This window comes from Sceloporus undulatus, chromosome 3 (genome assembly GCF_019175285.1).
Source record: "Sceloporus undulatus isolate JIND9_A2432 ecotype Alabama chromosome 3, SceUnd_v1.1, whole genome shotgun sequence".
NCBI lineage: Eukaryota > Metazoa > Chordata > Lepidosauria > Squamata > Phrynosomatidae > Sceloporus > Sceloporus undulatus.
The window spans coordinates 1,414,792-1,543,155 of NC_056524.1; the positions used below are offsets into that span (position 1 = coordinate 1,414,792).

Here is a 128,364-nt window from a genome sequence, read left to right on the forward strand (position 1 = left end):
CAAATCAGTTACCAACTCAGCCAAATCAGTTACCAACTCAGCCAAATCAGTTACCAACTCAGCCAAATTAGTTACCAACTCAGCCATATTAGTTACCAATTCAGCCAAATTAGTTACCAACTCAGCCAAATTAGTTACCAACTCAGCCATATCAGTTACCAACTCAGCCAAATTAGTTACCAATTCAGCCAAATTAGTTACCAACTCAGCCAAATTAGTTACCAACTCAGCCATATTAGTTACCAACTCAGCCAAATCAGTTACCAACTCAGCCAAATCAGTTACCAACTCAGCCAAATCAGTTACCATCAGCAAGAAAATAGAGAAATTCAGGAGCTGACAGACCCTGCACCAGCTCCATTGAGTGAGGAGAGCAAACTACATCGAACCCAGAAAGATGTCGTCTGGAAGAAAGCTGAAACTGTAAAGTGTCTTTTGTTTAGAGCTGGGGAGGAGAAGACCTTTTATTTTTGTCCTTTAAATTAAATTTCCCCCTTTTAAACTTTACATTCAGCTTCAGATCCTTTTTTGGGTATCACCGTTTGTTCTCACCAGGGTACTGGCGTTGCACACCCAAACCTGCCACCACCTTTAGTTGGGTGTGTCTTCATATGTATATAGATTCATGGGGTTAAAGTGAACATTTTTTCAAGTTGTGGTGTTTTTTGAAGAAAATTTTAAAAGACCTTTGAAAATGAAATTTTACATTGTAATTAAAAAGGAAAAAGAAAACCCTGGGGCTCCTTCTTTCTCCTCCCAGTTTGCCTGGACAACTCTTCTGCTGAGCACCACCATTTTAAAGGGACATGGGTGGACCCCACCATCCCTTTTCTGATGTTTGGGAAGCACTGGTGTCATCCCTTTTACGGTCTCACCTGATGTGGTCCGCGCCCCCTGCACCCCCATAATGATGCCCTTGGCTTCAATGGGCCCAAGGCTTACTACCTTTCTACCCCAGGTACCCTCTGGATCTTGCCTAGATGGCCAAAATGGCCCTGAAACAAAACACAACTGGAAGAGGACTCCCTTGGAAAAGTGCTAGTCCCTCTTTCATAAGGATGGGTTTGAAACAGGGCTTGGGATGGGCACCTCCTGGGACTGCTTTTGCGACAGAGACTCTGCATTGAATCAGCGGGGTCTGGATTAAGGTGGCCTTGGATTAAGACCCTGCCAAATCTCTGAGCCTTTGATTCTCTGATAAGGAGCTGGAAGTCCATGATATGATTCTAAGGCTCCACTTGTGATTTTGCAACGCTGAGTGGGAGTTCTTAAGAGTTAAACAGTGCAGATGGGGGAATGGGGTTTGCAACCTATTTAAAGATGAATGCTTTAAAAAAGAGACTCTTCTTCCAGGAAAGGCAGTATTTGTTTTTAGTGGGTTTTTCGGGCTCTGTGGCCATGTTCCAGCAAGGTTTCTTCCTGACGTTTCGCCAGCATCTGTGGCTGGCATCTTCAGAGAAAGACAGTATTCTCCCACCTTCTCTGGGGGAGACGGAAAGACAGGGTTGTGTGTGTGAAGACACACCCAACTAAAGCTGGTGGCAGATTTGGGTGTGCAACGCCGGTACCCTGGTGAAATCAAACTCCTTTACCCAAAAAGGCTCTAATGTTGAATGTAAAGTTCAAAAGGGGGGAAGTTTAATTTAAAGAACAAAAGTAAGAGTTTTCTCCTCCCCAGCTCTAGATAACTTGAAATAAAAGATGCTTTACAGTTTGGCTTTCAGCAATCTTCAGGGTGTCATCTCTCTGGGTTTGATCTTGTTTGATCTCCTCACTCAGTGGAGCTGCTACAGGGTCTTTCAGCTCCTGAATTCTTTGACTTGATGTAGGTAACTAATTTCGCTGACTTGTTTCTGGTAACTAATTTTACTAACTTGATCCTGGTAACTAAATTGGCTAAATTGGTGTAAGAAATGCCCTTTCCGTCTGTCTGGGCCTGTTTGCCACCAAAAGGCAACTCTCTGCAAGCTCAGCAAAGACTGCCTCAAACTAAAAGCCTCCAGCTGCAACGGAGCTTGCTGGGAAGGGGCAAACCAAACCTGGAAAAATGCAGGGGACCCTACAGCTCTCCCACAACTAATACAGTGAACATTTCCGGCACTAAAACATACTATGGCCTGATCTAATATGAAAGAAAATGCAGGGGGAGATTCAAACAGTCCTGGCTGGACATCACAGTGTGTCCACATGCAAGGTCCCCGTATGGTCAAGGTGGCAAAAATGTGCTGGTGAGGAAAAGCTGCGGCAGCTTGCTTTTGCCTGAATTTACAGGGAAGGACAAGATTTTGCCCCTTCCTTTTCTCTCCTCTCTCTGCTGAGTTAACAGCATACAAACTACTTTTGCATTTTGAACTCAGTTTGCAGTAGTTCAAGTTCAAAGGGGGAAAGTGGGAGGAGGAGAGAGGAACCTTTGAAAAATCATAGGACCTTTGAAAAATCATAGAATCATAGAGTTGTAAGAGACCCCAAGCTTTCCCCCCCTCAACGTGACACCCCTTCAAATACTTAAACGTGGCTATCATGTCCCCTCCTAAATATCTCTTCTCCAGCCTGAACATACCCAGCTCCCTAAGTCTTTCTTCATAGGACTTTATGGTTTCCATACCTAAAAGTTCTTCCTAACTTTTAAGTGGAATCTCTTTTCCTGTAGCTTGCATCCATTGTTCTCTGTTCTAGTCTCTGGAGCAGCAGAAAACAAGCTTGCTCCCTCCTCAATGTGATACCCCTTCAAATACTTAAGCGTGGCTATCATGTCCCCTCTTAACCTTTTCTTCTCCAGGCTGAACATACCCAGCTCCCTAAGCCTATCCTCATAGGGCTTTATGGTTTGGGATGGCAGAGGATTAATGGGGACTGTCACTGCCAAATGAGGACAGGTGGAGGGTATGGTGCCATTATGGTATTGGAAGATTCCTGCAGGAACAAGAAGTGAAGAAATCTTCATGTCTCCCACGTGGCTCAGAGGGTCTTAAGAAGTGTATTCCGCCAGTCTCAGTCATGACGGTCATCCCTAATTTGGGGATGAGTGGCTGGAGAGCCCCCCTGGTTTGCCCCTGTGGGAACAGGCTAAGCCCCCCGTGGGTCTGACCCAGCTTCTGGTCTCCTTCTGCCCTCCTCCTCCTCCTCCTCCAGCGTGAGAACCTCAGACTAATCTTGTTAAAACATATGTGTGTGTGTATGTGTGTTTTTAAGAGGACGAAGTCCATCTGCTATTTCACTTTATGTTGATTTTTCAGTCCTTTTCTCCCTCTTTTTTTTAAGGTTGCATTCCCTATTTTGGAAAGGAATTTTCCTCGGTGAGAGGTCTCTTTGGGGGTGGAGCTGGGCTGGGCCTTGGCTTGCTTTCCTTCTGGGTTTCCTCCCAGAGATAATGGAGGTTCAGGCCAGAGAGCGTGCCCTGGATGCCAAGGCTGCAGCCCTGCCTTGACCGCCAGCAAAGCCAGTCCCATTTTTGGACTCTGGAGGATCCAAGGAAATGTCCGGGAAGGGACACAAGGGTACAGTCTTATGCCTCCTCATTCATCCTCTTCTCACCTTCTCCATTTAGCCTGTGCATACCTTTTAACTTTTTGCTCATCCTGGGTACCAAGGTTAAGCTGCTAGAGCCCTCTGGTTATATTTTCCAATGGTGGAGATGATGCGTCTTGAGTCCTAACAGATGCATTGAGAACAGTGGGGAAATAACTACTTTTTTCATCCTTTTGTTCACCTTTGGTACCCACATTAAGCGGCTAAAGCATTCTCATAGAATCATAGAGCCACATTCAGGTTGTATTTTCCCATGATGAAGAGGAGGCACTTTTGAGTCCTAACAGATGCATTCAGAAAATGCCTACTTCTTGAGAGCTAATTCCAGCTGCAGTGGACCTACTGAACCCCTGGGAACTTAACATTAGGGCTGACTTCCCAGTTTCCCATGGATTGAATGGGTCTGCTCTAGATCGGACTAACAGCTGGGTTTGCTCCTTGAACTGCAACTCCCAGAACTGAGTCCAGCTTGAAGACATGGGAACGGTGGTCCAAAAAGGTAAGTGTTTGCAAGCTCTGGCTTTGTGAGGGCAGCAGCCTTGGCTTGATGATGGCTATTGCATCAGTTGAAAGCTGATGAGACATTTAAAAAGGCATGCTGTAATAAACATTTTAAGCTTCAACACTACCTTTAAACCAGATTGAAAATTGGTTTGAACCAGTTTAAATAACTCTGGTTTGCACTTGAACCAAATTGCTGAAGTGATCCTGAGAGGGGGCCATGCACTAAACCCATTTAACCCACACCTTTTTGACGCTGATTTTTTTCAGCGTCTTTTTGGATAAATCAATTCTGCGCAAGTGTGAGCCAGATGCAGATCAGAATCGATTGAAACTTGACCTTTGGCCGGTTGGAGCAGGTCCGTTTTGAATCGATTCATCCGTCAATGTGAACCATAAGTGTGTTATTTTATTTTATTTTGCAGCAAGAAAATGCGATCAGGGCAAATGTAGTGTGAATCACACTCCGCTGCCGAACCGATCCATTGATTCGGATCGCAAAGGGATTTATTTGTAAGTGGGAATGCGGCCATTATTCGTTATTGCAATTTTTATGGCATTTCACCTGTTGGGAATAGGTCTCACTGGACTCTTACAAGAAAGTTCACCATCTTAGGCGAACGGTAAGGTTGCAGAGTGAAACCCTGGAGAAAACTGTGTGGAAATGAGGATTTCACCAGATGTTGCTCATCCTGCAACCAGGTTGCAACCATCCCCTGTTCAAATCCCCTCTTTCACACAGCCACGAAAAGTGTGTTTCACCTGGCAACCCTAGTTATGAAACTGAAGGGTCCATTAAATGTATAAATCTACAGCACTATATAAATAACACATAATAATGATGATGATGATGATGATGATGATGATGAATTAAATGTGTGCGTACGAGAGCAAGCATGGTGTAGTGCTTTGGGTGTTGTACTAGGACTCTGGAGACCAGGGTTCGAATCCAGGACACTGAGAGACCAGGGTTTGAATCCTCACTTAGCCATAAAAGCCTTGGGCAAGTCACACCCTCTTGGCCTCAGAGGAAGACAATGGCAAACCTCTTGGCCATCTCTTGGGGATGCTTTGATTGAGAGTTCCTGCATGGCAGAATGGGGTTGGACTGGATGGCCCTTCTTGGGGTCTCTTCCAGTTCTAGGATTCTATGATTCTCTTCTGCCAAGAAAACCCCATGATAATTTCCCATTAGGGTTGCGATAAACCAGAATTGACACAAAGGCACATGACAGCAGCAACAATATTTATGTTGTTATTTCCTAATGCAGAGCTGTCCCATGGATTAGGTTACAAATTTATGGTAATTGTATACAAAAGCCACACACACACACACACACACACACACTTTATTCCAGTGTTTCCATCTGCTTCTGTTTGGACTCGTGATGTGGCTTTGCTTGGATGCCTCGGTGCAGAGACTCTTATCTGCATTGCAGAAATAATGCACTTTGACACCGCTTTTGCTGCCATGGTTCCATGCTACGGTATTCTGGGATTTGTAGTTTTGTGGGATACCTAACCTTTTCTGGCAGAGAGCTCTGGGGCCACAACAAACTGCTTATTCAGCCGGCACAAAAATGGGTTCTTTCATATGCAGAAAACAGGGTTTTCTGTGCAATTAAACTTCCTTTGCCCAGAAAAAAAGAGACTTTCTGTGCTGGAAGCCAGTTTCCTGCGCAGAAAACCCTGTTGTTGTTTTTCAAACACACAAACAAACAAAGTCCCACATGGTTGACCATAAGTGAATATTGCTCAGAAGAAGTGCAGATGGTGAAGAACCTTGCCATGTCCAGATCGTCTTCACAATAAATCCCTCCACCTCTTTTTAACGATTTGTATATTTACAAACTTTCTTTCTATAGTTCTTTGCACCAATCCTTCAAAATTCATACCAAAATCCAGAGCAGATTTATTGCCCCATTGACTCTGGGAGATCTCACCCCATCTGCTATTGATCATCCCTCCAACAGCTCCAATATTGCTGCCAGTCTTACAGACACAATCGGGTTTTGCAGGACTACAAAATTCTGCACTGCAGAATTAATGCAATTTGATACCACTTTAACTGCTATGGCTCCATACTGTGCAATCCTGGGATTAGTAGTTTGTTGTGGCACCAGAGTTCTTTGACAGATATGGCTTAACATCTCGCAAAACTGCAAATCCCAGAATTCCACAGCATTAAGCCGTGGCTTTTGAAGTGGTGTCAAACTGGATTAATTCGGCAGGGCAGATTCAGCCTGTGTATGAGAGCCACAGGGTGGCATAGTGGTTTGAATGTTGGACTGTGACTCTGGAGACCAGGGTTCGAATCCCCGCTCAGCCATGGAAAACCACTGGGTGACCTTGGGCAGGTCACACTCTCTCAGCCTCAGGAGAAAGCAGTGGCAAGTCTCCTCTGAAAGAAACTTGTCAAGAAAACCCCATGATAGGTTCGCATCAGGGTCACCATAACTCAGAAATGGCTTGATGGCACACAAGGGCAACAGCAATGTACGTGTGTCATGCTTTCCTCTGTCATCTTAATCCTTCAAAAAAATTTCCTTCTTTCCTTTTCAGAAGCCAAGGTGCCAAAGGCCACTCCATGCTGCCCCTCAGGTCGGCCATGACGCTCACGAATGGGACCTGTGGCCTCCGACCCTCTTCGTTCACGCTGCAAGGCCTGCCCGGCTTGGAGGATGCCCATTTCTGGCTGGCGTTCCCCCTGTGCGCCATGTACTTGGTCGCCATAGTGGGCAATGCCACCATCTTGTTGGTGGTGAAGACGGAGCCCACTCTCCACGCGCCCATGTACCTCTTCCTCTGCATGCTGGCCGCCGTGGACCTGGCGCTGGCCACTTGCACGATGCCCAAGATCCTCTCCCTCTTCTGGTCGGACGACCGGGAGATTGGCTACGAAGCCTGCCTCCTCCAGATGTTCTTCATCCACTCCCTGTCGGGCATCGAGTCCACCATCCTCCTGGCCATGGCTGTGGACCGCTACGTGGCCATCTGCCGCCCCCTCCAGTATTCGGCCACCCTCACCCGCTCGGTGACGGCCAAAGTGGGCTTGGTGGCCGTGGCAAGAGGGGTGGCCTTCTTCCTGCCCTTGCCCCTGCTGGTTGACCGCCTGCCCTTCTGCGGCCCCACCGTCCTCACCCACTCCTACTGTCTCCACCAGGATGTGATGAACCTGGCCTGTGAGGACACCATGCCCAACGTGGTCTATGGCCTGGTGGCCATCTTCCTGGTCATGGGCCTGGACTCTCTGCTCATCTTCCTCTCCTATGTGATGATCATCAAGGCTGTCCTGCAACTGAGGTCCCGGGAGGAACGCTTCAGGGCCGCCGGGGCATGCGTGGCCCATGTCTGCATCGTCCTGGCCTTCTACGTGCCCCTCATTGGGCTCTCCGTGGTCCACCGGTTTGGGAGGGAGCTTCCTCCCATGGTGCAGATCACCATGAGCAACGTCTACCTCCTGTTGCCTCCTGTGCTCAACCCCATCATCTATGGGGCCCGGACGAAAGAAATACGGAGGCGAGCGCTGAAGATGGTGAGGGTGCGGCGGGACCCGGAGCCACATTGACCCCTTGGGTGTGTGGAATGGATTATCGAGAAGCTATTCAATCATGGACAAACATGGCGTCGTGGTCTGAGTGCTGGACTAAGACTCATGGAGACTGGCTCCAATTCCCTGCTTGAAAACCCTTGGAGCATCTCACATTCATTTTCAGAGGAAGGTCATGGAGGCCAACCTTCTCTGGATAACTCTGGCCAAGAAAACCTTAGTCTAGCATTGCCGTGCTCTTAGACTCAGCATGGTGCAGTGGTTTCAATGTTGGCCTAGGACTCTGGGAGAGCAAGGTTTGAATCCTTGCTTAGTCCTGGAAACGTCCTTGGGCAAGTCACACTCTCTCAGCCTCAGAGGAAGGCCATGGTGGGCCAATCGTGTCTGAAGAAATCTGGCCCAAAATCCCATGAGAAGGTTGCCTTAAGTTGACATGATGCCACATAACAACAAACAAGGAGTATAAGTAACACCACAGCTGGGCAGATGTGTTCAGTCAGTTGTGTAAGTTCCACTGGGGGGAAATGGGAAAGTTTGGAAGAAAAGGATTGATATGTTAAGTTGTTTGTTCGTATGGTCAAAAATCTAATTCAGTTGCATTAATGTTGGAAGAGAAATGTTTTTGACAACTGCATTAATTTGAAATTGTTGTTTGTATTTATGCCACGTTGCTTTATTAAAAGCCTTAGCAGCATTAAGGTTTTTATTTATTTAAAAATGCATGATTTTACTCCAGGGTGGCTTAAAAACAATAGGAAGATAGACCAAGAGAATCAGGATTCCATAAGATGGAGCCACAGCACTTAAGGTGGTGTCACACTGCATTATTTCTAGCGTGTGGACGCACCCCAAGACGTGCCACTAAGGAAGAAGTCAGAGCCATCCACAGCCTTGGCTGTTTCCCCCCGGTTATTACAGACCTTCCCAGCATCCCCAAAAGCAGGGCAACCGGCCACTTGGTCAGGCTGAGTTGTTGCTTTTAAAAAGAAAAGACCTGCGCCTTCCGATGTCGCACTCACTCACAGCAATAATAACAAGTCACGCTTGGTTGCTGGCTATATCCGATTTCTAATGTTTCCCACGGCTGGAAACATGCCACATCTTTTTTTGGAAGATGCAAAAATAAAAAATAAAAAAAGGATGGGAAGCAAAGTTTCTAAAAGCATAGTTTTTTGTGGGTTTTTTGGGCACTTGCTGTGATTTTAGAAGAACTGACCATTCCATTATAGGTAGTCTGAGGAAGCATCAAGAAGAGTTACACAAGGGTTGGGTTTCATGCAACCAGTGCTGTGTTCAGCAGGAATGAGCAAAGACCACATTTTACCAGAATGACAACGGCTGTGTGACTTTATGGGCTACAAATAGGCCTGGCCAGGGCTGTATCTGCTGGAGGGCTGGGGAAACAAAATGCAAGCATTTCTCCCAAATAAGAATTCATTTCCCCCACTAATGAAATTTCCTTCAGTCCCCCAAATTCTGGCATTACAGAGAGCAAAACACTGGTAATCGTTCACTCTTTTAACACTTCCATTTGCTGCGTTTGTAGTCACTTGGGATTTGGGAACTTTGCTTGCCCCTTCTCTTTGGACGGATCTTGCAGCAACTTTGAGACTAACTGAAAGAGAGAAGTTGGTAGCATGAGCTTTCATAGACCTGAGTCTCCTTCCTCAAATGCATGGAGAGGACCGTCCAGGGACAGACCTACTGTATATAAGTAGGCTCTGCATGTGAATAGCAATAGAAATGCAAAACATGGGCGGTATGAAGATGAGGTGACCAGTTTTAAAGATGTTGTCTTCCGCCTGACTTATCTCCACAACCACTCGTTTTGCATTTCTATTTCTATTGCTATTCTCACACACAGCCAGCGTCCAAATCCAGGCGTCAGTCAAGCTGCCTGACAGCTGATGTCAAACCATTCTTTCAGGGCTCATTCCCAGTTACATTTAAACCGGTTTGCGATTCGCCTTCGCAGCTCCATGTTGGTGAATTGATTCCAAAAGGTCTATTGTTCCCACTATGAAAGCGGATATTTTCATTATTCCTTTGTAATTTTTGGCACGACTGTTGTTCCCGCTAGTTTGCACCGCTTCAAAATGCATGTCAATCATCTGTGCATCATCAGTGACACAAGCGGCAGAGCAGGTGGCCTGTCTTGGTTTTGCAACTACAGCACGCCCGCGCCATACGCGGGCGCACCATACGCGGGCGCGCCATACGCGGCCTTGAGCATACGTACTCAAGCCGCTGGGTGCACGGAGCGGCGCGTCCCATTCAATTGAATGGGTGCGCGCGCCTGTTGCGCCCCGCGCACTCCCGCGCCACCGTGCCGCTGCGCACGAGCCCCATTGTTTTCAATGGGGCTCGAGCATAGGCGGAATTTGCCTTACGCGGCGGGATCCGGAATGGATCCCCTGCATAAGGCAAGGACAGACTGTATTTGCCTCACTATGAGCTGCCTTCAACTGATCGCCCAGGTAATTGCAGGTACAATCCTACCTCTGTTTTCGCGGGGGATCCGTTCCAGACACACAAACAGCCTCGAAAATGGAAAACCACATATATTCAAGCCCTACTGGCTTGAATGGAGGCACGCTCCCATGGGGGTGTGCAGGGGTGCGCTGCGGGGGCGCATCCCATTTTAACTCCGTCCGTTTGCCCCCGTGGATAATCAAGGGTGCAGATCCCAACTCTGCGAGAACGGAGGGAGGACTGTACAGTAGTTGCAAAATCAATCAATCAAATCTTCTATCAATTGTTTTTCTCAAAAAAAAGCACCCCGAAGGTCCAACCAGAAGCACAACGGCAGTGCTAAAAAACGGGGGGGGGGGGGGGGGGGGGGGGGGTGGGGGGGGGGGGGGGGGGGGGGGGGGGGGTGGGGGGGGGGGGGGCTGTGGAGAAAACCCAAAACTGAGGAGGGATGGTAAACACCCCTCTGCCATCAGTCCCTCTCTTCCAGAACGATGTGATTCAGATCCGTCATTCCCACTTGTTGAACGTGCTCCAGAATCGATTCTTTTCAAAAGAACCGCCAAAGAACTAGTGTCAGGAAAGAGCAGGGTTCTTTTGTGTTTGCCTCGCTTCATTGTGATTAAAACAGTAGGAGCGGAACCAGTTTCAAATGGGAATGACGGTCACATAACCTGATCAGCTATTCACTTTAAATCATAGTGGGAACGCGACCCTAGTCTGCCTGCTGGGTACCTCTGGGATGGCACAGGTGGGCATTCACCTGGGCAGAAGCCTTTGTGCAGTTCCCCTCCGCCTGGGAGGGAGGCAAAGCCAACTGTCCCCAAGCTAGGCATGCCCTGGCTGCCAACACCCCTAAGGTCCCTTGAGGGGAACCCAAAATTTCAGGTATGATGGATGCACAAGCAATGTCTACCCACAAACTGGATCCAGACCCTTTCCAGACCCTTTCCAATGTTGTACAGAGCTGTGACAAGCAATGTTAGCAGGATTAGAGGAGGTGTGTCGTGATATTGTGTCCAGTTCTGGGCCCCACAATTCAAAAAGGATGTTGAGAAACTGGAGCCATGTGTCCAAAGGAAGGCAACTAAAATGGTGAAGGGTCTGGAAACCATGAAGCCCTCTCAGAAGAGACTCAGGGAGCTGGGGATGTTTAGCCTGGAGAAGAGAAGGTTTGACTGTGAGTTCCTGCATGTCAGAATGGGGTTGGACTGGATGGCCCTTGAGGTCTCTTCCAACTCTTTGATTCTGTGGAGGAATATCAGCAATTTAATATATAGAGATAGCAACATATTACTTCCAGAAAACAGCAAACATGTGGAATGACAATGGAAGAAAGTCAAGGAAGAAAGAGGAAAGAGGTAATTTACAGCTGAGTAAAAGGGAACTGGAAAACAAGGACCACAGATGATTTACATAATTTTGGAATGGATAACAGAGACATTAATGTTTTCCTTTACCTGTTATTAATCAAAATGAAGACTGTGGCCAAGAAACCAGAAGAAGATTTCAGACTTGGAATGGCAGCGATGAAGGGACCTGATGAGATCCACAAATGTGAAGATATATCCTTAAATACCAACGTCAGACTCATCCAGTTCCAATTTCCATCTATGGATGTGAAAGCCGGATAGTAAAGTTGGCAGGAAAAGAATCCGGTCATTTGAAATGTGGTGCTGGAGGAGAGCTCTATGGAGACCGTGGACCTCTAAAAAGGCAAATGAATGGGTCTTGGACCCTCCCTGGAAGCCCAGATGGGTAAACTGAGGCTGTTGTATTTTGGACATATCATGACAAGAGGTGAGTCATAGAATCATAGGATCCTAGAGTTGGAAGAGATCCCAAGGGCCATCCGGTCCAACCCCCTTCTTCTGCCATGCAGGAACTCTCAATCAAAGCATCCCTTGTGACAGATGGCCATCGAGCCTCTGTTTAAAGAACTCCAAGGAGGGAGACTCCATCAAAGCTCTGAGGAAGGAGTGTGTTTCACTGTGAAACAGCCCTTGCTGCCATGAAGTTCCTCCTAATGATGAGGTGGAATCTCTTTTTTTGGAGCTTGCGTCCATTGTTCTGTGTTTTAGTCTCAGGAGCAGCAGAAAAAAAGCTTGCTCCATCCTCATAGAATCATAGAGTTGGAAGAGACCACAAAGGCCATGCAGTCCAACCCCCTTCTGCCATGCAGGAACTCTCCATCAAAGCATCCCCATTGACAGATGGCCGTCCAGCCTCTGCTTAAAGACCTCTAAGGAAGGAGATTCCATTGCACTCGGAGGGAGTGTGTTCCACTGTCGAACAGCCCTGACTGTCAGGACATTCCTCCTCATGTTGAGGCAGAATCTCTTTTCCTGGAACTTGCATCCATTGTTCCGGGTCCTGTTTTCTGGAGCATCAGAAAACAAGCTTGCTCCCTCCTCGATATGACTTCCTTTCAAATATTTAAACAGGGCTATCATATCACCTCTTAACCGTCTCTTCTCCAGGACTCTCCCAACTCCCTAATTGTTTCTCATTAGGGCATGGTGTCAAACCCTCACATTTGCAACCCTGATGCTCTTTTTTTTGCACTCGGAAAGGCAGCTTTTCCACATTCCTTTGGTGCTGCGTCATGTAGAGCAGCACCAGAGGAGCACCTGTGATAGTGTGTGTGCCGTATGGAGCAGCACATTGTTTCAACGCCGGCCTGGTGGCGAAGTCAGGGCATACATCATGTGGATGCCATGCTCCAACTCTGCAGCCAGGCTGGCCTTAATATGGTCGGTCTGTCAAGCTCCAAAGTTGTTTGGCTACCAGTTTGGCTACTACTCCAAAATCAGACCCAGCCAAAAGCAATGAAAAACCATCCAGGGTCAAGGGTTTCCCCAAAGAGGATGGATCATAATTGATATAGACCCCGAGGGCTTGCCATCAACAACAGAACAAGACACATATAATATGCAAATCCCTTCTTTTCAACCCCAGGGTCACACAAACATGCCACACACACAGAACAAGGCCGCAAAAAACATGGCTTCTGGCCGATGAAATCCTTGACTTCACATTAGTCACCAGTGGGTTTCAGGGCTCCATCACAGCCACACTGGCTCAACATGACATACCCACTACCCAACTTAAATAATCCTTTTTGTGCCACTTTGGTGCCAAGGTCTGTCCTAAACAAAAGGTCTTGCTTGCTGGTGGAAAAAAGAGAGAAAGGGCTTCAGCCGAGCTCTTTGCGGCAAGAGTTCCACAAGTTGCGAGCAGCCTCTGAGAAGGCCTGTGGTGTTCCACCAAAATGCGCTTGTGATGCATTATGTGCTGCTGTATCTCATTGTCCTCCTCACATCACCAATTCCAATTCGGCAGGGCAGTAGCAATGAAAGCCCATAACAAAACATAACAAAATGACAAACAGAACAACAGTAAGGATGGAAATGGCACTCTAAGACCAGCAGAAAGGTCTGCCAACCAAGTAGCCAAAAAAAAGCAGCAGCTACAGGGGAAAGAGCCTTGGGCGTGCTTAAAAATATAAACCCAGAGTGCATTTTTTCAGTGCAACCTATTTTTAAACCTGAAATGCTAGGCAGAAATGGCTTTTAAAAATCGTTGGATGTTCTTTTTTTTTAAAAATTGGAAAAAAGTCTTGAAAAAGTTCAGATTCTTCATTTGAAAGCAGACCCCAATGTTTTAAAAAGAAGGAGTCCCATGAGGAGGAAGCAGAGAATTAACTGTGCATTAACTTGCAATCTAAACATGTCCAATGAGACATTCACCTCATTGAGTTTTATGGGCTTTACCCTTCCCAATAAAAGGTGCTGACAAATCAGCAAAATACTGGTCCAATAACGTGTTGGGGTGTTCGGAGGGCTTTCGTAAACCTGCTTCTCGCTTCTCCTAAAATTGGTCAGTTTTGCACAGCTTGAAAGGGGTATTTTCTCCCCCAATATGACTCCAGGAAACCCCCAGCCAGTAATCCAGTGGAAAGTTGTAGTCCCAAAAAGTAAACTTCCTTTCCCGTGTTTCCGTGTGCACAAAATTATAATAATGCTCACCATCAGCACTACATTGCAAGAGCTCTCTCTCTCCTCTTCTTCTTTCTTTCAAAGGGGTTATATTCAAACCAGTTTGCCAAAGCGCTATTTATTCCATCAGTGGTCTGAGGTTTTCCAGCGGCTGGCCTTTTACAAAGGGAGTTATATACTCACGTCACGTTGGTCCTGACTCCAAAGCACAGATGATCATAGAATCATGGAAGAAGACCCCAAGGGCCATCACAGTCCAACCCATTCGCATCCAAGTGAACTCTCAATCTAAGCACCGGACAGATAGCCATCCAGCCTCTTTTTTAAAGACCTGCCAAAGAAGGAGTCCACCACAATCTCGAAAAGAGTGTCCCAGTTCTGGGGTACCACAATTCAAAAGGATGTTGAGAAACTGGAGGAGTCAAAGGAGGGCCACCAAAATGGAAGGGTCTGGAAAACCATAAAGCCCTAGAAGAACAGACTTAGGGAGCTGGGGATGTTTAGCCTGGAGAAAAAAGGTTAAGAGGTGATGTGATATGAGCCTGTTTAAGGTATTTTGAAGGGGTGGTCCTACTGAGGAGGGAACAATCTTGTTTTCTCTGCGCTCCAGAAGAACAGGACCTGAGCAATGGATGCAAGCTCCAGGAAAAGAGATCCAGCTGAACATTAGGACCATAGGACATGTTGGGCAGTGGAGGACGCTCTTTTGGAGAGTGGTGGAGTTTCCTTGTTTGAAGGCGTTTATTAACAGAGACTGGATGGCCATGTGGTCACAGGGGATGCTTTGACTGTGAGTTCCTGCATGGCAGAATGGGGTTGGACTGGATGGCCTTTATAGTCTCTTCCAACCGTGTTCTATGAGTCCATGCTTTGCACAACATTACTAGCCAATGGAATTCAACTGCCACAAGATGTGTCAGTGGGTGCGGTACTGTTAGGTGTCTCTGACAGGAAGACTGTTGGAGCTAGAGAGTATATGTAGTAGTTTGAGTGTTGGACTACAGCCCTGGTGGCGCAGTGGTTCAATGCCTGTACTGCAGCATTCACTCGAAACCACAAGGTTGCGAGTTCAAGACCAGCAAAAGGGCCCAAGCTCGACTCAGGCTTGCCATCCTTCGAGGAGGGAGCTAAATGAGTCCCAAAACGGTTGGGGGCAAATTAGCTTACTTGTTAATTAGCTACGTGCTGTTCACCGCTATGATGAATCTTTGGAAAGGCGGTAATAAATAAAACAAATTATTATTATTATTATTATTAATACAACTCTGGAGACAGGGTTTGGATCCCTGTCGGCCCCTTGGAAACCAACTAGGGAACTTGGCCAAGTCCACTCTCTCAGGCACAAGCGGTCATTGAATGAATGAATGGGGCCAAGAAGTCTGAGTCAACCTGAAGGCCCTTTGCAAGTGGCGAGTGGCTCCTTCCGTTCTCCTTCTGCGCGTCTTTCCTATCTCTTCTCTTCCTCCTTGCGGAGCTCACAATGGCCAAAGGTGGTCACCCAGGCAGAGAACTCATGGACGATTAAAAGATGATGAAGTAGGAGAGTTTCTTTCCTTCAACCAAGGAGAAGAAGCTTGGACACAAGGCGCTCATCCCACGTACATTTAAATCGGTGTGCAATTTGCCTTTGCTCATGTTGGTAAATCGATTTCAAAGGTCCATCGTTCCCACTATGGAAAGCGGATCCTTCCACTATCCCCTTGTTATCGCTTCTCTTTTGCACGATTGTCGTACCTGCTAGTTTGCGCTGCGTCAAAATGTATGTTAATCATCTGTGCGTCATCAGTGGATATAAGTGGCAGCACTGGCAGCCTGGCTTGGGAACTCGTGGTGTGTTTGTGTGGTGATTTAATTGATAGAAGATTCAGTTGATGATTTTGCAACGACGGTGAGGGAAGTAGTTGTTCGAAACCAATGAACCAAATGTGTTTCTTATCAGTTAAAAGAAATCTTGCCAAGAAAACCCCCATGAGCTCTGAACTCAGTTTGGATAACATGAAGGTAAGCAAAGGAAAACGGGGGGACATTTTAAAAAGCAGCCTGAAGAAGCCAGGAAAACACAGAGAGGTTTATTGGAGCTGTCCTTTCCAAATGGGACAGTTGGAGGCAGGTATGATGTAGAATCAGAGCTGGAAGGGACCTCAAAGGCCATCAGTCAACCCTGTTCGCCATGCAGGAAACACAGAAACCCTCCTTGTGACAGATGGCCATCCAGCCTCTGTTTGTAAAAACCCACCCCAAGAAAGGAGACTCCATCACCTTCCAAGGTAGCAGCATTTTTCACTGTCAAACAGCTCTTGCTTACGAGAGTTCCTCCTAGATGTTGAGCTGGAATCTCTTTTCCTGGAGCGTTGCATCCATTGTTCCGGGTCCGGTTCTCTGGAAGCAGAAAGGACAGGTTGCTTACCTGTAACAGTAGTTCTTCCGAGTGGTCATCTGCGAATATACAAAGATGGGTTTACTGCGCCTGCGCAGTGCTGCTCGGAAACTACTGGAAATCACTGGGGCAGAGTTTACTCTGCAACATATTGAAACTTTTTGGCGGTAACTCCGCTACCCGTTAATAAGGCCCCTGCCTTCCCGCTCTTTTTTCCCCCATTCGCAATTCAATTTTTCCGCCAGCAAGGCGATGGAAAGAGCCAATGGAGGCAGGACACTGAGGGGACGACGGGTGGGGATTTGTATGTATTCGCAGATGACCACTCGAAGAAAACTGTTACAGGTAGCAACCTGTCCTCTTCTTCTTCTCGTGTCTCTGCGAATCATACAAATGGGTTTAGACTGACAAGCTAAGGTATGTGCGGAGGAAGTGTCCTGAGACCAAAGCTATGGTGAACCAAAGGTATATGTTATTACACAAAAACACCTTTGGACCATAAAAAGTCAGTCTTTTTGTTCATGCACAAATCAAATAGCAATAACATTGCTAACCTGAGGAGGGAACAGAGGTCATGCAAGACCGATCCCACAGAACTTGTGCAAACCAACAATCAACGAAATGTAAACAGTGTCAACTGTACAAGAGTAGTAAACACAAAACATCAGTAGTGCAATCAATGCAATCCCTGAAACCAACACAGCCCTCCCGAAAGCTGCGTCTCGGATGGCCCTGGTGTCCACCCCTATAATGCTTGATGAAAGTCAGAGGTTGGGACCAGACAGCACCTTGCAGACCATCCTCCAAGGGAATCCCCGACAGGAATGCAGAGGATGCTGCCATTGAACCTTGTGGAATGGGACCGAACCCTGCCAGGGAGAGGTGGGCCTAACAGTTCCGTAGCAGAGGTGGATGGTACCAGCCACCCATTTTGGACAACCTCTGCGCAGACCACAGGCAACCCTTTCTTCGGTCCGAGTAGCATTGGAAAAGTCTCTCGGACCGGCTGGAGGCAGCAGTTTCTGTCCAGATAAAACGCCAGTGCCTCCGGACATCAAGAGAGTGTAAGGCGTCGCTCCTCATCCGACGTCGGGTTGGATGCGAGAGTGGGCAACACAATGTCCTGGCACATGGTGGAAAGCAGACCACAACCTTCGGCAAGAAGGTAATGTCCATACGGAGGACCACCTTTGTCCTGTGGAACCTCAGGAATGGCTGGTCCCTCCGCAAAGCACAGAGTTCGCCACCCGCACGGCGGGCAGAGGTGATGGCCACAGAAAAGGCGTTTTCCAAGTCAATACCAAGTAGTCTCAAGTCCGCTGTGGCCATCGTTTCAAAAGGCTTGGATTGGGAGGGGGACAGTACGACTCAGACGACCCACAACTCCAAGCCGGTGTTGGTACCGGACACAGGAGGATAAAGGTTGGCACAACCCTTCAGAACCCCTTCACCAAGGGTCTTTGAAGAAAGAAACCCTCCCCCCGAACTGGTATTTGGCAAACAATGGCAGACAGGTAGCATTTGATGATGTGAGTGGACAGCCCTCCATCCAAAAGTGCCATCAAAAACTCCAGCACCACTGGAGTGGACACCTGTGCAGGAGACAAGCCCTTTTTGGTCAAGGAAGAGGCAAAATCTCCTCCTTTCAGGGCATAGGGACCGCTGGTGGAAGGTTTCCCTCGCAGCCAGGATACCCGTCCTCACTGCCTCTGGCAAGGCAGTCAGGGCAGAATCCTCCAGGCTACCAGCGGCAAGGCTCTCGTCGATGGTCGGGGTGGAGAATTCGTCCCGTCGGTGGATCGACAGCAGGTCCGGACGAGGGTCGAGACGGAGAAGAGCATCTCCTGGAGAGGCGAGAGAAGGATGCGAACCACGGCTGTCTCGGCCACCACGGGGTGATCAGGATCGCATGCGAGCGGTCCGTTGTCATCTTGGACACCACTCGATGATGATGGCGGGAACGCGAAGGGAAGGCTAGAGAAGCTCCCCCGTCCAGAGGAAAGAAGCGAAATGTGTCTCCGAGGGATCCGTCTGATCGCTTCCTCGAGCAGAACTGGGGACAGTGGCTGTTCCACCTGGTCCGCGAAGAGGTCGATCCGGGGGTTCCCCACCGATCGAAGAGGTCCGTGACCGTCTCGGATGGAGCCTCCACTCGTGGCACACCGAAGGAGAGATCTGCTCTGAGGCGATCTGCGCCAGTCGTTGTCCTCACCCGGGAAGGTGAATCACCTGGAGGAGGACACGTCTCTGGATGCACCAATCCCAGATGGAGCGTGAGGGGGAGGCCGAGCAGGGTCCTGGATCTGGTCCCCTTGTTTTGTTGATGTAGTACATCAACGGTGGTGTTGTCTGTCCTCAGGAGGAACCACTCTTCCTGTGACAGCGCAACGCGAACCCCCTCAAAGCCTTCTCCAACTGCGAGCATCTCCAAGGCATTGATGTGGAGAAGCTTGTCTTGTGCGGACCACTTGTCTTTGACGACGAGGTCGAGCAGGTGGGCGCCCTACCCTCCAGGGATCATCTTTGTCAGAGTCAGTTGTGCCTGGGGCTGATGAAAGGGCATCCCGGTGCAGACGTTGGAGCTGTCTAGCCACCATCTGAGGGAAGCAGCCACCGGTCTCGGTACGTGAGCCACTTTGAAGGAGGGTCCTCCAACGGAGAGAAGACGGAGAGGAACCATGATTGGAGCGGCCGAGACGAGTCTTGCCCAGGGGGTGACGAAAGTCGTCGATGCCATGTGGCCCAGGGCGACTTGGACGTCTTGGCTCTCCCCTCTTCGGGGAGAGCCCGGCCGAGGGAAGTTGTCAGGGGGCCTGAAAACCGATCCAGAGGGAGGAAGGCTAGGCAGTTTCCGGAGTCGAGGATGCCGATGAACTTGAACCTTGTCTGGTCGGTGTGAAGTGGACTTTCCTTCCCTGTTGACGACAGCCCCGAGGGAGTCCAAGAGGGCAAGGCGAATGAGACTGCCTCCTGCAGCTCGTCTTTGGATTCGGCTGCAAAACAGCCAGTCGTCCAGGTAGGAAAGACCATGAAGCCCTTCTGATGAAGTTAGCCACCACCGGTGCCCATGCATTTGTGAAGACTCGGTGGAGCCGTGGCCAAGCCGAAAGGAAGCACGTTGTAGTGGAACGCGGAGGAGCCGACAGCGAAGGCGCGGAATCTCCGGTGGGACTCTCGGATCCCGATGTGGAAGTAGGCGTCCTTCAGGTCGACGGTCGCGAACCACAGGCCCTGGTGGAGCAGAGGCAGAATGGAAGCCAAGGTTACCATTCGAAAGGACGGTAGTCAAGGAAACAAGTTCAAATTTGTCTCAAGTCCCAGGATGGGGCCTGATGCGCCCCATCCACTTTCGGTACCAGTGAAGTACCTGGAAAAAAAGGCCCGAGGAAATTGGTCGGGTGCAAAGGGGAGATTGCCCCTTTAGACCAAGCAAGGTGCGCACTTTGTCGAGAAGGGTTGTGGCCGAGGGGGGAGTGGACATGACGGCTCCAGTTGGAGGGAGCTCTTGGAACTCGAGGGCATAACCCCTGCGGACGATGTTGAGACCCCACGAGTCCCGATTGTTATAAGAGGCCCAGGTGTAACAAGGGGCCTCAAAATGTCCAAAAAAGAAGAGGGGTGAAGGAGAAACGAAGCGCGCGCGTCCCTTCAGCCTCTCTTCTTTCCCCTGGTCGGTGTCCTGGCCGGCGGGAACTTGCGGTACCGAGGCGGGGAAGTTGCGACGGCCAGAGGAGGAGGAAGACTGCGAGGGGAAGCGGTGTCCTCTGGGAGCCCTGTTGTTGGCTGCCGATCCCGGGGAAGGTCCTCTGACTGACCTGCGGCTGCCACGGGCGCTGAGACGCTTCCGGTACGGAGAAGAAGCCGGTGCCGAAGACATGCCATGCTTCTTCGCCCGCCTTCATCCTGAACTTGCCGGTTCACGGGGCGTCTCGGTCTCGGCGTGGAAGAGCCCGGTCCCCGACGAGCGGCATGTCCTCGATGGCCCGCCCTGACTGTGGGGTTGAGGTCGGAGGCCCTCAGCCAGGCGTGGCCGTCTCAGTGCCAATGGAGTGCCGACATGGCTCTCCCCGAACAGTCCGCCATGTTCCTGGAAGTGGGTGATGAGCCAACTTCCGATGGAATGGGGCCCTCGTCCCCCTTGATTCTCCCTCCACAGCCTGCCTCTGGATGTCATCTGGAACGTCCGGGAACGAGAGGCGAGAACCGCTCCATAAGAGTCCTCTGAATGTAGGCCCCCCAATGCAGGCGGTGTAGTTGGCCGCGGGGAGACGCCAAGAGCCCGAAGCCGAGTACGCCTTCTTGGCCAGTCCGTCCCACCTTTTAGCCCTCCCGTCCTACAGGGGAGGTGGCCTGCTTCGGGACGAAGCGTGTTGGGCTCCCTCTAAATGGCAGAGTTTAGGCCTGGGGTGGGTCGGCCAACCAGGGAAACGCGTCGGGGCGACTCTGTAGAGCGACTCTACCCTTGCGGAGGGGCCGCCGACAGGGTGGCCGGGAGAGTCCCAAGACCTCTTGAACGATGGTGTGGAGCGAAGGAAGGAGAGGCAGACAAGGCGAGTAGGCACTCGCGCCGTGCCACACCCACCTAACCGACGCACAACCGGGTCCTCGGCGTCATCCTCCAAGCAGAAGCGAGCTCGATGTCGAGGGGCCCTTGCCATCTTCACGACGTGTTCCGGTGAAGGATCGGAACATCGTCTGATGGGGAAGCGGCTCCGGGGTTGTGCAATCGTCTGGGAGATGCTGGGTCCGAGAGACATCCTCATCCCGAGGGTGCTCAAGAGGGAAGCAGCGGCTCGTCTTCGGAGGCCAGGTCAGAGGAGAGAGGGTCCGTCACTCTGACCTGGGAACCTCGGCCGGGTTGGAGCGATGTCGGCTGAAGACCGGGAGCGCCTGGCCGGGGTGGAGGCGGTGGACCTCTCGTAGACCGACAACGGTCGGGGAACCGATCTGGAGGTCGTGGCCCGGTCCCTCTCGCGGGAGGAGGGTTCAGCTTGGTGAACTCCCTCAACGGCCCTGTCCTCCGAGACCGACACGTAGTACCCCCGACGACGCACTGCGTGTCGAAGAAGAGGTCCGGAAATGTCCTGGCCTTGTGGCAGGTCCCCTCTTCGTCGGTTGGCGGGGTTGGAGGGAGGGCGACCGGTGCTCTTGGGGAGCCGAGGGGAGAGCAGCGTCACCCGTGCCGTGGACAAAAGTCTTTGTGTAGGCAGAGGCAAGCGGGGTGTCCGGTGCCGGGGTCCCCCCGGTCTAACCCGGTGGCGGCTCCCGATCGCGGGGAGCATCCGAGGCGGGAGCGCGAGCCTTCTTAGAAGGGGAGCGCTTCTTCTCCTTTCGCCTTCGGTGGATCTGGCGGCCGATCTTTAGGGCTTGGCCTTCTTAGGGGGCAGAATCACTACCAGCGCTTGTCGTGGTGCCCCTTCTTCTTTTCCCAGGCCTGGGAAGCTCCTTCCGCCGGGAAGAATGGATTGTCCGGGAGGTTGAGGAGGACAGAGAAGCGGCGCGCGCTGCCGACGACGAAGGCCTCGGGGACTTTCCCCCTTCCACAGGCCCAGCCAGCTCCTTCGGCTTCGGAGCATGGCGCGATGCCTTGGACCCTTGGAGGAATGAAGGCGAGGCAAGATGGACCTCCGGCTTCGGTGGCTTTTTCTTCGGACGCCGAGCCCCCTCCGACTTCCCCGCCGGACTGGAGAGTTCGGCTCGGTACCCCCCTCAGTCCCCGACGATTGGTGGGGGGGCGCTTGAGGGTTTTGTCGGTGGCACTGGGCGGTTTGGAGCCACGGGCCCACATTGGGAGTGGGGGAAGGGGGTCCCGGCCGGGACACACACCACGCTGGGAACGGCGGCTCTCCCAGATCAACGCTGGACACACTGGCCCGAGAGGATGAGGCGGCGGGAGCCGGCGAGCCTCCCTCTTGCTTCGCACCTTTCCCAGGGCAATCGCCGAAGTGAGCCCGGGACTCACGGTTTTTTTCCCGGCTTGGGAGGAAGAGGGATCCCCTCAGAGCAGGCAGGCCTTGGTGTCATGGGTCCTTTGCCCAGGCAAAGCAGGCAGGAGGAGTTCGGATCCTGGACGGGCACCTTGCCCCCCAGCAAATGTTCGCACTTCACTTCTTGAAAGGCGCAGGCATTTCCAAAGTCGTCAAAAGCCAGTGGGAGAATGCCGTAAACGAGGTCGACAGTCGTCCGAAAGGTCCGAAGTTACCAGGGGCGGGAGACAAAGATGGTCAAGATACAGTCCGAGGTCAAAAAACGAAAGTGATTCCAAGCAAAGCGAAGCAAGCGAAGTTCCCTGAAGCACTAGCGCGGCGGAAAAAGAACTGGGGAAAAGAGCTGGGAAGGCAGGGGCCTTATAAAACGGGTGGCGGAGTTACCCGCCAAAAAGTTTCAAATGTTGCAGAGTGAACTCTGCCCAGTGATCCAGTAGGTTCCGAGCCAGCAACTGCGCAGGTGCAGTGAAACCCATTTGTATGATTCCAGAGACCACGAAGAAGAAAAACAAAGCTTGCTCCCTCCTCCATATGACATCCCTTCAGTATTTATAAAAAAAGGGCTATCATATCACCCCCTTAACTGTCTCTTTCTCCAAGCTAAACACCACCCCATCTCTCTGGCAACCCTGTTCAAAAAGGTCAAAGCAATACTAGGCCCGCGTGAATAGGAAGTAATAGTGCCTACATCGACGAAGTAATAGTACCTTGGTCAGGCTTCACCTGGAATAACCTTGTGTCAATTCTTGGGCACACAATTCAAAGGATGTTGAGAAACTGGAGCAGTCCAGAGGAGGGCCACAAAATGGTGAAGGTCTGGAAAACATGGCTATGAGGAGAGGCTTAGGGAGCTGGGGATGTTTAGCCTGGAAAAGAGAGGGTTAAGGGTGATATGAGAGCCCTGTTTAAGTATTTGAATAAATGTCATATTGAAGGAGGGAGCAAGCGTGTTTTCTCTCTTGCTGCCCAGTGCATAGAATATAGAATTGTAGAGTTGGAAGAGACCACAAGGGCCATCCAGACCAACCCCTTCTGCCATGCAGGAACTCTCCATCAAGCATTCCCTGAGATGGCCATCCAGCCTTGTTAAAGAACCTCCAAAGAAGGAGACTCCACCTGCACTCTGAGGAAGGAGAGTCCACTGTGAACAGCCCTTACAGTCAGGAAGTTCCTCCTAATGTTGAGCGGAATACTTTTTCCTGCAGCTTGCATCCATTTCCATGGTGTCCTGTTTCTCTGGAGCACAGAAAAACAAGCTTGCTCCCTCATCTGGTCCTGGAGACTCTTAAATTCATGGTTTTGTACAGCGCCGTGTAGATTTTATGGCACTTTATAATGAAAATATATTATTATTGATTATTAATTTATTATTATTATTATTTATTATTATTATTATTATTATTATTATTATTATTTTGTACTGAAATTCCCCTATTCTGTCCTCTGCTCCATTATCCTCAGGTTAAGCACCTTTTGCCTTTTCTGAGTCTTCTGTTAGCATTTTGCCATCTTCTCCACGCAGTGGCCCTACCGTTTCCTGCTTCTTCCTTTTGCTGCGGACATATCCAAAAAAGCCCTTTTTATTGTTCTTAACCTCTTTAACAAGCCTCAGTTCATTCTGCACTTTAGCTTTTCTGACTTTACCCCTGCACTTGGCTGCTATTTCTTTGAATTCCTTTTTTGTGATTTCCCCCTTTTTCCATTTCTTATACGTTTCAAACTTAGGACATGGAACAATGGATGCAAGTTCCATGAAAGTAAGAGCACATTTTCTCATAGAGTGATGGAGTCTCCCTCCTTGGAGGTCTTTAAACAAAGGCTGGATGCCCATCTCTTGGGGGTGCTTTGATTGTGAGTTGCTGCATGACAGAATGGGGTTGGACTGGATGACACTAGAAGGTCTCTTCCAACTCTATGATTCTACAATTCTATGGCCACATTCTGGTTTGTCTTGGCTGCAGATGTCCTGGCCTTCCCCTGTGCAGGGCTTGCAGTACTGCTCTCAAGAGTGGCCCTCTGCAGTTTGCTTCTGCTGGGGAAGGACAGATACTGTACTGATAACAAGGAGGAGTGCTTGCAAGCCATCCAGCCATCCAGCCGTGGACCTCCTTGGCTATCTTGGCTCACCCGGTGCCCCAGCCACACCCAGGTATTGGCCCCCGCCTCCCTTGGGCTCCTCAGCTGCCCAGAGGTGGCTCAGGGTATAAAAGTCTCTCCCTGGGGAGAGGGCCAGCTCAGCTCAGCAACTGGCCAAAAGCTCAGCAACCGTCCCCAGCCGCAACCTCTGCAGCCACCATGGTGCACTGGACCGCCGAAGAGAAACAGCTCATCACTTCACACTGGAGCAAAATCGATGTCGCCCAAATGGGTGGCGATGTCTTAGCCTGGTAAACCCAATGCCAGGGAGGCAGGGAAAGGAGGGTGGATGATACCCTCCAGTTGGGGAGGAAAGAGGGACCCATCCAGCTCAGTATGCCCACATCTGGGTGATGATCCAGACTTCCCTAGTGGTCCCCCAGTGCCACTCAAGAGTGACCAAGCTGGAGTGACTGGGCAAGTTTTGGGTCCCCTTCCCACCACTGGCCTGGTGGCCTTTCTCTTTCTCTTTGGACCAGGGTGACCAACTCTTTCTTTCTTTCTTCCTTCCTTCCTTCCTTCCTTCCTTCCTTCCTTCCTCCTTCTCTGTCCCTGCTCTTTCCTCCTTGCAGCATGATGGTGGTGTACCCCTGGACCCAGAGGTTCTTTCCTGACTTCGGGAACCTCTCCAGCCCCGCCGCCATCTGTAGCAACGCCAAGGTCAGGGCGCATGGCAAGAAGGTGTTAATGTCCTTTGCAGAAGCCATCAAGAACATGGACAACATCAAGGAGACCTTTGCCAAGCTGAGTGAACTGCATTGTGTCAAGCTCCACGTGGACCCCGTGAACTTTAAGGTAAGAGGCGCACCCCCCTTGTGAGGAAGGATGGGCCTGGGGTGCTGGGGAGGGATGGGGAGAGAAGGTGGATCCAAGGCCCCTCTGCATTAATGGGGCTGAGAAGAATCATTTTGGGAAGGAGCTACATGCATGCATGGGGGAAAGTGAGAAGCTACTCTGGTCAACCTGAGAGGCTGTGTTGCTGTGTGCATATGTGTGCAGGATGTGTGCATACCTGTTTCTTTTGCAAGCTCCACACAGCTGTGCTTTCCTTCCTTTGCTTTAAAAAGAAAATAGTTTGTCTCTATCTTTTCAAGACTTTTGCACAAATCTCCCCAATGCCCTTGGAGCCAGGTGAGGTCCTTGGCCAAGCAGAGATGCTAGCCCAGGTCTCCGGTAACAAGAAATGCATTTGAACCCAGGTTCACCCCCCCCCCCCCCAAAAAAAAACACCTTCCTGACCCACAGCAAGGTCAACTGCTTGGCACTTGGTTTCCAACTGCACATCTATTATTTTATGAAACGACTCTTATCTTGCCTTGCCCTCCATACTGGGCTCCCTCTATGTTTGTACATGTGCATTTCCCATTGCGTGGGATGCCAGTGTTGTGGCTGGCAAGGGTTAGGGGATCTGTAATGGAATACGCTGTGTGTCTGTCTGTGTGCGTGGCAGTGCCCCCCAACCACAAATACTTTTGCGGTCTCAGACCCCCAAAGCCAAGGTGTGGGGGAGATGGCCTTTAGCGGTCTCATTTGCTAAGGGATCAGCCCAAAACCTTTTGCCACCTGGGGCAAGGAACAAGATGCTCACAGATGGGAGTGGACACCAGCTGCATTTTCTTTCCAGCAATACTTAATGGGCTGTGTGTTTGTGTATCTGTGTGGCAGTGCCCCCGAACCACAAAGACTTATGCACAGCATGGCACAGCCAACATTGGAGGTGCTTGAGTTTTTAACCTGCGCCCTCTTCTTCCTCCTCCAGCTCCTGGGTGACGTCCTTATGACCCTCCTGGCAGCCCACTTTGGGAAGGACTTCACTCCGGCCTGCCACGCTGCCTTCCAGAAGCTTGCGGGGGCCGTGGCCCATGCCCTGGCCCGCCAGTACCGTTGAGCCAATGTCACCTGGAGGGAGAAGCAGATGCTGCCCGGTGCTCCCTTTGCCAGCCATGCCTGGGGAGACCCTACCTGCCCTCCACTTTCCCCTCCCCCTGCGTGACAAAATCATCATCAAATAAATGTCACCCCACTGCAAACCCGACTGAGTCTGCATCTCTCTTGGGGGGCTTTGGCGGAAAGGGGTAGGGGTAGGGTAGGGGTCCCTGGCCCATGGTGGGGAAGGTCTGGCTTGGGGGGGACAAGGCGCTCGTGCACCCCATGTCTTCTCTCTTTCTCTCTTGTTCCAAATGGGGCCCCAGACCAAGCTGTGCAAGAAAGAGCATGCAAACCTCCATGGGATGTGGGGTGGAAAGGAGGGTGTTTGACTTAGCAAAGAAGTTGGGGGGCAGGCTGGGTATTTTTGTCTTTGGGATGAAGGGAAAGACCTCCAAGGAGTGTCAACTGAGTGCTGAAGGGGCAGAGAAACTGAATTGGGGAGGTGGGAAAGTAGAGAGTCTCCAATGTGCCAAGCCTGCACCATGGCACTGTTGCTGCAGCTAAAATTGTGGGGAGGGGGCACTTGCCATGGCCTTTTTTTTCACCTTAAAGCACCCTTCCCAATGGCCTCTTGTTCCAAAAGGGAGACCCATCTCTCCCCCACCTCCAGTAATAGCTGTTTCTTTTCCAGCTTTGGGGGAGATTTGGGTGTCACTGTAAAGACACTGTGCACATTGGGGTGTCCAGTTGTTCAGCTTCAGCTCCCAGTGGTGGAAGGAGGGGGACAATGAAGGATTAAATAGTCTCTGGAAGCCATGAGGGCCAAATGGCAACCCCACTCTATTTCACCCACATGTGCATCCCTCCTATCGCCATGCAACTTCAGGGGCCAGGCTGGCTGGGGGATTCTGGGGGTTGCAAACCCACAAAGTCCATTTATACACTTGTCCCACTTGATCAAGCAAGGGGAGAGGAGGGGAGCAGAAGGTGTCAGGGAGAGGGCCTTTCGGTGCTGTTGTGTGCCTTCGAGTCTTTTCCAACTTACGGCAACCCTCAGGCGAATCATGGGTTTTTTTGGGCAAGTTTCTTCAGAGGGGGGTTGCCATTGCCATCCCCCTGAGGGAGAGAGAGTGTGACTTTGGCCAAGGTCACCCCAGTGGGTTTACATAGCAGAGCCAGGATTCCAAACCTGGTCTCCAGAGTCATAGTCCAGCATTCAAACAACTACGCCACACTGACTTTTAGCAGTCCCATTTGCTAAGGGTGCCCAAGACATTTTGCTGCCTAGGGCAAGGAACAAGATGCTCCCAAATGAGAGTGGAAGGCAGCAACATTTTCCTTCCAGCAAAATGGGGAGGAATCACTTTGGAATGGGCTGTGTGTCTGTATAAATGGGCAGAACCATCTCTCCTCCAACTTCTTGCTCACCTGGAATAACCCTGTGTCCAGTTCTGGGCATCACAATTCAAGAGGGACGTTGATGGCTGGCGCATGTCCAGAGTGTCCACCAAGAGGGTCTCCACCAAGTCCTCTGAGGAGCGGCTTAGGCTATGTTTCATAGACTCCTACAGTTAGACCCCAGGGGTCATCCATTCCAACCCCTTTCTGCCATACAGGAATACACACTCAAAGCACCCCGACAGGTGGTCGTCTTGAGGAGAGATGGCCTTAGGGAGAGAAGGTTAAGGGGGGACATGATAGCTCTGTTTAAATATTTGAAGGGCTGTCCTATTGTGGGGGAGGAAGCTTGTTTTCTGATGCTCCAGAGAATACAACCCTGAGCAATGGATTCAAACGACAAGAAAAGAGATTCCTCCTAAACATTAGGAACAACATCCTGATGGTGGTGGAATCTCCTTCTTTGGAGGTTTTTAAGCAGAGGTTGGGTGGCCATCTCTCACTGGGAGTGCTTTGACTGTGTCTTCCTGCATGGCAGAAAGGGGTTGGATTGGTTGGTCCTTGGGGGTCCAGGATTTTCTGCTTCCACCTAACCCTTATGAAGAACCTTTTGACTTTAATAGCTGCTCGACAGCTGAAGACATCGCTGCCTTGGAGGGTGGTGGTGTCTCCTTTGGTGCTTTTTAAGCAGAGACTAGAATTGCTTTATGTCTCCTGCATGGCAGACGGGGGATAGATTAGATGGCCCTGGGGGGGGGGGGCTGTTTAAGTTACTCAAAGTAGGGGGTTCAAAAATCCCCTGGGGCTCCTCTTGTGCTTTTCAGTGCATTTGGCCAGAGACCCCCTTCCGCCATTGCCTTATTTAGCCTTATGTAGCCCCCCTGAACCTCCAGACCATCTTTCCTTGGCGGCTTTTAAACAGAGGTTGGATGGCCATCTTTTGGGGGGTGCTTTGATTGAGAGTTCCTGCATAGCAAAATGGGGTTGACTGGATGGCCCTTGGGATCTCTTTCAACTCTATGATCCTATGCCCTGCATTTGATGAATGGGGCTACAGGCCACAGTGGCAAATGCCCTCCTCTCCCCAGTTGCCCTAGCCCTCTTGGCTGCCTTCGCCACAACAGGCAGAACCCAAAGGCCACTTGCTTGGGCCATGGAGGGAGACTTGAACCCAGTTCTGCTCAGCTGTCCCATGACACTTCTTCTGGCCTCTGCGGTGGAAAAAGAGCTGTTAAATTTGCAGAGAAGGGCAGCTACAATGAGCACAGGCTATTTGAGCCCTGTAAGAGTGTATAGCCACACTGTTGAAATAATGCACTTTAACTGCCATGACTCCATGCTACAGAATCCTGTTGGTCTGCCAGAAAGCTCTGGTTTCATAGGACACACACAGTCAAGGCAGTTGAAGGGCGTCTAGCCATTATTTGTACAGTTCAGCTGGATCCTAAGAGGAAAGGTTGCAAGGTTTAGGGCTGTTCGGTTTAGAAATACTCAGTAATGGGGGGAAATGTAATAGGGATGTGGAGAATGTGAAACCCACTGGGTGACCCTGGGCAAGTCACACTCTCTCAGCCTCAGGGGAAGGCAATGACAAACCCCTTCTGAAGAAACTGGCCAAGAAAACCCCATGGCAGTTTCGCTTTAGAGTCACCATGAGCCAGAAATGATTTGAAGGCAAACAACAACTATAACAAAAAGAGAATATATGGATGTGGCCTGAAAACAGGTCCCAGATCCTGTCTGATCTTGGAAGCTAAGCAGTAGTGGCCCTGGTTAGTCCTCGGATGGGAGACCACCATTGAATCCTAGGCTAGTTTACAGTGGAAGGAACTGAAATCACCTCAGAGCGAGATTCCTTGCTCAAGAAATTTATCTAAATTCATGGCAACTTGAAGGCAGATAAATGCGCACAGAGAGAATGTAGATCAGTTTTCCTTCTTCACTCCCATAATGGCCAAAGAAGCCCAAAAGGGGTCCCAATTCTTGAAGAGTGGGAAATGCAGGAGAACAGCTTTGCCCTCCGTTTTATTGTTAACTGGTGGGATTCCCAGCCTCAAGATCTGGCCATGGCTGCTACCTTAGACAGCTCTTGCAGGGCACTGAAAACTGAAAAGTGTCCCCGGTTCAGACTGAGCTCCAAGCAAAAAAAAATGATCCCTGTGGCCTTTACTTTTCCTTTCTCTGCATCAGATCTTTTGGGACTGCAACTCCCATCAGTCCTGTTGTTTGCTGTCGAGTGCCTTCAAGTTGTTCCCAACTTACAGCAACAGGAAAGCAAGCCAATTATGGGGTCCATTTGCAAAATTTGCTCAGAGAAAGGTTGCCTTTGCCATCCCCTGAAACCGAGAGAGTGTGACTTGCCTAAGATCACCCAGTGGTTTCATGGCTGAGCTGGAAATTGAACCCAGGCCTCCAGAGTTGTCATCTAATGTTCAAACCATGATGCCACGCTGGCTCTAATATGGGGTTTCCTTGGCAAGATTTCATAGCATCATAGAACCATACAGCTGGAAGAGACCCCAAGGGCCATCCAGTCCACTCCATTCTGCCATGCAGGAATTCACAATCAAGGCATCTCTGACAGATGGCCCTCCAGCCTCTGCTTAAAGACCTCCAAGGAAGGAGACTCCACCAAAATCTCCATTGATGGAGTCTGTTCCACTGTCAAACTGTCAGGATGTTCTCTCTAACGTTTAGCTGGAATCTCTTTTCCTGCAGCTTGCATCCATTGATCCAGGGTCGATTCTCTGGAGCAGCAGAAAACAAGCTTGCTCCCTCCTCAATATGGCATTCATTCAAATATTTAAGCAGGGCTATCATATCCTCTCTTAACCTTCTCTTCTCCAGGCTAAACATCCCCAGCTCCCTGAGTCTTTCCTCATAGGGCTTCATGGTTTCCAGAACGATCACCATTTTAGTTGCCTTCTTTTGGACACGCTCCAATTTGTCAACATCCTTTTTAAATTGTGGCGTTCAGAACTGGACACAGGAGTATTCCAGGTGACGCCTGACCAAAGCAAAATAGAGTGGCACTATTATTTTCCTTGATCTAGACATTATACTTCTATTGATGCAGCCTTGAATCGCATTGGCCTTTTTTTGCTGAGGCATCACACAGTTGGCCCATGTTCAACTTATGATCTACTTGGACTCCTAGATCCCTTTCACACGTAGCTTCATTCAGCCAAGTGTCCCCCATCCTATATTTAGGCATTTCATTTTTCCACCCTAAGTGCAACACCTTACATTTCTCTGTGATGAAATTAATTTTGGCCCGGTATAGACCGCCCAAAAAGGGCAGTCTGCCGGTGCCTCGTTTTGCTCCATAAGGAAGCTGTAGTGGACAAACCGTACAGCTTCTTCGCGGAGCAAAAAGAACCCACATAAAGCAGGTTCTTTTTGCAGCGCAATACAGATGCCACAGTGCACACCGTCCGTCATGTCAAAATGGTGGTGCCCATCTGTACAGGGCGGCGACATTTTTATGTATGGAATATGTGCTAGAGTTGCGGGGTGTCTGTAAGTGACACCCTGAGGCAACCCTAACATGTCATGAAGACCTTTGTTGAAGCTCATCTGTACCAGACCTTTGTTAGCTTTGGCCCAGCTTTCTAATCTAATCAGGTCATTTTGAATTTTGATCCTGTCCTCTGGGTATGAGCTACCTCTCCTATTTGGTGTCATCTGCAAATTTGATAAGTATGTTCCCAAGTCTTTCATATAAGTCATTGATAAAGATGTTGAATGGCAGACTGGGCCCAGGACAGAGCCCCGTGGGACCCCACTGGTCACTTCTCTCCAGGATGAAAATGTGCCATTGCTGCTGAGCACCCTTTCAGTTCAGCCAGTCAACCAATTACTAATCCATTTAACAGTTGCATTGTCTAACGCACATTTTACTAGCTTGTTAGCCAGAATATTGTTTGGGACCTTGTACAGAGGAGGTTTCCAATTGCTGGTCCCCTGAGGCTGAGAGAGTGTGACTTGCTCAAGGTTACCCAGTGGGTTTCATGGTTGAGCTGAGAATCAAACCCTCGTCTCCAGAGTTGGTGAAGGGTCTGGAAACCATGAAGCCCTATGAGGAAAGACTCAGGGAGCTGGGGATGTTTAGCCTGGAGAAGAGAAGGTTAAGAGGTGATATGATAGCTCTGTTTAAATACTTGAAGGGGTGACACATTGGGGATGGAGCAAGCTTGTTTTCTGCTGCTCCAGAGATGCTGCTCCATAGCATCCCAAAACTACAATGCCATAGCACTGAAGTTATGGCAGTTAAAGCGGTGTCATGGAACAATGGATGCAAGCTGCAGGAAAAGTGATCCCACCTAGAGAGAACGTCCTGACAGTAAGAGCTGTTTGACAGTGGAAGACTCGGAGTGTGGCACAAACTTCTTCTTTGGAGGTTTTTAAACAGATGCTGGACAGCCATCTTTCTGGGGTGTTATGATTGTGAGTTCCTGCATGGCAGAAGGTGGTTGGACTGCATGGCCCTTGTAGTCTCTTCCAACTGTATGATTTTTGAAATTGATTACAGACACTGAGCAAAGGCGAATCAGAAATCACTACTGCTAGTGGAAATGAGCCCTATGATTCTATAAGAGGCGATATGATAGCCCTGTTTAAATATTTGAAAGGGTGTAATATTGAGGATGGAGCAAACTTGTTTTCTGATGCTCCAGAGACTAGGACCCGGAGCAATGGGTGCAAGCTGCAGGAAAAGAGAGTCCAGCTCAACATTAGGAGGAACTTCCTGACAGTAAGAGCTGTTCTACAGTGGAAGATTGTCCCTTGGAGAGTGGTGGACTCTTGTCTTTGGAGATGACCATCTGTCATAAGGAAGGTTTGGATGGCAAAATGGGGTTGGATTGGATGGCCCTTGTGGGTCTCTCCCAACTCTAGGATTCTACGAAATCATGGCTTAGAAGGGATCCTAAAGGGCCACCCAGTCCAACCCCATTCTGCCACGCAGGAATCCACAACTAAAGCACTCTTGAGAGAGGGCCATCCAACCCCTCTTGAAAGGCCAGCCATGAAGGAGTGACAGAGGAGCTTTGTTCTGACCCGGGGTGGGTGTGTTTGTGTTGTTGTGTGAGAATTATGGCCCTGAAAAGCCAGATCCCTGCTGGTTATCTGCTTCTGAGCAAAGGCCCAGCTGGGCGCAGGGTGAGCTATCAGGGTTCCCATCGTGACTCAGCTTGGTGACTCAGCAGGAGAGGAGCCTTGGCAGATCTGCACAGTCATGGGTGCAAAATAAAGTTCCTGCATGGAGATGGCACCTCCATGCCCAGCTTCCCTCTTCCAGTGGCACCTTCTGCTTGCAGAACAACAGGGCAGACGGGAGGGAGACACTGGGCTGTGTCTTTGTGTGGGTCCTCTGGGGCCAATCTTTAGACAGAATCATAGAATCCTAGAGTTGGAAGAGGCCCCAAGGGCAATGCAGTCCAACGCCATTTCTGCCATGCAAGAACTCACAACCAAAGTACACCCCCCCCCCAACAGACCAGTGCCTGGTTTAAAGACCTCCAAGAAGGTTTGGCCACCACCCTCAGAGGGAATGTTTCCCAATGTCGAACATCTCTGTCGGCCAAATTCCCGCTAAAGTTTAGGTGGAATCTTTGGGTCTAGGGAGGAGAAAGGAGTTGCACAATCACATAGCCTTTCAGACCCATTTTGGGGCTGGATTAATAGTCCCAGTATCCCCTGCCAGAGCTGAGGGAGATTCTGGGGTTGCGATATAGTCCCCCATACCTGGAGGGCACTAAGGTGGAGAAGGTTGTGTTAGAACATGAGGCATCATTGCAACAACACTCATCCACAAACCAGTGCCCTCTCTGCCCAATGCAGAGGTGCCAATGCTTGAGCCAGATGGCCAAATGTGGGCTCTGTGTATGACTTCCCTTGGTCTTGCCACCCTCTTGGTGAGGTTGGGCAGTACCCAGACCAGGGCTAGTCAAAATGATCGCCAATGCTCAGTCTTGTCCCCATGCTGAGCCCTTGGCTGCTTATCCTGCAAGTTTCTATTGGCACCTCAGGGCACAACATTGTGTATGTGTGTATGGCAGGGAGACTTCCAGCCCTCCGCATCAGATGGCTTGAGATGCACCGGTCTAGAAGACCTCTCTGGTCTGTTCCTGCCCTAACTGCGCCTAACTATGCCAAATGGAGAGGAAGCGTTGTCTCTTTCTCTCACCTGACCACTATAGGTTGCGAACACCTGGGCCTTCTTATAGTGTGCAATAAAACAACCCTGTGAGGTGGTCTCATTGTGAAAGGAGGGTATTTCATGCAAAGAAAGGATCTTGTAGCACCTTTGAGGCCTTCTTCTGCGTGTGCAATAAAACAACCCGTGAGGTGTCCCCTTTGTGAAAGGAGGGTTTTTCATGCAAAGGGATCTTAGCACCTTTGAGACTAAAAGTGCTACGTACAAGAGCTCTTTGTACATCGATCAGGGACTATACTGTATCTACGCTGCGAATATGCAGCCTTACCACCATTTTAAACTGCCATGTAATAATATAATAATAATAATAAATAATAATAATAATAATAATAAATTATTTATATACCTCTATTCCATTTGATCACAGCAGAGTACAAACATTGCAATAACGATACAATACAAGATAAAAATTGCAACAGATAATTAAACTTACAAAACAGTGCACAGTATACTAACGAACATTAAACCAAAGCAGCCACTATATACCGAGTATTAATCATATCGGGGGGGGGGGCACAATATCACGGAAAATCCGGGAAGGCTGAGAAACAAAGTGGTCTTCAGTCTCTTTTTAAACGGATCCAGGGCGGTGGCGGTGCGGAGCTCCCTGGGGAGGGTGGTTCCAGATCCAGGGGCCAAGATGGAAAAATGGCCCTTGAGAGGTTGACCTATATCTTTGTAGAAGGGATCCTCAATAAACTCTTCCAGATGACCTAAGTGTGTGGGGAGACTCATATGGGGAGAGGCGGTCCCCCAGTACCCTGGGTCCAAGCCATTTAGGGCTTTATAGGTTATAACCAACACTTGTATTGTGTCCGGAAATGAACAGGCAGCCATTGGAGATCATACAAATTGGTGACCAGCCTAGGCTGCCATATTCTGTACAACTGAAGCTTCCGGGTTGGTACAAGGGTTGGCCCATGAAGAGCGCATTACAGAAATCCAACCGAGAGGTTACCAGGCATGTACCACTGTTCAGGTCCCCCCGGCTAGGTAGGGACTCGCAGCTGGCACAATCAGCTGAAGCTGATAGCAGGCGCTTCTGACCGTCGCATCCACCCGAGTCAGCTGGAGCGACGAGTCCAAAAGCACCCCTAGACTACGAACTGAGTCCTTCAGGGGGAGCGTGACCCCGTTCAGGCAGGTGGACAATATCCCCCCCCCCCCGGCCAGAGAACCTATCACTATACTTCCGTTTTCTCTGGATCAGGCTGAGTTTGTTTTTCCTCATCCACCCTTACGACTCCATCCCTAGTCACTTCATCGTCGAGAGACACAGAGAAGCATATTTGGGTGTCACAGTACTGATAACCACCGCGCCCCGTGCTCCGATGATCTCTCCCAGCGGTTTCATGAAATGTAAATAGCACAGGGGACAGAATAAGCTCCTTGAGGACACCAGATGTAAGTGCCCTCTTATCGGAGCAAGAGTCCCCCAGCTGCACCATCTGAATCTACCCGAGAGTAAAACGGAACCACTGGAACGCAGTGCCCCCGTACCTAACTCCCTCAGGCGCTCCAGAAGGAACCATGGTTGATGGTATCGAAAGCCGCTGAGATGTCCAAAAGCACTAACAGGACACGCTTCCCTGTCCATGCCCAGACGGGATCATCGACTAAGGCGACCATGGCAGTCTCAACTCCATAACCGCCAGAAGCCAGTTTGAAATGGTTCTAGAAAATCTGTTTCATCCACGATCCCTTGAAGCTGGAAAGCAACGCTCTCTCGATACACCTTCCCCAAAAAAGGCAGCAGCGAACTGGCCGATAATTATTCCGAATTAGGGGGTCTCAGGGAGTTTTTTTTAGCAGCGGTTTTTACTACTGCAGATTTTGCTAGATGGAAAGCACCCTTCCCAAAAGATGAATTAATTATACGGCGTAACATCGCAGTTACCGCCATCACCCCTGAGCCGCCAGCCATGAGGGGCAGGGATCGAGGGAGCATGTTTGTCTTCCTAACACTTCGAAGAATCTTGTCCACTTCCTCCGGTACTCACAGACTCAAAATGATCCAGTTTAATGGAGTCCACGGACGCACTGGACGCCTCTCTCTAGGTTCTGACAAATACTGGCGTCGAGATCAGCCCTTAGCCAGAGATTTTATCTGCGAAAAGTAGTTGTTAAACTCGTCCACAGCGGCTTTCGATGGTTCCAAAATAGGGTTCGAGGAGGGAGGCAGCTGGGTAAGCTCCCTCACACACCCTGAACAGCTTTGCCGGACGCGACTCCGGACGCAATATGTGCAGCATAAAACAATGTTTTGCACACTTATTGCCACTCCATAGGCCTTCAAAAGGGACTCTAGGAGTGCCTTGTCGGCTAAGTGCTGGTGTCTTCGCCAGTTGCGCTCTAGTCGTTGCACAGCCCGCTTCCTTTCCCTGAGGCCTTCAGTATACCTGTTTTTTGGAAGCAGGCCGGAAAGGACGCTTGGGAGCGATGCTGTGTATAGCCCTGGAGAGATCCGTATCCCAAATGTTAGTCAGGGCATCAACAGAGTCGCCGTCAGTTCCAACCATATATCCCTCTAGGGCTTCTTGGAACCTTTTGGGTTCCATCAGCCTTCGAGGGTGGACCATCCTAATAGGTCCTCCACCCCCGGGGGGGCTTAGGGTAGAAGCCTTGATTCGAGCCTCGATCAGGAAGTGGTCCGTCCATGATAGGGCAGAGATATTGAAGACCTCTGCCCACGGAGTGTCCATGTCTGAACTAAAGATGACGTCGAGAGTGTTACCAGCACAACGTGTGGGCCCTGAAACCAATTGGGACAGGCCCATGGCAGTCATGGTAGCCATGAACTCCTGAGCCGCACCAGTTGGACCATGACTGGCCCCAAAAGGGATGTTGAGGTCCCCCAGGACAAGAAGCCTAGGGGACTCCAACACCAGTTCCGAGACCAGTTGTGTCAGCTAGGGAGTCTGTTAGCACACGGGGTGGACAGTAGACCAACAGAATCCCCAGACTGTTCCTGGCCTTCAGGGTCAGGTAGATGCACTCCGATGAAGTCAGTTTTTCGGACATGGTTCCTGATCAAAGGAAGGGTGTTCTTATGGACCAAGGCAACACCGCCCCCCTCCCCCCCACCTAACCTGATCTGGTCCTTAACTGAGTACCCAGCTGGAAGGGCCTGTGCCCACACTGCTTCACTCTCAGGCCCGAGCCAGGTCTCAGTAATGCAAGCCATAGGTTGCTGTTCTTATCTTGAATGAGATCGTGTATTATGTGGGTCTTATTTCTAACTGACCTGGCACTGCACAGGAGCAGACAAGGTTTGTGGTACAGTTGGACTGACCCTCAGCTCTCTTTGGTTAGGAGGGTGGATGGAAGGAGAGATAAATATTACGCATCGATCTCGCCTTCCTTTCCTTTTTAGTTCCACTCTCCTACCGCCATATCTATAGTTTTGGGATGCTATGGGATTTTGTACTTTCGTGAGATATTTGGCTTTCCCTGTCAGAGAGTGCACAACAAACTACAAATCCCAAGAATGGCAGGGGGCTGTGGCTTCTCTGGAGGGTCTTTGCCCGCTGGACCCCCAGCTTGGCTCTAGACAGCCATGGGGAAACTTCGAGTGGCTTTTCCAGGGAGTTTCCCACTATCGACCTCTGCAGGGAAGGCGGTGGTGGAGGAAGGCCATGCTATCAGGTCTGCCAGATGCCATTGGTGCTCTGGTGCTCACAGGGTGGGAGCCGGCCCTTCAGCTGAGACAGAGAGATATAGTCTTCAGGGGCCAGGAGGGGAAAGCAAGGGAGGGGAATGAAGCCCCAGCCTCAGGGCACATCTAGGTTCCTCTGAGACACAGCCATGGGGAATAGTGACAGCAGCAACGCAGGAAGAGCAAGGACTTGGAATCATATAGAGTTGCAAGGGATCCCAAGGGCCATCCAGTCCATTCTGCTTTTGCCATGCAGGAAGACCCATCCAAGCCTTCCCTGGGACAGATGGCCATCCAGCCTCTGCTTAAAGACCTCCAAAGAAGCAGACTCGACCACAATCTTCGAGGGCAGGAAATTCCTCCTAATGTTGAGGTGGAATCTCTTTTCCTGTAACTTTTCCTGTAACTTCCATCCATTGCTCCATCCCATGTGACACCCCTTCAAATACTTAAACAGGGCTCTCATATCACCTCTTAACCTTCTCTTCTCCAGGCTAAACATCTCCAGCTCCCTAAGCCTCTCCTCATAGAGCTTTATGGTTTCCAGAACTCCCACCATTTTGGTGGCCCTCCTCTGGACATGATCCAGAGTCTCACCATCCCTCTTGAATTGTGGTGCCCAGAATTGTGGGTCCCATGCCATGAGTCATCTTTCAAACAATGCTTCAGTCTCAGCCTCTGGTCCTCCAAATGTTTTGGACCTCCGTTCCCAGAATCCCTGACCATCATCTCCACTGAGAGCAGGGTTTCTGGGAGTTCAGATCCTCCCAACTGCCTGGAAGAGGGCCAAAGACTGGGGGAAATGAAAATTTGACAATGTTTTAACTGTAACTTTGGGATTTGTAGTTTGTCGTTGCAACAGAGCTCTCTGAGAGAGAAGACCAACTGTCTCATAAAACTACAAACCCCCAAACTCCATGGCATTGATCCCATGGCAGTTAAAACCAGTGCCAAACTGCATTGATCGTGTGTTGCAGATGCAGCACAACATAATAGAAGACTAAATATCTCACAAAACTACAGGCCCCAACATTCCATAGCACTGAGCCAGAGCAATTAAAGCTGTCTCAAACTGCATTAATTCTCCTGTGTAGATGTAGCATAATCCTGGATTAGTATGTAACGGGGTCTTGTAAGGTAGCACCTTTAGTCTCAAAAAATGAGAGCCTTGAGAAAAGGCGGGTAAGAAATAAAAAAGGATGATGATGATGGGAAGGACCTGGTGGGGCAAGAGGGGAGGGGAGAAGAGGCTCTGCTTGGCCAAGTTGACCTCCTTTTTAAGCATGGCTTTGTCATTGTGTGCCTTCAAGTCATTTCCAACTTATGGCAACCTTTTCACAGGGTCCTCTTGGCAGCATTTGTTCAGAGGATGTTTGCCATTGCCTTCCCCTGGGACTGAGAGAGTGTCACCCAGTGGGTTTCCATGGCTGAACTGGGAATTGAACTCTGCCCCCCAGAGTCATAGTTCCACACTCAAACAACTGTGCTACCATGGCTCTCCTAAGAAGAACAAATGTACATGTATACTAGAGTTTGGGGCTGTTATTGTGTCCTGCATTTTCACTGAATGCCCCACAGTTTGCAGTGCCTTCTTTGCATTGAGGACATCTGGTCACTCTAGCTTTGCCACACAAACTTCCATAAGCACAGGGCACTGTGTGCCCACATCTGGCAAGAAACAAGAATCCAGGTCCTTGGTGCACATGGCTCCTCTCTGGATGTGCCCAAATGCCCTGCAGCATGGCACGCATTGTGGGCGCCATGGGAAGGAGGGTGAAAAGGGGATTGCCACAAGAGGGCCAGGAGGCCAGTCAGTCTAGGTCTAAGTCTAGGGCCCTCGGCATCTCCCCCGGCTGCCTATCTAGCCTGCCTGTCTTGTCCCGAACTCCAAAGCCCAGCAGGATCTGCCTGGTGGCCTCTCCCCTTGCATGGTTGCCGGCAGAAGGGCAGGGCCACCCTATCTCCCTTGGACAGGCCACCAGGCCCAGAAAAGGGTGGGGAGAATGCCAGGGGCTGGAAGAGGAGGAAGGAGACTCAAATGGTTTCATAGAATCATAGAGTCTTGGAAGAGACCCCAAGGGCCATCCATTCTGCTGTGCAAGAACTCCCAATCAAAGCATCCTCAACAGATGGCCATCTCGCCTCTGCTTAAAGACCTCTTTATTAAAGATTCCTTTCCTTTCCCACGTTCCCAACACCAATCATTGGCACTTTTAAACATATAGCGATTTTGACCGGAGTCATATACCACCTATTTTGCTTTTTGTAGTATTTTTCTCTGAGATCTGTATTTACTGTATACTCAAGATGTTTTTTCCAGCATCTTTCCCAATCTTCGCTCAGGTCATGAAATTCAACTGTGAGAAATGTAAGGTATTGCACTTAGGGTGGAAAAATGAAATGCATAGATATAGGATGGGAGACATATGGTAGAACGAGAGACTTATACATGTGAAAGGGATCTAGGAATCCAAGTAGACCATATGTTGAACATGAATCAACAATGTGATGCGGCAGCTAAAAAGGCCAATGCGATTTTAGGTTGCACCAATAGATGTACACTGTCTAAATCAAGGGAAGTCATAGGGCCACTCTATTCTGTCTTGGTCAGGCCCCACCTGGACTAACACTATGTCCAGTTCTGGGCAACACAATTCAAAAGGGATGTTGAGAAAGTGGAGCATGTCCAAAGGAGGGCAACTAAAATGGTGAAGGGTCTGGAAACCATAAAGCCCTCTGAGGAGAGACTTAGGGAGCTGGGTATGTTTAGCCTGGAGAAGAGAAGGTTAAGAGCTGATATGATAGCCCTGTTTAAATACGTGAAGGGATTTCATATGGAGGAGGGAGCAAGCTTGTTTTCTGCTGCTCCAGAGAACAGGGCCCAGAGCAATGGATGCAAGTTTCAGGAAAAGAGATTCCAGCTCAACATTAGGAGGAACCTCTGTTCTACAGTGGAACACACTTCCTCAATGGAGGATGGTGGTGTAGAGTCTCCTTCTTTGAAAGTTTTTAAGCAAAGACTGGATGGCCATCTTCTGTCAAGAAACTCTTCTAGAACATGGTCACACAGCCCGAAAAACCCACAAAAAACCATGGATGCCGGCCATCAAAGCCTTCACCCCCTCCCTAAATTTGGCAAAAGATTTAGCAAGAAGCTTCCAATTCAACATTACAAAAGAGCCTCTTGGTGCAAAGAGGTGTGTGATAATAATGTGGATGGAATGGACAGCCTTGCAAGAAGGTGGTTGACTCTCCTTCACTGGGTGCCTGCCCTGCAGGGAGGCTTGGGTTGTGGACTAACCACATCAGCAGGAGGCTTGAGCTAATGGCCCTCGGGGGTCTCTTCTTCTTCCCCTGGAAGCCAGCCTCAACCCCGACTTCCTTTGCAATGTGTTGCTTTGGCTCCTCTGGATGTTGGATCCCCCTTGGATTTTGCATCCTTCATCCTTCCCTTCTCCTCAGTGCTGCAACTGAGAACAAACAGTGCAGAAGCCATTCAAAAGGTTTAGGAAAAGCAACTGCTGAGGCAGCTCTTCCATCTGACCCAAGGCACTAAGGTTAGGATCATAGGATCCTAGCATTGGAAGAGACCCCAAGGGGCCATCCAATCCAACCCCCTTGTGCCATGCAGGAAGACACAAGCAAAGCACGACAAAAAGGATTGCCAGAAGGGAAACTGCAGAGGACTCCTCTGCCTTCAGGGTCAGAAGCAACCTTTGCTGGAATGCCCTCTTCTGTGCAACCATTGAAAGTATAGAAGCACTCTTCAGGTTCCACTTTGGCAACCCTACTGGGCATTCATCGGACACCACTGGCTGGGACCCAGGAGGGCAGGGAATGGGCTTGGCACTGTGGGAAAGCACTTTTGGGGTCTCTCTGGCCTTGCACAGAACCCCCCCCCCAACACACACACACCTCTTCTTAATGGCTGGCCACTACAGGAAGGACTTCACCCCGGCCTCTCATGCAGCCTACCAGAAGCTGGTCAACGTTGTGGCCCATGCCTTGACCCACCAGTACCACTGAGAAGGGTTAGGGTTAGGGTTAGGAAACCATGCCCTATGAGAATCACTTAGAGAGCTGGGAATGTTTAGCCTGGAGAAGAGAAGGTTAAGAGGTGATATGCAGGGATGTCATATTGAGGAGGGAGCAAGCTTGTTTTCTGCTGCTCCAGAGAACAGGATCCAGAGCAATGGATACAAGCTACAGGAAAGGATATTCCACTTAAACATTAGGAAAAACCTCCTGACAGTAAATCCAAAGCAGAATAGAGTTAGGACTATTACTTCTCTTGATCTGGACAACGTACTCCTATTGGAATATTTCAAAGCCTAGGATCATATTGGCTTTTTTAGCTGCCGCATCACACTGTTGACTCATGTTCAACTTGTGTAGTGTGAACTTTGGATCAGTTCAAATTGATTCCACGATCCCAAATCTAGGCAACTCATAAGCAGGTTTAATTGTGAATGTGAATGAGTCCTAGGACTCCCTTTCTCAAGTACTGCCTTCAAGCCAGGTGTCCCCCACCCTATATCTTTCTGAAGAATTTCCGCACAGCAAGAGCTTTTCGACAATGGAAGATGCTGCTGCCTTGGCAGGTGGTGGAGCCTCCTTCTTTGGAGGCTGTTTTTCAACTGGGCGTGGATGGCCACCAGCCTGGTGCTTGAACTGTGTCTTCCTGCATGGCAGAAGGGTGCTGGACTGGATGGCTTTTGGGGATCTCTTCCAACTCTAGGATTCTTCTTCTTCTTGAACAAAATGAGCTTCAACAAGGAGAAATGTAAGATACTGCACTTAGCTAGAAAAAATGAAATGCATAGATATAGGATGGGGGACACCTGGCTTAAGGAGAGTTATACATGTGAAATGGATCTAGGAGTCCTAGTAAACCACAAGTTGAACATGAGTCAACAGTGTGATGTGGCAGCTAAAAAGGCCAATGCAATTCTAGGTTGCATCAATAGAAGCATAGCATCTAGACGAAGGGAGGTCATAGTGCCACTCTATTCTGATTTGGTTAGGCCCCACCTGGAATAACACTGTGTCCAGTTCTGGGCCCCACAAGTCAAAAAGGATGTTGAGAAGATGGAGAGTGTCCAAAGGAGAGCCACCAAAATGGTGAAGGATCTGTAAACCATGCCTTATGAGGAAAGATTTGGGGAGCTGGGGACGTTTAGCCTGGAGAAGAGACAGTTAAGAGGTGATATGATAGCCCTTTTTAAGTATTTGAAGGAAAGTCCTATTGAGAATAGAGCAAGCTTGTTTTCTGATGCTCCAGAGAATAGGACCTGGAGCAATGGATACAGGAAAAGAGATTCCACCTCAACATTAGGAGGAACCTCCTGACAGTAAGACCTGTTGGACAGTGGAACACAATCTTTCAGAATGTGGTGGGGTCTCCTTCTTCGGAGGTCTTTAAGCAGAGGCTGGATGGCCATCTGTTGGGGATGCTTTGACTGTGAGTTCCTGTATGGCAGAAGGGGTTGGACTCAATGGCTCTTGGGGTCTCTTCTGACTTGATGATGATGACGATGATGATGATTCCTTCTCCTCTTACTTTCTGGTCTGTGTCAGCATGTGCTGCCGCTGATTTTCCCCATGTCCAGCCACACCCGAGAGAGTGACAGCAGGGTGGCTCTGCCCTGCTCCAGCCAATGCCAGAAACACCCACCCACCATGGAGGAGGAACCCTGGCACAGGGTATAAAAGCCCTGCCAGGAGCAGACCTGGACTCAGCTGTGCAACTTTCCTCATCCCACTGTTGAGCCGGACCACCTCTGTTTGTAGCCACCATGGTGCACTGGACCGCCGAAGAGAAGCAACTCATCACTTGCTTCTGGAGCAAAGTTGATGTGCCCACTGTGGGTGGCGAGGCCCTGGCCTGGTAAATTGGCACAGTGGTCCCCTTCCCATGATTGCTCTGGAGGGCTTGCTTCCTTACTCTCTGTCTTTTTGAGGGGGGGGGGTCAGGTCTGACCCTGTTTTCTCTGTCTTTATCTCTCTTCTCTTTCCTCCTTGCAGCATGATGGTCATGTACCCCTGGACCCAGAGGTTCTTTCCTGATTTCGGCAACCTCTCCAGTGCCACAGCCATCTGTGGCAACCCTCGGGTCAAGGCACACGGCAAGAAGGTGCTCACCTCCTTCGGGGATTGCATCAAGAACTTGGACAACATCAAGGAGACTTTTGCCAAGCTGAGCGAGCTGCATTGTGACAAGCTCCACGTGGACCCAGAGAACTTCAAGGTGAGCCTCGCTCCCCTTGCGAGGAAGGACAGGCTGCCATGTCTGCCTGTGGAGAAGACTGGTTGGGTCAGTGTGGGGTGGCAGAGGGGGTCCTGCAGGCAAGGGAAGGTGTGGGTTGCCAATGTATGCACACGTGTGTGAGAGAGGTCAAAATGCAATTGCAAAAATCATGATTCCATTATTGTACAAGGGCCAATGCACAGGGCAGTCTCTCTCGTTTATTGGGGTTTTTTGAGGTATGGTAAACTGTAGTGCTTTGAACCTTGGACCATGACTTCAAAGAACAGGGTTCAAATCCTGGCTCGGCCATGGGAACCCACTGGGTGATTCTGGGCAAGCCACATTCTCTCAGCCTCAGAGGAAGGCAAAGGTGGCAAGCCTCCTCTGAACAAATTTTGCCAAGAAAACCCTGTTATAGGTTGTCTTTAGGGTGGCCATGAGTCAGAGACAACCTGAAGGCACACAACAGCAAACAGAGTGAGTGGCGTGTCCTTGGTTCAGAGCAGGGACAGAGGTTTTGAAGCCAGGTTCCCCGGTGTCAAAAATCATGTCCTTTTTCCACTGGATGGGCAAACATAACCTGGTGCCAAAGGGTGAGAGGCATGCCTGCTCCTGTTGAGGGAATGGTGCACGGTTGTGCTCAATGCATGCTCTCCTGCCAGTGGCCTGATGCCCAGGTTTAACCCTCATGGTTGTTCCACTATGGGGAAACCCTATTGCCTTCCTCCTGCCTTGCTCCCCTTCAGTTCTGCAGGGGGAGAATGCTCTGGTTGGCTTTTTGTGGGCTGGGGAGGCCGAGGAAGGATCATAGCATCCCTTGGCCTATCCTGCAGGGTTGTGGTGGGGCTATGGGTCAGAGGAAGGTCTCCCATCTCCCCATTCCTCTTCCAGCTCCTGTGCAGCACCCTCCTTATCGTCCTGGCCGGTCACTACGGGAAAGACTTCACCCCGGCCTGCCACGCCGCCTACCAGAAGCTTAGCAATGTGGTGGCCCATGCCTTGGCCTACCGGTACCACTGAGAAGCCACCACCATCAGGGAGAAGCGGCCACCTTGCCCCCTTGCCTTGGTCCGGGGGGGGGGGGGGGGGGGGGGGGGGGGGGGAGAGCCCCCTTGCCAGCCCCACATCCCCTCCTGACCTGACCACCGAATAAAAGCCAACCCCCTGCAACCTGAGTTGACTCTCTGGGTCTTGTCTTGTGTATGTGTCTTTTTCTAGGTAGGTTGTGGGGTGGGCACACATGACCCAAAGGTAGCCTTGGAGCAATGGGGTGGGCAGAGGCAGATGGCGTGGGGTGGAGGATGGCTGGCAAGCAGGACCTTCTGCAAAGGAGAAGGACTCCAAAGCCACTCCTGAGGGTTGGCAAAGGCTCTGTGGATGTGTGTGTGTGTTTCTGTGTGCATGCATGGAGTGTGTGAAGAGGGGCAAGTTGCACAGACTTCTCGGGTGGGCAGGAAGACTGGCATTGATCTGTTTCATATACCTAGGTGTGTGTGTTTATATGCACGCATGGAGTGTGTGAATAGAGGCAGGTTTTGCACAGACGGGCATTTCATAGAACTATAGAATCCCAGAGTTGGAAGAGAGCCCCCAGGGGCATCCAGTCCATCCCCCTTTGGCCATGCAGGAACTCACAACTAAAGCACCCCTGTGACAGCTGGCCATCCTGCCTCTCTTTAAAAACCACAAAAGAAGGAATTTTTTTCCTGCAAAAGGAGAATACAGTAAAGCAGATAGAGATTTGCACATTGATCTATTTTATCTCCTTAGATGTGTGTGTGTTTCAGTGTGCATGCATGGAGTGTGTGAAGGGGGTGGGCAGATGGCACACACTTCCCAGGTGGGCAGAAAGACTGGCATTCATCTATTTGATCTCCCTGAGCACCTGCCAAATCGTTGCCTCTGCTCAACACTACAATAGCGCTTGGGCCCTACTTGAATGGCTGTAGGTCCATCGGGTGGTGTAGGTTTCTTTTTTGGGACATGGGGGTCCTTTGGGATTCTCTGCGAGAGAGTTCTAGCACTCAGAACAGCAGACTGGAGTTCTCCAGCAGAAGGGGTTCTGAGGGCACCAAACTGCAAAGGATGCTGAGCCATGAGCTATAAACTATGCTTTGTGGACACTCCCAGGATCTCCATCCCACTCTGCTTTCCACTCTGCAACACAACCTGGATTTCCCCTTCAAAACAGAAGCGTTCAGGAGGGAGGGAATCAGGATTCAGAGCACAATGTGCAGGGAAGAAAGAGTGTGATCTCCATGTGCAACACCCCAGTGAGAAACACTTATGGGGGGAGAGGTTTGCCGGAGAGGGGACACTGGGATCTTGGACCCCCTCAAGCCCAGAAAAGAGGGTTTCCCTTGGTCCCTCTTGCACATGGTCACTCACGCATCACATGCACTGATGTGGGCACTGCAGCCTATAGGCTTTCTTCCTTCTCCACATACCCATTTGCTCATCCTCCTAGTTGTGGGGGCGGGGGGGGGATACACGAAAGAAGTCACAGCACCCCCTCCCCAGCTCTCCCTGCAAGTTGTTGTGGGTACAGGTGGAAGGCAACATCCAGGCTGGGGCTGGGAACCACTTTCCCCATCCTGTGGGTTGGGGTTCAGCCTGGCCTCCTTCCGTCCCAAGGCAGGATAGAAATAATAAAATAAGACAATTCATTGCAACACCCATGTGCCAGTTTCGGGGCAGGGGGGGCTCTACCAGACCCGGAAATTATGGAGGAAGATTGCAGAGTCTCCAACCCAGCTACTAAGAAGAAGCCTGCATCTATATCTCCTGCTGGCCACCCCCAGAAAGCCCAGGGAGATGGGGCTGGGCAAGGCCAGGCTGTGGGCACAAGTGGCCCCAAGTCCCAGTTTTTCATCCCCTGAAGCCTTCCTGGTGTGATCCCTCCCAAAATGTTTGGTGGTGATCTTTTCTCCCAGTGGTTCAATGCTCTCTCTTGTGGTGCTGGTTTGGGTCAGATGCAAAAGCACATTTTGGGATGGGGGGTGGGGGGAGAGATAATTGGGCATGAAAGCAAGAGGCATGCTTTATGAGAGACAATTATGAGCAATGAGAAAGAAAACATGGACAACTGCTGATTTACATGATGCCAGGCTGTTGTATGCTTCCCTCTGGGAAAGCGAGGAAATAGACCAAATATAGACTTAGGCCTGTTAAAAATATAGATGACTTCATGGAAATGGATAGATGAACTGATCCAATTCAAAATAAATCATTGGAAGGTTTTTTAATACAAACTGGGAACCTTTTATGAAATTTCACCAAATGAATTAGTTTTAATTTTCGAATAAATGTGTAAATAATGTAACAGGTAGAGTTCTAGATAAAGTTTCTTTGGTGACCCATACCAAGGACATAGCATAAAAACCACAAACATCATAAAAACCAAAGACTGAAAGGACTAACATACAAATGTCGCATAGTGACAACTTTTGTATAGGTTTGTTAGAAAGTATGAACTATATAACGGATATACAGAAGTAAGGAAGTATTAGGGTTAGTGGGTTATTGTTATATGAGGAATGACCCATGCATATATTTTTGGTTTTGTTGTGTTTTACTATTAAGTCGTCCATATAATTGTATTGTAATTATTTTTGTTAGAGGTAGAGATTAAGGGAAAATATGTTCAAAAACAAAAGCCTGCTTGGGGAGAATGGTAAAGCCTGAGAGACCTATCTATATCTGTTGTTAACAGGATCATAGGATCCTAAATGGGAAGAGTCCAACCCCCTTTTGCCATGCAGGAACTCTCCGTCAAAGCATCCTCAACAAATGACCATCCATACTCTGTCTAAAGATTTCCAAGGAAGGAGACTCCTCTGTTCTCCTTGGAGGGAACGTCTTCCACTCTGGAACAGCAATGACTGTCTGAAGGTTCCTCCTAATGTTGAGATGGAATCTCTTTTCCTGGAGCTTGCCTCCATTGCTCTAATTCCTATTCCTGCTCCAGAGAATGGGGCAATGGGTTCAAACTACAGGAAAAGAGATTCCACCTCAACATTAGGAATCCTAAGTAGTGTCAGGATAACCTGGGGTTTCACCCTCTGCTTTGGGTTTTGCAAGAGAATTTGAGCAAATAGGGATCGGGATCGAATTCAAGTGTGAATGATGGCCGTATAATCCAATTTGCAATTTGTTTTATAACGTAGTAGGAACAAGCCCATAGAATCATAGAGAGACCCCAAGGGCCATCCATTCCCACCCTCTTCTGCCATGCAGGAACTCTCAGTCAAAACATCCCCGTTGACAGATGGCCATCCAGCCTCTGTTTGAAGACCTCCAAGGAAGGAGACCCCACCACTCTCCATTGAGGGAGTGTGTTCCTCTGTCAAACAGCCCTTACTCTCAGGAGGTTCTTCCTAATGTTGAAGTGGAATCTCTTTTGCTGCAGCTTGCATCCATTGCTCCATTGGGTCCTGTTCTCTGGAGCAGCAGAAAACAAGCTTGCTCCCTCCTCAGTATGACACCCCTTCAAATACTTAAACAGGAGTTGTCAATAGCTGCGACATAAAACAACTAGCAGAATTAAAATGATACCCTCTGAGTTACAGTGTCATGTGCACAGCCTGTCCCCCGTGTAGATGTATATGCATAGGATACTGCAATTTAAAAGGAAAATTTCAATTTTGCCAGTTGTTTCTTGTGCCAAAAGTGAAAACTTGGTAAGATGTGTTTTTTTAAAAAAAGAAAATGTAAGAAGAAGAATAAAAAAACATATTTAAAATGTAATTCTAAAAATCCTGGGGTGCCTCTTTCCTCTTCCTACTGAGCCTCAACCCCATTCGCTCCGTTGCTTCAGCGTTTTAAAGGGATCTCTCACATTCTATTTTCTGCCATTCCCCCCAAACTGGGACTTAAGGCAGCTTCCTGAATCACCTTGTGTTTCTCAATATTTTGTGTGGGTCACTCGAGCAAATGAGTCAAACTGCGAGGGAATGCTATCCAGGGGTGTCTATGCTGGCCATAGAGCAAAGTACAAGAACAGCCCCAAATCCCTCCCTACTTTCTATCTGAGAGCAACAGCAGGAGCAGCAACATCATCTTGTGCAAAATGCAGCCTGTGACTATTTTTCTTTCTCCTGTGTGGTTTTTAACACTTTCAGTTGACAAAGAATCCAGTGGAGCTTCAAAACTTTGCAACATGTATTTTATGCCTTTTGGTTGGTCCAATGAAGGTATCACTCTTTTGTGGATTTGGGGTGTTATTGTACCAGGGCTGACAAAATAAAGCTCTAACACTATCATACTTTCCCTTTCCCTGGTATGATACTTAACTGTATCCTGTCTGATACTCCACTTATCCGCTTCGATCTTCTGGAGAAATGGGATATAAATAAATTTTATTTTATTATTTATAAACTGTATTTTTATTCTTTTAATAGGCGATCTATTTTACAATTGTAACAATTTAATCTGAGGATCATGGAGCAGAGGACAGAATAGGGGAATTTCAGCCCAGAATAAGTAAAGAGATAGTAGAGGAATGCCTTATTAATCTAAATGAATTTAAGTCTCCAGGACCAGATGAACTACATCCAACAGTATTAAAAGAACTGGCAAATGTAATATCGGAGCCATTGGCAATAATCTTTGAGAACTCCTGGAAAACAGGAGAGATCCCAGCAGAATGGAGGAGGGCAAACGTTGTCCCCATCTTCAAAAAGGGGAAAAAAGAGGATCCCAACAATTATCGTCCAGTTAGTCTGACATCAGTTCTAGGAAAGATTCTGGAGCAGATCATTAAACAGAGAGTCTGTGAACATCTAGAAGGCAATGCCAGAATCACAAAAAGTCAACATGGGTTTCAGAGAAACAAGTCATGCCAGACAAACCTAATCTCTTTCTTTGATAAAATTACCCTCTTGGTAGATGAAGGGAATGCTGTGGATGTAGTAGATCTTGACTTCAGTAAGGCCTTTGACAGGGTTTCCCATGACATTCTTGCAAACAAGCTTGTAAAATGTGGACTAGACAAGGTAACTGTTACATGGATTAGTAATTGGTTGACCGGCCAAACCCAAAGGGTGCTCAACAATGGCTCCTTTTCATCCTGGAGAAAAGTGACCAGTGGGGTCCCACAGGGCTCTGTCCTGGGCCCAGGGCTATTCAACATCTTTATCAATGACCTGGATGACAGAATTGGGAGCATACTTATCAAATTTGCAGATGGCACCAAATTAGGGGGAATAGCTAATACTCCAGAGGACAGGATCAAGATTCAAAATGACCTGAATAGACTAGAAAGCTGGGCCAAAGCTAACAAAATGAAATTCAACACGGAGAAATGTAAGGTATTGCACTTAGGGCGGAAAAATAAAATGCACAGATATAGGATTATGGGGGACACCTGGCTGAATGAAACTACGTGTGAAAGGGATCTAGGAGTCCATGTAGACCACAAGTTGAACATGAGTCAACAGTGCGATGCGGCAGCTAAAAAGGCCAATGCTATTTTAGGCTGCATCAATAGAAGTATAGCGTCTAGATCAAGAGAAGTAATAGTGCCACTGTATTCTGCTCTGGTCAGGCCCCACCTAGAATATTGTGTCCAGTTCTGGGCGCCACAATTCAAAAAGGACATTGAGAAACTGGAGCCATGTGTCCAAAGGAGGGCGACTAAAATGGTGAAAGGTCTGGAAACCATGAAGCCCTATGAGGAACGACTTAGGGAGCTGGGGATGTTTAGCCTGGAGAAAAGAAGGTTAAGAGGGGATATGATTGCCCTGTTTAAATATTGGAAAGGATGTCATATTGAAGAGGGAGCAAGCTTGTTTTCTGCTGCTCCAGAGAACAGGACCCGGAACAATGGATGCAAGCTGCAGGAAAAGAGATTCCATCTCAACATTAGGAGGAACTTCCTGAGAGTAAGGGCTGTTTGACAGTGGAATGCACTCCTTCCTCAGAGGGTGATAGAGTCTCCTTCCTTGGAGGTCTTTAAACAGAGGCTGGATGGCCATCTGTCAGGGATGCTTTGATTTGGATTTCCTGCATGGCAGAATGGGGTTGGACTGGATGACCCTTGGGGTCTCTTCCAACTCTATGATTCTGATTCTATGATTCTAATCATGTTTTAATGTGTCACTTTTTTAGTTGCATTGTTCTTTTAATGTTGTGAGCCGGTCTGGGTACCAGTTCTGGGGAAAGAGTGTGATGATGATGATGATGATCATCATCTTCATCACCTTTGCTTGATGAAGAAGCCAGTGGAGCTTTGAAAGCTTGCAATGTGTATTTTGTGCATTTCCATTGGGCCAATGAAGGCATCACTATTTTGTGGATATGGGATGTTATAGTACTTTGCATGGAAATTAAGCTGGATTTGCTCTGAGCGTAACTTTCACATCCACAATTGGTCATGATGTTGAGACTTTTGCCAAAGTCCTAACTCAGCCCCCAACCTAATGTTCTTGGAAAGGATGAAGAGACCCATTCTGCCGATGCTCAGAGCATGGCTGAATGATGGCCTTCCCATCAGGTCTTAGGGAAACTTCAGCCAGGAAAAGTTACTTAGGTCCATAACACACTGCAGAAAAATTCCAGTTTGAGACCCCCTTTAACTGCCATGGCTCAATGCTATGGAACTCATAGAATCATAGAATTGTAGAGCTGGAAAAGACCCCAAGAAGGGCCATCCAGTCCAACCCCCCTTCTGCCATGCAGGAACTCTCAATCAAGGATTCCCTGAATGATGGCCATCCAGGCTCTGTTTAAAGACCTCCAAAGAGGGAGACTCCACCACAATCTCCGAGGAAGGAGTGTGTTCCACTGCCAAACAGCTCTCATTGTCAGGAAGGTCCTCCTAATGTTGAGGCGGAATCTCTTTTCCTGGAGCTTGCATCCATTATTCTATGTTCTAGTTTCTGGAGTGGCAGAAAAAAAGCTTGCTCCCTCCTCAATATGACACCTGTTCAAATATTTAAACGGGGCTGTCATATCACCCCTTAACCTTCTCTTCTCCAGGCTAAACATCCCTAGCTCCCTAAGTCGTTCCTCATAGGGTTTCATGGTTTCCAGGCCCTTCACCATTTTAGTCGCCTTCCTTTGGACACATGGCTCCAGTTTCTCAATGTCCTTTTTGAACTGTGGTGCCCAGAACTGGACACAGTATTCCAGGTGGGGCCTGGCTAGAGCAAAATAGAGTGGGACTATTACTTCCCTTGATCTAGACACTATACTTCTGTTGATGCAGTCTAGAATCATATTGGCCTTTTCGCTGCCTCATCACACTCTTGACTCATGTTCAATTTATGTTCTACCTGCAGTGTGGATGCAGCCTCAGGCCCCGTACAACCAGGTCAAAATAAAGCTGCTTCAGGTCACTTTGGAGGTATGCTGTTTAAATGATGCATGCATCCTAAGAGTCTGGAAGCTGCGCTAAAGTTGTGCTCCAGTCCCTTGGAGAGAGGCTGGATGGCCATGTGTCACAGTGCCATGCTGCTCCATATAAATTTTGGAATCCATGATAACCCTTAATGACCCCTGGATGAACTCTAGCAGCCTGTCCTCCATTACTGGCACCTCCTCTAAGGGAGCACCCCTATTAACATCTCAGAGGGTCCGGGGAAGTCGCATGAAGGGATCATCTCAAGGCTGGGAAGAGTGAAAGGATTGCCTTCCCTAAAGCTATCAGCCTCCTCCTCCAACCTATTGTCCGAGTGGCATAAGCCCTTTATACTATCCAAAGCAGACACCCAGGTGAAAAGAAAATCTTTAGAACACCTTTGTTTCGGCCAAGCCAGCCTCTTTGCCTCAGGCCAGATTGGGCCTAGAAAAGGTCCCCACTTTGGCTGCTCAGGGCGCCATTTCCAAGGTCTACTTCCTCCACGTCAGTCGGACCTCTGTTCTGGTAGCCGGCATTTCTGCTCACTCCCAGGTTGCGGAGCAGACTTGTCTCACTGTCCATCATCCCATTCGCTCCCCGGAGGGAATCTACATTCTGGTAAGCATCTCCATTAGTAACGCCTGAGATCTGCTCCCATTTCCCAACCCTAATTTCTCCTGAGTCCTGAGTGTGTGTGTGAGTGTATGCGCAACGCATGTGTTTTCCCACAGTTTCAATAAATTAGACATCTAGTTATTAATATCCGTCTCAGCTTTATTTATTGGGACCCCCTGGTCTACTCCGTATACATATTGGGAGGGCGATTTCGGTGGGCTCTTGTAGCCGGCATTATTTGCAATATTTGAGCTAATAACAACATAATAAAATTCCCCTATGGACCCTTGGCTACAACAGGGGATGCTTTGACTGGGAGTTCCTGCATGGCAGAATGGGGTTGGACTGGGTGGCCTTTTTGGGGTCTCTTCCAACTCTAGGATTCTCAAGCATAAACATGATGGAGTCCTTGGGTGGAGATGGGAGGCCAGAGAGGCGTCTCTTGGGAGATACTAGCCTGGCAGGCTGCTATCAGAGCCAGGCACCTGCTCCTCCTCTCTCTTCCGCCTCATCACTGGGGCCTTTGCAGAAGGAGTCTTTGGTGGGGCTGCACCATCACTGCTGAATCCCAACCAGTTCCATGCATCTGCCATGATGATGCCTCAACTGGATCCTTGATCCAAAGGAGTGTGTCCAAAGGAGGGCGACTAAAATGGCGAAGGGTCTGGAAACTATGGAGCCCTATGAGGACAGAGTTAGGGAGCTGGGGATGTTAGTCCTGCTTAAAGATATTGAGGAGGGAGGAAGGGAGCTTCTTTTCTGCTGCTCCAGAGAACAGGACTAGGAACAGTGGACACAAGCTGCAGGAAAAGAGGTTCCACCTCAACATGCCTCTATCCATTCCTATGGGATTCTGGGATCTGTAGTTTCCAGTGGCACCCAGAGCTCTCTGACAGGAAGCCAAGTGTCTCAGGAAACAACCAACCCCAGGATTGGAGCCACAGGAATCAAAGCGGGGTCAAACTGCATTCATTTTGCAGTGCAGATACGTCTGAATGGGGTCTTTTGTTGCTCCTCATCCTTCCTTGGCTTGCCTTGGCCTCTTGGGGCTGAAGGGGAGATTTTTCTGCCTTTTTTCTGGGGGGGGGGGTTTACATTTTAGGACTACAACTCCCAACATCCACTCTCTGGGAATGGTTGCCATAGAAAGGGGCAACCTTTCAGAGGAAAGATGGCCATGGCAGCTGAGGTGTGTGTGTGTATTTGGGAAGGGCAATTCCCATTAGCTTTGGTGGGGGATTCTGGGAGCTGCAGTGGAACATTCTTTGGGAATTGTTTTGCCTCTTTGAGGAAGACTTATTGGGTGTTGCAGTCATGCTGGCTGGGAAGGTTCTGGGAGTTTCGTCCCGACGTTGGGGGATGATGGGAGTTGCAGTGCAGAAAGGTAACTTCCCAGAAAACACGCTCTTCCCGATTAGGACCCCCTCAGAGTTGCAGCAGCGCCGACCTCCGGCCGCAGAGGGCGCTCTAACCAGCACAGAACACCCCGGCATTGGTTTGCGAGGAGGCTGCTGGGTAATGTAGTCTCTCCCCTCTCTATTATCCCTCTGTTTTCCTGCTTTGCTCATAAAATGGCGGACGGCCGCTTCCGCTCCTTTGAAACCCCTTTCCTTCTCCTCGGCTTCCTATTGGCGCTTTCCGATGAAGCTGCTGGGTAATGTAGTTTCTCCGTTCTATCCACGCACTCCTAAAATGGCGGACGCCCGCCGCACCTTCCTTCTCCTCGGCCTCCTATTGGCGGAGCGGCGCGCGGAGCCTTCCGGGTAATGTAGTCTCTCCGCTCTCTGCTCGCCCTCAGTTTTACGGCTTTGCTCCTAAAATGGCGGACGCCTTCTTCCGCTCCCCTCGAGCTCCCGCCCCCTTCTGTCTCCTCGGCTTCTTATTGGTCGAGCGCGCGAGCGGGACGGACGTTAATTGGTCGAAGGACCTGAACCGAGTGAGTTTGAAAGCAGTGGCGGCTGCTTCAGGAGAGAAAGGCTGCTTTCGTCTGAGGGAAGGAAGGGGCGGCCGGAGGTCGGTGAGTAACGACGCTGGAGATACAGAAAGAGAGAGAGAGGAAGAAGAAGGCGGGATATAAGCAAATAAAACATGGGGATGCCTTTAGAATGCAATAGAAAATCATGTCGGGAGAGAGAAACCCCATCTATGTGTGTATATATATATATGTGTGTGTGTGTGATGTCTATAGGATGAAGCAGTCTGGGCAGAGGGAGATCCCACGACATTTGTCCATGAGATCTGATACTCATACAGGATATGAACCTAATCTCAGCCCCAGGGATCTTGGGGGATTTCTCTCTGCCCAGACTGCCTTCTGTCATCATATGTAGAGAATAGAAAAGAACATGGGGAGAAACAAAGAGATGTATGGAGATATGGATATATATGCATCTAGTACCTGGCTTTGCTTCGCGAAGGAAGATTCAGGAAGGACTCAGGATCCCTGGCTTTCTAGCTGAAGAGGCCCATCCAGGACACAGGTCCAGTTGCAGAAGGTCTCCTTGTTGGTGAGGTTCCCGGTTGCGGTTCTTTCTCTTCCAGACTCGTCCGCCGTGAGCTTTCAAAGAAGGCTGCAGCCTCCAGGATCAAGCGTCTCCATGCCTCCCAAAGCGATGATATATAATAATATGTATAGAGAGAAACCCCACAATATATGTATATAATATACTATATTAGTATGTAGCATTAATATGATATAACCCCCTTTGTATCTGGATCTGTATCTAGTATCCTCTCCTCTCCAGAGTCGATGCCTCCTTGGCTCCAGATGCCTTTCGCTCTCCCTTTCCTTGGCTTCTCTTCTTTCCTTTCCTGCTGGAAGTATTTCTTCCATGGCTTCTTCTCTTCCTTCTTCTGCATCCTTCCTTCATTCTGCCCTTGGCTTCTTCCCACAGTTCTTCCAGTTCACTCTCCATTAGACTTAGTTGAACAGATCTCTTTCTGACATTGTCAGCCAGTTCTTCTGGGAGAGAGTTCAAATCCTGTCTTTGCGTAACGTCTGTTTTGTTTCTTCTTACGACTTCCATCTTTGGCTTATCAGGGGTTCGCGATCGATGCCTCAGTCAGTGTTTTGGCCTTAAGAACAGAGCTCCTCCATCTTCTGCTCCCAATTCCAGAGTCTTATGCAATGTTTGTGTTGACAAAATGCAGTCAACTAATGTTGTTGTTGTCGTTCTGTGCCTTCAAGTAGTTTCTGACAGAGGGCAACCCAACCTTGGGGTTTCCTTGGCAAGTTTCTTGAGAGGAGGTTTGCCGTTGCCTCCATCTGAGGCTGAGAGAGTGTGACTTGGCCAAGGATGACCATTGGGTTCCCATGACCAAGCCAGGAATTGGACCCGGGTCTCCAGAGTCACAGAACCATAGAACCACAAGTGGACTCCACTTCCTCAGAAATGGAGGATCGGAGGTGGGATCCCAGAGCTAGAGGGGACCTCAGGGGATATCCAGCCCATCCTCTTCTGCCAGGCAGGGACACTGCTTTGGGAATGTGCTGCCTCTGGGTTGGAAGCCCCGCTGGAGGCCGCGCAGCGCTTCTCTCTCCAGCCCAGTTCATCCTGTCAAACGGGATGCGTCTCATTTCTTCATCCCGTTCAGGATTTGAACTGGCTACGGACTCAGAAGCTGAGGGAAAGTGGATTGTCATCACCCTCCCCTCTCTTTTCCTTAGGACTCACCGACTGGCCATGGCTCCTTCAAGGAAGAAAACGTCACGGGCGAACAATAAGAACGTTCTGAAGAGCAAAAAGCTGGACGCGTTTCTAAACGACTTTGACCAGGAAGGTAACAGCCTCTGTTCTTACCTTGAGAGATTGCGTAGCACCTCTGAGACTAACGGAAAGAAAGAAGAGGGCAGCATGAGCTTTCCTAAACTCCAGTCTGCTTCCTCAGATGCATTTAATGCAGTGGAAACCACAGACAGACAGACATATATATATATGCCATTGGTATGTGAGAATGTCAATTCAAAACCATTTGTGTGTGGAAATGAAGTGGCAAGTCCATCCTGGCTTTGGAAACTAGCCTGTAGATGTTCAGATATTGTCTAACACAGCTATATCTTTGAATTCAGCCTCTATTAGAAAGCAATTGCTGTGCTCCTGGGGTTAAGGCTCTGGTGCCAGGATCAGCTACAACTCCTGAGATTCCCTAGCACTGAGCCAGGCTAGTTAAACCAGTCTCAAACTGGAGTATTTCCGCTGCAGTGTGTTTTGGATCTGAATTCAGATCCATGGGGCTCATCTGGCCCCCCTCACTTGCCTTTCCTCCCCAGTCAAAGCATTCCTTTTCCAACAGTTATCCTCTTGACTTGGCTGAGCTGAAAGGTTTTTATATGGCCTAATCTCAGGTTTATTTTATCTGGTGACGAATGGCTGTGGTAACTCTGGATTTTGATGAGGCCCTTTTCTTGGTTTAATTCCTTACTGTTCTGGTCAAGGATGGCCCTCTCCTTGCTCTCAGCAGGTCAAGGCATATTTATGTCCTCAGGCCTTTAGCAACTGGCCGGGGGGGGTGCTTTTAAGGTTTGTATATAGTTTTAATGAGTTTTAATGTTTAATGCTTTAGCTTTATAAATTGTTCAATTGCTTTTTAAATTACTCCAATATTTATACTTTCATGAATGACTTTGTCTAGTTTTAATTTGTACTTTTAAATATTGTAGTGGCCTCAAGTCCCCTTTTTGGGAGAAGGACAGGGTTTGGTATCATAATGTTATTCTTGGGGCGGTAGATTCTAAAGTCAATGGCTTTCATCCATGATTTTTTGTGGTTTTTTTGGGCTCTGTGGCCATGCTCTAAAAGAGTTTCTTCCTGACTTTCTCCAGTGGCATCTGGCATCTTCAGAGAATGACCACCAATCAGCAGACAGTCATCCTCTTTTGCATTAGCCTCCCTGCCTGAGGCCTGCCATCAGTAACAGAACAAAACACATGCAAATCACTCCTGCATTCCCAGGCTCACACAGTATGTGTGTATGTATATATACACACACACACACACACACTTTTTCCAGGCAAGCATTCTCTGAAGATGCCAGCCACAGATTCTAATTTATTCACCAAAAAAATAGATTCATGTCTCAGGGATACTAAAGCCATTCTTTTGTCCTGCCCCCTGAAATTCCATCTTGCACCCTTTGGTTTGGGGACCTCTGGTCTTAACTCTGGGAGTGAGTTGTAGGGAATAGGTCAAATAGGATGAATGTACAGTTCAATTCACTTGGTAAATTTCTGAGCCTTGTTCCAGCTCCTTTGAGTCCAGGCCTAACCCTTGCAAGCCTTTTTTGCTTAGGTTTTGTTGGCCCTCAACACTTAGGCCAGAACACCCGAGAGGCCATTCTTTCACTTGATGGTGATGACCACCATCTCTGACTTGTCCCTCAGCTTGAGAGACATCTCTGACTTGTCCCTCTCATTGTTGCCTCTTCTGCTTCCTTTCAGTCAAAGAACGCATTCAGGCAATCAAGCTGAGCAGTGAGCACCTCCAGACGGAGATCAGCCACATGTACGACAGCGAGCTCCTCCGCCTCCCCATGGCTGTCAGGGAGATGAACTGGCTCAGCTACTGTGGTATGTTGTTGCTCTCCCCTGCCGTAGCAGAAGCGGTGCCCAGCAGGCTGCAGAGAGCTCTCCCTGAGCTGCCTGTCGCAGCCTCCCAGCGAGGGCCATCTTTAGCTGACACAGCCATGGGGCTGTTGTGGCTGTACATCATGGAGTGACCTTTCTCAGGCACTTGCGCCAAAATGCTTTTTAAAGAAAGACTCTCACAGGCTGTCATCTCTGTGCTGTCCTCTAGACACCTGCTGCTGCTCACATTATCTGAAGCGGGGAACCTACAGTCTATATTTTTCCCTGGCACCCTCTTTGTCCCCTTTGGCTACAGTGGTTTCTTTTCTGGAAACTTGCCACAGAGTTAACGGCTTGCAGACCAGCACTGGCGCACAGGCCACACCACTCTGGGTAGCACTGCTGTAGACCTGGTCTTAAAACGTGAGCTAACCAAAATGGTACTTTATGGAGGAAAGAAACTGTGTCTTTCTTGACTTGGTCTAAAGCAGAGGAGATGAGAGCGTGGGCAACATTCAGCCCTGGGAGGCCCATGTTGTGGATCCCAGGGCCTCAAAACCAATTCTGGGCAAAACCACTTTGGAATTATTTTGTGAAGAAAAATTCAGAACTTCCTCGTCTCCAAATCACTTCCTCAGTCATCCTTTAAAGGAGACCGGGGGGGGGAGGGGGGATTTCAATAGGCCTCACAGGCTGTTTTAGGCCCCCGTTTTTAAAAACAGAAAGTGACTTGAATGTTAATTTGAGGAACACTTTCTGTATGGAAAAATAAGATTCTACTGAGCCTAAAATAGCCCAGACAGGGCCAAAAACATGGCCAGATCCCCCCCCCCAATTGTTCTGGGGGGGCAGCTGGGATAAAATATTCCTTTTTTCCAGGGAGGGTGTAGCCCTTCAAGATACTCCGGGGAGGCCAGTGTGTCCCCCAACATTTGCCACCCCAGCTGTAATGCAAGGGTAAGAATCCTGCAGCCGGTGAATGTTGTTGGACTGTAACTCCCATCATTTCCTCATTGGCTATGCTGGCTAAGGGGCTCGTGGATCTTGCAGTCTTAACAGCTTCCACAGAGCAGCTGTAGGATTCCTGTCCCTGACTTGAAATATCTCTCCTCCATGGCTGTTAAACTAAGAAATTATCCTCCTGGTTTTACCAAGGGAAAAGCTCTCCTCCTTGGTCCTTTGATTTGTCGTCCTTCTGTTTCTAATAGTGGTGTTTGATCTCTCCAGCTCTAGGAGAAGGTGAGAAGGACCTGAAGAAGCTAGCCCTGGTAGGTCACACCTCTTTCCCCTGCCTAAAGCTGCCTCACTGTTTGGGGGTGCTAGTGTTCCCAGCTCCAAACGAGACAGAGCCCAGAAGTAGGCATCATGCCTTCACTCAGCGAAACTGCCAGCTGTCCTTCACTGTTGTCTTTTCTGTTTCAGGGGGATTTGGACATCCAGGACATTACCAAACTTGCATCTGAAGCAATTCAGACCCCAGTCAAAACTGTTAGGAAAGGTAGGTCCTGTAATGTCCTGGAGGGCCTGATTCACTCATGGTTGTGTTGGTGGTTGGTTATCAAGCTGGCTTTGATTTATACTGTGCTTGTGAATGGGAAACATCCAGGAGACCCTGTTATCAAGTGCCCTTTCAGGTGTTGCAAATTCAGGGACTCCTTGATGGAGTCAGCTCCCTTGCCATGCAGTCTTCCTCGGCCTACTGTCACACTTTAGTCATTATGGATTCTGGAGAGAATTCAGGCTTGATTTTCTCAGATACCCATTTGTTGGTCTTTTTAGTGGTTGGTATAACTATGCTGATTGGGTAGATTATCTTCCTGTCAGCTTTCTTCATTGTCCATCTTTCACAACCATACATAAGTGTTTATTCTCCTGCTTCAATACACTACTAAAACCTTCCTCTCCCCCTGTCTTCTCATCATTTTCCCCCACTGACTTCGCCAACTACTTCATCACTAAAGTCACTACTATTTGGTCTGAAATAGTTCCTCCCAACTTGCCCCCTACCACTAACCTCCTGGTACCTTCTACTAATAAACTCTCTGGGTTTCCCCCTGTTTCTCTGGATGAACTCTCTACGCTGCTAAATTCTTCCAAACCTACTACCTGTTCTCTTGATCCTATTCCCTCCCGTCTCCTAATCTCTATAGCCCCTTCTCTCCTGCCCTCGCTCCTCTATATCTTTAATCTCTCTCTCTATGGGTTCCTTCCCTTCTGACTTCAAACATGCCCTCGTTTCCCCAATTCTGAAGAAACCCTCTCGACCCCTCTTCTTTGTCTAGCTATCATCCAATTTCTCTTCTTCCTTTTCTTTGTAAGGTCCTAGAACAGGTCATTTATTGTCACTGTATTAAGTTTCTTGAAGCCAACTCCATCCTGGACCCTTTCCAGTCTGGCTTCTGCCCACGGCACTCTACAGAGACAGCCCTCACCAAGATCTCAAACGATCTCTTACGGGCCAAGACAAACAGCCTCTACTCTATTCTCATTCTTCTTGATTTGTCTGCGGCCTTTGATACTGTGGATCACTGTCTCCTGGTTGATCTACTTTCTGACCTTGGGTTCTCCGACTCTGCTCTCGACTGGTTTAAATCTTACTTGTCAGATAGTTCTTTTGCAGTGGTCACGGGTGGTCAGACTTCATCCTCTGTTCCGCTATCTGTTGGAGTTCCCCAGGGCTCTGTCTTGGGTCCCCTTCTGTTCTCTCTATACACACTGTCTCAAGGTAAACTCGTCAGTTCTTTTGGTTTCTCCTATCATCTGTACGCCGACAACACTCAGCTGTATCTCTCCACCCCTGACCTTTCGACAGGGCTTGAACAGCAAGTTTCTTCTTGTCTGACTGCTATCTCTCAGTGGATGCGGCTTTTGCGCTTGAAGCTCAACATGTCGAAGATTGAGCTTCTCGTCTTTCCACTCTTTTATCCTCCCTTCATTGGCTCCTCTTCCCCTTCCGCATCCGGTACAAGCTTTTGTTACTGACTTTCAAAGCCCTCCATGGGTTGGCCCCTCCTTACTTATCTGACCTTCTTTCTCCTTACATTCCTGCTCACACCCTCCGCTCTGGTAGTCAAGGTCTCCTGTCACAGTGTAGGACTAACACTGCCCCCTCCCGAATTTGTCCCTTCTCGCTTGCTGCCCCTTACTCCTGGAACCTTCTTCCCCCACAATCACACCTCATCACTTCTCTACTCAGTTTCAAAACTGAGTTAAAGACTATATTGTTTAGAGAAGCGTTCCCAGGGGTGAGCCCCTGTCTGACCCAGGAAGCCTCCTTTTAACCATCCATCAAGAAGCCAAGCCCTTCCTCCAGTCCATCTGCCTTGGTCCAGGCCTTGGAGGTGGAGAAGATCTACTGGACCTGATCCTATTCCCCACCACCACTCCCTTCTCCTTTTGTGTCGTGTCTTTTAGATTGTAAGCCTGAGGGCAGGGAACCGTCTGACTAAAAGATTGTATGTACAGCGCTGTGTAAATTTACAGCACTTTATAAATAAAGGTTAATATTAATAATAATAATAATAAGAAGAAGAAGAAGAAGAAGAGACTGGGGATGCTATGGCATGGATGAGCCTGGCTTTGATATTTAATGAAATCTCTTTTGCTTAAAAATTTTGGGGTGGGGAATTTACCCCTTTACTTGGGAAGAGCATGGCATGGCCTAAAACCCCCTGTCCAGATGATGAGTTTTTGTTATCCTACCTGTACCTTGCATAGTTCTTTTCTGGGGGCCCTTTAAGAACATTAAGTAGAATCATAGAGTTGGAAGAGACCACAAGGGCCATCCCTGTTGAAGACAGACCTGTTTACACTAGCCGATATGGGCCTTTTCGCAACCTAAGGTGTGTGTGTGTGTGCAATTGTGCATTGCAAAAATAGTATGCACAATTTTTCATAATGATGGCTCTTGCCAGTCTTCTGAAAGCACAAGCCACTTCAGGCCCTTGGCACATCGCATGTGTGGAGTTCTGTCTCTCTTCCCTCCAAGTTCCTTGCCAATGGCTGATGATTCCTGTGTATGTGTGCACTCTGACTCTCTTCCAGCCAAAAAAACGAAGCAAGCCATAGAAACCATAGATGAGGAGGTGGAGTGTCCTGTCCTTCCATCAAGGAAGAGGTCCCGACAGGAAAAGGAGACTCTGCTACCTGGCCCTTCAGAGCAGGACCCCAACATGCTGCACCAGTCGAGGAAGGTAATGCCCTGTGCTCTTACCCATCATTGGGTAGAATGGATTCACTTCCATTGCTTTCAGTTGCATGGGTAATTTTAACTCCATGCCCATAATACTGTAACTGTTTGCTGAGTTTCTGGTATTGTGACTTTGTCAGTGTTTTAACTGTGTATGATTTGTAACTTTTGTGAGCCACCACCTTGAGTCCCAATAACAGGGAAAGGGAAATGAATTACAGTGGTACCTCGGGATACGAAATACCCAGGTTACGAATTTTTCAGGATACGAAAAAATCCCATAGGGATTTATTGTTTCGGGTTACGAAAGTTTTTTTGGGTTACGAAAATACTCCGGCGCTATTTTAAATGGAGCCGCGGCAGAGCCGCGGCTTTTTTCCCCATTAGCGCCTATGGGTTTTCGGCTTACGAAGGCTTTTCGGGTTACGAAAGCGGCCGCGGAACGAATTATTTTCGTAACCCGAGGCACCACTGTACTCATCATTATTCTGCTTGATGGCTGCTGGACTTTGCTTCTCGTGGGCCCAAGTTTTTTGTGGGTTTTTTCAGGGGGCTCTGTGGCCGTGTTCTAGCAGAGTTTCTTCCTGACTTTCTCCAGCATCTCTGGCTGGCATCATGAGAGAATGCTTTGCCTGGAAAATTTGGGTGTACAGTATATATACTGTGTGAGCCTGGGAATGCAGGAGTGATTTGCATGTGTATGTTCTGTGCTGATGGCTGGCCTCAGCCTGGGAGGCTAATGCAAAGGAGGATTAGTGTCTGCTAATTGGTGATCATTATCTGCTGGGAAAGCCCCGGACTCTGAATGGTTTCCCATTGGCATTTGCTGAGTCCTGATTTTGCTATTCCTGGCAGATGCTGACCATAGAGTTGTGCTGGAGCACCTAGAGATTACTAGACAAAATTCTTCTCTAGCCATTTGTAGGTCCTCCAATGTGATTCTGTGATCAACTTCTGGCAGATGTTGACCATAGAGTTGTGCTGGAGGACCTGGAGATCCTAGAGAGCTGTTGTCTCCGGTTTAAAAAATAGTGTTTTGTTTTTTAATTCTTCCGCATTCATGTGGGTCTTGTGCCCCTAACCCCAGAAAATGCAGAGGGCCCATTGTATTTGAGTGCCTCTTGGCTCAGAATGGCTGCTGCCACCTTGCAGCCAGGCAACAATTCCAAATTACAATCAAGAAATGATTTAAACTAGATCAAAACATAGCAAATGCTTCAAATATTTTCCTTGTTAGGTACCTTCAAGTTGCATCTGATTTATGGCAAACCTATCAAAGGGTTTTATTGGCAAGATTTATTCTTCAGGGGGGGTTTGCCTTTCCTGTCCTCTCTGGCTGAGAGAATTTGACTTGCCCAAGGCCAACCAGTGGGTTTCCCTGGCTGTGCAGGGATTTGAACCCTGGTCTCCAGAGTCCTACTAGAACACTCAAACCACTGCACCAGGCTGGCTCAAATAGGTCCAGGCAGCTTTAAAGGGTTTTTTTTAAAGCTTTGAAACCATGTGCATATTTAACAGCGAAAGGCTGATTTTTTAATTGGTTTTTCTGTTTTAAAAAACTTCTGTAAGAGCCAGCATCATGTAGTGGTTTGAGCATTGGACTATGATTCTGGTGACAGGGTTTGAATCCCTGCTTGGTCTTGAAACCCACTGAGTGACCTTAGGCAAGTTGCACTTTCTCAGCCTCAGAGGGAGGCACTGGTAAAAACCCCTTTGAACAAATCTTGTCAAGAAAATTTATTTATTCATGTATTTATTTATTATGATATTAATGCCCCACCCTTCAGCCCTAAAGGCTATCAGAGCGGCTTACAATTATTATTTTTAATTAGATGGTTCCCTGCCCTCAGGCTTACAATCTAAAAAGACAGGACACAAAAGGAGAAGGGAATGATGGTGGGGAAGGGGATCAGGTCCAGTGGTTCTTCTCTCCCTCTGACCAAGGCAGATGGACTGGAGGGAGGGCTCTGCTTCTCTCTTCTTCCTGTGATAAGCTTTCCTTAGGGTCTCTATAAGTTGGAAATTACTTGGAAGGTACATAAGAATAAGCTTTGAGTCGCAAAATGGAGAAAAGGTGGCTATAATGATAATCCAAAAGCTTTAATGCAAAGACACATCTTGAACTGGCACTGAAAAGAAACCAACGTTGGTGCCAGTTATAATAATCATAATTTTTATTTGTATTTCCTCGCCTCTCTCTGCGGATCGAGGCAGGATTACAATAAAACAACACAGTACAGATATAAAATACATTCAATAAAACACTGACATTATTATTAGTTCAATAAAATAGCTAAAACATCTAGAAAACATATATCATAACCAGAAGTGAAATATTTTATCTTAAAGATCTCCTATAAGAGGTCGGATGGATGCGCCTGCCGGAAGAGATCTTATCTTAAGTGCCTTCTTAAAGGCATCTAAGGTGGTGATAAGATAAGATAACCTGGGCTTATGGTATTCTAATAAATTCTTCCCAGATGTTCTGAGAGTGCGGGGCAAATAGTGTAAGGAGAGGCGTTTCCTCAAGTAACTCAGGCCTAAGCCATGTAGGGCTTTAAAGGTAATAACCAACACTTTGTACTGTGTTGCACCCGGAAGCCAATCAGCAGCCATGAAGTTTTTAACACAGGTGTTGTATGGGCCGACTTAGGTGTTCCGGTGACCAATCTGGCTGCCACATTTTGAACCAATTGAAGCTTCTCAACTTGGTACAGAGGTAGCCCCATGTAGAGCGCATTACAAAAATCTAGACAAGAGATTACCAGTGCAAGTACTACTGCTTCAAGGTCCTTTTTGTAAGATGAATCCAGGACTACTCCCAAACTGCACACTTCCTCCTTTAGAGGAAGTGTGACCCCATCAAAACTCCTTCCCCGGACTTAGGGTGCCTGTCACAAGTACCTCTGTTTTCTCAGGATTCAGCTTGAGTCAGTTTTCCGTCATCCAGCCCATCACTGACCCAAGGCAGGCATCCAGAGGAGAGATGCCATCCTTAGTCACTGCAGCAGTTGGAGATATAGAGAAATAAATTTGGGTATCATCAGCGTACTGATAACACTGTTCCCCATATCTCTGGATGATCTCTCCCAGTTACTTCATGTAAATGTTAAACAGCACTGGGGACAGAATCGCACCTTGAGGGACGCCTGACTTGAGCTCCCTCTTGGACAAATAACTGTCCCCAAGCAACACTATCTGGAATCTGCCTGAGATGTAGGACCTTAACCACTGCAACGCAGTGCCCCCGATACCTAACTCCCTCAGGTGTTCCAGAAGGATACCATGGTCAATGGTATCAAAAGCCACTGAGATGTCCAAGAGCACCAGCAGGGTCACACTTCCCCTGTCGATGCCTAGACGGAGATCATTGACTAAGGCGACCATGGCACTCTCAACTCCGTATCCCACCCTGAAGCTGGTTTGAAATGGTTCCAGATAATCGGCTTCATCCAAGACCGTCTGGAGCTGGAAGGCAACTGCCCTCTCCATCACTTTGCCCAGAAATGGTAATAAGGAGACCAGTCTATAATTGGCTCTCACCAGGGGATCCAGGGAGGGTTTTTTTTAAAGTGGTCTAACTATCGCTTGTTTTAATTTCAATGGAAATATTCCCTCCCTGAGGGATGCATTGATTATGAGTTGTAATAATGTTTTAATTGCATCCCGTTCTTTGGCGGTCAACCATGATGCGCAAGGATCAAGCCGGCGCATTGTCCTCCTTACACTTCCAAAAATCTTGTCCACTTCATCGGAATTTGCAAACTCAAAATGATCCAGTCTAACATAGTCCACAGAGTCACTGGACACCTCACTTTCTGTTTCTGTTATAATGCCCACATATCGACCCTTATCTGAGAGATTTTATCCGCGATAAAGTCATTAAAAGCATCATAGCAGGCTTTAGTTGGTTCCAAGAAAAAGTTCAGGGTGGGAGGCAACTGAGTTAACTCTTTAACCACCCTGAACAGCTCTGCTGGAGGAGACTTTGCAGACGCAATACGTGCAGCATAGAAGGAATTCTTTGCTGCATCTATTGCCATGCTGTAGCCAAGAGTCCCTTTAGGGGAATTTTATTATTATTGTTATTAGCTCAAATATTGCAAGAGGAGGGCCTGCTACGACGGCCCTTGCAGAATCGTCTCCCGTTGTGTATACGGAGTAGACCAGGGGATTCCGATAAATAGAGCTGAGACAGACTTCTAGAATTAATAATCAATTTATTTATAAGGGGAAAACACATACAGTTCACTAGCATACACACACACATACAAGGCTCAGGAAAAGCAGGGGTTAGCATGGAATAGGATTTTAGGTATCACTGGGGTGAAACGTACCAGAATGTAGACTCCCTCCAGGAATCCAAATGGAATATGATGAGGATGGCATGAGGCTCAGCCATGGAATGACTGGCCAGGAGTCAGGAGCCAGGACAGGGTTCAAGGGGACAGAGCTTCTCCCTGAAATCCAGACTGGCCCAGTGAATAGGCAAATCTGGGAGTATTTATAGGCAAAATCTTGCTTCTGGCAAAGGTGCTTGATGGTGAGAACAAAGGTGTTGAATTACTTTCTTTTCACTTGGATGTCCCTGTCTGATTGTCTTAGTGGTCTTAAGCTGCTCGGACAACAGACCCTGAGAGGGGGCAAGAGCCTCAGGGAAGGCAAACATTTGCTCTTCCTGGTCCTATGATAATCCCTTTTATGCGACTCCTGAGATATGATGATGTGGGTGCCCCTCAGGGGTGTGTGTACATGTCCTCCAGCCTTGCTGGCAATGGTGGACAGGCTATTGGAGTTCATCTAGGGGTCATTAAGGGCTATCATTTATACCAAAATTTATATGGAGCAGCGTGGGTAACAATGCCATAGGAATCTAAATAGTTTCTATGGAGTGTCTTGGCAGACAAATGTCGATGTTTCCGCCAGCAGAAACAAGGGGACACCATTCCAAAGGTGGAGTGCCACAGCCTTGAAGACCCCCTACTATTTTTTCTCGGATATTGCTCCCACTTAGGGAAACAGAAGAGGGCCTGGGAGTCTCCTCAGTGGGACGTGTCCAGGCCCTTCATGGGTTTCCTTGGGAAAGAAGAGGCCTTGCTGGCCTTTGCAGGATGGAGCCACAAGCACTGTTCCTGTGTTTCAGGGAAAGAGATCAACCAAGAAGAGCCGCCCACCCTCTGTCAGATCGACCCGTTTCAGTCGAAGGTAACAGGGCAGGGAAGCATGGGGCAATTGGGGGGGGGTGCTGAGGCTGGACAAACCTCCCTTCCTTCACAGAGTACCTGACTTCCTGGGAAGTGGGCCGCCTGAGCCTCTGCCCTGATAAGTCCCTCAGAGTGCTACGGAGTCCCAGCCCAGCTAAAGGGCTCATGGAGATGAGCCTCACTGGCTGGTTTCCTCTTTTTCCCCCCCTCCAAGCACGGACAGCAGAAACAACGTCTTCACTCCAGTTGGCCAGGCGTCCAACAGCACTGCCACCCCCATCCAAACTCCAAGGTTTGATCCCAGGTGAGCCAAACCTACCCTTTGCCTACCTGTGTCTGTTGGAGGTTTACAAGGGGTGGGTCAAAGGCTCTGTTTGCAGAAGGGAGGGCTTCTGCAGTTTTGGACAGGGGCACAACCATTTCTGTTTCTGTCTCCACCATGAGGCTGGTGTGTTACCAAATCTCTGGCCTGTCTCTGGGCTATCTCCTTCTTTGCAAACCTTTGCTGACCTCTCTCAGGCTTTCCTGGGTGTGTCTGAGGGCACTTGCAGGAGAGTCCTCTGGAGTGTGGAGGAGAAGGGTCCCTGCCTTTTAGGAACATCCTTCTTTCTTTTCCCCTGCCATAGCATGTTTAAAACCCCTGGACTGCGGCCCCCAGCCCCACAGGAGCGTGTGTACAGCATCTCTGCCAATGGCAGCCCTCTAGGACACAGCAACGACGTCTTCATCACCCTTCCTGTTGATGGAGGGGAGGTAAGGCAGAGACTGGGCTAGCTAGCTGGGGGTGGGAGAAAAGTAATAAATAACCAAGCAGAGGCGGGATTATGCCAGTATATTCCCCCTATGCTTGGTAGGGGTGACTGTTAACAGGTGCGAAAGGGAAGCCATGGGCACTCTGGATACCAGGTGCCCATGATACTGACATGGCTCCCCAGGTACCTGTAGGTACCAGCTTCTGTCCATTTTGGGCTGTCTTTGAGTGTGTCTTTGAGCCATGCTTGAACAGCAGAGGCTCGTCATGTCTGCAATACCTTATGCTAATGTGACAGCTGCTTGCTTGGGCTTCAGTTTTAGTCAAAGGCACCTCCTCCCACCTTTTGTGCCTGGTGCCTCTGGAGTCTCCTGTGTGTGTCAGAGGGAAGGTCTCTGTGACACCAGAAGCTGATAAACTCCCAGAGACCTCTGAGCTTTCACTGAGCTTTGGATAGGGCAGTGTTGGCACCCAGTAGAAATGGGGGCTCTTATCCTACGCAAGGAAGGAGGGAAGCCTGTAACAGGGCATAAATAGGAAAGCCACTAAATGCCCATTGTGCACATGAAAGTCATTGGAGGGGCAGCCAGGGAGTCTTCCTCTAAATGCAGGTAAGGATGAATATTTTATTTATTTATATATATGCGAAGACTCGACCCACCTTAGATTTTATCATTTGTAATTTTAATGCATAGAATTGTTTAATCCTTTTTTAAAGGGGGGAATTGTATATATTGTATTTTTTTAAGGTTGTATGCCACTTTGATTGTGGTAACAAAAAGCGGGATATAAATTAAAGTTTTATTTATTTATTATTTATTTCCTGCGCCCCTGACTCACCTAAATTCAGCCAAACAGAGGGAAGGGAAGGAAGGGTTTGAATGATAGGCAACAGTCTTGAGAGGCTGCAGGTGGGTTTTTCATACAGAGTGCCAGTGGTGGGGGGGGGGGAACAAAAGGATGGAGCTAAGTAGTGGTGTTTCACTATCCCCAGCCCAAGTAATGATCCATGTCACCCCCTTGCTTTCCAAACATGCAAAGCCATGAGAAAGCCACGGCTTCCCCCAGCGGCTGCATCTTTCACCCTCCTTCCCTAGCAAGACCTTTTGTTCCGCTTAGCGGGCCCCTGTGCTTCCTGGCTCCCCAAAGCCAAACAGTGCTGTCTTTAGCTTTAGTCATTTTGTTCTCTCCTCAGAGCATCTGCATGAAAGTCAGCGACCTCACTGAGAAGGACCTGAAGCGCTTGAATCCAGCTGCCCTTGGGAGTATGAGGAAGCTCTCGGTAAGTCAATCCTCCCTCCACTTTGCTTATGTAGATTTTCTCCTTTCCAACGCAGAAATTAATCTCAACCTCCACAGGTTCTTACAGTGTAGGAAGAACTATCCACTAGTCTGTGCTTATGTGGAGGGAGGGCTGGGCTCAGAGCTGGCAGCAATTCACTGCCACCCCAAAATCTTGGGGTTTGGTATTTTGATTTGATACTAAACTCTGACACATTAATCCCTGCTGTCAAATTAACTGGTTTGGTGGTAAAGGGATGCAGTGGGGCTGGCCTATAGCAGAAGAAAGCATCTCTTCCCCAGAGCGGGTGGGCTCCAGGTCTCCCTCGCAGCCAAGTTCCCTGAGCAGCTGATTATGTCTGGACTGACGCTCTGGTCATTGGTAAGCTGTCCCCTGGGCTGGGCTACACACACACACACCAGTCAAGAGCAGCGGAAGATGGATCCCTTGGTTTTATATAGGACAGAAGGGGGGGAAGAAAAGTGAACTGTGCAGGGGTAAACCATCTCCTGTCCCAACAGATAGAACAAAAGAGCAAGTGTGTTGCTAATGAAGGTTTTCTTCCTGGTCCCCTCTAACCCTTGTACTGCCAGGCTAACCTAGAACTATTCAGCAGGTCTGACAGAACTCAGAATAACCCTTATGCCATTGGACAGCGGATAATGTTCAGCCATGATGCAAATAATTTTTTAATTAATGTCCTGCACTTTTCCCAACATGGGATCCTGGGCAGCTTTCAAAACAAGTTAAAGCCATATACAGTACCCAAGTTTAAAAACCATTAAAACAAGCCATCCAATTAAAACAGTTGAAATACATTCACAGCGTAGCAAAGAATGAAATACCACACGCCCCAATTAACAAATGGATACGAATGCTAGGGTCCCTCTGCCTGAGGTCTGGCCACTCTGCCTTCCAGGTCATCAGCTCTATCTGGGGAGTGTCCTCTGACCAGTGGGAGCAAGAGATCTGGGCTAGGAGGTTGAGGGAGGCTGAGGTAGTTCCTCCTTGAGTAGGGGCAGTGGGTAGCCTTAGTAGACTGCCTTCCCTCAGGGTCTCTTGGCATTCCTGTTCTGTGCAGAGGGGTAGATTCTCAAGGGAGCAAAAAGGGGGCAGTTTAGGAATCCCATGGTGGTCCTTTCAAGGGGGAGGTTCTGCTGCTCTGCTGATGCTCTTTTTCTCTCCTTTTAGTCCCAACTTCTGCGCCTCTGTAAGTAGCATGAGGATCCAACACAAGCCCAATGCACCTTTTGGACCTGCCGGACCATCCTTTGGCTTTTCTGGGCTGCAGCAGGGTGTGCGTGTGCGAGGGACTCAGCCTTGGTGCTCTCAAAGTCTCTGGACCTCATGACCTTTTCCTCCAACCCCTTCTTCAGGGAGTCCTGAGACCGAACTAGAAGAGATGGTGGGCAGCCCTGAAATCGTCCAACACTCATGGTGTCCCTGGAGCAGGTTTTTGGGAAAGGCTGCAGTAGTCCTCCAGCCTCTGATCTCTCAGCATCTTTTTTACTTTGGTCTCAGCTGCCTCTGCGAGAGCAAGTCAGAGGAGGCCAGTTTTTTGTGTGTTCTAACTGTGCTGAAGAGTGGCCCCACATTTTCCTTGTTCTCTTTTGTCTTGATAAAAAAAGATTTTGAAGCCAGGGTTTCTGAGTTGCAGACACCAGCCTGGAGAGGATGTGTTGTCCTTGAAACCCCCATGGGCAGGTTGTGTCTATTATTTCTGCAGGGTAGGAAGGGGTGTGTGTATCCTTTCAGGTCCCAGCCGCTGTGACAATGGTGGTGGGCTTGGAACCTGGATGCTCCAGAGCTTCCACATACCTAGACTGACAGTTGCTGCCCCATGAGCAACAGTAGAGCCCCAAAACAACTCAGCTGCACCAAGGAGACGTGAGGACGCAGAAGCCCTGAGCTCAGCAGCCAGGCTTCCTTTGCGCCTGTGGGTCCCCCTCGATGCCCACCATCTTTCTGGTAAGGAAGCCCTTCTCACAACGGGCAGCAGCAGGCAACTTCTTCCTCCTTATCTGTTGCCTTCCATCAGAGGGCAGATAATGGTGGATTTGAAGCCAAGGTGATCAAGGAGAAACAGCAGAGGATGACCATCAGATAATGGTGTGCTTGGAGCCAAGATGGTCAAGGTGAAAGAGCAGAGGATGACCAGCCAGGCCCCAATTCACTGCTCCTTCTCTTCCTGTGCTCCTCCTGGCAGCATAAGCCGCTCTTTCTCTTTTGCCTGCCTCTTGCACACTCCCTTGCCCAAGCCAATATTGCAGTCAGCTTGGCATAACAGAGCTGCTGCTTAGAGGGTGGCTGTGCCCTCCAATGGTCAGAAGGTCGAATCCACCCCTGAAACAGATGTTTTGTCCTTCTCTCCTGGGGAAGCTGCCCACCCCCTCCCAGTGCTCTGCCCGGCCAGCCTGCCCACCTGTGGACTGTGGGCACCTCTTTTTATAAGTAGTTGCTTTCCTATTGTTCTTCCAACGAGTCTTTCAAGTTATGTTGTTAGTTAGCAAGTTGTGTGGAAAGTGAATGTACTCAATAAAGTATTACTGCCTACTGGAAGCTGTGGGGTGGCTTTCTGACAGACGGGTCCTGGACTGGAGAAATCTTGTGCTGTGCCTCATGTTTGTTCAGGCATGTGTATGTGTGTCATCTGTACATGAGAGAGAGATATTTTGAACTACAATCGGCCCCCATCCATGGATTCAACCATCCATGACTTGAAAATATTTTTAAAAAACATACAGTGGTGCCTCGGGTTACGAAATTAATTCGTTCCGCGGCTAATTTCGTAACCCGAAAAACCTTCGTAAGCTGAATTGCCATAGGCGCTAATGGGGAAAAAAGCCGCGGCTCCGCCGCGGCTCCATTTAAAACAGCGCCGGAGTTTTTTCGTAACCCGAAAAAACTTTCGTAACCCGAAACAATAAATCCCTATGGGATTTATTCGTATCCCGAAAAATTCGTAACCTGGGTATTTCGTATCCCGAGGTACCACTGTATTCCGAATAGCAAACCTTGATTTTGCCATTTTATATAATCGACACCATTTTACTACGGTCTTGTATTTAATAAGACTTGAGGATATATGGATTTTGGTATCCATGGGGGATCCTGGAACCAAACCCCAGCAGATACCAAGGGCCCACTGTATACAACTTGCCTGGAAAGCCAGAACTGCTGGGCTTAGTCTGTGACGTTTTATGCTTTGATTGAGAGTTCCTGCATGGAAGGGGTTTGGGCTGGATGGCCCTTGTGGTCTCTTCCAACTCTATGATTCTAAGAGTGAATGGATGTTTTGATAATGTACTGATAGATTAAGGCACTATGATGGTCTCTGCACAGGCCACAATGGGCTGCTTGGGATTGAGTATCCTGGGCAAACCACCGTGAAGTTGGCCCTTCCTCAGTCTACTTTTAGAGGTAAAATTTGGATGCCAAGTGTGTCTTAATGAAGAGTGCATCTGGGCATGTACAGAGTGTGGTAAACAATGACAGCCTGCCACAACTCCTGTGGGACTGAGTCAGTACCTTGTAATAACAGGATTTGTCATCAAGGATGGCCAGAGCCTGTGGATAGAGCACCCAGGAGTTCTCTGAGCTTTCCTGGACTTCTAATAACGGGACGCCCCTCCTCAAACCTCCCTATCCACACTTAGCAGGATTAAGCCATCCAATGGATTTTCCAGTTATGATGCTCTCGAGCGGGGTTTTGGGGGCTGAATGACCCTTTCACAGGGGTCGCCTAAGACCATTAGAAAACACCTATTTTTAATTACAGTTATGAAATGGCAACGAAAATGATTTTATGGGCTTGGGTCACCACAACATGAGGAACTGTATTAAAAGGCTGTGGCAATAGGATAATAATAATAATAATTATTATTATTATTATTATTATTATGGTTGCCATCCTCCTGGTAAGGAAGCCCTTTTCACGACGGGGCAAGCGGCAACTTCCTCAACCCAACTCTTCCTCATGACAGAGGCATAGAGTTGGAAGAGACTAAGCGCCATCCAGTCCAACCCTATTCTGCCATGCAGGAACTCACAATCAAAGCATCCCCTGTGACTCATGGCCATTCATCCTCTGCTTAAAGCTCTCCAAAGAAGGGAGACCACAAAACTCCAAGGGAATGTCTTCCACTATCAAACAGCCCTTGCTGTCAGGAAGTTCCTCCTAATGTTGAGCTGGAATCTCTTTTCCTGTAGCCTCCATCCATTGCTTCTCAACATCTTTTTTGAATTGTGCCCAGAACTGGACACAATATTCCAGGTGGGGCCTGACCAAAGCAGAATGGAGAAGCGCTATTACTTCCCTTGATCTAGATGCTATACTTTATTGATGCACCCAAAATAGCATTGACCTTTTCGGATGCCCTCCATCAGAAGACACAAAGAGGTGCACCATGCGTGGAGGAGATGGCTGTGCCATGCAGAGACCAGCTTCTCCGCCTCTATACTCCTGGCACAACAACCATCTCACCCTGGCTCTGTTGGGCTGGGATCTGAGCCCTGGGAGACCTACATCGCTTGCACACATGGTCCTCAGCCATGCGGCTGCTTAGATGCATTCCTCAAAGCTGGGACTCATTGCAGAGTCCATGCCCGACTGTCCAGTTGCTGCCCATTGGATTCGTGAGGGTCTCTGTAGGCACGAGTCTCAACCTCAGAAGCACTTTACCCATTATCTGCGGTTGCTGGAGGCTTCTGCCAGTTGAAATCTGAAACACTGGAAGGTCCAGAAGTTAAGAACTATTGCTCCAGATAGTGTGTGTGTTCTGGAGGCCACCTAACAAGTGCTGCTTTTCATAAGCTGGGTACAACTGAACAAGTGTTCACAGACAAAAGTCTACTTCCTCAGATGGATCAAGCTCACGCTACGTTTCTTTCACTGAAGTCTATGAAAGCTCATGCTGCCATCTCCTTTAGGTCTCAAAGGTGCCACAAGATCTCTACATATTGATTCTACAGACTAACATACTGTATATCATAGAATCATAGAGTTGGAAGAGACCCCAAGAAGGGCCATCCAGTCCAACCCCATTCTGTCATGCAGGAAATCCAAATCAAAGCATCCCTGACAGATGGCCATCCAGCCTCTGTTTAATATATTTGATTTCTTTCAGTTACTCTCAAGGGTGCTAAGAGATCCTTTTGCGCAGACTGATTTTCCAGAATTAACATGGCTAGGCCTTTGAATTCTATTACAAATGGACTTACATTCAGATATTTGGTCTGCTTTCATTGACATTTGTGAGAGATGCTTTTGCTGTTTCCTCAAACCCCTTCCTTCCTAATTGCTGTAAGAGCATCATGGTGAGTAACCAAAGGCCTTGCAATGTTAATTCTGAAATAACAAAAGCAGGCGCAGAAGGGAAAGGTCCTCGGAGGAGGCTGTTGGCCAGGTGTACAGCTGGTGCCCCCTTCACTGGGGACCCTCCGCCATTCCTCCCTTTCTCTCTGGGGTGCAACACACAACCTCTCCTCCTCCTCTTGAAGGATGCTTGGTCAGCAACACCAGCCCCACTGGGCCAAGCTAAGAGGCCTGAGGAGGATTGGTTGCAGCTGATCCTCTCCCTGGAAGAACTGGGCAGGTTTGAAAGCAAGTTGAGAAATGATGACTATGGTCGTCCAGAGGAGTAGCCAAGGGACCCCCTTGAGCCTTGGCTGGTTTGGGGCTGCTGAAGATGGAGAAAGGTGGAGAGCCAGATAAATAGCTTCCATGGTTTCCATTCAGAAACACTAGATCTTCTCTCCACTTCCCAGCAGGAACCCACCGCCACCTTTGAGACGACCCCTTCCCCACCACGGTAAGTCCTTTCCCCTTGTTCTCCAGGACCCCCTTATCTCTCACTTGGGGAAAAGCTTTGCATCAAGATGTCCCCCCACTTTACACTTGTTGCAACACCCAACTTCCGTGAGGTCCCCTTCTCACTTTGCTATTCGACTGGACCACTGAATGCCCCCCAAGAGAAGGGAGACAGGCCAAATTCCTCCCTCGGTTCCTGCAGGTTTTGTCAGGGTTTGCATTGTGCAGAGAGACTGAAAGAAGGAGGGATGTCAATCTGGGCACCCCAATTCAAGATGGATGTGGACCAGCTGGAGCATGTCCAAAGGAGGGGGAATAAAATGGAGAAAGGTCTGTATATGGGGAGCAGCTTAGGAAGCTGGGTATGTTCAGCCTAGAGAAGAGATGTGTAGGGGAATTCAAGTTTCCCAAGGCTTCAGCCCTTGGTAAGGAAACAAACATATCCAAACTATCAAAGCCAAGGCTGTGAGGGTCTTGCTTTAGAATCAGCAGAGCAGCAGAAAGGGTCTTTTGCCTTAAGATGCTTCTATAAGGACTGAGGCTGACACAAATAGCTTGTACTGTAGTTTAAAAACAAAACTTTACTAATGGCTTAAATCTCCATATCCATGGAAGCTACATCCTCACCTATCTAGAGAATAGTTCAGGTAAAAGAAGGGGTTTGTATCTCACCATCTTTCAGAGGAAAGATGATGGAGAGACCGAAGGGAAGCAGGAGAGATCTATTGTGGTGAGAACTTCCTAAGCAATTTACTTAGATCCCATGATCTGTTTACCAACTTACATAGGCATTTATTGCCCCTGGAATTTAGCAGGACCAAATGGCATGCAAATAGAGATAGAAGACAGTAGAGATGCATGTAGGAAAATCCTATCTATTTGAGGAGGGGGAGAGAGAAGGCAATGATTTTCCAACAAGATGGCGAACAGGTGATATGATAGCCCTGTTTAAATATTTGAAGAGATGTCACATTCAGTCATAGGATCATAGAGCTAGAAGAGACCACAACGGCCACTCAGTCCAACCCCATTCTGCCATGCAGGAACTCCCAGTCAAAGCATCCCTGACAGATGGCCATCCAGCCTCTGTTTAAAGACCTCCAGGGAAGGAGACTCCCCCAAAATCTCCCAGGAAGGAGTGTGTTCCACTGTTGAAGAGCTCTTTTACAGTCAGGAAGTTCCTCCTAATGTTGAGCTGGAAGCTCTTTTCCTGGAGCTTGCACCCATTGCTCCATATCTTACTCTCTGGAGCAGCAGAAAACAAGCTTGCTCCCTCCTCAACATGACACCCCTTCAAATACTTAAAGAGGGCTATCATATCACCCCTTAACTGTCTCTTCTCCAGGCTGAACATACCCAGCTCCCTGTCTTTCCTCATAAGGCATGGTTTTCTGGCCCATGAAGCAAGCTTGTTTTCTGCTACTCCAGAGACTAGGACAAAGACCCAAGGACAGAAACTACAGGAGAAAGATTCCACTTTAACTTTAGGACAAATCTCCTGACAGTAAGAGCTGTTCTGATGGTGGAAGCTGTTGTCTCAGAGAGTGCTGGAGTCTCATTCTTCGGAGGTTTTCGAGCAGAGGCTGGATGGCCGTCTGTCACAAGGAGTGCTTTGAGGGTGGCCAGATGTCCTCCTTTTCCAAGAGATGAACTACATTTCAACCTTCTGTCCAGGAGGAATTCCAAAAGGTCCTCCATTTTGGGCATGACTAAGACACAGCTGTTTGACAGTGGAACAAACTCCCTCAATGGAGTGTAGTGGAGTCTCCTTCCTTAGAGGTCTTTAAGCAGAGGCTGGATGGCCATCGTGTCAATGGGGATGCTTTGATGGAGAGTTCCTGCATGGCAGAAGAAAGGGGTTGGACTGGAAGGCCATTCTTGCGGTCTCTTCCAACTCTATGATTCTATAATTTTATATGAAGGCTTCTTACGAAATCCAGTTTCCTGTGGCCTCACTAAGGATGGAGACATATTGGATTGCAAAGGAAGTAAGTATCTTTTTTGTGCTGCAAATGGGTGTTAAATTTCCTGGACTTAGAACCTCCTGGTACCCATTTGGCCAGAAGGATGCCAGCCTGCAAGAGATACCCCTCCAAACCATCTTAACTAAGAACAGAAACAGCAAAATACAGGCTTGTAGCTAACATCTTCAGGCTTTTCCCTCCTGTATAATTTTTAAGAATGCAACATGTGCATTTTGGTTGGCCAATGAAGGTATCACTATTTGGTGGATTTTTGATGCTATTGGATTTTATATTTATATGAATGTGCTTAGGTTTCATTTTGGAACGTCCTACGTTTTTCCTGAATGTCCTACATTTGGCACTGCCTTGTCCTCCTTTGCAGCGAGGACCTCTGGCCACCCCGCCTCCCCTTGAAGAAAGCGTGCCGTCCTGCAATTTCTATGGATACAGCAGAAATGAAGTTTGAAATGAAAATATTAAGGATGGAAGATCTTGATCAAAGCTTAGCTTGCTTAAAAGTGATTAGTCTATTAATCTGCTCCATTCCATTTCGTTCTTTTAAAGAGATCCTGGCCTTCTCCCAATATGGGATCCCACAAACCTCACAATGTAAGTTAAGACGGAAACCAGTTAAAACAACAGATAGCACAGATGTTTTATTTTTAAATTAAATAAGCAATTCTACTAATGCAAGTTAAGGTTAAAAACAGTTAAAACAATGAGTTGTACAAACGGATTTATTGCAAATTAAATAAGTAATTCTACTAATGTAGGATAAGACAAAATATGTTAAAATAACAAATAGCACATTTTTAAAAATCTGCTGATGTATCTTAAGACAGTTAAAACAACAGATTGTACAATTAAAAAATTTTAAACAAGCAATTATACTAAAACATTAATTTCAAGCAGCTTAAAGTAGGGGAAGAAGAAGAAATAGCTCTCAGTACTATATTCAGGGTTAGCTGTGTTGGCCATAGAGCAAAGTACAACATCCCAAATCCACAAAACAGTGATACTTTTGACCAGCCAAAATGCACAAAATGCATATTGTGGTTGAAATATAACAGTAGGAAAAGTGCAATGAGGAATGTGTTGAATTTCCATAAGCAGAATAATGCAAATCAATAATATGCATAATTGTAATAACTTGCATAATATGCAAATCGGATGCCTGGATATGAGGGACTGGAATATGGCAACCCTAGTGATGTTGCATCCCTAGAGACAGACCCCTGAAGAGGGACCCCGACCCACTATGGGCATGCAGAGGGCATCCTTATGACTCTCTCTTTTGGACTGTGCACGCACACACACACACACACTTCACAACACAAGAGAAGAGATGCCACCTAAACATTAGGTTTACGCTTCCTGAGTGGAAGAGCTCTGTGACAGTGGCATGGAGTATCTTGGAAGGTGGGCTCTCCATCTTTGGAGGTCTTTAAATAGACATTTGATGGGCATCACTCAGGGGTACCTTAGGTATGGATTCCTGCATGGAAGGGCATCCACCTGGGTTTCCTTTTGTGGGGAATCCCTTCCACCGCAATGACTATGAGTCTATAAAACTGAATGTGTGTGAAGCTTCCTGAGGCTAAGGACTGTCTGCCACCTTGTGACACAAGGCAGTCCTGCAGTTCAGACACATATGTATGTGCGTGTCTGTCTTCATGTGTGACTTACCTTCTGGGGACCCCATGAATCCCACAGAGTTCTCTCAGACAAGGGATCCTCAGAGGTGGTTTTGCTAGTCCTTTCCTCTGAAATACAGCCTGCATCATCTGAGATTCATTGGCTGTCCTCCCATCCAAATACTAACCAAAGCTGATCCTACTGATTCCCATCTCCATATCAGAGGTGATCTGGTGCCTTGAATGTATTTCAGCCCCTTGATGTGTTATTAACTGCCACTGAGTCAACTTTGGTTTATGGCAGAGAAGGGCAATGAGGATAATCAGAGTTGGAAGAGACCCCAAGAAGGGCCCTGATCCAGTCCAAGCCCACTCTGCCATGCAGGAATTCACAGTCAAGGCATCCCCATTGACAGATATCCATCCAGCCTCTGTTTAAAGACCTCCAAAGAGCCCCTTCCGCGCCCACAGATGCTCCAACGCCCATCTGACAGTTCGTCTTTTCTGCTACCATTTATTTATATAGTGCCAGATAAGTTTACATGGAGCTTTCCATAAGGAGCGGTCAAAATCCAAATAAATAAAAGCCTGCCTAAGGCTTACAATCTAAGCAGGAAATTATCAAATTAACAAACGTATCATTAGAATAATTCTAAAACAATCAACTAATGAAATACCTCAAACGCCACAAAGGGGAGGCTGCACACTTGTTATCCGCTAGCCCCAAAGGTAGGACCCAGATCTACAGGAAGGTAGACTGCATAGGAACATTAGAAGGAATTTCCTAATTTTAAGAGTGGCTCAGCAATGGATCCATTGCCTGGAGAGGTGCTGGGATCTCCTTCTCTGGATGTCTTTGGAAAGAGGCTGGATAGGTACTTCCTGGCCTTACTGAAACCAAGATACATTACATCCACAGCATTGCCTTCATCTACCAAAAGATAAGATTAGTCTGGCTTGACTTGTTTTTTGGGAACCCTGAAGATCATGCATTGAGGAAGGGGACAGATTCGGTGGTCCATGGTGTCCCTCAAGATCTAGGATTCTGTGATGGCACCAGTTGTGGCTGCACTTTCCACACCGTCATCTGACAACATTTTTTCTCCCTCCCTCCTTTTCCCCTTCCTTTCTAGAAACCAGCCCGTTTCCATCTCCATATCAGTGGATGCATCTCTTGCGGGAGAGCACATCTCTGTGGAATGAGCCGAAGGATGCTGTGGGTCTCTGAACCCTCCACCAACCAGACCAGTCTCTACCCGGCTTCCTTCATCCTGGTTGGCATCCCAGGCTTGGCGGAGTATCACTGCTGGATCGCCGCTGTCTTTGGCCTGATGTACCTCGTTGCGCTTTTGGGTAACTTCTTCCTGCTCTTCCTTGTCGTGACAGAGCGTGGCCTCCGCCGCCAGCCCATGTTCCTCTTCCTGGCCCTGCTGGCCATGGCTGACCTCCTCTTGTCCTCCTCCACAGCACCCAAAACCCTGGCCGTCCTCTGGTCCGCTTCCCAAGAGATCTCCTTCGAGGGTTGCCTGGCCCAGATGTTCTTCACCCACGTCAGCTTCATCGCAGAGTCCACCATCCTACTAGCTATGGCATTTGACCGCTACGTGGCCATATGCCACCCGCTGCACTATGTGGCCATCCTCACTCCCTCTGCCGTGGCCAAGATGGGCATGGTGGCCCTGGCCAGGGGCATCTGCGTGATGCTGCCCACCATCTTCCTCCTGAGGAGGCTGACCTATTGTGGGCGGCGGGTGATGCCCCACTCCTACTGCGAACACATGGGCATCGCCCGCATGGCCTGCGTGGACATTGCCCTCAACATCTGGTATGGCTTCACCACTACCCTTCTGTGTCCAGGTGTGGACAGCCTCCTCATCTTCTTCTCCTACCTCCTGATCCTCAGGTCGGTCTTCCGGCTGCCCTCCGGAGAGGCCCGGCTCAAAGCCCTGGGCACCTGTGGCTCCCACCTCTGTGTCATCCTCCTCTTCTACACACCAGCTTTCTTCTCCTTCTTTGCCCATCGCTTTGGAAATGGCCTCATCCCTCAGCACCTCCTCATCCTCCTGGCCAACCTCTACCAGCTCCTTCCGCCTATGCTCAACCCAATCGTCTATGCTGTCAGGACCAAGGCCCTCCGTCAAAGGGTGGCACGGACCTGGGCTCAAGTGGGCAAACTCTGTTGCTGAGCCACTGGGTCATCCCTGTTCTCTAGTAAATTCTCTACCATGCATAGATACAGGATGGGGGACACCTGGCTTGACAAAATGACATATGAAAGGGATCGCGGAGTCCTATTAGAGCACAAGTTGAACATGAGTCAACGGTGTGATATGGTAGCTAGAGAGGCCAGTGTGATTTTAGGCTGCATCAATATTGATGCAGCCTAAAATTACATTGGCCTTTCTAGCTGCCACATCACAATAAAGGTATAGTGTCTAGATCAAGGGAAATCATAGTGCCACTGTATTCTACTTTGGTCAGGCCCCACCTGGAATATTGTGTCCAGTTTTGGACACCACAATTCAAAAAGGACATTGAGAAACTGGAGCCATGTGTCCAAAGGAGGGCGACTAAAATGGTGAAGGGTCTGGAAACCATGCCTTATGAGGAATGACTTAGGGAGCTGGGTATGTTTAGCCTGGAGACGAGACGGTTAAGAGGTGATATGACTGAGAGCCCTCTTTAAGTATCTGAAGGGGTGTCACACTGAGGAGGGAGCAAACTTGTTTTCTGCAGCTCCAGAGAAGAGAACCCAGAGCAATGGATGCAAGTTCTAGGAAAAGAGATTCCACCTGACAGTAAGGGCTGTTTGACAGTGGAACACACTTTCTCAATGGAGTCTGATGGAATCTCTTTCCTTGGAGGTCTTTAAGCAGAGGATGGATGGTCATCTGTCGTGACTCGTGGATGCTTTGATTGAGAGTTCCTGCATGGCAGAATGGGGTTGGACTGGATGGCCCTTGCAGTCTCTTCCATCTCTATGATTCTCTGGTTCTCCTCCCACTGAGCCTCACCCCACTCACACCACTTTTTCAGCATTTTAAAGGGAAGCAGGCAAATCTCAAAGCTCATTTCTACCTAAGGGCAGAAACTCCCCATTGTCTGGTGCCGCCCCCAGATAGGATGTCCCCCTGTGCGGCCTGCAGCCTCCGTACCCCGCTAATGACACCTCTGACCCCATGACATTGCTAGGGGCTGCCTCTTTGTTTCAGGTTGTGCAATGCTCCTGGGCAGCTCTTGACCTGCCAACAATAGATGGAGACCACAGGTGAGCAGCATGCAGCACCTGGACCCTCCCTATTCCTCTGACAGTGGACTTCTCTTTCGCTTTTGCACAGACAAACCAGAAGGCCATGAGATGTGTCAGTTTCCTCAACAGGAAATCCCTAGCATTGCGGAGGGAGGATGGATGGGTGAGCCAGTGGCATTGTGCCAGCTTCAGCGTCATTCTTCCTGGGGAAATACCTTTGCAAACACAGGACATGTACAGACCTTGAGACGGGAGGTTCTTCTGGTGGAGACCTTCCAGTTTCCACACTCAAAAGGCACTTGGAAGTGACTTTTTTTCTCTTGATTTTTTTTCCAGTAAGAGAAAAAGTGGAAAAATCAGAAGGCAAACAAAGAAAGGCTACAAACTGGAGACAAGGGTGTCCCGGGTGGCTGCCACATGGTAAAATTCATGCTGTTTGTCACTACTGTGACTGCCATGGCTCCATCCTATGCAATTCTGGGATATATAGTTTATAGTGGCACCAGAGGTCCCTGAGTGCCACAACTGGGGCTGCCCCATCTGAATGCCAATCGGCTTCTGGGGCAAATTCAAATTCCTAGTGATGACATTTGCAGTCCTAGAAATAATGTAGTTTGGCACTGTCATCATACAGTGCGCGGGGATTCTGGGATCTGTAGTTTGGTGGGAAGGCTAAGTAGCTTATGAAAACTACAAAGCACAACATTCCATAGCACTGAGCCATGATAATTAAAGCCGGGTCAAACCACGTTAATTTGGCAGTGGAGATGTAGTCCAGGTTTCCCATTAAAATGTGGCATGTGGTTGCACAGTAGAAGTACAACCTGATGCTGCCCCCATAACCATTGGCTAACTTGGGTTGCGTTCTTTGGGGTCATAGACCAGGAGAAAGGTGAGATAGATATAGAATATTAAAAATTCCTCTTAGCTGCCCAAGAGAGTGTGAGCTGCCCAAGTTCACCCAATGGGCTTCAAACCCTGGTCTCCTGGAGCAATCTAGTCTAACCCTCATGTCATTAACATCTAGGGGTAGCCATGTTTGCCACGTAGCATCCAAACAATGATACCTTTATTGGACCAACTGAAATGCTGTTGCAAGCTTTCGAAGTCACACTGGCTTTTTCTTCATCAGGCAAACAGAAGAAAGAAATTGAAGATGTTAGTCCTAGGCCTGCATTTTGCTGTTTCTGGTCTTAGTTCAAATGGTAGGGAGGGCTATCTGCAGGCTGGCCCCTCAGAGAAGGCAGGGGTGGCAAACCTCCTCTGAACAAATCTTGCCAAGAAAACCACATGATATGTTCGCCTTAGGGTTGCCGGTAAGTCGGGAACCACTTGAAGACACACAGCAACACAAACAACCACTTGAGTCAGTGTGGCCTAATGGTTTGAGCATTGGACTATGACTTCTGGAGACCAGGGTTCAAATCCCAGCTTGGCCATGAAACCCACCAGGTTGCCTTGGACAAGCCACACTCTCTCAGCCTCAGAGGTTTGCTAGCCTCACTAACAAACCTCCTCTGCACAAATCTTGGCAAAGAAACCCCCATGATAGGGTCGCCATAAGTCAGAAACAGAAACAGTGGAGAGGTTCTCATGCTTAAACCCATCAGCTGGACTCGCACCAACCAGCGCCGCCTCCTATTTATTAGGCTGCCAAGCAAAGGAGGTACGCGGAAGAAAAACTGGCTTCACTTGGTAGGAAATTGTGCAAATCTTCTTGTAAAAAGGGTTGTGTCTTTCCGCCTTGGGAGGGTTGGTTCCTCCCAGTCCCCAGTGGCTGCTGCTTTGCACATTCCAGGCATGTCTTTGCAGGAGTGGTTTATAGCCTGTAAAGACAATTCAGAGCTAGCTGGTACCTGTTTCTAAAAAAGGAAAAGGTAAAAAGTCATGGAAAGATCATGAATGCTTGGTTTTGATGGTTTGCCAGCCAATGTGAGGCCCTTTTGCTTAACTACTCACCACCTTCTCATGTCACCCTGCAAGGGGGATGTTCCACCAAAGCCCTTAGATCAGTGCTTCTCAATTATTTTCTGTCATGCCCCTCCTAGGAAAGAAAGAAAATATTTTGCCCCCCCCCGCCCCCCGCGCGACTGTAAATAGTCATTTGTCTATAAATGCCCCCCTTTACGGAGCCGCGCCCCCCCCCTCTGGGGACCCCGCCCCACTATTTGAGAAGTACTGCCTTAGATGGACTATGCTCCAAGCAAGGTGCTGTTCCTGTTGCCATTGGGGCTGGAAGTGGCCCATCTGGTTCAACGGCTGGGTGTGCCTCAGTGAACACAGGCGTGCAATGGGCAGATCACTCCCACGCATGCTGTCTACCTGACATGGGAACAGCGATCCCAAGAAACTTCCCCGGCTCAAACCAGAAGGCAAAACACAACGCATCTGCTCCTTCCCAGCCAAGCAGCCCCAAGACTGGCATCGCCAGGAGACCCTTCAGTAGCCATGCTGGCTGGAGGCTTATCTCCAACCAAACCGGCCACCCCTGAAGTCCAGGCCATCACTAGTCAGGTGAGAAGCCCAGAGGTGGCCTTATCGCCTCTGCCATCTGTCTGGGATGCTTTGATTGAGAGTTCCTGCATGGCAGACTGCACTGGAGGGCCCTTGGGGTCTCTTCCACCTCTACGATTCTCGGTCTTGAGCTCAGACTGTCCATAGAACCATAGAGCTGGAAGGGATTCCCCAAGGGGCATCTATCTCTTCTGCCAGGAAACCCTTGATTATTCTTTCATGGTTACAATTGAGGGTCCTCTTTCGTCTTAGGGAGCTGGGGATACTTACTCTGGAGAAGAGAAGGTTAAGAGGTGATATGAGGGCCCTATTTAAATATTTGAAGAGATGTCATATTGAGGAGGGAGCAAGCTTGTTTTCTGCTGCTCCAGAGAATAAGAGACAATGGAGCAATGGATGCAAACTGCAGGAAAAGAGATTCCACCTCAATATTTGGAGGAACTTCCTGTGGAACACATTCCTTCCTTGGAGTGTAGTGGAGTCTCCTTCCTTGGAGGTCTTTAAGCAGAGGCTGAATGGCCATCTGTCAGGGATGCTTTGACTGAGATTTCCTGCATGGCAGAAAGGGATTAGACTGGATGGCCCTTTTTGGGTCTCTTCTTCCAACTCTAGGATTCTAAAAGAGATTCCATCTCAATATTAGGAAGAACTTCCTGACAGAAAGAGCTGTTCGACAGTGAAACACACTCCCTCAATGGAGAGTGATGATGGAGTTTCCCTCCTTGCAAGTCTTTAAACAGAGTCTGGATGGCCATCTGTCACAGGGGATGCTTTGACTGTGAGTTCCTGCATGGCAGAATGAGGTTGGACTGGGTGGCCCTTGGGGTCTCTTCCAACTCTAGGATTCTATAATTCTATGAAAGGGGACAAGACATTGAGTTTTCCCAGTGCCCATGGTGGCATGAGTATGGAGCCCCATCAAAGGCCAGGCAGGTCCCAGCTGGGCACCCAACCATCTCGCCCACCTTGTCCTGACTTAGGAGCTCTGGGCTGCTTTCGGGGACCCACTTTTTCTCCCAACCCTGACCCCTCCCCAGGGTCCTCTGCTATTCTTTGGGGAGAGGGATTGCAACCCCTGCAGCCTGGGCTTTCTCTCTGCCTTCCAGATGAAGGGCCAGCTGGAGGCCAAAGTCAACCAGAACTACTCCACATTCGAGGCCATTTCCTACCGTCCGCAGGTGGTGGCTGGCACAAACTACTTCATTAAGGTTGGTGTGGGGGGGAGGAGGAAGGGGTTTGAGCCCCTTTTCGGGATGGAAACCGGAGTGGGTCTGTGGGGTCTGCTTTAGAAAAAACTCTGGAAAGTCCACCAGCGGCTGTGAAAACTTTCTACTTCATATTGCGAAAGAGTCAAAAAATAACTTAGACCAAACACATATGAACCTATATGAACATATGAGACCATTTAAATTGAAGTTTAAACCTACAGCACACCTGCAGATTTGTACATTTTGTTTATTTTCTCAGTTTATAAGCTGCCATTCTCTTAATATGGGAACCGAGGCGGCTTGCAATGGCACATTAAAATAAAATACAGACACGCAACCTACAGCAGGCCCTTGGTATCTGCTGGGGTTTGGTTCCAGGACCAAAATCCATGGATGCTCAAGTCCCATTAAATACAATGGCAGAGTGAAACGGTGGAAATGACAAAATCAAGGTTTGCTTTTATACTTTTAAAAAAATTTTTTTTCAAGCCACGGATGGTTGAATCTGTGGACACAGAATCCGTGGATAAGGCGGGCCAACTGTATGCAAAGGCATAGTAAAACGGTGCCCTTATATAAGGTGTCACATCACACTCTTGACCAAAAGCAATGTCTTCTTTTTGGAATGCAATATACTCTGTGTGTGTGTGTATTTGCTGACCATGGATGGTTTAATCTGTGTATGAAGAATCCATGGATACGTAGGACTGACTGTATGATACATAAGAACATAAAAAAATAAAAAATTAAGAAAGTCGAAAATCTACTAGGCCCCAAGGGCTTTAATGTAAAAAAAGACATGTTTTGACTTGGCCCCAGAATGACACCTAAGCTGTCACCATTGGGGTGCCACCACAGAAAAAGTCCTCTCCCACATTCCCACAAAGGGAGAGATGCTCCTTCAAGTACTCACATCTCAAGCTGTTCACTTCAGAATTAATGCAGTCTGACACTGCTTTAACTGCTTCGGCTCTGTCCTATGGAAAGCTGGGATTTGTAGTTATGCTGGATTTGTTAGCCTTCTGGGGTCCCACCAAACTAAAAGCCCCATGGTTCCGTAGGCTGGACCCATAGCACTTAAAGCAATATCAAACTGCATTATTTCTGTAGTGCAGACTAGACCTAGAATTGTAAGTGAATTTGGATTTGGACCAGAAAACGATTGGCCTCATATGAGGTAGCCCCAGTTCCATGCAGGAGGGAAGGGGATCACAACCTGGCACCTGAGCATAATGCATCTTCTCCTCCCCCTCCATGTTCTCCCCTATGTGCATTCGCACCTTGCAGGTCCGAGTTGGGGATGGGGAGAGCGACTATGTCCACCTGCGGGTGTTTCGGGCCCTGCCAGTTGAAGGCGGGCAAGTTGAACTGGCCGGGTACCAACTGCACAAGACCAAGGATGACCCCATCACCTACTTCTAGAGCCAGAAGAGCCACCCAGGAGGATGCAACAGGCTCCCTCTCTGGAAGCCAGGACTGCAAATAAATGTCTTACTAGTCTTCTGCAATGCCGATGCCGCAAGACTCTTGGTTGTTTTTGCTGCAGAAGACTGTGACACACACACACACACACACACACACACACCCTTGGAAATCACCTTAAAGGTTGTCTGGGAGGACAGGTGGAACTGGTTGCCAGAGAGGCTCTCAGAGCATATGCAGGAACTCCTTGGCGTTTGCAGCATGCATGTATGTGTTTTATTTTTTTACCTTGGCATTAGTGCACCTTAAGCAAATCCGAGTTGGTCTTCCACACAGAAGACTAGGAATGGGAAGGGCAGCCATGAAATAACTAGACAGAGTCCTAAAGAGCAAAGAGATGCAGCTAAACACTAAAGTTAGAACAGCCCAGCCACTGTATTTCTCATCACCATGTACTGATGTGAGAGCTGGACAGTGAAGAAAGCCAGTAGAAAGAAAATCAATGCATTTGACCCATGGAGCTGGAGAAGATTGATTGAGAGTTCCTGCATGGCGGGGGGGGGTGTCACAGAATCATAGAATCATAAGGTTAGGGCCCTTGTTGTCTCTTCCTGCTCTGTGATTCTATGGGGTTTATCACGCGAAGGACATTGGGAGTTTATCCTGTGAATATGCCAGAAAAATCGCATAATTGCATGAAACGGTTTCACAGTGTTGCACAAAACCCAGCATTAAAGTGGTCACAAGGAAACATTAGTGCGCATTGTTTTACTTTTGGGATTTCAGCGACAATGCAGTTCTGATATCACTTTATTTGTGCAACTACGTGTAAGTTCCACATCCATTGTTTAGAAGGGGGAATTATACTGAATGCACAGTATCTACTGCACTGGAGAAGAACAAGTACCTCTATGCCTCTATTGATGCAGCTTAGAATTGCATTGGCCTTTTTAGCTGCTGCATCACCTGTTGACTCATGCTCAACTTGTGGTCTACTAGGACTCCTTGATCCCTTTCACATCTACTGCTACTACTGAGAGAAAGAGAGAAATACTGTATGAGAGAAAGACGTTCAAAGAGCAAGGCCAATGCAACACTTTCCCTAATCCATGCACGCTCACATGCACACTGCAGAAAGAGGGGGTCTGACAGAAATGGAGAGGGCAAGTGTGCAGGGCAAATACTTGGCAAAAGATAGGTTTCAGGTGTCCCAACAGTAACCCCTCCTTCGTCCCACTGGATCTTCTGGGGGAGAGGCTGAGGAATGTTGTGTTTCTGGTTGGAGCTGGGATTAGCTAGAACAGTCCTCTAAACCAAAGCCAGGACTTTATGGGGGAGAATAAGATGGCAAGAGTCATATTGAGGATGGAGTAAGCTTGTTTTCTGCTGCTCCAGAGACTAGGACCTGGAACAATGGATGCAAGCTCCAGGAAAAGAGATTGGAACACCCTCCTTCCTCGGAGTGTAGTGGAGTCTCCTCCTTGGAGGTCTTTAAGCAGAGTCTGGATGGGCATCTGTTGGGGATGCTTTGAGTAAGAGTTCCTGCATGGCAGAATGGGGTTGGACTGGATCAAGGCCTTTGTGGTCTCTTCCAACTCTACCATTCTATGATTGCCTGACCAAAACCCCCAGTTCTGGGGGTCTTAAAGAGAGGGACCGTGGCCGGAAAGGTCTAGGCAAGAGTCAACAAAAGACCTCCAAATGCAAGAGGCAGGTGCCTCCATCCCAGGAATTGGGGTTCTGGGCTGAAGATGAGAACGTTTTCCAAAAGAAACCTCTCCATCAGAGACAGATGCTGAGCTTTCCTTTCCCCAGAACAAGTTACTTTTGAAATCTGGGGTCCTTTTCACTGGGATTTGAAGCAGTCTGCCTATTTCCCAGCCTTGCAGAGTCTCAGGGTACTGCCTCATTTTGCTGGGAGAGAGCATGCCTCCCTTTTGACTAACTTTAAAGAGAAGGGAAGGGTTGCCCCCGGAAGGTGGCCTTCCTTCCAGATCAGTTTGAGTCCATTCTTTTGCCACACCGGGAGCCACACAAGGACCTTGCGTTGGGTGTTTGGCTGTGTTCAGCCATTTCATTCATATTCTTTGGGAATCAGTAATATTTATTACGTTTTCACCTAAACAGATTTGTAATGTTCATATTCCAACATACTTAACATTTTCCACATTCTTCCCCTTCTTTACATCTTCTTTAAGCTTAATTTCAGTCTTTACAGATTTTTCTTAAACTTGGTTCTTCCTATTATATCTTTCATCCAAAACATGTACAACTTGCCAACTAAAACATATACATTTCTCATTCATCTTAAAGACCCGGGATCAAATTATTTTATAACTGTTATGTACAATTGCTCTATCACAAAACGTACTCTTTGCTTCTATTATTACATATGCTATAACATATTTATCTGCAAAATGTTAATTGCTCTGATTAGTCTTAAAGACACTTGAGAGTATTTTGACTCCAGGTACATAGCTTTCTCTGTGCTTCATCTTTCTTTATAGTACAGTATTGCAACACTAATTTTCCAGTCCTCATTCCATCGCTTGAGCGGCCTTTCATTCATCAAAGCTGTAAGTCTATCCATTTCCAACATATCTAATACTTTGTAATGTAATTAATATTTAAATTGGAAGTGGGTGCGGACTGCAGGGATTGATAAGGGATCGCCCTTATCGCCCAATTCTTCCCTAGCATTCCATGCAAACACACAACACACACACAGAGGCCTCTTCCCAGGCATGCCACTTGGAATCACACAATCACTTGATCCAATTGCCTTTGCAGCCCAGGCAGCCTCTGTGTCTCTGAGGATCACATCAGCCCCTACCAGCAGCCTTGGCCTCTTGGAGGCAGAGTCCATCGGTGAGAAGAGAGGGTCAGTTCCCTTGAGGAAGGGATCATGCCATCATAGAGTCAAGGAAGAGACCACAAGGGCCCTGATCCACTCCAACCCATTTCTGCCATGCAGGAACTCTCAATCAAAGCATCCCTGACAGATGGCCATCCAGCCTCCATTTGAAGACCACCAAGGAAGGAGACTCCACTACACTCCAAGGAAGGAGTTTGTTCCACTGTCGAACAGCCCTTACTCTCAGGAAGTTCCTCCTAAAGTTGAGGTGGAATCTCTTTTCCTGCAGTTTGCTTCCATTGCTCCCTTTCTTACTCTCTGGAGCAGCAGAAAACAAGCTTGCTTCCTCTTCAATATGACATCCCTTCAAATACTTAAACAGGGCCATCATATCACCTCTTAACCGTCTCTTCTTCAAGCTAAACATCCGCAGCTCCCTCAGTCATTCCTCATAGGGCTTCATGGTTTCCAGACCCTTCACCATCTTAATCGCCCTCCTTTGGACACATGGCTCCAGTTTCTCAGCATCCTTTTTGAATTATGGGACCCAGAACTGGACACAGGATTATTCCAGGTGAGACCTGACCAAGGCAGAACAGAGTGGCACTATTACTTTCCTCAGTCTAGACACTATACTTCTATGGATGCAGCCTAGAATCGCATTGGCCTTGGCCTTTTCAGCTGCTGCATCACTCTCTTGGCTCATGTTCAGCTTGTGGTCTACTTGGACTCCTAGATCCCTTTCACGCATAGAACTCTCCTTCAGCCAGGTGTCCCTCATCCTTAGGCATTTCATTTCTCTGCTCTAAGTGCAGTACCTTACATTTCTCTGTGTTGGAAGTTCATTTTGATAGCTTTGGCCCAGCTTTCTAATCTAATCTAATATTATTATTATTCAGGTCGTTTTGAATTATCATCCTGTCCTTTGGGGTATTAGCTGCTCCTCCTAATTTGGTGTCATCTGCCAATTTGATAAGCATGCCCCCTATTCCTCCTTCCTCCAAGAGCCATTCATCTAGTGACTCAGCCAGGCAAGGCGACTTGTACCAGGCAAAGGGCAATGGATGAGGGCATGTCTGGGCATGTGGGGCAGAAGGCCTGGAATGAAAGAAGGGGGCATCTGGGCATGTGGAGCAAAACGAAGGAGTCCAGCTCCAGCAATGGGGCTTTCTCAGCAGAAAACAATGCCCTGTGGGTTGGCATGGGGCAGAGGCCTACCTTTGCAGGGTGCTGAGGAGAGTCAGTCCTGGTCAGTCCTTGCAAGGGGGACCCCATGAAGGAATAGCAACAGGACCTCCCTGGGCAAGAGCCCTGACCTGAGCATGTCCAGCCAGGCCTGGCACACATGCCCCGCTGCCCTCTGATCCACTCCAGGGGAATGACCATTGCTTCCCCTGTCCTGCCTGCGGCCACCTTTAAGGCCACTGTCCGAGTGCCCCATGCCAGGGCTGGTCTTCCAGATTGTCACTGAGCCCCCTCCCCAAATTCAGCCCAGCCAAGGGTGTGTGTGTGTGTTTGTGTGTGTCTTCCAGATGCTTTTAGATGACACCTCCCATCATCCCCAGCCACTTTGGCCAGAGCTGGTGGCTGGCATCAGTCCCTGGGATGTGGCCCAAGGAATGGCCAGAGGGGGCAACCAACAAGTGTCCTCATAACCCCAAAGGAGGCCCAGGGGCACCGGCAAACGTAGGGCATCCAAGACAAATGGTGGACATGACCAAATAAAAACTCTTGTATAAGTATAAATGCATGCTTCTTGGTTCTGCTACAATTAAAGGGAGGACATTTTAGAATATTGCTCCTGGACAGAAGGCGGAAATGTAGGGCAAGTCCTAGAAAAAGAGGACGTGTGTGGTTAAATGGAGGACGCTTTGGCCAGGAGGCTGGAATGTAGGACATGTCTTGCAAAAAGGGAGGACGCCTGGTCCTTCCGAATGGAGGACATTTGGGAAGCTCCCTCCTGGAGAGGAGGTGGGAATGTAGGACTTGTCCGGGAAAAGGAGGACAGTGCCTGGTGGGGGAGGGGGGGAAGGGAGGGCTGCCTGTGGGTCCGTTGCCCTGGCACTCTGCCCATGCTCAGAGGCTGGAGCTAGGGCCAGGGCTGGGTCCGCGGAGCCTGGGGCCGCCTCCCTTTTCCGCAGCGAAAGAGATCGAAAGCCAGAGAGCGGAAGTGGGCTGCTGCTGCTGACTGCTGCTGTCCTCCTCCTCCGGGGATCGGCTGCAAGGCAAGCAGAGGGCAGGTAGGGCTGCAGCAGCAGCAGCAGCAGCAAGAGACCCCCTCTTTCTCACTCCTCCCTCATGGGACCCCCCCAAATCTGGTCTGGATGCAGAAGGGAGGCTTCCCTTTTGGGGGGGGGAGGCAGACCTTTGCAACAGCCCCTTTCATGCAAGACCCCCCCCCAATTTGGGGGTCTTTCCCCTCAATCCCACCCCTCAAATACACCCCTCAAACCCATCCCTGGTTCCCAGCTGGGGAAAGAGAGACCCCCTCCCTTAAAAAGACCCCCCAATGGTTTTCCTGCCCCTCCCCGCCCCTTGAAAGTGAAGGGCATCCCCCCTTCTGCCTTTCTGCCTTGGCCCTCCTGGGCTGGACGAGGCAGGGGCCAGATGGGTCTGGGGTCCCTCCAACCCACTTCTGGGGGGGGGGCTGTTTCTCCTTCTCCCTCTCCATTGGGGCCCCCAGACCCCCCCCCATAGTTGGTGGTGCATGTCTGGGGGCTTTGGGGGGCAGTGGGCTCCAAGGGAGGAGGGAGGGAGGGGAACCGCTCCCCCAAAGGTGGAGTGCAAGGACCCCAGACCCATTTGGCCCCCTTGGGGGACTCTATGTCCTTCATGGGGGGACCCCAGACTGAATTTGGCCCTTCCTTGTCCAGCCCAGGCGGTCCAAGGCAGAAAGGGGGTGCACTTCCCTGGCAATGGGTGCAAGCCCCCTAGTACCAGGGGGAGGGGGCCTTTTCAGGGGAGGGCTCTCTCTTTCCGCATTTGGGACCCCAGAGATGGATTTGAGGGGTTGGGTGGGCTGGGATTGAGGGGGAAGGAACAGCCCCAAATTTGGGGAGGAGCCTTGCATGAGGGAGGGGCTGTTGCCTCCCCCCCCAAAAAAGAGAAGCCTCCCTTTTGCATCCAGACTACCATCAGCCCCTCTTTTGGGTGGGGGTCCCATGTGGGAGTGGGAGAGAAAGAGGGTCTCTGCACTGAAGGAGGCTTTGAGGGGCAGTGGGCTCCAGTGGAGGAGGAGGGAAGGGACAGACCCCCAAAGGTGTGATGCAGAGACCCCAGACCTATTTGGCCCCTGGGGGGGGGGCTCTGAGCTCTTCGTGGGGGGGGTGAAGGCGGCATGTTGGGGGGAGGAGTCGGGGACGATGGGTTTGGCCCAGGAGAGGCTCAGGGTGATGAATCAGCATCCGCTGCTTTGTGTGCACATGGCAGCACATGGTTGCACTCAGCAAGGAAGGGAAGGGAGAAGCCAAATGGCAAGGTGCGGCGAAAGCATTGGGGGGGCTCATGGGGTGCCCCATGGCCTGTGGGACCTGTGAGAACGGGGGCAGGCTGCAGGAGTCATTGGTGGCCACCTGCAGATTTGTCAGCATGCTCTCTGTTCCTTCATCCAAGTCATTGATAAATGATCAGTGACTTAAACGAAAGAATAGGGTGTATGGTTATCACATTTGCAGATCGAACCAAATTGGGAGAAGTAGCAAATCTCCCCCCCCCCCCCCCCCCAGAGGAGAGGATTAAAATGCAAAATGACCTTAAGGGATTAGAAAGCGGGGCCAAAGCTAACAAAATGAATTTCAACATGGAGAAATGTAAGGTACTAAGGTAGTAAAAATGAAACACATAGATATAGGATGGGGGACACTTGGCTTAAGGGGACTATGGAGCTTATCACGCTGGAGCTAATTTCGGCATTAAGGAGAGATTGAAGCACATTTAAAGCATCCCACAAATAAAGCGAAAATGGCAAGTAATGGGGCGAATGATCATCACACGCAATGGTGCAAATAAAGTGATATCAGAAATGCATAATCATTGAAATCCCAAAAGCATTAAGGCTTCTTTGTGACCATTTTAATGGCGGGTTTTGTGCAACGTTGTGTGAAATCATTTCGAGTAATTACGTGATTGTTCCGGGATAGTCATGGTATAAACTCCCAATCTCCTTCCTGTGATAATCTATGTATGAAAGGGATCTAGGAGTCCTAGCAGACCACAATTTGAACATGAGTCAGCAGTGCGCTGTGGCAGCTAAAAAAGCCAGTGCAGTTCTTGCTGTTGTTAACTGCCCTCTTCCACCCTCCCCCCATTTTTAGGTCCTCTCCCTTGCCTTTCTGGACTGCCCTCACCCACATTGGCATCACTCCTGGCTGCCTTTGGACCGAATCCTGGCGCCTCCGTGGGCACCGCTGACGCCTCCGTCACCACTGCTGCTGCCTCTGGGATTGCGCCATGCCTGTGGCCGGGCATGGAGAACCCCGCCGGGAGCCTGCTGCAGGGCAAGGCCTTCTATTGCCGGGAATGGGCACTGGGCCGGCTGGCACTCAGCCTGGAGGGGGGTGGTGGAGGAGTCCTGATCACTGGAGGTCCAGGCTGTGGCAAGACTGCCCTCTGCACAGAGGCCCTGTGGCCCACCTCTCTGGCCGGGCGCCGGGCAGGGCTGGGGGAGAGCGCCTTGGCGTGGCACTTCTGCCAGCCCCACGATGCTGCCACCCGCTCCCCCCGCGGATTCCTGCTCCGGCTGGTGGCCCAGATTGAGCAATGCCCACTGCTGCCTGGGTACCGTGAGCGCCTGAGCCGGGCTGATGCCCGCCGGGCCCTGGAGACGGCCGAGGGCAAGGAGGACCCAGATGAAGCCTTCCGGAGGTAAGGGGGTGCCCCGGAAATGCCACCACTGCCCTTAATTTATTTATTTTTTAATATCTTTATTACCAGTTTAACACAATAGCAATAGCAAGTACATTTCTATACCTCTTCTCAGTGCACTGAAATACTCCCTAAGCGGTTTACAAAGTGTAAGCTAATTGCCCCCAACAATCTGGGGACTCATTTTGGCAACCTCCTTGGAAGGATGCAGGCCTGAGTCGAGCTTGAGCCCTTTCGCTGGTATTGAACTCGCAACCTTATGGTTTGTGAGTGAGTGGCTGCAGGACAGGCCTTTAACCACTGTGCCACCAATTGTATTAAAATGTGATATAACATGCCATAACATACTCATTCCGCATCCATACCCCTTCGCCCGGACATATATTCATGTTACAAACCTTTTGCATTTTTGTGATGTCTTCATACAAACCACACATAAAACAAAAAACCCCACTCATTACCTCCACCTTTACAACCCCCAATGTCATTCAGCAAATACGTTTTTCCCTTCGTGAAGTCGAAGGCTTTCATGACCAGCATCCATAGTTTTTAGTGAGTTTTTATCATTTATTCCCTTCATTTTATCTTCGTTGTTGCTACATGTTCATCTAAACCATCTCTGGTAGTATAATTAACGAATTATCCAACTTATGCATACCCCAATGCGTATACACTCGTCCCTCCACATTTGCAGCTTTGACATTTGCAGAGATCATTATTCATGGATTTTATTAATTTGTTCGCTCTAGGTATATCTAGGTCATCCAACGCAACTCTGTGCTCTTTTGGAGCTCCAAAGGCTAGTAGAGCATTCTCTCTAGGAAACTCTAGGTCCTCCAGGGCAACTCTGTGGTCAACATCCGACAGACACTGTCCATAGAACTGCGCTGGAGGAGCTACAAAGGCCTAGTAGAGTATCCTCTCTAGGAATCTCTAGGTCCTCCAGGGCAACTCTGTGGTCAACATCCGACAGACACTGACCATAGAACTGCGCTGGAGGAGCTACAAAGGCCTAGTAGAGTATCCTCTCTAGGAATCTCTAGGTCCTCCAGGGCAACTCTGTGGTCAACATCCGACAGACACTGACCATAGAACTGCGCTGGAGGAGCTACAAAGGCCTAGTAGAGTATCCTCTCTAGGAATCTCTAGGTCCTCCAGGGCAACTCTGTAGTCAACGTCCGACAGACACTGTCCATAGAACTGCGCTGGAGGAGCTACAAAGGCCTAGTACAGAGTTCTCTCTAGGAATAAACTCTAGGTCTTTCAGGGCAACTTTTAGTTAAAATCGACCCTGGAGTTTCACTGGAGCACCTAGAGATTCCTAGAGAGAACATATTTCCCATATATATTCATGTACAAGTTGACCTCATGTATAAATCGAGGGAAGGTTTTAGGATCAAAATCTTGTATTTTTGATATGCCCCGTGGATAAGTCGAGGGTAGAATTTAGGAGACAGGTTTTAAGACTGGCTTCAAAGTGGAAGTGGAGGAGGAAAAGAGAAGCTTGGTTTTCGGAGGAAATGCAAGGAGGAGGAGGAGGAGGAGGAGGAAGAGAAGCAAAGGTTTGGAGATGAGTTTGAAAACGGAGGGGAAATGGGGAAATGCAAAACGGAGAAATAAAAGTTTGGAGCTAGGACTGAGAAGGGGATCACTCCATGCAGCACACTCACACTGGTGCCTTGCATCTCTTTCAGCATGCGCTGCTGAGGCACGGAGAGTGGGAGATCAGGGCTACTTTTTAAAGGAGCTTTATGAGCATTATTACTGTTTGTTGTTGTTGTTGTTGTTAACTGTCCTCCAGTCGATCTCAAGCCACGGTAACTGTACTGACCCTTGTATAATTCGACCCCAGATTTTAGGGTCAATATTGGCATACATTGCTCGACTTATAGTTGAATTTATACAGTAATCAAAAATCCGTGAATAATCAAAGCCACAAATAGCAAAGCCGCAAAAATGGAGGGATGAGTGTATAGATAGCAATATGCTTTCAGATTTGTTTCTTTTCTACAGTGGTCACTCCACATTTGCTGGGTTTAGGGGTGAAGGACCCCTGGGAATGTGAAAAAAATCACAAATACCCCCCATCCTTTTTAGCTTAGAAAACACCTTTCTAGGCATCCGCATGTCCTCCCATGCAACTCTATGGTCAACATCTGCCAGATGTTGATCATAGAGTCATGGTGGAGGACCTAGAAATGCCTAGAGAAGTGTTTGCTCTAGGAACATCTAGGTCCTCCAGCACAACCCTATGGTCACCTTCTGGCAGAATTGTGCTGGAAACGCTAGAGATTCCTGGAGAGAACATATGAATCAAAACTGCAAAAGTCAAAGCCACAAATGTGGAGGGTCAACTGTAGTCCCGTTTGGTGATATTGATGGATATTGTATTTGGGAGCATTTGTACTGGGGGTGTTTTACAGTTGTCTGATGGATAGTAAAAGATATGTTCTATATACATTGAAGGGGGCAAGACCACCAGTGCCTACTCCAAGAGTAAAGAAACCAGAGGCAGGTTAAGGTTTTTATAAATTAGTTTAATGATAGAGTTAATAGAGAAATTATAACTGAGACATTTTAGCATGTTATATGGGCTAAGCATGGTTACATGGGTTTAAGGCTTTCTTTTTCTCTCTCTCTCTCTCTTTTAATTTTTAAAAATACTATATTTCAAATGAAGTAGATAAGAAAGAAAGAAAGAAAGCCTTAAACCCATGTAACCATGCTTAACCCATATAACAAGCTATTTTCCTTTTCCCACTCAACCCTGTTCTCCTTGTAGGCTTTATATACATCAAAATATGTGCTAATTTAAGTGTTGTAATCCATAAATTGACAGTCCTAACAAAAACCAAGCTCATTTCCTTCTTCTTACGCTATTTAGATAGTGTAAAAGAATAATTTACTTTATTCTACTTTGCACAATTTGTGATCTAACGGTTCTTCAAATGTTCTAGATTCACGTTAGCTTCTTAAGAGGGTCTCTCATGTTAAGGTTGGCTTATTTGTATTCTATGCCGGTTTATCTGATTTTCAAACCCCCAGGTGTTTTTCGCAGTAATTTAGAAATATCTGCCATCTTCGTTCGTACGTTTCGTTAAGATTCCCCTTCAATAATTCTTCTCAGTTGATCCATCCCGATAGCCTCCATCTACTTGATCATCCAGTCTTCAATAGTGGGAGCTTTCTCCGTCTTCCATTTTTGTGCCAGACGTATTCTGGCTGTGGAGGTCATATACAAAAATATTATCCAATATTTATTCCTGCCTCCTATTTGTGTTTGATAGATCATGTTAAGGAGGTATATCTCTGGACAGGTTGAGGCTTTTCAACTACTTTTATTTGATGCATGTGTGCTGGGTTTTCAGTTCTGTCTAAGGATGCCTTACTAGATGGACCTTTCTGACTTCTCAATAGAGCTTTCTGCTAATGCTCAGAGTCTGGGGAGGGTTGCCACTAGTTCTGACACCGTGTCTCTTCTCTCTACTTCCCCAGAGCCGTGCTGCTCCCCTTGCTGGACCTTCCTCCACCGCCGAAGCCCCTCCTGATGGTGGTGGACGCGCTGGACGCAGGCAAAAGCGACTGCGAGGGGGAGCGGGCCCCTCCTCCAGGACCCAGCCGGACCATCGCCCAACTCTTGGGTAGCCATCTCCAGCTGCTGCCCCCCTGGCTGCTCCTGGTATGCACAGCCCGATCCCACAGCAAGGGGGTACTACGTCTCTTCCCTGGTAAGGAAGGGTCTGGGGGAGGGCAAGGGCAAGGCTAGAGTCCCCTTGGCAAAGGGTCTGCTGTGCAAGGTTGCCCTTGAACCTTGTTGTGGAATCATAGAGTTGGAAGAGACCACAAGGGCCATCCAGTCCAATCCTCTGCCATGCAGGAAATCACAATCAAAGCATCCCCAACAGATGACCATCCAGCCTCTGCTGAATCACCTCTCAAGAAGGAGACTCAACCATTCTCAAAGCGAGGGCTGTGTTCCACTGTTGGACAGCTCTGACTGTCAGGACGTTCCTCCTAATGTTAAGGTGGAATTTCTTTTCCTGGAGCTTGCATCCATTGCTCCGTGTTCTAGTCTCTGGAGCAGCAGAAAACAAGCTTCTTTCAGCCTGTGACATCCCTTCAAATACTAATACAGGGCTATTATATCACCTCTTGGCCCTTCACCATTTTGGTCGCCATTCTTTGGACATGTTCCAGTTTCTCAACATCCTTTTTGAATTGTGGTGCCCATAGCTGGACACAGTATTATTCCAGGTGGGGCCTGACAAAGGCAGAATAGAGTTACACCATTACTTCTCTGTATCTAGACACTATGGCGCGTTACAGACCGCCCCTTTGGGGTTGCCTGTAGGTGCTCCTTTCCCTGCCGGATCGGGGCCTCAGCTGCCAGAGTGGCAGCTTCCGAGGCCCCGATCCACCGCTTTCCAGGCCGCGGGGAAGCAGCAAAAGGCCGCTTCCCCGCGGCCTGGAAAGGGGTGTCCTTGGGGCTTCAAGCCCCAAGGACACCTGACGGCGGCGGGGAGGAGGAGAAAGGGGCCGCTCGGCTCCTTTCTCCTTTGCGTCGCTGGCGCAGCTGTCTAAAGGCTGCGTCAGCAACGCAAATCACGGAAGGAGCTCCTTCGTGCGCTGCGAAAAGGGCGCTCTGCGCCCTCGTGCGGCGCAAAGACGTCACGTCCGCACTGCCCCGTTTGGAGGCGGCGCGTTCATGACGTCGTAATGGCGGTGCCCATCTTGAATGGGCGCCGCCATTTTGGACGCGCCGAGCTTATATTAGGGTTGGTGGCATCCGGAAAGGACACCCCTTTCTAACTCTAGTATGCGCTCCTTGCGTACTAGGGTGCCCGTCTGTAATGATCCCATGCTTCCATTGATACAACCTAGAATCACATTGGCCTTTTTAGCTGCCGCATCACACTGTTGTCTCATGTTCAGCTTGTGGTCTACTTGGACTCCTAGATCCCTTTCACACATATCACTCTCCTTCAGCCAGGTGTCCCTCATCCTTAGGCATTTCATTTCTCTGCCCTAAGTGCAGTACCTTACATTTCTCTGTGCTGAAGTTCATTTTGATAGCTTTGGCCCAGCTTTCTAGTCTATTCAGGTTGTTTTGAATTATCATCCTGTCCTTTGGGGTATTAGCTATTGGTGTCATCTGCCAAATTGATAAGCATGACCTCTAATCCTTCATCCAAATCATTGATAAATTCCTGCACGGCAGGAGCTTGCCTGGGATCCTCAAGTTGGAAGAGACCTCCAAGGGCTATCTAGTTCAACCCCATTCTGCCATGTAGGAAGACACAATCAAACCCCCACAAAAAACCTCCAAAGAAAAAGAATCCACCACGCCTCCTTTTTTGGAGGTTTTTAAAGAGAGGCTGGATGGCCATGTGTTGCAGGAAGGCCTTTGACAGTGTCTTCCTGCATGGCAGAAGGGGGTTGGACTGAATGGTCCTCGTGGGGATCCCTTCCAACTCTATGATTCTATTCCTGGGACTAACAGGATTCAGGCCATGTAGCTTTGAGGAGGGTTGTCGTCTCGTCTAGCCCCAGATCTCCTCGGGTTTGTTTTGCAGGGTGGGAGATCTTTGGGGCCATCTGCTCACCCTCCTTTCTCCTTCATCCCGCAGGCTTCCAGCGGCTGTGCCTGGACGACCTCAGGCGGGAGCCCGTGGTGGGCGACGTGCAGCAGTACATCCTGGCCCGTCTGGGGCAGGAGGAAGCCCTCCGGCGGCACCTGACCCGCCCCACTGCTGAGGCCCTGAGCCAGCTTCACATCAAGAGCAACGGCTGCCTCCTCTACTTGGAGCGGGTCCTGGATGGCGTGGCGGCCGAACTGGTCACTCTCTGGGAGGCACGGCACATCCCGGGCACCCTTTTTGGCCTCTACCTCTGGCTCTGCCAGCGCCTTTTTCCCGGCCACGAGTTCACCCTTGTCCGCCCACTGCTGGATGCGCTTCTGGCTGCACCTCGGCCCCTGCGCCCAGAGGAGCTCTATGCGGCTGTTTGGACGCGCAGGCCATTGCCCTGGAAGGAGTTTGAGGGCCGGCTGGGGGCCCTGGATCCCCTTCTACAGACAGGTCCTGATGGCACTTGCCTGCTCTTCCATGCCAGCTTTGCCGAGTGGCTCTGTGACGTCAAGCACTGCACCCAGAAGTACCTCTGCCGCCCTGCCCATGGGCACGCCTCGCTGGCCATGAGTGCCTCTTGTCGGGCCCCGGCTCTGGGTCCCAATCGGGTGCATGAGCTGGCCTACCACCTTCTCCGGGCAGAGCTGGGCCTGGAGCCCTGGCAGCTAGCACTCTGGCTGGTGTGGTGTGGGGCCCCCTTGGAGGGCTGCCTGGAGTCAGGCGAGGAGAGACCCGTGGAACCGGCTGTGCTGGAGCTCTTGGTGCTGGCAGGGGCTCGTCTGGGCAACCAGGGGCCGGGCCCTTCCCTTCAACATGCCCTGGAGCGTGAGGACTCTGTCCGGCTCCTGCTGGAAAATGGGGCCAGCGTGGAGCAGCGGGACCTCAATGGGAGGACGTTGCTGGCCAGTGCCGCCCACAGTGGCAACCACGAAGTGGCAGGGCTGCTCCTGGCACGTGGAGCACAAACCGAGACTCCCGACCGACACGGACAGACGCCTATGACTCTGGCTGCCCGCCAGGGCCACACCAAGGTCCTACTTTGCCTATTGAGCCACGGTGCCAAGGTTGACAGGCCAGATCGTGAGGGGTGGACGGCGCTGCGGGCAGCAGCCTGGGGTGGGCACAGTGAGGCTGTTGGGGTGCTGCTACGGGCAGGTGCCAATGTGGACTGTGCTGACACAGAGGGGAGGACTGCCCTGCGGGCAGCAGCATGGGGCGGCCACGAACACATTGTGGCCACGTTGCTAGAGCATGGTGCTGATGTCAACCGAGCTGACACGGAGGGGCGGACAGCCCTTATCGCAGCCGCCTACATGGGCCACCGGGAGATTGTGGCCCTGCTCTTGGCACATGGGGCTCATGTGGACCACGCCGATGTAGATGGCCGCACGGCACTCTCTGTAGCAGCCCTCTGTGTCCCTGCCAGCCGTGGCTACGCCAAGGTGGTTGAGCTGCTCTTGGACTATGGGGCCTCCCCTGGACATGCTGACCGGGATGGGATGACCCCCTTGCTGGTGGCTGCCTACGAGGGCCACGTGGATGTAGTGGAGCTGCTGCTGGAAGCTGGGGCCGATGTGGATGAGACTGATGCCACTGGCTGCACCCCGCTCCTTGCTGCAGCCTCCATGGGTCACCGGGCAGTGGTGGACACTCTGTTGCTCTGGGGGGCAGCTGTGGATGTGCTGGACAGTGAGGGTCGGACTGCTTTGGGGGTGGCGGCTGGGATGGGCAGCGAGGCAGTGGTGCGAGCGCTGCTAGCGCGAGGCTTGGACGAGAACCACTGGGACAGCCTGGGCTGGACCCCACTGCACCTGGCCGCCTGGCAGGGCCATGCCCGGACCTGTGCTACCCTGCTGGAGGCTGGGGCCCGTGTGGGTGAGCCGAACCATGACGGGCGGGTCCCGCTGATGCTGGCCGCCCAGGAGGGCCACACAGACACAGTACGGCTCCTGCTGGAACGGGGCTCCCCTATTGACCACCGGGGGCGGGATGGGCTATCAGCTCTCTCACTGGCCATGCTGGGTGGGCAACAGGCCACGGCAGAGGTGCTGCTGCGCAAGGGGGCAGAGGTGAACCTCTCGGATGTGGAGGGGCGCCCCACGCTGTACCTCCTGGTGCTTGAGGGCCGGACAGAGATGGCCGAGCTGCTGCTGGAGAATGGGGTTGGTCTGGAGGGACGGGACACCCAGGGCCGCACTGCCCTCCATGTAGCCTGCTGGCAAGGGCGGGAGGAGACCACTCGTCTGTTGCTCAGCTATGGGGCTGATGTAGATGCCCTGGATGGGGAGCGCCGCTCAGCCCTGCATCTAGCAGCCTGGCGTGGCCATGCCAGGGTCGCCCGCCTCTTGCTGGAGAACGGGGCCCAGCCTGATCATGCCTGCAACCAGGGGGCCACAGCGCTGGGCATCGCTGCCCAGGAGGGCCAAACTGAGGTGGTGAGGGTCCTACTGGAGCACGGGGCCAACCCCCAGGTCCTGGACCAGGCAGGGCGCACCCCGGCACATATGGCAACCAGGCAGGGCCACCAGGCCATCCTCAGGCTGCTGGAACGGCACCGAGGTTCTCCAGCCTCTCCACAGGCAGGCTCTTCCAGCAGCTCATCCGGAAGCCTCCTCCCACCAGTCAAGGAGCAGAACAGCCCCCCTTTGGTGTCGCTGGACTCCTTGGTGGGTGACCGGGACAAGTCCCAGGACTCCCAGGGTTCCTCCTCCACCTTCCACTCCCTGGCCACGGCCCAGACTGTGCCCGTTGACAGCCTCACCTTCACCCAGCAGGTTGAGCAGCATTCACTGCCCCGCCGGCGACAGGCAGCCACTGCCCTCCACCCCCTGCCCAAGCCTGGCAAAGGGGAACCAGGAGAAGGGGCCCTCATCTCCATTGATAACCTGGACCCTCACCTGCACCTCAAGGCTGCCATCAAGTTGCAGTTTGAGGGCCCCACGTGTGGCTACGAGTACAAGCAGGAGACACCCCTCTAAATCACCCTCTGGAGAAGGGGATAGGTTGGCAGCAGGCAGACAGGTGAGATCTCTAGGCAATACCAGGGTGGCACAGGTCTCCTAGGGATGAAGAACAGGTGGGCTCTCTCCCTGGCATTATTCAGCCCTTAGGTGGTCCATGGAGGACCCAGTGGAGGGGGGGTGACCATAGGGGGGTATCTCATGGATATGGCAACTCTTGCAAGAGCCCCTCATGGAGGACTTATTCCAAGCAGAGACTGTCTGCCATAGAGGTGCCAGTGATATGAAAGAGGCAGGCCTATGACCAGTGTCAGGTGAAGGGGGCGGACATTGGGGTGGGTGGGCATTAATTGTCTGGTCCTCCTCATATTCCTTCCTGATTCCTGCTATTCCTCCCAAGCACAGAGAAGTGAATTGATCCCCCTCCAACACAGATTCCCAGGACAGGGTCTTCCCCAAGAAGAGAATAACATGGGTGCAATTTGGAGCGAGGGAGGAGTGTTGCAAATGCCCTTCACCCAATTGTGCCCAGTCTGTGCTTTCCTGCTGGGTTGTAAGTCAGTGCTGAGACTTGCCTGAAGAAGCAGCACCCACCCACCCCATTTGGTTCTTAAGTCTGGAGTCTGAGGTGTGTTTGCCCAGCATTTTGCAAAAAGGGCAGCCCTATTTTCCCCCAAACCCATGGGACCACTTAAAAATAGGCCGGGAGAGGAGACAGAAATTGCCCACCCTGTAACAGGCTGCCAAGGCTGTCCAGGGTCTCAGCAGCCAAAAGCAGGGAGGCAGGATGGCCAGAGCCAGACTTCTCATGGCTGGACCTGCCACACACTCAGCAGTGCACCAAACAGTGGCCAGTCTGAAGGAGCCAAGTCCCATCCCACTCTGTGCCCACACCAATAGTTGGCGCTTTGCACATTGTGTATCCCAGAAGCAGCTCTGCATGGGGCACTGGGTGGTATAATGGAAGATGGCACCAAATAAGAGTAGAGTTGTTTGGTAGGGATTTTGAGGGTTGAGGATGTTACGGGTGCCCTTCAAGCAACTGTGCCTGGTTTGTGGTTGTCTGAAAGTAGATGCAAGGTGGGAATTGGTGCCTCCTGCTTGGATCCAAAATGTGGTACTGCATGGTAGCATTAGCTCAACAATTCAGAAATGGGCCCTAGACTCCTTTCTGCAGCAGCCATTCTCAAAGCACATGGCAAGATGGTGCCCAATGGGCGGCCAGACTGTCTCCCTTCCCTGTAGCCTCACTAGCTGCATGTCCATGAACCTGGAGGACCAGGGGCAGAAGGTAGGTCCTCCAGCCTTGGGTCAGATCATGAATGAGATGAAGCCCCTAAAATCTGTAGTAACATTTTAGCAGAAGAAGCAAATAGTTGTGTGTAAACTGCCACCTTCGTTTGGCCTCTGTCCAAGCCTATTCTGTGGGGAAGGAAGGGGGCTCATGTTGACCTATGTTGTATGCTGGCCCTGGTGCTGTGACCAAGCTGCCTTTGTTTCTGTATTTATCACTAACTTTAGTTGCCACAAGTGACTTGGGAACCACTTGATACCAAAAAAAAGAGAAAGTCTGTTAAGGGGCAGGGGAGGGCCCCATCTGCCACTTGGGGTAGCCCCCCCCAATTGTCATGTGCCTCCCCTCCGTCCTCTGCCACTCTACTTGCAGCCTGTGCCATTCTTGTGCCTACTGGTGGGGGGTTGCAAGGGGCATGCACTGATGCAGATGGTGGTCCTTGTTGCCACTGGGCTGCCTTGGGTCCTGTGTTGTGTTTTGCAGAATGGCTGTCGCCAGTAAAAGTCCAACTCTGCCACTTTTGGAGTCTGCAATCTCTTTGGGGATTGGGAGGAATGCCAAGATGCAGGTGTCGATGGTGCATTCAAGTCCCAAAAGGGCTTCTGCCTTTGTGAGGTCAGCGGAAGAACCACCATAACAGGGTGACCAGACATCCTCCTTTTCCAGGTTATGTTCCACATCTCCACCTTCTTTCCAGGAGGAGTTCCAAAAAGGCCTCCATTTGGAGCATGACTAAGAAGCAGGGAATTATATGTGTATATATTAGTGTGTTTTTAGCATTCATTTTGCATTGCCCTGCATTTTGCTTGAATGTCCTACATTTTGCAGTGCCTTGGCCTCCTTTGCAGTTAGGACATCTGGTCACCCTGCACCACAAGCACCCAAGGCTGCGTGCCCAAATGCAAGAGGGGCTGTGGGTGGGGGTGGCCTTGTCCACAGCCTTTTTGAATTGTGGGGCCCAGAAGTGGACACAGGATTATTCCAGCTGAGGCCTGACCCAAGCAGAACAGAGTAGCACTATGACTTCCCTTGAGAGACACTAGGCTTCAATTGATGCAGCCTAGAATTGCATTGGACAGTTTAACTGATGCATTACACTGTAGGCTCATGTTCAACTTGTGGTCTACTATGACTCCTAGATCCCTTTCACATGTTGTCCTGTTAAACCAGGTGTCCTCCATCCTTTATCTATGCATTTCATTTTTACTGCCCAAGTATAGTACACTACATTTTTCCCTGTCAAAATCCAAGTTGTGTATTGTAGTATGCGGTGGTTTGAATGTTGGGCTGTGACTCGAGACCAGAGTCCGATTTCCTGCATGGCCATGGAAACCCACTGGGTGACCTTGGCCGAGTCACATTCTCTCAGCTTCAGGGGAAGGCAACCCCCTCTGAAGAAACTTGCCCAAAAAACCCATGATCGGTTTGGGTTGAGATCGCCATAAGTTGAAAACGACTTGAAGGCACATAACAACAACATTGTGGATTGTGATAGAGGATTCTGGCCATTTACAATAAATAATAATAATAATAATAATAATAATAATAATAATAATAATAATAATAATAGTTTTATTTTTATACCGCCCTTCTTGCAATCAGGGCGGTGTACAGCAATATAAAATACATAACATATAACACATACCATAAAAACATTTACAATTAAAATCACATTAAAAACCAGTTCTGGCCAGCTTGCCACTGCTGTCAGAGGGGGAAGATCCTTGATTAATAATAATAATAACAACAACAACAATACATTTTATTTCTTTCCCACCTCTTCAAGGCTTGAGGTGGGGTGCAGCGTGTTGAAATACAAAACGCAGTTAAAAGCGCATAAACGCACAGTTAAAACACAATCATTAAAACTCACTCATAAGAGTTTGTGGGGGGAACATGTGGCCGTGTTCTAGGAGAATTTACTCCTGACATTTCGCCTGCACCTGTGGCTTTGCGCAGCATGTCTTTATTGATTTGAATGCCACTTTTTCTGCTGACAAGGGGCACAAGGAGGCTCTGGAGACCAGGGTTCAAATCCCTGCTCAGCCACAAAAGCCCACTGGGTGACCCTGGGCATGTCCCAGTCTCTCAGTCGGAGAGGCTGGCAATAGCAAACGCCCTTTGAAGAAACTTGCCTAGGAAACCCTTAGGGTTGCCATAAACTGGAAATGACTTGAATAATAATAAAAAAAATTATTATTATTATTATTATTATTATTATTTATATACTGCTATTCCAAATTAGATCACAGCGGTGTACAGCAAGAAGTGATACAATATAAAAACCCAACATAACACGTATTATCAACAAAATAGTAACTACATCCCATTAGAAGTTACAAACTATAAAACTTACAGATAATTAAAACCACAAAAACAAAGCTAGCTGGATAAAAACATTTGCATAACATTAGGACACATGGGGGAAAGCTTGTTGGAAAAGAAAGGTATTAAGTTTCTTCCTAAAAAGATCTAGGGAGGTGGCAGAGCGGAGCTTGTCAGGAAGGGAGTTCCAGATTTTTGGGGTCGAGGTAGAAAATGCCCTTTGTGAGGACAAGATATATCTCATCTTAGGAACCCTCAACAAATGCTTCCCAACCAACCTGAGGGTGCGGGGCGGATTATATGGGGAGAGGTGGTCCTCCAAGTACCCTGGGCCCAAGCCATTTAGGGCTTTATAGGTAACCAAAACCTTGTATTGTGCTCGGAAGTGAATAGGCAGCCAATGTAGCTCTTGCAGGATAGGTACATAACACACACATACACAGAGTTTAAAATCCCAACACTTTGAACAAGTATGCAACACTCAAAGGCCAGTAGGAATAACAAGGTCTCTGCCTGCCAGTACTGCAGCCACAAAGTTGTGAGTTTGATCCCAGAGGGCTCCAAGGTTGACTCAGCCTTCCATCCTTTTGTTGGTCTGTGAAATGAGTACCAGTTTGTTGGGGGCAATTGGCTTACAGATTGTAAACTGCTTAGATAGTGCTGAGTTCACTATTAAGAGGTATAGAAATGGAAATGCTATTGCTATTGCTGCTGGAGGAAGGGGAGCAGTGGCAGGGAGTTCCACTTACCCTCGGGGGGAGCAGCCACCACAAAGCCCCCCTCAGCGGTACTGGAAGGTCTTCAGGCAGTGGTGCATGCTGTCTGCCACTACCAGGTGATGCTCCCCAAGTAGGGCGATCCCCCGAGGACTGCTTAAACCTTTGGTCACCACTCTCCAGCCTCGCCCCTGACGCGGGTAGCAGAGCACTGAGTGGACGTGGCGGCCCCAGTCGGCCACCAGCACCCTCCCGGCATCGTCGAGGGAGACCCCCCAGGGGTTGGTGAGCAGAGGGGGGCTGCTGCGGACCCCCAGAACCCGCAGCACCTGCCAGGTGGGCCCAAGCACCTTGACACAGCACCCGCCGTCCAGACCCCGCTCCGACACTGCCACTTCCCCCTGACTGTTGGTGGCCACCAGGTACGGCTTGTGGAAGCCAGGCACAGTGCCACGCCGGACCAGCTGGCTCCCTGAGGCCACCAGGACATGTAGGACCCCCAAGCGAGTGTCAGCCACCAGCAGTTCCCCCCGGGGATTGGTAGCGATGCCCCGGGGGCTCTGGAAACCCTCGCTCAGGGCCTGCAGGAGATGGCCCTGGGGGCTGTAGACCTCCACACAGCACCGGGTGATATTGGTCAGTGCCAAGCCACCCCCTCCAGCCTGGGCTACGTCGAAGTAGGCCTTGCCTCTCAGGGGTAGCACCTGGCCGCCTCCTCCCAGCTCCTGCAGCCGCCGATTCCCAAAGTCCACCACGTAGAGGGTGCCAGCGGCGGGCACCACACAGAGGCCATGTGGGAGGCTGAGTTGCCCCTGCTGGCTGCCCCATTGGCCCCACTGGCCCACCAGTTGGTCACAGGGTGGGGCTGGGTCAGGTGGGCATCGGAGCAGGGTCTGTGGACACTGGGTGGGCACCCATTTGGCACGGCCTAGGGTCTCCGGCTGTTGCTCCTTATCCTGGCTGGGAGGGACAACCGATGCCAGGAGCAGTTCACTTGGACGGGTCTTCCCCAGGGATACAGCCAAGCCCCTCTCCACCAGCTCCATGCAACTGCCCCCCAAGCGGGACCCTCCAACTTTCCTGGTACCCCCTCCTGCCAGTCTCCCCAAGCACTCTGCCGAAGCCCATCGAGGGAAGGCCAGCTCTCTGGCCGAGGGCACTCGGCTGCTCAGAACGGCTAAGTCCCTGCAGAGCCTGGATGCCCCTGTCTCCACACTGCTGGCATCAGAGTTGTCTTCTTGGACCCAGACTGGGGTGGCATGGAAGAGGGTGCCAGGCTCAAGGGGCAAGGTGCCTGGGGCACTGGCTGGGCAGGAAGCAGGGTTCTGTGTCCCCCTTAGATTCAGTGGCGGTGGTGGTGATACTGCCCTATCAGCACTTCCAGCCACCAGAAGGCATCTCCCTGGCATCTCCTCAGTGGCAGAGGAAGTGGTGGAATTCACTGCCCCTGACAGTGCTCCTTTGGGGTCTTCTCCATCCATCTCACCTTTCTCTGCCTTCTCAGTAGTTGGCAGTGCTCCCTCTGCTTTGTTTGTCTCCACCAAACCAGCCTCAGTCAGGGGCTCAGGGGGGTCTATTGCCTGGGGAGCACTCCAGGTGCCATTTGGTTGGGACTGAGACCCTTTGCCAACCTCCTTGGGCACTGGGGAGTCTCCCTGCCCTTCTCTGGCCTTGCCCATTTCCTTCTTGCTTGGGGGCAGGCTCAGGGCTCGATCCTCCTTCTGGAGCTCCCCCAGGGCCAGGTCTCCCAACTGGGGCATGAACTGGACCCAGGTCAAGGTAAGGGTGAGATGGGCACAGCAGGCAATGAGGTCTGCCGCCTCCTGGACCATCTCCACGGACAGCACAGCTTCTGGTGATGCTAGAAGGCGGGTATGAAAGGTGCTCAGGCGGTTCTGCAGGGTCTGGATCCGAGCCCCATATGCACGTGCTGCCACCTCATTGGCCTCTTGGATGGCCACCAGCTCTCTCTGCAGCCGTTCCCTCGTCGCCCGGGCATATGCCCATAGCTGCTCTTCTGCCTGCAAGATGGCAGCCAAGGCATCTTCCATGGAGTCCTGGGCAGCACCCTGCCCTGCCACCACCTGTTTTCTCAGGGCCTTCAGCTGATCCCGGGCTGAGCTTAGTGCCAACACCAAGGACTTGTGATCTGGAGGGACGAGCTCCATCTTCTGTACGGTGGGCAGGCAGAGTAGCAGGTAGCTAGGAAGAAAAAGAGAGGGAGAACATATCCTAATGAAGAGGTCATGGCTTTCCCACAGACTGGGGTCCACCTCCTCTTCTGCCCATGTTCCATTGCAGTGTGGGCAGAATTATTATTTAGGAGTGCAATACTCTTATTCTGACCCCTTGCAGCTGCACCTCTGGGCTCTGCTGCTCCCCAGGACTTTGCTGTTGCTTCCTATCCTTCTGCTTTTGCCTAATGGTAGGACCTTCATTCCTACCAAGGAAGAAAGTGCAAAGGCCGGCTTGCTTCTGAACATAAGGAAAACAAAAACCATGACCACAAAGGACCTGCATAAATTCAGCCTAGGCAATGAGGAAATCGAAATAGTAAAAAGAATTCTCATACCTTGGATCAAACAGAACAGGGACTGCAGTCAAGAAATCAGATGAAGATTAAGAATAGGGAGGGCAGCTGTGAAAGAACTAGCAACAATCTTAAAGTGATTATATAGATGGACACTCAAGTTAGTATCATCCATGGTATTCCCCACGATTATGTACAGATGTGAAAGCTGGACAGTGAGGAAAGCAGATAGAAAGAAAAGCCCTTCATTTGAGATGTGGTGCTGGAGAAGAGTGCAGAGGATTCCGTGGACGGACAAAAGGATAAACAAATGGGTCCTTGAACAGATCTCCTGGGAAGCCAAGTTGATCAAACTGAGGCTGTCGTAATTTGGCCACATCCTGAGAAGGCATGGATCATTGGGAAAGACAATAATGCTAGGAAAGGTGGAGGGAAGTAGAAAGAGAGGAAGACTGTATGCCAGATGGATAGACTCAAATCAGGGAGTTCACAGGCTTGAATCTACAAGGCTTACGCAGAGCAGTGGAGGACAGGGAGGCTTGGAGATGTTTCATCCACAGGATTGCCATGAGGTTGACTTGAGGTTGGTTAATAACAACAGGGCCACCCTTGCGGTGTCTTCCTGAAGACTTCCAGGGTTCTAGGATGTAGCCAAGAACCACCACTGCCAAAGAGAGGCTGGATTCCAATCTGTCACAGGGAGGGCTTTGATTGGGACTGAACTGGATGCCCCTTCCAACTCTAGGATGCTATGAATGGGAAGGGGATGAAATGGGATGGTCTCTTCACAGCGCTGACTATGGAAACTTAGCCTTCGTGGGTCAGGCAGACCTTGACGGGGGTCTGATCCAGGCAAGCAGGACTCTCTCATCTCTCATGTCTTGCTTCAGGATGGTCCCCCTGCAGATCCTGCTTCATCCCATTTGGGGGTATCTTGGCTGGGTTCTCTAAACAGACCTACCTGAGATCTGACAAAGGGACCCTCCTCTGGTCCCATCGCAAGGTGCAATACAATGGAAGAAGGTCTTCTCAGCTTCCTTGGAAGCCAACATTGGTTTCTTTTTGGCACTGGGTCAAGACATGAGTTCTTGTTGTTTCCTATATTACTCGTTACTATCATTTAGGACCTTATCGCACTCACAATTTTAAACGTTTTGGGGACTGAAGGAGGATGCTCGTGTGCACGCGCATCCAGCAGAAAATGGAGTTTACCACACATGAAGACGTCCTCCAAGAGGCCCCGTTCCATCCCTCGGCGCGCACCCGTTCGCATCCAGTCCTGACGGGTGCCATTTTTTGCTGGTAATCCATCAGGCAAAAATCACGCCTGTCAGAACAGGATGTGAACGGGTGCGCACTGGGGGACGGAACGGGGCCTCTTGGAGGACGTCTTTGTGTGCGGTAAACTCCGTTTTCTGCAGGACGCGCGCGCACACAAGCGTCCTCCTTCTGTCCCCAAAATGTTTAAAATTGTGAGTGCGATAAGGTTCTTAGTCTTGATGTTTGCTTGTAAGTCTTGTACCTAAAAGCTTTTCTCCTTTACAATTATTTCCACTTCTTTCTCCCAATTCTGTCTTTTCAATTTCCTTTTAGCTTAGTTTACTTTAATTCAAGATTCATTCAGAATCAATTTAATCAATTTAATTCACTCACTTAAAGCACCTCAATTGTTTAACTAATTCTAATTCGAAACTGTTTAAATGGTTTATATTGTTTTATCTGCTCAGGAGAAGAGGGAGGGAGAAAAATACTTTAATAAACGAAGAACAAAACAAACAAACCCTGTCTGAACTGTCAGTCCTCCTCTCTGCCCCAGAGCCTCAGGCAGAGAAGCAGATGGAGACGCCATTTTAGCAGATGGAGATGCCAGTGTGGAGAAAGAGAGGAAAAGGGGCACCTTCCACAGGTGAAGCAGGTGCACCGTCTCACCTGGCGATGGAAACTGCCCACACACATTTGGGTTTCCCCCTCACTTAATAGTCTTTCTCCTTCCATAAAACACCTCCCTTGCATTGCCCGCCCCAAGGGGCTCCCATGTTTAGAGAAGCAGCAGCTGCAGCCACCTTAGATGACACCAAGAGGATGGATGACATCCCATGAGGATCTGCCCTCTGGGCTGCCCTCCCTGTGGGGCTCTGTGGTGGGGAGTAAAAAGCAGGCAATAGGGCCCCAGGGCCCCAACAGCCACTCACCGGTCCCTGTGGCCCCCAGGAGACTGTTTAGACCTTCAGGAAAGATGCTCTGGTGGGCCCCAGACCGACACAGATGAGATGGAAGGTGGAGGCCATGCATGTGTGTGTGTAGGAGCAGCAATGAAGCTGAGAGGCATCATGTTGCCAGATCAGATGGCAGCGCTGGCCCCTGGGTGCAGGCAGGCTGGGCTGGCACAGCTGCTGCTTACAGCCAATATTTTGCAATGCGGTTGGTTCATGTTTCACGGTTGCTGTTCTGTGGCAATGCAGAACAAAGTCTGTTCCCCTGGGAGACAACAGGGCTGGGGGCACGTCGCATTCTGGGTGACCAGGCGTCATCACCGCAAAGAAGGACAAGGCACCGCAAAATGTAGGGCATTCTGGAAAAATGTAGAATGTTACCAAATAAAGTAGCCATAGCATTTACATTTCTATACTGCTTCATAGTGAACTCAGCACTCTCTAAGCAGTTTGCAATCTGTAAGTCAATTGCCTCCAGAAAGCTGGGGATTCATTTTATCAATCTACAAAAGGATGGAAGGCTGAGTCAACCCTGGAGCCCTGAGATTGAACTCACAACATTGTGGTATGCCATTCTAGGCTGCATCAATAGAAGTATAGTATCTGGATCAAGGGAGGTAATAGTGCCACTCCATTCTGCTTTGGTCAGGCCCCACTTGGAATACTGTGTTCAGTTCTGGGCTTCACAGTTCAAAAGGGATGTTGAGAATCTAGAGCATGCCCAAAGGAGGGCAACTAAAATGGTGAAGGGTCTGGAAACCATAAAGCCCTATGCAAGGGGGGGGGGGGAAGGGGGGGGCAGGCAGGCTACTCTTTGTGACCTCACAGGCACACATACACATACAGATACACCACCCCCAGAGCTTTTGCTGCTACTTGCCAGGCTGGGGAAGGCGAACACATCCTCCCATCATCCCCTGACTGACCAACTGGTTGACTGACTGGGTACCCAGCTTCCTCCTCGCCCATGCCAGGACACATGCCCATCCTTTGCAGCCACCCCCCTGGACCCCCAGAGGCCTCGTCCAGTTGTGAGCAAGATGGACGGTAGCTGCCCTCAGAGCCTGGAGATTGGCGAGGCCGATGCCAACTGGGAATTGATTCGAGACAAGGTGAGAGGATGAGTCCCTCCAAAAGGGCTGGGAAGGGGACCGAGTAGGGGCCCAAGGGGCACCCCTTTGAAAGGAGGGTGAAGATCTGGGCAAAACCTTGGAAGAATATCCTCTATTTCTCAATAGGGAGGGAAGGAAGGGTCATAACAGAGCAAACCTCCCCTGCATGCAACTCATAGAGTCATAGAATTCTACAGTTGGAAGAGAACCCCAAGAGACCATCCAGTTCAACCCCATTCTGCCATGCAGAGAAGACACTATCAAAGCACTACTTCTGACAGATGGCCATCCAGCCTCTGTTTAAAAACCTCTGAGGATAGTGATTACACCATCCTCCATGGCACTTTATTCTGCTGTTTCTGCTCCAGGAGATTTGTAGAATCAAAGAGTTGGAAGAGGCCTTAAGGGTCATCCAATCCAACCCCATTCTGCCATGCAGGAAGACACCATCAAATCCTTCCCTGGAATAGATGGCCAGCCTCTGTTTCAAAACCTCCAAAGAAGCAGAGTCCACATTCTCTGAGGCAGTGTCTTCCACTATCAAATAGCTCTTACCATCAGGAAGTTCTTCCCAATGTTTAGGTGGAATTTCTCTTCTTGTTGTTTGAATCCATCGATTCCGGTCCTACTCCCTGGAGCAGCAGAAAACAACCTGGCTCCATCTCTGACATGACATCCCTTTTGAGATTTAAAAAGCACTATCATATCTATAGTTTTTTGTGTTTTTTTCGGGCTATATGGCCATGTTCTAGAAGGGTTTATTCCTGAGGTTTTGCCTGCATCTGTGGCTGGCATCTCTGAGATGCCAGCCACAGATGCAGGCAATATGTCAGGAATAAACCCTTGTTGACCATGGCCACATAGCCCAAAAAACCACAAAAAACTATGGATGCCAGCCATGAAAGCCTTTGATTTCACTATTTTATTTCCTCCCAGCTAGACATACCCAGCTCCCTCTGCAGTGGCAGTACTGATGATATGTGTGGGAGAGGACAGGGTCTTGAGTGTCAATGCACCGGATGGTGATGTCTGTCTTCTTCTGTCTGGGTAGGTCATTGAGGAGCGCTTTGGGCCTACAGTGGTTCCCGTACCCTTCCTGGAAGATGCCGCTTCCTATGACCTGCTGACGGTGCTGATCAAGAAGCCACAGCTGGGGCAGGCCCTCCTGCGTCGCCAGCGGTGCCTGGTGCCCGTCGGGCCCCTGGAGAACCTGCTGCAGGCGGGCACAGGCCCCCGGGAGCTGACCCACTGCACTCGTGAGTATAATGCCCGGGTGCGGGGTGAGTCCCGCTACGAGGAAACACGGCTGGTGGAAGGAGCCCTGCGGCACATCCGTCTGACCATGGCTGGTGTCCACAAGAAGGTGGCCTTCCTGGTGCTGCGGCCAGGGCTGGTGGCCCTGCGGCCAGACCTGCCGTGGCTGCGCTCGCAGAGCAGCATCTACGTGGTCTACGAGGTCTTCTACTGCAGCAGCCTCAGCCTGGCCATTACCCAAGGGGAGACCCACCGCATCTTCACCCACGAGCATCCTCTCCCGGTGGCCTTCTCCTGCCTCAAGTTTGCCCTCAGTGGGAAGGGCGTGCTGGGCTCCCAGAAGCCCATGGGCCACAGCCTTCCTGCCAAAGCCGCCTGGGTGAGGATGGCGGTGCTAGAGCCCCCCACTGCCACCCCCATAATGCCCGCAATGCCCACGAAGGATCCGCTCCTGGCCAGAGAGAAGGGGACCGTGGCCGGACGCAAGCGATGGAGAACCCTGGGCAGGCCCCCACGGACTCTGGCAGGTGAGAGACCCACAGGGCCACGGCTGGAAGTTGGGGAGAAGCCACTTGGGATCTGGGAAGGCCTGGCTGGGAAAGAGGGAGCCTTACAAGCAATGCCCAGGGTAAGCTCTATGCAATGGAGGCTAACGGAGGACAATGGAGGAGTACCACCAGGGTGGTCCCCATGCCCACCCAGCCAGGTCTTCAGATGGTTCCCACTCACTCCACTGCAGCAAGAGAGAAGCACCAAAGACCCCCCCTCTCAGCCCCCAAATGCTCCAAGTAGGGATCCTTTTCCTTCCCTCTGATGGGGCACCTGGGTTCATTGCTGGAGACGTGGAATGCACCCAGCTCTGATCCTGGAAGCTTGTGAGCCATGTTAGGGGTCAGTCTCATTAGCTGGCTGGGGCTTACTCCTAGGCAGTCACCCCAGGTTTGGGCTCAACCCCACATGCCCTTCTGTTGGGCCAATGAAGCTCATCCCTGACATCCTCAGGCCCAGCCAATCCTCAGCCCCTCTTCCTTCTAGCATCACCATGCCCACACTGCCCTGTTTCTTGCCCATGTGCTCCATCCTTAGAGGCCACCTCCCTATTCCCTCTTGCCAGCAACCAGACCCCATTACGGATGTCGCCAAACTGGGCATGGAGGCTAACTGCTACCCTCAAGAGAGGGGGAGGAGGAACAAAGGGTCACAGAGTCAGTGGGGTGGGGATGAATCCACTTTGGGGTTTGGTCCAAACTGTAAAAGAGCTAACCAATATGACTTCATTTAAAGATTCAGAATTTGGAGCAGCTTGGCCACTCCACTGACTCCCCACTCCCAGAGTTGCCTCTGCCTGCGGTCTCAAGCTATTAGGAAGTGCCTCTTCTCACAAAATCTGCCTTTATGGGGTGGGGAGAAGCTGGTGTTGGGGGTGGGTTGCTGCCCCTATGACTCCTTGTTCCCACCATGGTTCCTGTCCCTTCTCTGCTGAAGACTGACCACCACCATCCCAGAACTGAACCCACTCCCATCCTCTGCTGGAAGGGCCTTTGATACACCACCACCAGCCCTGAATGTCAATCAAGAAATGGGGCTGGGTGGGAATGCTGCTGGAGAGGGACAAATCTCCCAGATGGAGGGATGGATGGAGGGGATGGATGGATGGATGGATGGATAGATGGAAGGAGGCAGGGAGTGAGAGATGGGTGGATGGAGGGATGAATGGAAGGATGAATGGATGGAGGGAAAGATGGATTGAAGGATGGATGGAGGGATGGCTGGATGGCTGGATGGAGGGATGGATGAATGAATGTCTCCCCGCCACCAACACTATGGAGAAATATAGAGAAGCCAGTTTGTAATGGGTCTCATATCTATTCCAGGGAAATGGCTCTTCCCGCAGCCCCGACCCACGCTGGGCACCTCGACCGGCAGCCTGACTGACCCAGAGAAACACTCCATGTCGCTGCCCCTCTTGCAGAGCATGACGGCGGAGAGCGACACAGAAGAGTGATCTGGAGGGGGGCAGAGCAGAATCTCTCTCATTGCAGCAATAAAGCTGTATGCATGCGATGCCAAGGCTTGGGGTCTGGCTAAGGGGCAGAAAGGGAGGTCAGGCTGCAAGGGTAGCAATGGTGGGGGCTCACAAATAGCCTGGGGAAAAGGCAGCCCTTCCCTCTCAGTAGTGCCCAAGGAAGAGTTGCCATGCCCAGGCACCTGCCCAGTCCAGGGTGAGCAATGAGGAATGAGGGACCCTGGGAAGCCAGCGCTGGTCACATTCAGTGTTACAAGAGAAGGTCGCTTCCAAGTGCGCAAACTGGCATGAGAACAATGCAGCTGGCTCTCCACATTTGCATCTTTGACTTTTGTGGATTTGATCATTATGTTTTCTCTAGGAATATTTGGGTCCTCCAGTGCAACTCTGTAGTCAACCTCCATCGGAAGTTGACTGTAGTTGTGTTGGAGGACCTAGAAATTCCTAAAGAGAACACTTCTCTAAGCATTTGTGGGCCTTCTAGTGCAATTCTACCGTCAATGTCTGGCAGAGGCTGGCCAGGTTTAAAAAGTGTGTGTGTGGGGGGTTATTTCTGTTTTTTCCACTTTTATGGGCATCCTGCTCCCCTAAAACCAGCAAATGTGGAGGGCTCATTGTAATTGTTGGGGAGAGTGGAGGAAAGGCAGGTCTGGGGGCTTGGATGCTCTCCCTTGTTAAAGCAGAACTTGAAATTTTCAAAATGGTACCTATTCCCAAGGGCTTGCCTTGCAACATTAAGGGATGGACAGAAAAGGAGGAAGGCAAGAGCCCTCCATTCCAAACTGGTTGAGGGTGAGTGAAAAGTTTGTCCAAGGAAAAGCCGGTTGGAGATACTGTGATATGAACTGCAGAATCACAGAATCCTCGAGTTGGAAGAGACCCCAAGAAGGGGCATCCAGTCCAATCCCTTTCTGCCATGCAGGAACTCTCACTCAAAGCATCCCCGACAGATGGCCCTCCAGCCTCTGCTTAAAGACCTCTAAGGAAGGAGACTCCACTATACTCCCGAGGGAGAGCCTTCCACTATTGAAAAGCTCTTGCTGTCATCAAGTTCCTTCTAATGTTTTGGTGGAATCTCTTTCCCTGTAGCTTCCATCCATTGCTCTGGGTCCTAGTCTCTGGAGCAGCAGAAAACAATTTGCTTCATCTTCAATGTGACACTGCTTCAAATACAGGGCTCCATCATGTCACCTCTTAACTGTCTCTTCTCCAGACTAAACATACCCAGCTCCCAAAGTCTCTCCTCATAAGGCATGGTTTCCAGATCCTTTGCCATTTTAGTCGCCCTCCCTCTGAACTCATGCTAAATAGATAAATAGGCATCCTCATGATGGATCGTCCCACTTTGCGCTGATGGACAACAATAATGGACTAAGAGGGTACAGGTTTCCCCTTCTAGTAAAAGGGTAACCTCCTGAGTCCCACTGAAGGCTGAAGAATGGAATGCTGTGTCCAGTTCTGGGCCCCACAATTCAAAAAGGACATTGAGAAAGTGGAGGATGTCCAAAGGAGGGTGACCAAAATGGTGAAGCATCTGGAAACCATAAAGCCCTAAGAGGAAAGACCTAGGGAGCTGGGGATGCTTAGCCTGGAGAAGAGACAGTTAAGAGGTGATATAATAGCCCTGTTTTAATACTTGAAGGGCTGTCACATGAAGGAGGGAGCAAGCTTGTTTTCTGCTGATCCAGAGAAGAAGTCACAATGGAGCAATGGAAGGAAGCTCTAGGAAAAGAGATTCCACTTTAACATTCGGAAGAACTTTCTGACAGTAAGAGCTGTTTGAGAGTGGAAGACACTCCCTCAGAGAGTGATGGAGCCTTCTCCTTTGGAGGCCTTTAAGCAGAGGGTGGATGGCCATCTGTGACAAGGGATACTTTGATTGGGAACTCCTGCGGGGCAGAACGGGATTGGACTGGGTCAGGGGCCTTGTGGTCTCTTCCAACTCTAGGATCTATGATTCTAGGCTGGAGGATGACTGAGGAAAGGAAAAATTAAGAAGACAAAGGCATGTAAAATTTGTAGAAACTAAAAAGAGTGCAGGAATAAGAGGTCAGGAATGAAGAGGGAGGAGGAGAGAGAAGGCATGCATTCTTCCCCAACAATGTTTACACAACACCCGGGTGGGTAGGATATGTGTCCCTATCACTACAGGAAACAACCATATTACCACTGTGATTCCTCCATGGTAATGTCCCCTGCAGTGGAGGAAGACATCTCTATGATGGGACACAGCAGAGCCGTGTAGCATAGGAAGGGACTGTTGCCAATTGGAGCTCCCTTAAGAAAGAGTCTGTTCTCAGCTGAACTGGCCACCTGCCAGAGAACTTACCTACTAGAGGAAGCATCAGCCACTCGGTGTCTTGATGGCAGTGTCTGACAAAGGTAGAAATTGATCTCCTTGTGGCTACTCCACAGATTTCAGAAAGGGAAACCTTGGTGGAAAAGGCTGTTGATGTGGAGGCACTGTGCGTTGAGGCAGCCGGAGGCAGAGCCCCAACAGACTTGTAGCAAAAAGGAAATACAGGTCATAATCCACCCGGCCAAGGTGTCCTTGGGAATACATTGTCCCATTGTTCTTGACTGGAAGGAGACAAAGAGCACATCCGAAACCTGGAAGGGACTCAAGTGATTAAGATCATAGAATCATAGAGTTGGAAGAGACCGCACGCATAAATCTCAATAGCTCAGCAGCACACTTTGAGAGTGTTCCAGAGATGTCACATCTCTGCTCATGGCCAGGAGCAGAAGGATGGCATTTGGAGATGCTGAGATCCATGGAAGGTGGAATTCAACTTTGGAATAGAGAGGGAAAGGCTGAATCCTTACTAAATACACACCATTCAGTTTGTATAGGAAGTGGCCCTAGCTCTGACACTCACATGGCAGAAAACTTTCCATGTGAGATGCCTTAGCGAGGTTCTCTTCAGAGCTTTGAAAGCACTTGAGTGAAACTCTTAAGGAACTTATTGACTTTACCCCCAGGGTGGTCCCCATGCCCACCCAGCCAGGTCTTCAGATGGTTCCCCACTCACCCCACTCCGGTTTGGATTCTTGGATCATGGGCTGTGGTTTCATGAGGAGTCCAAGTAGACCACAAGTTGAACATGAGTCAACAGTGCGATGTAGCAGCTAACAAGGCCAATGTGATCTTAGGCTGCATCAATAGAAGTATGTTGTCTAGATCAAGGGAAGTAATAGTCCCACTCTATTCTGCTCTGGTCAGGCCTCCCCTGGAATAATAATGTCCCCAGTTCTGGGCAACACAATTCAAAAAGGATGTTGAGAAAGTGGAGCATGTCCAAAGGAGGACACCTAAAATGGTGAAGGGGAAACCATGAAGCCCTATGAGGAACGACTTAGGGAGCTGGGGATGTTTAGCCTGAAAAAGAGAAGGTTAAGAGATGATATGATAGCCCTGTTTAAATACTTGAAGGGATGTCATATTGAGGAGGGAGCAAGCTTGTTTTCTGCTGCTCCAGAGAGTAAAAGGCACGGAGCAGTGGATGCAGGCTCCAGGAAAAGAGATTCCACCTCAACATTAGAAGGAACTTCCTGACAGTAAGAGCTGTTTGACAGTGGAACACCCTCCCTTGTAGTGGAGTCTCCTTCCTTAGAGATCTTTAAACAGAGGTTGGATGGCCATCTGCCAATGGGGATGCTTTGATTGAGAGTTCCTGCATGGCAGAAGAAGGGGGTTGGGACTGGATGGCCATTCTTGGGGTCTCTTCCAACTCTATGATTCTATGGTTATTTACATTAAGTCCCAGGTAAGAAAACCATGGATGGGCAATGGTTTTAGGTGACAGCTAGAGATTTCCCAGGATGCCCTTGGAAGGCAGAGGGAATAGCAAAGGCTTGTTTCTTTGGAATGTTAGGCCAGATTTTCCATCAGGACCGACTCCGCAGAGTCTCCAAAAAGCTTTTTGCCTCTGAAGTGGGCGAAGATGAAGCCCTAGACCTGGCTTGTCAAAGCTGTCTACAAACTGGAACGTCAGCCAGCTATGCCCCGGTGCTAAACCAGAATAGTCTAGAATAGCATCAGATGCAAAGGCTGAGATCTTTCACAGCTTATTAATGCCATGTTTGAGTCTAAAGTTTCTCCTCTGGAACCGCAGACAGAAATTCCTCCACCAAAAAATAGAAAGCCCTGTCCATGATGGAAGCAGCCAAGGATGAGTAGATGGAAAATGAGGCGGCATAACTTTTTAAAGGCATGCTCTATCCATTTATCCTCCTGGCCTTTTAGAGTATCTTTACCAACTCTGGAAAAAAGAGGAAGCCTAGAACTGGCGGCCTATGTTTTGGAAGTCTTCCATCCCTCCTCTTCTTCTGAAGAATGTGGGGAGGAATGAAAGGGAGGCACCCAGATGGCTTCCCTGGGCCTGAAGGCTTGCTTTTCCTTGGGAGGGGCACAACTGGATATTTTCGATCTTCCCAACTGGGTCAATGCTGCCTTCGATGGCGCTTGTTTATTGCCCATGTGTCCCTGCAACGAGGCCTGGCATGCATTGCTTCCTTCCCACCTGTTGTGCTTAAATTGACAACTGGGGAAATGCCATGATAGAAATAAAGCAATAAGATGATGATGATTTTGGTTCCTTTTTGCTGCCTATCAGAGCAAACTGGAACAATCCATCATCAGGATATTTTTCTCCACTACAGGAAAACAACTGGTCTTACAAGTCTCTGTGTGTGTGTGTGTGGGGGGGGTGTGCATAGGGCTCTTTATCTGCTGTTTCACCCCACTTTGAGACCCCTCAGCCTCAGGAACTGGGGTGGGCAAAGTGGGGGGGGCCTTGTTGTCTTTCTCCAACTCTTGGGGGGAGCGCAATGCAGTGACCTGCACTCAAGGCCTGTGGAACCAACAGTTTACAAACTTCCCATGTCAGAATGACCAATAAGGGATGGACAGAGCAAGAGCCAGTTTGCCCTGCTGTGTGTGTGTGGGGGGGGGATTGGGGGACAGGCACCATCCTCCCCACTAAAGGTACACAGACCTCACATGAAGACGAGAGAGAGAGAGAGCTTCCTTTATACATATTGCAACGAATTCTCCAGAAAAACATTCATTCCAAATAAATTAAAAAGGTCCGTGTCCGTGGAGTTTTAAAAAGTCGCCCGCAGCTAGCAGGGCGCTCCCCATCCTCCCTCATTAGTGCAGGCCTGGCAGCGCCAAGCCGAAGGGAGTGGAGGGAGGAATGGAGGGACGGAGGGAAGAGATTCCAGTTGAGAGCCCCAGCACTGCTCAAGCTGAGGGAGGGAATGGGGAATGACTCCCGGTCACTCTTCGGGGGGCTCCAGAAGGAAGGGGGAGGTGACGGCATGGGCCTGGGCGATGGCCGCCAGCTCTTTGAGGAACTCGCTGAAGATGACGGCACAGTAGACGGCATTCTTGACCCGCAGGGCCTCGCTCTGCTTCTCAGCTGAGCTGCGGAAAAGGGAGGCCCCCGACAAGGCGTGCATGACCGGACCTTCACGCATGTGCTGCAGGGCCAATTGGGCTGCCTGGCGTGCACGAGTAGGGCTGTTGGTATGGCGCATGATCAACTCCCCCAGGGAGGGCTTCCGGCTCTTCACTGCTTGGCATGGGAGAGACAGAAAGAAGAGGGCATGGCATCAGGAATGGCAGTAGGATGGGGAAGCGAAACACACACACACACACACACAAACCCCTCACACTGGCCTTCCTCCAATCAATGGTTTCCCACCCCGCAGCCTCATCCCCAGCCACCTTGAAAGAGACACACTGTCAGACAACAGTGGTCAAGAGTCCAAATGGCTGTCCTCAGTATGGGCATGGGCATCCTTGCCCATCTCCCTCAGGGCATGTGACTACCAGTCATACCAGCCAACTTTCTACAGATCTCCAATGGAGACTGGAAGCCCACTTCTTATGGCAGAAAGCGGTTGGACTGGATGGACCTCAAAATGACCAACTCCCTGATTCTTCCAAGGACACCAATGCTCATGAACACTCCCAGAAGTACCAGGTCTGGTAAAGGCCCCTGGCCAGTCCTCTTTCTTGTGAGACTGGGAGCACAGCTTTCCTACTGGTGGAACCCCTGTCCTGGCCAGCTGGGGGCTCATCCTCCTGGCTCACCCCCTGCTGTTGCCCCTCTGGCACACGACCAGGGGCCCAACACAGTCCTACTGAGTTCCAGCAGAGCTCCGTCCAAGAACCACACAAAACTTTCTGGGCCACTCTCCCCTCCAAAACTTAAGGGAGCTCAGAGCACAACCTTCATCTTGATGCCCAATAAGGGCTTTTCCTTACCAAGGGTCTCTGACCGGCGCAGAGAGGGGACGGCATTCTGGGTGTCCGACCAGTCCAGCTTGCCACGGGCAATCAGATACTTCTTGGCTTTGAAGAGGAGGGTAGGAAAGTCCTCTTGGCTGGCAGCAAAACTCTCAATCTTGTTCTTCACTGAGCCAAGGACCTGTGAGGTGGGGAAGAGGAAAAGGAGGAAGATCATTGCATGGTCAAAAGGTGCCTGGGCCGAGGGGGCAGGTCCAAGGCCTACTGCTGGTGGACACCCCCCCTCCACGTTCTGCCTTCCCCTGACTACCTGGATAAGGGACTTGACGCTGGGCTGGAAGACCATGTTGGTATTGAGCAGGAAGGACCGCAGAAGAGGTTGTGGGTAGCAGGCCAGCTGGGAGATGAGCCCCGTCAGCAGGAAGTTGACGTAGAGTGAGTTCTGCAGCATATTCTCTAGCTTGGCCAAGAGGACAGCCACAAAAGGCCCTGCAGCCAGCAAGTGAGGAGAACAGAGGAAGAGGTGGTCATGATAGGGCAACCAGGCCTCTAACCGCCCCCCCCAAGACCATGCCAACAGGGGCACGGCAGTCACAAAAGCCCCTGGTCTAGCTAACCCTTGAAGGGCTTAGGTACAGCCCCTCCCAAGTGATGCCACCCACAATTATTAGGACTAACTAGTAACAAAAGCCCTGGGGGTGCAGTGGATAAATGTCTGTACTGCAGCCACTCACTCTCAAACCAGAAGGTTGTGAGTTCAATACCAGCCAGGGGCTCAGGGTTGACTCAGCCTGGCATCCTTCCGTAGGTCACGAAAATGAGTACCCATCTTGTTGGGGCCAATCAGATTATGCTTTGTAAACGTCTTAGTACATCAGTAAGTGGTATAGAAATTATTTGCTATTGCTAACTGACCCCCATTTCATCATTCCTATGGCTAAGGGATCAGCAAGAAGGGGTGTATGAAGATAGCATGCATGGGCAAGTGCTCGAAAGTAAATACAAGGAGATATCTGCAATACTGGATTACTACTTCCACCCCATGTTGATAAGGGGTGAGCCAGGACCCACAGGCTGACCGAGAGAAGCCACGGAAAGGCCAGAGGGTGCCCAAGCAGGCATGGAAGGCCAGGTGACTGGCCAGCCAGTGAATGAGGGTCTGAACTCAGAGGAGCCAGGGGACCACCATGACCCAGACCCTAGGGAATGAGAAAGGCTCACCTGTGAAGGGCTGGCTCACGGGTTGCCCAGGAGTTCGCGGGGGGCTGCTGATGAGCTGGGCCAGGGGGTCAGGTGGCCGGGGCTGCCCCGTGCTGTCCAAGTGGGAGGAAAAGCTGCGGTAAGCCTCCTCCTCCTCATGAGAGAGGGGGTCTGGCTCTGGAGGGGCTCTCTGGGTGAGCAGCAGGGCATCTTCTTCCTCCCTCTCTCGGCCCCCATTCTCCATTTCATCCTCGATCCGGCTCAGCTCTGCTGTGAACTTCTCCACTGTTGAGGCAGAACCATTTTCCACCAGTGGTGCCTGGGAGAGCAGCTCGTCCAGAAGTGAGTCTGAACAGGGTGATGGTGGCCGAGCAGGCCCTGGCCCAGAGCAGGAGGAGATGGCAGCAGTGGCGGCAGAGCCCGTGGTGGTTGAGGCTGCACCGTTTTGCACCACACCCCCTTGTGCGCACCAACGAACTTTCTTGACACCTGTGTCCATGTGGGCTCCATTGAGTAGGTTGCTTGCATCCTGGGGGCCTGGGGACAAGGGTGTGCCTGGCCCTGTGCCAGATGGAGCCTTTTCTGGGCCAGCCACTTCCTCTGTCAGGCCCCGTTTTTTAGTCCGGGGGGAGGCAGGCATGGGGCCAGGATGCCCGCTCGCGTGGAAGGAGGTGTAGCTGAAGCAGTCACTGTGGGGGGGCAGGGAGGTCCCAGCACCTGGGGCCATGCTGTTGGCGCTGGGCTCCTCCCCATCATAAGGGGCTGACCAGATGCGGCAGGCCCAGACACAGCGGTCCACATTCATCCGAGCATCTCGTAGGTACTCCAAGTAGTTCCCTTCCAGCTCACCCACTTCCTCCCAGCGGCCAGGACGGTGGGCAGGGCTGCCTGTGGGTGTCCCTGGAGAACGAGGCGTGGGGCTGGATGTCTCGGTGCTGAAGCTGGACTGGCGCATGAAAAAGGAGATCCGAGATGGCGTAGAGGGCTTGGGAACGGTCACCACGGAGGATGAAGAGTCCACGCTGGGGCTGCCATGGCCTGTGGCATAGAAGTGGAAGGAAGATGAGCTGAAATGGATAGCTGCAGAGTAGGGACGGCTCAATACTGGTCTTTACCTCCTCCCCACACTCTGACCCCAGATGCCACCAAGGAAGCCCAGGCCCTACCTGAGGCTCTGCCCCAGCATGGGGTGTACATGTGGGGCAGAGGTTGGGAAAATGACAGGATGGGGATCCTGCATTCTGTCCTCTGGGTTGGCTCTCCTCCCATCTGGAGCCTGCTCATGTGTGCAACCTGAGATTGTGGGCTCAGGTTGTAGCATCTTTGAAACTAACTGAAAGAAAGAGGTTGGTAGCATGAGCTTTCATAGACTTGAGCCTACTTCCTCAGATGAATTTGGTGGAGTGGATAGCCAATTCCACCAAATGCATCTGAGGAAGTAGGCTCAAGTCTATGAAAGTTCATGCTGTCAGCTTCTTCCTTTCAGTTAGTTTCATATATGCTAGAAAATCTTTTTCCATACTAATTGTACAGACTAACATGGCTATGTGTTTGAATTCAGCCACATACTTTGTTGCCCACCACAACCATGTCAGTTCTGCCCAATTTCCCCTTCTACCAATAAGGCCATCTTTGATCAAATGGCAGATGGGGAAAAACAGTTTCCTCATAGTTGTTAAAGCCTGAATATTCCTCAGAGACCAAGATGAATAAACTGAGGCTGTTGTGCTTTGGCCATAAGAGACAACATCACTCATTGAAAAGAACAGTAATATTCAGAGTCTAAGGCAGTAGAAAAACAGGAGGATCCCATTAGAAGTGGATAAATTCCATCCCTTGTTAGCCTCCCCTCTTCCCCCCTCACTGTTACTGTTGTACATTCTAAGCTAGCTGGATATTGTTATATTGTGGTTTGCACTGATTGTATTTGATGATTGCTATTTTAATCTATATTGTTGTGTTTTTATCTTGTAATGGCATTTTCTGTAATCCGCCTTGATCTGAGGAAAGGTGGGCTATAAATAAATATTTTATTTATTATTTTATTAATGAAGCCCTCCTGGCTGCCCTTAGTTTGTAAGACCTGAGAAGGGCAAAAGCAGAGGACATACTTGAAATTCTCTCATTCATGGGATCAAAACAACTTGATGGTGCATAACAATGACCATTCAAAGTGGGAGAACAGTAACTGTCATACAGGATTTGGCTGCAACTAACCCACAAGTGTGATCAGGGCTGCTATTATACTGGTGTAGTCCTAATCAGGACTGTGGGTTGGGGGCTTTCTGCTGGAAAGACCACCAAGAGAGTTGTGTCACAGTGCCATCCTAAGCCCAGGAGAAGCAAAGCGCCCTGCAGAATGCCATTTATAGGAAGCCTCCATCTGCCTCTTCCCCAGTCAGCATTTAAATGCAGCTGAAAACAGAGATTCCTCCTGCAAAAAAAAGGGTGGGGTGGGGTGGGGGGAGGTAAGACCTCTCCCTTAGGACCCTTAGAGAGATGGGCTGTATCACTCTGGCTCACACGGGGTCCCAGACCCAAACCTGTCCCCCTTCCCAGCCAGCTTACCCTTGGACCAGGCAGCGTGCTGCTCCTCCTCACGCTCGGGCGGGGGCAGGCTCTCAGGACGACAGCATCGGGGGATGAGCGAGAGAAACTTGCCTGCTGCCTTGCCATAGAGGTCGGGCTCCTTCACTGCTCTCTTCTGGCTCAACATGACATGGCTGCATGGGACCAGGTACCTGGGGGGTGAGCAGGAGTGAGTCAATGACACAGAGCAGGCTTAGAATGCTCAATGGACCAATAGCATTGCTGCCTGCTGTGTGCCAACAAGCCCCACCAAAGGGTACCCATCTCCTGGGGACAGGAGTGCAAGAGAGCAGCATGGATACTGTTCCCCACTGGTATTCCTTACCCTCAGGCATGTTCATCCCTGAGCATCCAGGGCTGTCCACCACCCCAAACATCTCTCCTGGAGGGCAGCCAAGCCTTGCCCTCCCTGACTCACCATTTCTACTTCCCACATCCTGAGGCCAGACACACTCCCTTGTCCCTTGCCTGTCTGTGTATGCTTCCATATGGGGGTTACATGAAGGAAAGATGCCAGCCCTGGCCTCAATCCATTCAATTGATTTCTATTCCCACTTTCTCCCAGTAAAGACATGGAGACTCCGTGGGCAGAGGTAACTAATGTCTCTGCCCTATCATGGACGGACCATTTCCTGGTTGAGGCTAGATTCAAGGCATCCACCCAAATCCCTCCCAGGGGCGGCGGACCTATTAGGATGGTCCACCCTCGAAGGCTGATGGAACCCAAAAGGTTCCAAGAAGCCCTAGACGGGTTTATGGTTGGAACTGACGGCGATTCTGTTGAGGCCCTAACACCTGGGATAAAGATCTCTCCAGGGCTATACACAGCATCGCTCCCAAGCGTCCTTTCCGGCCTGCTTCCAAAAAACA

At 49.7% G+C, this 128,364-nt stretch overlaps 9 protein-coding genes across 11 annotated transcripts in view; 8 read left to right on the top strand and 1 right to left on the bottom strand.

Moving 5' to 3' along the window:
- The first annotated feature begins 3,224 nt into the window (after nt 1–3,224).
- LOC121924753 (olfactory receptor 51E2-like) lies at nt 3,225–8,668 on the top strand. Of its 2 annotated transcripts, none has more exons than XM_042456144.1 (2): nt 3,225–4,027; nt 6,592–8,666. In XM_042456144.1, exon 2 carries the CDS (start codon nt 6,617–6,619, stop codon nt 7,595–7,597), a length of 981 nt encoding a protein of 326 aa, XP_042312078.1. In that variant the 5' UTR covers nt 3,225–4,027; nt 6,592–6,616; the 3' UTR covers nt 7,598–8,666. The 2 variants fall into 2 exon arrangements, with proteins under 2 accessions (XP_042312078.1, XP_042312079.1); XM_042456145.1 differs by lacking the exon at nt 3,225–4,027 and adding an exon at nt 4,494–4,542 and having other exon boundaries at nt 6,592–8,668.
- Nucleotides 8,669–24,630: 15,962 nt separating this feature from the next.
- On the top strand, nt 24,631–26,576 carry LOC121926930 (hemoglobin subunit beta-1-like). Its single transcript, XM_042460327.1, has 3 exons — nt 24,631–24,797; nt 25,119–25,341; nt 26,306–26,576. Exons 1-3 carry the CDS (start codon nt 24,706–24,708, stop codon nt 26,432–26,434), a joined length of 444 nt encoding a protein of 147 aa, XP_042316261.1. The 5' UTR covers nt 24,631–24,705; the 3' UTR covers nt 26,435–26,576.
- Nucleotides 26,577–43,405: 16,829 nt separating this feature from the next.
- Nucleotides 43,406–45,107, top strand: LOC121927025 (hemoglobin subunit beta-2). Its single transcript, XM_042460512.1, has 3 exons — nt 43,406–43,572; nt 43,710–43,932; nt 44,824–45,107. The coding sequence occupies exons 1-3, from the start codon at nt 43,481–43,483 to the stop codon at nt 44,950–44,952; spliced, it is 444 nt and encodes a 147-aa protein (XP_042316446.1). The 5' UTR covers nt 43,406–43,480; the 3' UTR covers nt 44,953–45,107.
- An 8,769-nt stretch (nt 45,108–53,876) lies between these two features.
- On the top strand, nt 53,877–72,420 carry CDCA8 (cell division cycle associated 8). Of its 2 annotated transcripts, none has more exons than XM_042460994.1 (11): nt 53,877–54,074; nt 56,553–56,665; nt 58,323–58,451; nt 59,676–59,716; nt 59,871–59,946; nt 62,493–62,641; nt 67,781–67,842; nt 68,056–68,145; nt 68,468–68,594; nt 69,788–69,874; nt 71,066–72,420. In XM_042460994.1, the coding sequence occupies exons 1-11, from the start codon at nt 53,881–53,883 to the stop codon at nt 71,090–71,092; spliced, it is 1,095 nt and encodes a 364-aa protein (XP_042316928.1). In that variant the 5' UTR covers nt 53,877–53,880; the 3' UTR covers nt 71,093–72,420. The 2 variants fall into 2 exon arrangements, with proteins under 2 accessions (XP_042316928.1, XP_042316929.1); XM_042460995.1 differs by lacking the exon at nt 53,877–54,074 and adding an exon at nt 54,638–54,902.
- Nucleotides 72,421–80,492: 8,072 nt separating this feature from the next.
- Nucleotides 80,493–81,467, top strand: LOC121925107 (olfactory receptor 52Z1-like). The gene has a single exon (XM_042456868.1). The coding sequence runs from the start codon at nt 80,493–80,495 to the stop codon at nt 81,465–81,467; it is 975 nt and encodes a 324-aa protein (XP_042312802.1).
- A 3,350-nt stretch (nt 81,468–84,817) lies between these two features.
- On the top strand, nt 84,818–88,074 carry LOC121926963 (leukocyte cysteine proteinase inhibitor 1-like). The gene is made up of 3 exons (XM_042460383.1): nt 84,818–85,045; nt 86,152–86,253; nt 87,541–88,074. Exons 1-3 carry the CDS (start codon nt 84,980–84,982, stop codon nt 87,673–87,675), a joined length of 303 nt encoding a protein of 100 aa, XP_042316317.1. The 5' UTR covers nt 84,818–84,979; the 3' UTR covers nt 87,676–88,074.
- Nucleotides 88,075–92,673: 4,599 nt separating this feature from the next.
- LOC121926927 (ankyrin repeat domain-containing protein 50-like) lies at nt 92,674–105,788 on the top strand. Its single transcript, XM_042460321.1, has 4 exons — nt 92,674–92,769; nt 94,843–95,392; nt 98,888–99,120; nt 101,020–105,788. Exons 2-4 carry the CDS (start codon nt 94,995–94,997, stop codon nt 103,995–103,997), a joined length of 3,609 nt encoding a protein of 1,202 aa, XP_042316255.1. The 5' UTR covers nt 92,674–92,769; nt 94,843–94,994; the 3' UTR covers nt 103,998–105,788.
- Nucleotides 105,789–113,924: 8,136 nt separating this feature from the next.
- Nucleotides 113,925–117,480, top strand: C3H11orf42 (chromosome 3 C11orf42 homolog). Its single transcript, XM_042460142.1, has 3 exons — nt 113,925–114,169; nt 115,221–115,950; nt 117,298–117,480. Exons 1-3 carry the CDS (start codon nt 114,098–114,100, stop codon nt 117,426–117,428), a joined length of 933 nt encoding a protein of 310 aa, XP_042316076.1. The 5' UTR covers nt 113,925–114,097; the 3' UTR covers nt 117,429–117,480.
- A 4,983-nt stretch (nt 117,481–122,463) lies between these two features.
- Nucleotides 122,464–128,364, bottom strand: part of FHIP1B (FHF complex subunit HOOK interacting protein 1B) — a 620,510-nt gene continuing 614,609 nt past the window's right edge. Inside the window, exons 4-8 of the mRNA XM_042460247.1 lie at nt 127,474–127,646; nt 124,927–125,943; nt 124,016–124,194; nt 123,724–123,886; nt 122,464–123,025 (exon numbers count right to left, since the gene is read on the bottom strand). Coding sequence (XP_042316181.1) covers nt 122,730–123,025; nt 123,724–123,886; nt 124,016–124,194; nt 124,927–125,943; nt 127,474–127,646 — 1,828 coding nt within the window. The 3' untranslated portion in view covers nt 122,464–122,729. The remainder of the gene's footprint in view (nt 123,026–123,723; nt 123,887–124,015; nt 124,195–124,926; nt 125,944–127,473; nt 127,647–128,364) is intronic.

Coding starts and splice junctions, on each gene's coding strand:
- LOC121924753 (XM_042456144.1), top strand. CDS start 6,617: ATGCTGCCCCTCAGGTCGGCCATGACGCTCACGAATGGGACCTGTGGC.
- LOC121926930 (XM_042460327.1), top strand. CDS start 24,706: ATGGTGCACTGGACCGCCGAAGAGAAACAGCTCATCACTTCACACTGG. Junction 24,798..25,118: donor GGTGGCGATGTCTTAGCCTG/GTAAACCCAATG, acceptor TCCTCCTTGCAG/CATGATGGTGGTGTACCCCT. Junction 25,342..26,305: donor TGGACCCCGTGAACTTTAAG/GTAAGAGGCGCA, acceptor TTCCTCCTCCAG/CTCCTGGGTGACGTCCTTAT.
- LOC121927025 (XM_042460512.1), top strand. CDS start 43,481: ATGGTGCACTGGACCGCCGAAGAGAAGCAACTCATCACTTGCTTCTGG. Junction 43,573..43,709: donor GGTGGCGAGGCCCTGGCCTG/GTAAATTGGCAC, acceptor TCCTCCTTGCAG/CATGATGGTCATGTACCCCT. Junction 43,933..44,823: donor TGGACCCAGAGAACTTCAAG/GTGAGCCTCGCT, acceptor TTCCTCTTCCAG/CTCCTGTGCAGCACCCTCCT.
- CDCA8 (XM_042460994.1), top strand. CDS start 53,881: ATGGGGTCTTTTGTTGCTCCTCATCCTTCCTTGGCTTGCCTTGGCCTC. Junction 59,717..59,870: donor ACCTGAAGAAGCTAGCCCTG/GTAGGTCACACC, acceptor TTTCTGTTTCAG/GGGGATTTGGACATCCAGGA. Junction 67,843..68,055: donor TCGACCCGTTTCAGTCGAAG/GTAACAGGGCAG, acceptor CCCCCCTCCAAG/CACGGACAGCAGAAACAACG.
- LOC121925107 (XM_042456868.1), top strand. CDS start 80,493: ATGCTGTGGGTCTCTGAACCCTCCACCAACCAGACCAGTCTCTACCCG.
- LOC121926963 (XM_042460383.1), top strand. CDS start 84,980: ATGCTGGCTGGAGGCTTATCTCCAACCAAACCGGCCACCCCTGAAGTC. Junction 85,046..86,151: donor TCCAGGCCATCACTAGTCAG/GTGAGAAGCCCA, acceptor TCTGCCTTCCAG/ATGAAGGGCCAGCTGGAGGC. Junction 86,254..87,540: donor GCACAAACTACTTCATTAAG/GTTGGTGTGGGG, acceptor CGCACCTTGCAG/GTCCGAGTTGGGGATGGGGA.
- LOC121926927 (XM_042460321.1), top strand. CDS start 94,995: ATGGAGAACCCCGCCGGGAGCCTGCTGCAGGGCAAGGCCTTCTATTGC. Junction 95,393..98,887: donor CCAGATGAAGCCTTCCGGAG/GTAAGGGGGTGC, acceptor CTACTTCCCCAG/AGCCGTGCTGCTCCCCTTGC. Junction 99,121..101,019: donor GGTACTACGTCTCTTCCCTG/GTAAGGAAGGGT, acceptor TTCATCCCGCAG/GCTTCCAGCGGCTGTGCCTG.
- C3H11orf42 (XM_042460142.1), top strand. CDS start 114,098: ATGGACGGTAGCTGCCCTCAGAGCCTGGAGATTGGCGAGGCCGATGCC. Junction 114,170..115,220: donor GGGAATTGATTCGAGACAAG/GTGAGAGGATGA, acceptor CTGTCTGGGTAG/GTCATTGAGGAGCGCTTTGG. Junction 115,951..117,297: donor GCCCCCACGGACTCTGGCAG/GTGAGAGACCCA, acceptor TATCTATTCCAG/GGAAATGGCTCTTCCCGCAG.